This window comes from Equus quagga, chromosome 13 (assembly GCF_021613505.1).
Source record: "Equus quagga isolate Etosha38 chromosome 13, UCLA_HA_Equagga_1.0, whole genome shotgun sequence".
Taxonomy (NCBI): domain Eukaryota; kingdom Metazoa; phylum Chordata; class Mammalia; order Perissodactyla; family Equidae; genus Equus; species Equus quagga.
The window spans coordinates 84,528,049-84,672,227 of NC_060279.1; the positions used below are offsets into that span (position 1 = coordinate 84,528,049).

Below are 144,179 nucleotides of genomic sequence, written 5' to 3' on the forward strand. Positions count from 1 at the left end.
GTACTTGCTAGTGGTACAGGTTTTTGGATTTGGGAATGAGATCAAATCCTCACTCTGATATTTATGACCTATATGATCTTGAGCTGTTTCTTCATCCATAAAATTGGATTTTGAGAATTGAATGAATGGAACATGGGATGTGAACTGCATTGCATAGGCACCAGACACTAATGGTAGCTCTTACCATTATTGATGAATTCTGATGGTGCTATTTTTCATTTAATTAGAAAAATGTCTGTTGCTCTAAAGTTCTGACTAATGCTGTTTCTGAGTTGGATACACTGAGGCTCAAAAATGACAAATGGCTGATACAGAATCGCCTATTTATGGCCACTTGATTTGAGACCCTTCATGTTTCACCTGTATTCCAATTACTTAAGTAAACTTATAAGGTTCTTGTTATAGGTTAAGCTCCAAGGTAAGAAAGATACTAATTTTAAGAACTCCAATTTTACTTATAAGTACTTTCTAATACGCACAGTATATGGATTGATTATCTCCTTCATTTGCTTGACATAAAGGGATTGTTTCTCCTCAAAGTACAGATTGGAGGAGAAAAGAATATTACAAAGGTTAAGAAACTTGCAAAGACTTTGAAGATATTGAGAAACAGAGCCATGAGTCAAACAAGCTTGTCCTAGGGTTGTCCACTCTGACCTGTGTTTATAAGAGCAGCTGGGTTTCAGAGACAAATGTAAGGGACTACTTGCCTCAGTGTTCTCCAAAACAGCACCACATTCATATTCCCATCAACAGGAGCCCCCAGTTGTCACTATCCTTGCAACACTTAAACTCAACAAATTTTGGACCTGGCTGCCAAGTGTCAAATTGTCCCCTTGTTTTAATTTGCATATTCCCTAATAATTTATGAAGTTGAATTTTGAGTATCAGGCATTTTTTTCCCCCTATGGAATCACATATTTAATTCTAAGTGGGATTAGGACAGACTCAGGTGGGAGAAAGTGATCAGATAAAAAGCGGACTTTGAGAAATAGCAGGCATGTTGGTGCAACTTCATACAGATTCTAGTACAGATTTTTTCCTCTTAAAGATGAGGCTGGGTGTTGATCAAATGGCCGTGGGGATATTTGAAGAAGCAAAGGAGATCAACTCTCTCCAATAGTTCAGGCCAGTGTTGAACACATATTGGAGTAGAATGAGATGGAAAAGAAGTATGTAATTTTCAGGGAAGCAAAATCTGATACAGTCTCTGTGTCACCCCAGAAGAATGACTTGCCCCCATTTATCCCTCAGGTTGGGATCCTGTTGTGATGCAGCTCAGAAGTGGGATGATTTCTCCTTGGCCCTCGGAATCAACCAGTCCCTGAGATGCCTGGACCTCACAGCCAGTGAGCTCCTAGATGAGGGTGTCAAATTGCTGTGTACGACTCTGAGACACCCAAAGTGTTTCCTGCAGAAGTTGTCGTAAGTCCCTCATCTGCTCCCATGGACCATCTCCATTTTAAGCCTGGGGCCACATAGAGAAGAATGATGTTAATTCTGGACTTATGGGGCAACTCATGTGGGACCTCCTACTGATGTCAACACCTGGTTCCCACTTATGGTCCCAGGCAGATGATTTATGCATTTTGCTTGCTCTTCTCTCTTTCCTGGTCCTTCAGGCTTTGGTCACTGGTGCAAGACAGAGAAAGAGAATTAACAAGAAGGGCTGTCAGCCCAGAAGGTTGGATTTTGGAAGTATTCTCACTGTCTTACCACTTGTGTGGTGCTTTTGCAGGTTGGAAAACTGTCATCTTACTGAAGCCTGTTGTAAGGAGCTGTCTTCTACTTTGATTGTCAACCAGAGGCTGACATACCTGTGCTTGGCCAACAACAACCTTGGGGATGGTGGGGTGAAACTTCTATGTGAGGGCTTGAGTTACCCTGAATGTCAACTACAGACCCTGGTGTAAGTCCCTGCTGGCTGTGTGTGTGTGTGTGTGTGTGTACATGGACACACATACCTGGATTCAAGTAGGACAGAAATGACAGCACTTAATAATTCTACTTGAATGAAACTGGCAAGACCCTAGTATGAGCTGGGGAAAGAACAGGTAGAAACAGATGTAAATATTTGCATGTCTTTCAGAACAGGTTTTACTTTCGTCCTCTTCCTGTTCTGAGAATTTGGGATAGGCGATTGGTTCTCAGCTCTGATATTTTGTGTGTGTTCTTAAAGTTTACATGACATACTTCTTCCTGCACTTGGGAATGGATCAAGTTATACGGTAGGGTTCAATACATTTCTCTTTATTCTGCAAAGGGCCAGATGGTCACGATTTTCCACTTTGTGGGCCATATGGTGTCTCTCGCAATTATTCAACTCTGCCATTGCCAGTGTGAACATGTAAAGGAAGGAGTGTGGCTGTGTTCCAATAAAACTTTATTTATAAACAGGTAGTGTGCTGGATTTGACCCATGGGCTGTAGTTTGTTGACCCTTGTTACATGGGAACAAGCTCAGCATGAACTACCTGTCCATGTTGGAATCATAGTTAGGGTAACATTCAAGAAATTGTGTAGAGTTGGAGACCGATTTCTGTTCAGAAGTTTTATCTGGTTTTTATTTCTCTGGGGTTCTTGCTCTCCTTTAAAACTACCATCTGTCAGTTTGTCCTGTGGCTTCTAGCTGGTTCTAGAAAATCTGCCTTAACCTAGGATATACCTAATCCAGACAGGCCACAATTGTTTAAGGCTGAAAAGGAGAAACAGGTATTTAGTTTATAGTGGCAGATAGAGAAAAGGAAAAGATCATAGCTCTACCCACACAGCATTCATTAGAAGAATGTAAAATTTCCTAAATGATATTGCTATGTCGACAGCCCTATTTTAAAGTTAGAATTGATTTAGGCATCTAAAGAACAAAAAAGAAAAATGCCCAATGCTTGTTAACCACTTACTGTGTATCATAGACTCTACTAAATTTACAAGAATCATTTTTTTAATCCTTACAACTATATGTGATAGTTACCTTTATTTCAGTTTTACTAATTAGAAAGCCAAAGCTTAACCACTTAGCATGCATGGTCATTACTGTGTAGTAGGTATGAAGCCCCCTCTATCAACTGAGTTGTCAACTATCATTACTTTCTATATAAGGTCAATGTTGGACCAAGCCTTCATTTTGTAGACTGTAAACTTAATGTTAGACTTTGTTTTAGGCCCCGTCCCCAAACCCTCCAGGTTTCCATATGATTTTGGGGTTTCACGTAAGACAAAGCATGACATCTTTTGGTCCAGTTATCTGTCGTCTTTGTCATGTTGCTTCAGGTTCTGCAGCCTCTGTTGCTGTTATGCTGTGCTTAGGGCACAGGGCTGTTAGGCAGGTGGATCTGCAATCAATGCTATCTGTACCACGTGGCCATCCTTCTGTGGTCTGGCCTCCAAACCAGGAGGACTAGTAGAAGCCTAAGCTTGTAGGAAAATCTATAGCATTTAAATTAGAAACATAGCCACTAAGATATCAGAAATATTGGACTTTTGGTGTACCACAATTCTGCTGGGACCATTAAATCCAAGACTTGAAATAAAACATAAAAATACAGGGAGAGTGAAATCCCAGCGATCTAACCATGCAGAAAATAAGCAGGGCTTATTCAGTCTTGGGTCTATCTGAAACTAGAGTCTGAGTTCTTGATCTATATGGTATGCTGCTGTTCTAGGAAAATCTGTATCTTTTGAGATGTATATCTGTTTCTCCATGATAAAAGGTGGCAGACAAAGGCCAGTTTAATTCTCTACCACATAGGCAGGGTGGAAATGATGTAATTATCATTCCATTTGTATGTTTTTTATGTACAAGCTTGCCCGAAAGTATATGGCTTGAAGTAGAAGATGGTGTTGGAATTAGCAACCACTTCACAGGGCATAAGTCACAGAGGAATAATAGACTTCTCTTCTCATGATCATCCTCATAGGTTGTGGCATTGCAACATCACCAGACGTGGCTGCAAACTTATCTCAAAGCTTTTCCAAGGAGACTCCAGCCTAACAAACCTGGACCTGGGTCTCAATCCCATAGCCACTGGATTATGGTTTCTTTGTGAGGCTTTGAAGAAGCCAAATTGTAACCTAAAATACCTGGGGTAGGTACTTTTTATTCATTTTTAAAGTGTTTTGGAAATATGTAATCTCTGAGATATTTTGGAAGGTAGGCTGCAATGGTGTCACTCCTGGTCCAAGTTTAGGAGAAAGCCCCTTTAGCAATTGAATACAGGTAACTGGGTGCTTACGGAGTCGTTCAGAGGGCCTGGAGGAGCAGGATATAGGTGGATATGGCCTCCAGTGAAGTGGATTTCAGGAATACACTGCTTCTTCTGGGATCCAGTGATTGAAGGGGATACAGGGGGCCTGCCCCAGCTCAATACCCAGCAAACTGTAGATGGATACTACCCCCAGGAAATGCAATGGCTCCACCAGGATGGTGAGCTCTGCATCACTTCCCTCTTCCAAGTCTCAGTCAAATGCATCTCATTGATGCCACCTACTTTGCAACTACAAACCTAATGGAAAGAGAATCTGGGTCAGGTAAATACTTCCTTAGCCTTGCAGAGACCAGAAAGAACACTGGAACATATATACGATAGTTTTGTCTTATATCTTGTCTGTATCTGGGACACTTAAAATTCTTGATGGTTGGGTTTCCCCTGGACTGATTAAATCTAGGGGAAGTGGATCCAGGCATCAGAATTTCTAAAGATATTCCACATGATTCCAATATTCAGTCAAGTTTGAGCTCCCCTGAATTAGAAGTTGGAGAACATGCTGGAAAGCAAATCCATGGTATCTACAGATTGGGATTCATCTTTCTAGATCGCTGAACAAGGATCCAGCACCATAGCAAAGGCATTGAATAGGGGCATTGACATTAGACTATGGTTTGTGTATCATCTGATATTTATTAGCTGTGACTTCTGGTATTCTGTTTTTACCTCATGGAACAGACAATTCCTCTATAGGACTCATCCTCTTAACAGCACAGTTAATGCATTTACTGAGTTACTTTGTGATCTTGTAAACCTCGTTTATAAAAACTTTTATGTAATAAGCATATAAATCCATATTTGTTAACAAGTCTAGAGTGTTCGCTATGACTGACCCCCTTCCTGTCTCTCTAACCTCATCTCACACTTTTCTTCCTACCTTGGTGTACATCCCTCAACTGGCTTCTTTCTCAGTTCTTAGAACACACACAATTCTTCTCCACGGCAAGGTCTCTGTTCTTACTGTTTTTTTCCCTGATGAGAGCACTTAGACCCTGTAGTTTGCAGGTTATCTAGTATTTTGCTTCTTGCCTTGGTTATTATGTGGAAGAACAAACTAGTTTTGATAGGTCACAGTTTAACTATCCTATTGCAATATTCTCTACTCTCAATAAATTGTAGTATTGTCCTGCCCAGTCACTGGAACTGTAACTTTTTAAAAGTTTGAGGTGAAATTCACATAGCATAAAATGTCATTTAAAAAATTATTTTATTGAGGTCATATTGGCTTATAACACTGTGCAACTTTCACATGTACACTATCATATTTCAGTTTCTCTACAGACTGCATCATGTTTACCACCAATAGTCTAGTTATCCATCACCATGCATACGTGCCCCTTTACCCCTTTTGCCCTCCCCCATCCCTTTATTTTCTGTTAACCACTAATCTGCTCTCCATATCTATGTGTTTCTTTTATCTTCCCCATGAGTGAAATAATATGGTGTTTTTCTTTGTCTGACTTATTTTGCTTAGCATAACACCCTCAATGTCCATCCAAGTTGTCACAAATGGCATGATTTTATCTTTTTTATGGCTGAGAAGTATTCCATTGTATGTATGTATATGTATGTGTGTATATATATATATACCACATCTTCTTTATCCATTCTTCCATTGATGGGCACTTGGGTTGCTTCTGTGACTTGGCTATTGTGAATAATGCTGCAATGAACATAGAGGTGCATAACTCTTCTTGAATTATTGATTTCATGTTCTTTGGATAGATACTCAGTAGTGGGAAAGCTGGCTCATGTGGTATTCCTATTTTTAATTAAAATGAACTGTTTTCAAGTATACAATTCTATGGCATTTAATATATGTACAATGTTGTTCAACCACCACCACTATCTACTTCTAGAACTTTTTCATCATCCAAATGGAAACTCTAGACCTATGGACTGTCACTCTTTATCCTCTCAACCCCTGGAAACCACAAATCTGATTTCTGTCTCTATGGATTTACCTGTTCTGTATATTTCATATAAATGGAGTCATACAATATTTTTTGTTGAGCTTCTTTCAGTTACTATAATATTTTCAACGTTGATCCACATTGAAGCACATGTAAGTACTTCATTCCTCATATGGCTAAATAATATCCCTTTGTGTGGGCATAGCACAATTTGTTAATCCATTGACCCATTGTAAATTTTTAGAGAGAAATTGAATCTATTTTCTGTACCTCCAGTGCTTATCATAGTGCCAGGGGCAGCAGAAGGATGGTTAGAGACAAATCATGAAGATGGGCAGATGCTGTGTGCTCAAGGGCACATGGTTGAGGGGTCACTGACTTGAGTCAGCTCAGTAGGCTATGCATAAGCTGGCATGAGCTGGATCTACTCTCATTGGTGCCTCCCTCCGTCCTCCATGGACAAAGGCATCTTTTAGAAGGAGCTCTTGGAAAAGCAGGTGAGGAATGGAGGCGATGATAACATATCATGCATTACTGAGTGTCATTAGCTCAACTTGCTGTAGAGTCGAAAAGAAAACAGTCCAATCCTTCTATTCACTGACCGCAAGGCTTCTGATCTTTTACTTCTACCATCTCACACCTTACACTCAAACCCTTTTGAGGCACCTCCTTCCAGATACCTAGAAGATGACTACCTAGCGCCCTCTACTGCTAACACTCTCCATTGCTAACACTCACCAACTCTCACATGGATTGTTGGATAGTCTCTGAACTGGGCTACTGGTTTTGGTTCTTGATTTCCTGAAGTTTGTTCTCAGACCATCACCCTGAGGTACCTTTCAGGTTGCAAGCCAGACCATGACACCCTTGTTTCAAAAGCTCCTCTTATCACTGCAGATAAAATCTGAAGGTTTTCACAATAGCCTACAAGATCCTATGGGGTCCTCTTATTAGTTATGAGCCACTCTTTCTACCTCCCCTTAGCTCAGTATTTCAGCTACACTGGCTTCCTTCCCCAATTACCATAATGTCGCACTTTGTAACTTCCTTTATTTTTTATCACCTTCCCAATGAGGAATTCACTGACCACCATAAACCTACCTAATCATTTTATGGCCAATTTACCATAATCCTGTTCATTTTATTATAATACTATTATCCACTGTCTTTAATAGAATATGTCCTGATGTCTCATGTCGCTAAAATAAGCTCCATGAAGAAAATAACTTTTTCTCCCGTTTCTTCACTACTAGGTCCTCAGCAAGTAAGAACGTGCCTGGCAAAACAATAGGGTCTAAATAAGAAGTGGCTCAGTGAATGAGTGGGATTCTGTCCTCTTTCTCAACAGGCTCTGGGGCTGTTCCATCACTCCTTCCTGTTGTCAGGGCCTTGCATCTGCTCTCATCAGCAATCAGAGGTTGGAAACACTGGACCTGGGCCAGAATGTCTTGGGGAAGAATGGAATAATGATGCTCTTTGAGGCTTTGAAACAGAGTGATGGCCCCTTAAAGACACTCAGGTTGAAGGTTGATGAATCTAGTGTGGAAGTACAGAAGCTGTTGAAAGATGTGAAGGACAGCAATCCAAAATTGATGATTGAATGTAATAATGCCAGAACAACCAGATCCTCATGTTCTGACTTCTTCTCCTGAGCGCCCTGACATGATTCTCTAGTAATTACATCTCACAAAGGGGGTGATCTGATTTCTCTAAGATGTCTCATTTATGAAGAACAGAGGGCCAAGTGTTAATTCCTGGGTCAAAATGTAGAATTTAGCACTGGCTTTCACTCTTTGGTTTCTAGTAAATTCTGTACAAGTCACACACCCACTTTGTTATGTTTTATCTTTCACAAGGATATAAGGATAATAAAAGGTAAAGCACTTTGTTTGAAGCTGCGCTTATTAATATGCCCAAGAGCCAACTCAAAGTAAACTATATGCTTGACATACTTAGCCTAGGAAAGAATGTTAAAGTTCATAGATGGTTATGTTGATTTCTTCTTTCTTTCTGCCATAGCTCAGGTATTTCTTGGCCTGACATAGTAGTTGCCTGATGAGTCAACTTGATCATTATGGTTTGTAGCTTCCTTAATCCATTTTATGATATTCTAACACGAGTTGATAATTTCCTTTCTGTAAAGGGCCAGATAGCTAATATTCTAGGTTTTGTAGGCTATGTGGTCTCTGTCACAACCACTCAACTTTGCCATTGTAGTATGAAAACAGCCATAGACAATACATAAATGAAGGGCCATGATTGTGTTCCAATAAAACTTTATTTACAAAAGCAAGCAATGGACCAGATTTGGCCCATGGACCATAGCTTGCCAATCCTCGTTCTAATATATCCTGTTATTGATGAGGCATAAATATGACCACATCACTATTCTCTTTAAACTTGCAATGATTCTGTGTGTGTGTAATCCATTGCCATGGAAAACACAGCCTTTTCCTGAGTTATTCACAACTTATTGCTGGTAATTCATAGAAAAGGTGGCAAAATCACTTGAACTTTCTTTTAAAAATTAATTCAAAATCACTGTTTAGCACTAATTCCTAGGCACTGACAAAAGTGAGTGATCTATATATTCTCAATTTTTCCACCAAACTGGACAGGTAGGTGATGTGACTACTTTTAGAATGAGAATATTGAGATGCAGATGTTATCAAGGTCCCGGTTACAAAAACAATGGCCTATGGTTAGCAATTTAGGTTGAAAGCTTAAATAATGTCTTGGCCTTCATTGCTGTTGGGTTATCTGCTCCCAATCTAATTGCTGTTTCTTTGTAGCCAATCATCCTTTCATTCTGGCTGTTGTTGAGATAGTCTTGTCTCTTGTTTCCTATTTTTAATTTTATTTCTTTTTATGCTGCTAGAGATTCAGAATTCTGGAAAAAAATTCAGGCTTCATCTCTTGATTTATTGTCTCTTTTCTATTTTCCATATTGTTTCCTCATTTTATCTTCCATATCTCAATCTCTTTCACATTTTTCCTTCTGTGCTACATTTTATGGGTTAAACATCACATTAGTTAGTTGAAAGAATTAGTCAAGTAGAAGATAAAGGCCACAAATTGACACAATTCTTTATTAACTAAATATGGAGGTAGTATGGCTTAACATAGTCACTCAATGATACCAGGAAGGAACCAATTTCTCTTACTATTTGGCATTGCCATCCCTTGGAGGCCCTTATTAAGATAAATTTGCTCAAATTCTCAAGGTTGCTGCAGTATTTGGGGTTACACTCATATGATCCTAACTTAAGTAAGGCTTTTGGATAACAGTGTTTAGTGGGATGCGGTGAGACAAGCATTTCAAGGGAATATATGGTGGAGGAATCGAGGATGGATCACGAGAGGCTATCAAGTTATTAGAGGTGAGGCTGAGTAAAAATCCAGGGTTCTATTTAGGTACAAAGCTCATGAGTGAGATTTATTTTTAAAAAAAGATACAAACATAGTGGAGGGAGGTTGTGATTGAGAACATCTGGTTCACACCCTCTGCTGGATATTTTAAATGCATTGTATTGAAACTTTGCATCAGTTTTTTCCCAGAAAAAAAATCATTATTTTATATATTCATAAAAAGGGAAATGCAGTGAGAGAACTCAATGCCCTGATATGGCACAGCCTCTAAGAAGCCAATTGAGACTTAAAACCAACGATTTTCAGATTATAAAGCCTGTGGCTTGTCTTATAGTTCACTTTGTGAAGAAATTTTAAAAAAGTCTTATGGAATTTGGGGTACAACAGCATAGAGTTTAGGACTCTAGATCGGTGGTTCTCAGCGTGAATGATCTTGCCGCCCACTGGGCATTGGGAAATACTTGGAGATATTTTTATTGTCACAACCGGGGGTGCTCCTGGCATCTAATGGGTAGAGATGAGGGATACCGCTAAACATCTTATAGTGCATAGGACAGTCTCCTGCAATAAAGAATGATCTGGCCCATACTGTTTTCCATAGTGGCCGCACCACTTTCCACTCCCACCAGCAGTGTACCAGGGTTCCCTTTTCTCCACATCCTCTCCAACACTTGTTATGTCTTGTCTTTTTAATAATAGCCATTCTGACAGGCTTGAGATGATATCTCATTGTGATTTTCATTTGCATTTCCCTAATAATTAGTGATATTGAACATCTTTTCATGTGTCTGTTGGCCATCTGTATATCTTCTTTTGGGAAATGTCTGTTCATATCCTTTACCCATTTTTTAATCAGGTTGTTCATTTTTTCGTTGAGTTGTATGAGTTTTAAAAAAATATATTTTATATATTAACCCCTTATTGTATGCATGATTTGCATCATTGGATATATGATATGTATGGATATCTTCTATTCAGTAGATCATCTTTTCATTTTGTTGATGATCTCCTTGGCTCTGCAGAAGCTTTTTAGTTTGATGTAGTCCCATTTATTTATTTTTTCTTTTGTTTTCCTTGCCTGAGGAGATATATCTGAAAAGATATCACAGCCACTATGGAAAACACTATGCAGATTTTCAAAAAATTAAGAATAGAACTACCATATGATCCAACTATTTCACTTCTGGGTATTTATCCAAAGAACAAGAAAACACTAATTTGAAAAGATATATGAGAAGGAGGTGGGGAAGGTGAAAGGGGTAAAAGGACACATAGGTATGGCAATGGGTAAAAACTGGACTGTTGGTGGTGAACATGATACAGTCTCGTGCAGAAATGGAAATATAGTGATGTACACCTGAAATTTACATGATCTTGTAAGCCAATATGACCCCAATAAAATAATTGAAAGAAAATACTTTTTCTGAATTTTTAAATAAAAAGAGATGTATGCACCCCTACATTTACTGCAGCATTATTCATAATATCCAAGGCTTGGAAGCAACCTAGATGCCCATCAATGAACGAATGGATAAAGAAGATATGGTATACATAGCAATGGAATACTATTCAGGCATAAAAAGATGAAATCTTGCCATTTGTGACAATAGGGATGGACCTTGAGGGTATTATGTGAAGTGAAATAAGTCAGATGGAGAAAGACAAATACAGTCAAGCATCCCTTAATGATGGGGATACATTCTAAGAAATGCATTGTTAGGGAATTTCATCATTGTGTGGTCATAGAGTGAACTTACACAAAGCTTAGGTGGTACAGCCTACTACACACCTGGGCTACATGGTAATCATATGGGACCACCATTGTATATATGGTCCATTGTTGACTGAAACATCGTTATGAGGCTCGTGACTGCACTGTATGATCTCACTCGTATGTGGAGTATAAAGAAAAGAACAAACAAAAACACATAGATGCAGAGAACAGATTGGTGGTAACAGGGAAAGGAGAGTAGGGTAAAAGAGGTCAATTGTATGTGATGGATAGAAACTAGACTTCTGGTAGTGAGCACACTGTAGTGCATACAAAAGTCGAATCATAACGGACCACTGAAACCTATATAATGTTATAAACCAATGTTACCTCAATAGGAAAAAAAGGAATGATCTGGCCCAAAACTTCAATAGTGCTGAAGTTGACAAACCCTGCAGTCTACGGTCTAGCCATTCATTAATTTCAAATAAGACAGTGGCCCTCAACTGAGCACAATTTTGCCCCCAATCTGGCAATACCTGGAGACTTTTTTTATTGCGGCATAACACAGAATTTACCATTTTAATCATTTTAAAATGTACAATTCAGGGGCATTTAGTATATTCACTGTACAGCCATAACCACTATGTAGTTCCAGAACTTTTTCATCACCCCAAAAGGAGATCCCATACCCATTAATCAATCATTCTGCGTTTCCCCCTCATCTCCTGGAAACCACCAGTCTGCTTTCTGTCTCTATAGATTTTACTATTCTGGATGTTTTTGGCCACAACTAGTTGTGCTACTAGCTTCTAATGGGTTAGATGCTGCTAAGCATCCTACAATGCACATGACAGTCCCCACAACAGAGTCGTTCCATTGTTCTGAGGTTGAAAACCCTGCTGCAGATGGAGAACCTGCAAGGCTTCTTGTCTGGCGTAATTTCTTCAGGATATTGCACCCTCCCTCATTCCCCACATTGCTTAGATAAAGACCTAGGAGTAGTAGTTTTTTTTTAAATTCTCTCTTCCTTCAAGAAGACAGGTGTTAAAACCTCAGCCTCATGGTGTCAGGTGGGCCCTGCTCCTCACATCTTGTACCTCTACCTGACCTCCCAGCATCAGTCCCTGCATAGCTCAACTCTGCAGGGCACAGAGGGCCTGCACGGTTGCAGAATTAGGTTTCCTACTCTCACTACCCTGCTGAACCTTGATGAGTCCCAGGAAGAAGGTAGAGGTCCATACCATGCCCAGAAAGGAAGGCAACTCTTAAACTTTGGGCTGATCTTATCAGGACTTCTCTTTCAGGGCTGTGTGTATGAGCCGGAGGATCCAGGCATGGGAAGGTGAGTCCTTCCCCCAACCTCATAGTTACTTAACTTTATTCTTGTTTAGCACAAGGTGGTTGTGGAAGACAGATTATAAGCTTACTTTTATAAAAGTCTTAAGAGGGAGGATGGCATTGAGAGCTGAATCAAGGGAGATTCAGGGTTCGATCCTTCTTCCCAGTAATACTTGCCAGACTCTCTCTTTCAGCTCATTCTGATTCCATGAATTCAAACAAGAGGTCTGTGACCACTAACTGTCTGGGTCCTCCAGAATTGGAACAAACATGATAGACTAAGGGGAGGTGGCTTCACACTCAGTGTAGAGAGAAACCTTCAGTGTCCAGACCACAGGTACAATGCATCTCTCAGAGATGGATCCAGACAGACAGAGAAGTACCGTTCTTCCTATCGAGGTGGAGGACCCTGGACAGAGCTCAGTGATCCCTTGAAGCAGATGGTGATGGGTGAGCGGAACTCACAGGGACGTCTTGGTCAGGGCAGGGCTGGGATCTGTTATCTCCAGAAGACCCACTGCCCAACATCCCATCCTAAATCTGAGTGCATTTAGGTCTCACTCAGAGCTTTCTTAGATTCATCTCTGTGACCCAGGCTAGGATCCCAGATCTCTCTCTAGCCCAGTGGTTCTCAACTGGGGGTGATCCCCCCCACCATGTCTAGAGACATTTTTTGTTGTCACAACTGGGACAGGGGGTGCTACTTGTGTCTGGAGGTAGAGTCTAGAAATGCTGTTAAACATCCTTCAACGTGCACAGTACAGCACGCCCTCTACCCCAGTACAACAAAGAATTATCTGGCCTTAAATGTCAAGTGTGGAGGTTGAGAAACCCTGGCTTAGATGATTCTCTGCCAGAAAATAATCGCCACCTTTGATCACTCAATTCGGGGGAAAGGCAGGGTTGCTAGTCCAGGGCAATTCTCCAAACTTAGCTTAGGGTAAGACTCCCTATTTTTTAGAGAGCTGGCATTAGGTTCCATGTCAGTAAAAAGAGATCAAGCGAAGCTGGAAAAGATGTATAGATTGAGATATTTTATGAAGAAAAACTTTAAACAAAAAGTCCTCTATCTGGCCCTGCTGACCTCTTCATTCACCTTTCAGCTGAGTTTCCCCTGAGCTCACTCTGCTCTTGCTGTGCTGGGTGTCCTGCTATTTCCTTACCTCGGGCTCTGCACTTGTCGCTCTCTGAGCCTGGTGCGTGCGTGTTCCTGGGGTGCTGCAGTGTTTCACATGGCTGCCTCTTCTCAGCAAAGTCACCACCTCCTCACCCAGCTGCTCCCTAACCCCCAAATATCATGGAGGCCCTTCTCCCACCACAGTCACCTCCCATCACTCTGTTTATATCCTTGATTTTGTGATTTTGTTCATAAGGGGACATCTGGCATTATCTAGAGATAGTTTTGGTTGTCAGTTAGTGGGTGCTGCTGGCATCTTGTGGATAGAGGCCAGGGATGCTGCTCAACATCATACAATGCTCAGGACAGTCACTACTATGGACTGAATTGTGCACCCCCCATCGCCCCCAGTATATATGTTGGAACCTTAACCCCCAATATGACTGTATTTGGAGATAGGGCTTTTAGGGGACAACAAAAGTTAAATGAGTTCATCAGGGTGGGATCCTAATCCAATAGGATTTGTGGCTTTATAAGAAGATAGTGATGTACACCTGAAATTTACACAATGTTGTAAATCAATATGTTCATGCACTGAAGAAAGGCTGTCTGGAAGTCAGGAATAGAGCTCTTACTGGGAGCCAAATAGACCAGCACCTTGATCTTGGACTTCTAGTCTCAGAACTGTGAGAAATAAATGTCTATTGTTTAAGCCATCTCATCTATAGTATTTTGTTATGGCAGCCGAAGCAGACTAAGACAGTCTCCCCCAATACAGGATCACCTGGCCCCAAATGACAGCAGTGCTGAGATTGAGAAACCCTGCTAACATGTTGAGTTTGAAAAGTCTCAGATGTGCATACACAAGTAAAGATGTCTGTGGGAGACTGATTTATAGGTGGGGTGACTGATTCTTCCTGTTTTTTTACATTAATGGTTACATTACATAACAATTTACATAACAATTACATTAAATTGTTAAACAACCAGCTTCTACCATAAAAACATATATGATGTGTATGTGTGGTATGTATGTACGTATATAATGAAATAGTTAATCTAAAGCAAAAGAAGTTTAATAGGAAAGATGAGGACATTGCGTTTTGGGGTTTGTGAGGCCTTTTAAATGGAATGTAGGAACACAGAAGTCAAAAGTATTTACTAATGACTATACATAAATCAAAGTGTTGTGAGTTGCAATTGATACCATATATCAGAGAAACACAGTGCAATAAATACAACTAAAGAAATTATATGTATAACATACTCCTAAAATTATAAGACAAACAGTTCTTTAAAAATGTTTATGTATGAGACCTTTACCTGATCAGAATTTCAAAAGACAAGTTGACATAAGGTCATTCGTTAGGAGAAACAATAAAAAAAGTGTCTGCCCATAAATACAAAAATGGTAAATGGCATTATTACCTGCTGATTTGTGTGACACATTTTTTACAACAGTGGCCAGAAGCATAAGTATAGGTATTGAGAAGAAAGCAAAGTAACCAGGGACATGGTTGGGATTTTCCCAAGTTAGAGGAACAACTTTGGTGGCAGGAAGATGATAAGTCCAGGTTGGTTGGAAAAGGCTCATAAAATGACCTGAAATTCCAGGAAAAAAGTTAGTTTTCACAGAAACAGATTTGGGCTTCCATATTAGAGAAATTGAAACCATTGATTAAATGAGATCAACCGATATTTGTATCCTGGGAAAGGTGGGTCTGCCACAGGACCCTCCAGCTCTGGTATTGGAGAACCTGCAAACTGGATGGTGCAAGAACTGTCAGAAAATACGTAGAGATAAGTGTCAGAGAAAGCAGATGAAGTGACAGTTTCAAGGAGGAAGTGGTCATATAAAACTGACAGAGGAAGAAAGATAAGAGAAGGGTTGAAAGTGTCCACTGCGAGTTCCAGGAAGCTCATCAGCATTTGTTACAAAACCAGCTTCAGAGGAAGTGTGAGGTGAGAAACCAGTTCCCAGTGGTTGACTAGTGAGCATGAAGGGGCAGAGCAAAGGCTACCTGTGTGGGTCATGTCTCACGGAAATTGGTCTTCAGATCCAGGGACCAGACAGAGTTGAGCGAGATGGACATTGCTCCACATAACTATCTCCATGTTCTGAAGCTTAGCTCCTGTTCCTAACTCAGAGTTGCAAACTTTGGTCTCAGTGGCGGTGGTGGAGCATTGATAAATCCCTAGGATGACATCACCACCTTGTAACACTGCTAAGAAGGAGCTACTGTTCCCTCCTTCTGGCAAATGGAAGGTGGAAATAGAGGAGACATATCTTGCCTCAGGAACACATATTTTAACAGATATTGAATTTGGTCCTTTCTCCCTACCTTGTGATTCTGCAATGCATTTGTTGTACAAAATGGGATGAAAGAAACAGACAGGGAAGGCAGTCTGGAGATTTTACCTTGTTGTAATTGGGAATATGGAAGAAACAGAGGTCAATGCAGAAGGAAGAGAGGCTGGACTGAGGTAGGGAAAGGAGAGGTCAACCCAGCCTTCCGGCCTCAGCTTTCCTATCATTCATGAGACCAGGATACCGTAGCATCAACCTGCAGAGACAGACTGCCCAGCATGTGAGTATCTTGAAAAGGGAGACAGGCTAAACCAGGCTAGTCCTGGAGATCTAGTGCACAGTATAGTGAGTATAGACAACAATGTTGTATTATAAACAACAATATTGTCTTATTACTAAGAGACTAGATCTTAATTATTCCCACCATAGATAAGAAATAATTATGTGATGTGAAGGAGGTGTTAGCTAATGCTATGGTGGTAATCATATTGCAATATATAAATGTATCAAGTCAACATTTACACCTTAAACTTATACAATGTTGTATGTCAATTATATATCAGTAAAAAATAATAACACTTTTCAGTTTGGGAAGATAGATCACTAATTTGTGTCTCCAGCTCTGCCCCAAATGTATCCTCTTCTTACCGGAACTCTCATGGTTCATCTACAATATCAACACCAAATGGGTGGGATTGGTGGGGGAGAACGTCCCCTTCATCCACTCAGGTGCCCAATCTACAAATTTCAGAGTCCTTGTTGATCCTGCCACCTGCACAGCCATCATTTCTAAACAATCAAATGAAATACTGTTTCTATGCCTAAAATATGTCAAAGGTGCCCACCTTTCTGAGTAGTTACCAACTTTTCGTCTAGAATAATGTAGGAGCCTGATAACTGGTCTCCCTGAATATGCTCTTTCTCATTTCAAATGGAAGTAAGCTTAGCAAAAGAAGAAAATAAAGAAATTTTCTAACTGGGACAATGAGTATCTACAAAAAATTATAGCAATTAGCTTACTCAATGGTAAGATACTAAAAATATTACCCATAATACTGGTATTAGGAAGTGAATACCTGCTATTATTACTCCTATTCGTTAATGTACTGGAGGTTCTAATTAGGTAATGACAGTAAAAAAATTAATTTTTGAAAAAAATTCTAAAAATCTTTGAATCTAAAAGTAATCTGAGATAATCTAAAACTATTAGAATTAAGAAGCGAACTCTGCAAGACCACTGAATACTCATTCAATATACAAAAGTCAATTTTATTTTTGTAATACCAGCAACAAACAATAGCAATAGAATTATTTAAAGAATGATACCACTTACAAAATAAAAGTCATGTAACTAGGGATCTACCTGGAGGTGATGTAACTGATGATATGTCTGGCAGACATCTAACAAAAGACATGTGCATTTTCTGCATAGAAGACTACAAGATATTATTTAGAGAAATTAGCAAACGTAATTAAATGGTGAAATATACCACAATTATGGCTGGAAATGTCCAGATTGAAAAGGCTGAAGAGATAATAATTCTCTTTAAATTCATCTGTGGCTTCAATACAATCTCATGTGCAACCCAGGCAGGTATTTTGTGAAAACTGACATCCTAAAGTTAACAATGGAATCTAAAGAACCTAGAATAATCAAGGCAATCTTGAAAAATAGGGACAAAGTTGGAGAATATATGTCATCAAATCTTGAGACCATGTACCCTGGACCTCCCTCTGGGTTACCAATATTAGTTGTGGTATCGTTATCTTCCTGATTGTCAACTCTAGAAAAAGATGAGCCATTCTCAACTCTTCTCTCTTTTTTCCTATGTTTTTGTTTTCTTCTGCAGATTTCATTTTTCTCACTGCAATCAGAAGGATCTTTATACAGTGCACAACTCATCCTTTCACATCCATGGTCAAAATGCTTAATGAGCTCCCTTCGCCTTAAGGATAAAACATGCATTTATTACTGTGGCTTCCATGGCCATGCTTCATCTGTCTCCTGCATTTTCCCAGCATCACTCAGTGCCACTCTTTCTCTCACAATCAAAGCTTTAATGAATGTTTTTCACCCTCCATCTTACATCTGAGCATTTTCATGAATTGGTACAGACACCTACCACCATCATCCCTTTCCCCACCTCTACATCCTCCTCAATGTCTAGTTAATGGAATCCGGCACAGGAAGAGGCTCCCATGGCATCCTGGATTTCCTCTATCACAAGACTTAGCCCTTGTTCTTTACTCACTTATTTAAGACCTGTCCTCCTGAACAATCAATCCTACTATGGCAGGGATAATATTTGCCTTGGTGTGTTATACTTCTACAGTGCCTGGCACATAGTAAGCTCTTGTAACAGAGATTGGAGTTACCTATTACAACTCTATTACATTACTCCTCCCTTCACTGGTACCAGAAATACCAACTTCTAGCTTGGCACAGAGCCACCTGAAATAAAGGCTACACATCTCAACCTTCTTTGCATCTAGGTGGGGCAAGCTACTGGGTTTTGACCATCGAGAAATAAATGTAAGTGTTGTGTGCTTCCAAGAAATCTTTGTAACAAACAATTGGCCAGTGCTTTCCTCCCTCCCCGTTCCCCCTCTCTCCTTCCCTTCCTTCCTCTTTGTCCTTCATTTTGATGTCTGCAATACAAGCCATGTTCAATATTTCAAGAAGAGTAGTGCAATAGTTAAATATCTGGTCTTGCCCTGTTGACAAGGTTTGGAAGATTTTTGACTTGGACTGGTGAGACCAGTAGGGCCATGGGTGGTAAAGACCCCTCCATTCCTCTGAACAGGCTTCATTGCCAGGTCAAGCCCCTGCGTCTATATCTTGAGACCTAAAATACTTCTCCTTACACATTTTTTCCTTGAGATTTTACGTTTCTTGCTATAAGCTAGAATATGGAATATTTAGAAGTTCATAAACATACTTTAAACACCCTCATCTCATCTTGTGAAAAAGACTATAATTTTATATTAATTTAGAAATTCTTAGACCTCAGGACACTTGTAGGTGAAGAACAGAAAGTAGAAAATTCAGTATTAGGGCCACTGGTAATGAGGTAATAATTGGTGAAATTTTCATTTCCCTGTGGTATTGGGAATAATAACGGTTACTATGCATTGAGTAACTTACATATGTCAGAACTTCTGGGGTTTCTTAAATCTTTACATCACTAAATCTTTATGTTATCCCTTTGAGGTTGGAATTATTATTCTCTGGTATTTAACAGAGAACTCAGATTTAGAGAATGAATTTAACCTATGTGAGGTGTCAGGATATTGAGAGGGGGTGGGAATCCATATAATAAGTGTATTAATGAATTGGTAAAGTAGAAATTCTCAAGGAGAAAAGAGCTTGTGGTGCTTAGATAGCATTTCAAAGACCATAAACAGAAGGCTCAAGTTTCAAACTGTACTCTGGTCCCATTTGTATGTCCATTTATCCAACATATATCTTCTGAGAATTCTCTTAGTACTGGGTACTGTGAACATGGCCATGAAATCTGACATAGATTTAATTCACGTGAGTTCACAGTATAGACTGGAAAATGGGTATATATGCAGCATTAGGGTTCAAGTGCTGTTATAGAAAAATAACAGGTGTTTTGGGAGTATAAAAGTGTCATCTTAAGTCAAGCTGGAGGACTTGGGAAACTTTCTTGGAGGAGATGATATCTACTAAGAGACCAGAAGAACAAGATGGATAAAGGAGTGAAGCCGGGATCTTGTGGTGGACGGGATAGAGGAAGTTGAGGCTGAGGTGGGTGAGATCAGCCAGGACACACTCATATAGCTGCACTGTTTGTTTATAGCCTGCATCTCCAGTGACTGGTTGTTGCCTTTCTGGCTCCTGTTGCATTTGACAAATGCCTGTTCTGTATTGGTTATTAAATATTTTGAATGACATCTGTAGAGAAAGCAAAGAGGAAATAAGGATAAAGACCAGGTTAGGAAGGAAATATTCCATGGCCGTGCTGTTAAAGATGTTTTCAGGAAAAACTGGAGTGGCTAAAAGTTTAGTTTGCAGTAAGAGGGCGCAAAGATACTTAGAACCTAGAGGAGAAAATGGGATCTGTCCACAGAAGAAATTTAGCATCTTCATCCCCCCTTTTTCCTCCTCCAGGATGCTTTGCCAAACTCCATGCAGTTGTCCCTTAGTTTCTTGCAATGACTCCCTTCTCCATGGGGACAACACAGAGCTCTCAAGCCCAAGGTCAAGATCAGCTTTCAGCTCTACCTACAGCCACTGCATCCCTTGATCATTTGTCCAGGGATCTTTGTGTTCTGAACCTTCTCCTGCATTCCAAACTTGAAGCCCTGCTTGTTCCCTCTTGAGTCCTCTTTCTGTGAAGCCAGTCTTCAGCTAGGAGCCACACGAGGGCCACCAGGACCAGGAAAGCCAGACCAATCCGAAGGAGATTCTGGATAGCGTAGTTCCTGAGGGCAGGATCTGGGGTCAGAAGAACAGGGTGATCGCTGACAGGAACATATGCACAACACCTCACTCCATCCCCCTCCCTCTCTCCTTTCCAGATCTTACTTCCTTTAGAGACTAAAGTCCCAGATGCTTGCTTACCTTCCTGGAATTGCATCTCTGTGGTTAACAAGTAAGGGTCCCATGAATCTGAAGATTACAAGGAAAGTGAAGAAGTGAGGAAACGGGATGGTGTTGGCCTCTTCCATCCAGGCTCTCCTTCCCTTGGATATACCCCATTACATTCTATTGCTTTTTGAAGTCCCCATCCTACACTCCAGGTTCTAGTGGCTTCATCTGGCAGGTAGAGTGGAAGAGTCAAAAGACAGATGAATCTGAGGAAGAATTCAGCTCTAGGACTAATAAATGTGTGTCTTCATGCCATTCTACATGAGCCTCAGTTTCCTCATTCAGTCAATCAATATCATTTCTTCTTCCTCATACATACTAAAATTCAGAGTCTTACCATTTTCTTCAAGGTCCTAAAAGAGTTGCCCCAGTACCAGCCCTTCCCCACCATCCCCTTACTAACATCATTTCCAGTCCCACTGGTCTCCTTGCTGTTCTTTTATCACGCTGGCCATCTCCCTGCCTTAGGGCATATGCAATGGCCATTCCCTCTCTCTGGAACCTTCTTTCTCCAGATAGCCACAGGACTAATGCCCTCAATTCTTCAAGTGTCTGCTCAGATGCTTCCTTCTCTGTGAGGCCAACTCAGACAACTGTGTTTAATATTGCTACCTGCACTCCCAATCACCTTGACCGCATTTGTCCTGCTTTGTCTCTTTCCATACCATAATTTCCTCCTCATGTGCTATATAATTGATCTATTTATCCTTACTTTGACTCACAGTGTTTTCTGCTACAATACAAGTACTACAAAAACAAGGATATTTGTCTGATTGGCTTAGAGAGCTGTAGGTCATATCATATACTATGCACTCAATGGATATTTTGAATAGATATCACATTTTTAGCATCATTAGGAGGATTTGATTTCTCTCCCAAGTACCTGTTACTCACCAGGAGAAGAGATGTGCTCTGTGGGTACAAGGCTGGGGTCCCCGACATCTGCTGACAATGGAGGCAAGGAAACAAGTAAGGGTTTGGGGTTTCCTCTGCTCTTCCCAGCTATTCTCTATACCCTCCCCCCATCCCTCTGGCATTCTTCCTCATGAACAATCAGCTGGGCCTCCAGGAAGTGGATGTGGATGAGGGCACTGGTAGGAGACACCCTGTCTGCATCTTCCCACCTGTCCTTTTGCTGCCTTCCTCTTCACTGGTTGAGGTTTACCTGGGGTTCCCGAGGGGACATGGGAGAAAATTGGGGATTTCCTCACCTGTGACCAGGAGTTTCACGGGCTCACTAGGGAAAGACCACACATGGTTGTTATAAGAACCAAAACATCTGTATGTCCCTCTGTGGGCTGTGGTCACAGGGCCCATGGGGAACTTCGCCTGGACCTTCCCATATCTGCGCCATGGGCGGCTGGATCTTCCCTCCTTGAGCAGAAAGAACGTGGTTGTTGCAGTCTCTAGATGGCAACAGAAGGTCACATTCTCTCCTGAAATCACCTCAGGCCCGGGATGAACTGAGAGGGTGGGTATGTCATACATTCCTGTGAGAGAAGGTGACTGGTAGGTAAAGAGCATCTTTATATATCTCCCATCCCCCTGGACCTTAAAACCAGGTATCACTTCCCAGAATCTCAGTCCCTTCTATTTCCTAAATTTGCCCTGATCATGGACACACCCTCCCTGATCTCTCCCTTCAAGGATGAGACACTCACTCCCCTAGCTCCCATGAGTATTAACATGAATCTTTCTCTGGGGACTGCCCTACTCAGCGGTTATCAAAGTCTGGTCCTTGGTACCAACAACATCAGCATCTCCTGAAACCTTGTTAAAAATGCAAATTCCCAGGCTCCACCGAGGTCCACTGCATCAGAAACTCAGGAGTAGGGCAGCCATCTATGCTAAAAAATTATTATTTTTGATTGTTGGAAAATACATGCAACATAAAATTTGCCATCTTAACCATTTTTTTAAAGTGGACAATTCAGTGGTGTTAAGTACAGTCAGATTGTTGAACAACTATCATCAACGTCTATCTCAAGAATGCTTTTCATCTTGCAAAAGTGAAACTCTGTACCCATGAAACAATAACTCCCCATTCCGTCTTCCCCCAGCCTCCAGCAACCACCATTCTACTTTCTGTCTCTGAGTTTGACTATTCTAAGTATCCCTTGTAGTATCATCCTGTGACTAGCTTATTTCTCGTAGCGTAATGTCTCCAAGGTTCATCCACGTTGTAGCAGGTGTCAGAATCTCCTCATGTTTTAGGGCTGAATAATATTCCATTGTATGTATATACCACATTGTGTTTATCCCTTCAGCCATATATAGACACTTGGGTTGTTTCTACTTTTTGTCTATTGTGAACAGTGCTACTATGAACACAAGTGTACTAAAGCCACCGGTGTTTTCACAAGTCCTCCAGGTGATTCTGATCCTTGCTTAACTTTGAGAAACACATCCCTCAGCTGAAGGAACTGTTCGACCCAAGATTATCCTCCCTCCTAATAACTTTAACCCTGTTCTGCTTTGTCTTTTTCCATACCACCATTTCTTCCTCATGTACTATATAATTGATTTATTTATCCTGACTTTGACTCATGGTCTGTCTTCCGTTAGAATACAAGTGCCACAAAAGCAAGAATATTTGTCTGGAACCTCACTAACTGTGGTTCTCATTCGATAACTGGTTGACACCGGGTGGTATAGAGCTCCTAGCCTCATTTCAAGACAATCCTGAAGGTCCATCCCAGGTCCAGTATCCCACATTTGCTTGGCTGAGGTCTCTTCTGAGACTACATCACAGGCCAGCTTAACCTTCTACCCGGCCTGTTTCCCAGCCTGTGTTGTGTTTGAGGATATTTCCCAGTAATCCCCCCTGCACACACACATCCACCTCAGGCTCTCTTACCTGGAGAACTTGACCCAACACAAATCCACTCCTAGGTCATAGAGACAGCTCTCTATAGATAACTCCTGTAGGAAGTGATCAGACCCCACCCCCAAGATGAACAGCATCTGAATGAGCTTGGAAGAGACTAAATGTGATGAATACATGATTGCCTTCCTGAGGATTCAGGCTGAGGAGATGACTATGCAGCTAGAGAATGGGATGGTTACCTGTTACCACCAGATCCAGAGGGTCACTAGGCTCTGACCACAGCTCCCCACTTCGATAGAAGCACCTGTATTGCCCTGCAGTGCTTGAGGTCATAGCCGGGATGGGGAACTTGACTTTGTTCATCATTCCAGGTGTTTTTGGTCTCTCTGAAGCAGAAAGTTGTCCTTCGAAATGCAGCTGATACTCAACCGTCTTGTGAGTGCCCTGACACCAGATGACCACTGGCATTCCCTTTGGAATCATGACATCAGGCTTGGCCCAGATGACAGGTTTAGAGGGAGTACCTGGAGGTGAATCAGAGGCTGGAATTCTAGATAAAGCTCCTGCCCACCCTACTTCCCACCCAGCTGCTAGCCTCAAGCCCTCCTAGCAAGTCAGAGCCCCTGCTTTCTCCCCTAGTTGTTTTCAGGGAGATACTTATTCTGAACCCCGCAGAGTGACTCTGGGGCTTTGAAGGAAGGACTCACGCTTCTGGGCGTTGACCCTCTGGCTCAGATACAGCTCTGGAAGATAGGATTAATAAAACATGTTGTGCCACCCATACCCATACTCCTGGATTTCACCTCCCTTCCATGCGAGAACTCACCGAGGCAGAGCAGGACAGTGAGTATAGAAGGCATAGCACAGATTCTGCCAGGCTAGTGTGGAGCAGCTGAGCAGAGACTGAGGCCAGTAGGCCAGGAAGATGCACAGGATGTGGTGGGTGAAGCCCAGCACGAATCACCATGGGGCTTTCACATCGATCTTTTTACAAGAATGTTCACAGCTCTCCCTCCACCTCTGACCATGGGGCGTAAGGAAAGAACATGGTACTCACGACACATCTGGTCATATCTGCGGTCTAACCAGATCCTCTGACCATTGCCTGCCTCACATGAAACTCATTTATGAGTCAACTTCCAAATTTTGAAATGTGGACATTATGTCCAGAAAAGGCATGGGGCAGTGTACAGAGAAAAAACCTTAGAATCATTAAAAAAAAAGTGTTTAACCCTGCCTCCCCTGTGTACAGCATGTATATGCTTGGATAAATTAATTGACCTCATCAGAATGGAATGATAACACTATCTTCTTTAAAGGTTTGTTACAATGTTTTAATAAAATTCTATTCTTCATGCAAAAAATGTTCTATTTCTTACATAAGTACATTCATTTAGTCTGTTATAAAGCAGATATTAAATATCAAAATCTTGACTATTTTGATATATTTTTAACTAAAAAATGCGTCCATTATTCTTTTTTCAAAGGGCCTAAACAATTTTTGAAAATGAAATGTTATGCCGATTTATATTATGCCTCGTATTTTATGAGAAAATCTCCTTCTCTAATCTATCACCTTTTGTTCTTATTTCTTGATGTTGTTGAATATTTTCCATTCATTTTTTAATTTGTGTATGGTAAAATTTACTCATTTGGTGTTCAGTTCCATGAGTTTTGATAAATGCACATAGTCATGTAACCAACACCTCAATCAAAACATAGAACAGTTTCATTCTCATGTAAGTGGTGTCAGTAGTATTTGTCCTTGAGTGTCTGTCTTATTTCACTTAGCATAATGTCCTGTGAGCTCATCCATGTTGTCACAAATGATAGGATTTCCATTCCATTCTTTTCTGTTGCCTTCAATCTTCAGCTTCAAATTCCGGAATTCCCCTTCTCCAGCCAGCCAATATCCATCCACTCTACCTGTCTAGATAGTCTCTACCAAAATGTCCTTATAACATTTTGAGGGAAGGCATCATTCCCATGCATCTGTAACATCTTGCTCAGAAGCTTTCTTGGAGAGGAAAACTAAAGAGAGATGTTCACTCTTGACTGAGATGATAGCTTGGACATCAAACTCCTAGGCAGATTCTAACCTAAAATCAGAAACTGTGCTCCCCCTGTGAAAAGGACCATCCATTGGATTGCTTGTCTTGTCCTCCCCTACTGGGTGTCTCCCATATAGGACTCACAAAGGATAGGTTTCAGTGCTTCTTCTAGCTAACTTCCTGTTTTGCATGGTTTGGAGACCTTAGCTTCTGTAGACTTACAGGAAAGATGGGTGCAGAGAAAATAGCGAGTGAGATCCCAGGTGAGGATGAGGTCCCCACCCGTCAGAGTTTCCATGTCGACCACATATAGAGAGAGGGGACACAGCCCATGCAAGTGAGAAACCTGGCTATGTGGTATGGTTTTGGGTCACACTTGGTCTGTGGAAACATTTACATGCCAAAACACTTGGGAGGGAGGCCGGAGCAGCTCCTTCGGAGGAGACGATGGGGCTAGCTCAACTGTAGTTGAGAAAGATGTCTCTGGACCAAGAGGGAATCTTGTCTCACTCCTCCCACACAACATATCTTAATTTACTCATATTTGTCAGTCTAAACTCAACCCACAACATGAAGGTAAGGTTACTAGTGAATGGGTCTTTGGGTCAGGAGAGGGCTAGTTGTGCTTCGGGGATAAAGTGATCAGGGCAGAGAAATAGTTCTCCTGGAATGGTGATAAAGTTCTGCTACTTCTCTCCTCAGTGAGGCTGAAGTTCTATTTCAGTGACTGGTTGCCTGATAACGTGTTCCTGGGAAAATATTTAAAAAGTTGGGAGGAACGGCCCTGGAATTTGAGTCAACCCCCAGGTACCACCGAGGATGAGGCTAAGCTCTCCATGGTATGGCCCTCATTGGGTTTGGGTCTGGATTTTAGAGAATAGGTGAAGCCTTGGTTTCCTTATGGATTTTCTTTCTTCTTACTATTTTAATAATGTATATATGCATACGATTGTTCTATATCTCAACTCTTTGGAGGTGCTAATTCTTCCATTATACTTTGGGGTTCTTTGTTTCCTCATGAGGTTTGTAATTTCTATTGATGATAATTTACATTGAATTTTCCTGTCTATGGGATTCCAAAATATATTGTTATGTGTGCTTGTAGCAAAACAGTCATGTGCCACATAACGACGTTTTGGTCAATGATGAACTGCATATATGATGGTGGTCCCAAAAGATTAGTACCATGTAGCCTACGTGTGTAGTAGGCTATACATCTAGGCTTTTGTAAGTACATTCTATGATATTTGCACAACAATGAAATCACCTGACAATGCATTTCTCAGAACATATCTCCGTCGTTAAGCAAGGGATGACTATAGTGTTGTCTTCCATTTGATTCTTCTAGAGTTCCCAGGTGTTTCAGCAGATTGTAACCAATTTTACATTAACTTATGGGTTTGGTCCCACATGTCTCAGGAACGAAATTCAATCTCATACTTTCGTGAAAGATGTCTGTGTTTTTGATTTTTCATAAGTCTTCTTCCAGACTTGCAGACATAGGCAAGTTTTCTTGTCATTTTCTGAGCTGGCGATTGGAGCAATTCTAGAGCTGCTTTTTCTAAGAAGGAAATCCTTCCAAAGACTTGGCATTACTCCAGTGTTTTTTTCTCTGCAATACTACCTCTTAGTTAAAACACTTGCATCATGAGGGCTTAAGAGCACAGCTATTTTCTCTGGAAGGTACTGAAACCACATCCTTAAGTCTTTAGAGATAATATCCTGTCCAGTATCTGTCTAGTAGCCAAGACTTTTGTCTCAAGAAAGTTAATCAAAATGGTTTTAAGTTTCCATTTCTGGGAGTGGGTAATTTGCCTTTTTATTTCCTCATTTAAAATTTTTTCCCAGTTTTATTGAGGGATATATTTATATATCATCACAATGTGGTATATATACATTGTAAAACGATTAATATAATGAAGTTAATTAACACATCCATTACTTTCCCTAAACAGAATTTTTTTTTTTTGTGGCAAGAACACTTAAGATCTCTTCCCTTAGCAAATTTCAAGTATGTGATACAGTATCAACTACCATCACCATGTTGTACATCAGATCCCCAGAACTTTTTCAGCTCAGAAACCGAAGTTTGTACCCTTTGACTAACATCTCCTCATTGCCCCCACCCCCCATAATCACTGATCTGCGCTCTGGTTCTATGAGTTCAATTTTTTTAGATTCCACATATCAATGAGGTCATGCAGTATTTTTATTTATGTGTCTGGCTTATTTCACTTAGCATAATGAAGTTCATCCAGGTTCATCTGTGATGTTGCAAATAGCAAGATTTCCCTTTTTGGGCTAAATAATATTCCACCATATATATAATATAACAAATTTTCTTTATCCATTCATACATCAATGGACACCGGGTGTTTTCCATATCTTGGTTGTTGTGAATAATGCTGCAATGAACACAGAGCTGCAGATATCTCTTCGAGATATTGATTTTATTTCCTTTGGATGTATACCTACAACTGAGATTGCTGGATCGTATGGTAGTTCTATTTTTAATTTTTTGAGGAACCACCATCCTATTTTCTATAATGGCTGTACCAACTTACATTCTCAGCAACAATGCACAAAGTTCCCTTTTCCTTCACACCCTCGCCAACACTTATTATCTCTACCTTTCAAATACTAGTCACCTGAAAAGGTGTGAGGTGACATCTTATTGTGGTTTTGATTTGCACTTTCCTGATGGTTAGTGATGTCATGTACCTTTTCATGTGCCTGGTGGCCATTTGTTTATTTTCTTTGGAAAAACGTCTGTTCAGATCCTTTGCCCATTTTTTATTGTGCTATTATTATTGTTATTTGCTATTGAGTTATATGAGTTCCTTATACATTTTGGATATTAATCCCTTATTAGATATATGGTTTGTGAATATTATCTCCCATTCTGTAGGTTGCCTTTTTGTTTGTTGATTGTTTCCTTTGCTGTACACAATCTTTTTAGTTTGATATCATCCCACTTGTTTAATTTTGCTTTTGTTGCCTGAGATTTTGGAGTCAGATCCAAAGAAATCTTTGACAAGATCAATGTCTAAGAGCATTTATTTTCTACTAGGAGTTTTGGAGATTCAGGTCTTACATTTAAGTTGGTAATCCATTTCATGTTAATTTTTGTGTATGATGTAAAATAAAGGTCCAATTTAAATCTTTTGCAAATATTTTCTCCCAGTCTGTGGCTTGTCTTATAATTCTTTTAGTGTTGTCTTTTAGAGAGCAGAAGTTTTTAATTTTACTGAAGTCCAGGTTATCAATTATTTCTTTCATGAATCACATCTTTGGTCTTGTGTCTAAAAAGGCATCACCATACTCAAGGTCATTTATGTTTTCTCACATGTTATCTTCTAGGAGTTTTATAGTTTTCATTTTACATTTCAGTTTGAGACCAATTTTGAGTTAATTCTTGTGAAGGGTGTAAAGTCTGTGTCTAGATTTGTTTGTTTATTTTTGCATGTGGATGTCCAGTTGTTCCACACCATTTGTTGAAGAGACTATCTTTGCTCCATTGTATTGCCTTTGCTTCTTTGTAAAAAATCAGTTGACATTTATGTGGGTTTATTTCTAGGCTTTCTATTCAGTTCCATTAATCTGTCTATTCTTTTGCCAATACCACACTATCTTGATTATTGTAGCTTTATAGTAATTCCTGAAGTTGGTATGGAAATGTGGGAGAGCAATGATCTCTCACCGCGTAATATTAATGATTCTTTAGTCCTCTCTTTTCTGCTTCAGAACTCACATATGTAGACCTTGGGTGCATGAGGCCACTCAGAGTGGAACACTTTACTCCAACAGTGTGTAAAGACCTGAAGATAGAATCATCTTTAGAGGTGTGGCTTGTGTTAACCAGACTTGAAAAATGTTTCCTGTGTATGAAGCACTATCCTGGGCAGTTTGCAATCGTTAATTTATTGAATCTTCATGATAAGCTGATGAAATTGGTACTATTTATTCCATCAGTTTGCAGGTGAGAAACTGAAGCACAAGCATGTTAAATAAATTCTATGTTTTATCCAGCTAATTAGAGGTGTTGTGTGATCACTTTAGGGGGCTATGCCTCTGAACCTGAGTGTCTTCCCTGGACACCAAACACTAACATCAACCATACCATTCATCTCACTGTTTGTCTTTGGTTTCTTACAGAGCCTTCTGTATCTATGTAGTTCAGCCAAGTTTCCACCTTAAGCTCACACCTGTACTCCTAGAACTATCCTCATAGACAGACAGAAAGCCATGTTGGAGATGATGGACTTCAAGTCATGACTTAACCAATTAAAGAGTAAGTGACACTGAGGATGTTGCTAATAATTTTTCAGTTTTTGGTACTTGAAAAAACCTCAACTTTATGGAGATATAATTGATATACAATTCACCCATTTGAAGTGTGTAATTCAATGGTTTTAAGTATATTCACAGAGTTGCCTAACCATCACTGCAATCTAATTTTAGAACTTTTTCAGCACCCTTAAAATAAACCCAATACCCACTAGCTGTCACTGCTCATTACCCCCTTACTCTTCCAGCCCTAGGCAACCACTCATATACTTTCAGTCTATAGACAATAAAGAACTTTCTAAAAATGGTGGAAAAATAGACATGGTATAAAATTTACCATTTTAACCATTTTTAAATGTTATTTTTGGTAAAAAAAAATGTAACATGAAATTTACCATCTTCACATTTGAAAGTGCACAATTCAGTAATGTAAAGTACATTCATATTGTTTCGAAGTGGATCTCTAGAATGTTTTTCATCTTGCAAAACTGAAACTCAGTACCCCAAAAGAGGAGTTGTCATTTACCGGATATAGAGGTTCATTCAAGCCATTTTAAACTGTGCAGTTCAGCAGCATTAAGCACATTCACATTCTTGTGCAACCATCACCACCATCTGAGTCCAAAACGTTTTCATCATCCCAAACTGAAACTCTGTACCCATATATTTGAATCATTATCCAAATCATGCCACTTCTGAGCCTCTGTTGGCTCACATGACATGCAGCTTGATTAAAATAAAATTCACAGGGTTACAGTATGCTCCTGTAAACAAATTGCCAGCATAAAACCTAACATAGAACAGAAGGTCATGGAATATAAGCCCCCATACTCTTTGCTCCTAAGCCAAACCTTGTACTTAACCTAAATCAATCCAATACATGAACCATCAAAGGCTAATGCACTCACTATTCAATGCCTGAAATTAAAAGGCAAAGTCAAATTTATTTTTACTGTGGTAAAGGACAGCTCTGCTGGCCAGACATGGTGTCTCTGAGCAGAGCCTACTGATGATTCTACATCCTATGCGGTTTTTTCTTTCTTTCTTTTTTTTTTTTTTTTGGAAATGTGGATTTTCAGGGGCTCCTGTGGTTTGATATCATCTGCAAAAGTATATTTATTTGAAGGAGACTATTTTTTTTTGTGAGGAAGATTAGCCCTGAGCTAACATCTTTTGCCAATCTTCCTCTACTTTATGTGGGATGTGGCCACAGCATGGCTTGACGAGCTGCGCTAGGTCCAGTGGGATCGGATGCTGCTAACCCAGGGCTGCCCAACTGGAGCACACAAACTTAACCGCTATGCCACCACGCCAGCCCCAAAGGGAGACTATTTTGATTGGTTATCACTCACAGGTGTGTTTAGTGGAGTGAACTCGTTTTTGTTTGGCTGACATTTAGAACAAAGAAGCAGTCTGATTGGTTGAATCTCCAAGGCATTTTCACTGGGGTGAGCGGTCATTGATGGTGACTTAAAAACTGGTTGGGTGGCTCCTTGTCACGGGGCTACAGGACAATAACATCTTTTGCTAGGAGTGCAGCATGTTTTTATTCTCAGAAGCCTTTTTCCAAACAAGGCCCTGCCATCATCTAAACCACATAACGTGAGGCTGATCTTTTCCCTCTCCTGGAGTCAAACCCCATTGCATCTCTGGTCCAAATCCTGGATCTGATGTAAGGTCTCTTGTTAGCCCTCCTCTGAAATCATGGCTCTTCATTGTTTTATGAGGCCCAATCAGGAACATTTCCTTCGCCAACTTATTTATTCATAATTTCAAAAAATATTTCCAATATTTTACATCGTCTAGACCTCATGATGAATACTACAAAAAGACGAATCAATAGACTAAGTTGCTCAAAGTGCTGAGATAACCCAAAGGAGACTCTTGTTCTGGCTATTTTCACAAGTCTATCTACTGTGCTTGAGGCATGAGACAGTTTGAAATGTGTTACAGTTTCATAAGAACAGGAGAATATTCTTAAAAATGGGGAAAGCATGCATTAATGCAAGAATTTTAGTGTAGGGAAAACTAGAATAACATATGTATGGAATATGTGATATGCTGAGTGGACAGTATTAATAATTAATGGAATTCTAAGTGTTAAGGTGCTACATAGGAAGACGTAAAGGTATTCTGCTTTGCTGATGAATTCCGGACAAAATGAAATTATGGGTCAGGACTTCTACAGAGGATGGGTGAAAAACAGTCAGCAAGGAGAATTGACAATGCTTTGAATTATTTTTATCACAGGAAGTCAGTTAATCCAAGATAATAGTGAGAATTTTATTATCAGTGTCCAGGAAGGTGGGGTGCAAATATCCCAGATCCGTATAAGAAAATGCCATTTGATTGGCTTGAGAATGGATCCAAGCTTGTTAGTGCCACTTTCTTCCTTCTGTTCTCCAAGTAGCTTTGCCAGACACCACAAAATCCTACTCATCTGCCTTTAGCACCAGGTGTCTACCTGCTGGCTGTTGGGGGTTGGTGCAGAGGCTGTTTTTGGTTGGTCCAGAGGGTCTGTCTTACATTTTCTGTTTATCATAGCTCCATTCAGGCAAATCTTGCCTGTCTTCCTTGTGAGGAACCTTACAGCTGTGCCAATTTTCAGCCAGTATGGCCAAGAGAGCCACAAGGACCAGCCCTGCCACACCCACTCGGATCAAATTCTCCAACTTGTAGTCTTGGTTCATGGTATCTAGAGACATAATTCAAAGGAGATGAACAACCATTGGTCATGTTCTATTCAAACTTCAACCCCAGAGGCCTGAAAAGGGATCTCATTTCTCTAGTTGTGGTCCCACTTGGACCCCCTCCTTGATGAGCTCATGCATTTGTGAGTGCCACACTTAGTCTGCAAGCCTAGGTCTAATGGTGAGGAACTGTGGTTCCCAGAAGGCCTTATAAATGGGGAAGGAGGTGGTTGTATGGATGTTCTGTTTGCTTTTAATTTCCTCCTCATACGGCGTTCTTACTGAATGTCTAAACAAATACCAGCAAACCCCCCACATATCCAGAACTCTAAATTCTCTCCTCTACACCTTCTTCACTCCATGTAACAATTTGTGTTCCTCTCTCGTACATGACAAAGGGTACAGCACTGTTGGTATCTGGGAAGTAGGTGGGAGGAAATTTTCAGATAAACTTAGGTAAAAATTATCTCCATTATTGTGTGACTCTTCACTCTATGTTGCTGTTGTCTGAAACTTTAAAAAATTTCTTGATTTCTTAATTTTTTATGTGGACTGCATGGGCCTATGTTCCTCTCAAGGTGTAATAAAGTACTGTGAAATTACAATGTTTAGAATTCCTAGTAACTCTTTCCTGTTAAAATACGGAAATCAACTCCAAATGAGCTTGCAATTCCTAATTGCAAAATGCAAAATATTTTGAGTTTCTGAAGATAACACAAGAGATAATCGTCTTGGCACTGGAAGAGCAGACGGTTTCTAAAACAAGACACAGTGACTATCTACTCTAAAGGAAACGACTGATAAGTTCACTCCTCCTCCATAGATGCCCGATTGTCCATGCACCATTATTTGAAAAGACCATTCTAGCTGTGACTGTCATATTTGCTTAGCTTGTAGAATGACTAGACAAGGCGGATCTGAGAGATGAATGTGGTCACCCTGCTTAGTGATCGGCAGGGTTGCTGGGTATCACAGTTCCTCACCACTGCTTTTCTTGTCTATAACTCTTCTACCTCTGAGCAGAGTGATGTAAGCAAACAACATAAAAATGGGGCTTATGATAGAGTTTTTAAGAGTTCTCCCATGAACCATAAGTTCCTAGCCAGTCACTCAGAGTGGATCCCAGTATTGCAGGTTAGTGTAAGGATGCCCAGCTGCAAGTAAGCATGTGAAAAAGAGAAGTGAGTCAGTCTAAGGATGTATCAGATACCTATTGTCTCAACAATGCCCCTTAACATGATTCTGAGCACTTATTTTTCCTTTCTCAAAAGACCACGTGTTTTCAAAGGGTCCTGTCTAGAGAACTCTAGGAGAGGATGTTAAAGTCGAATGTGATGTGATTGAGAAGTGCTTCTCTCTTCACAGTCCTCTGAGTAGTGACTCTCTACTGCCCCATCATTCTTTCTTAGAACACCTCTTCAGACTCCTGCCTGATGCCCAGGCCTTGGACAGCCAACTGGAGCCCCAAAAAGAAGGTCATTGGCTGGGTTGAGATACACATACCTTTGACCACAAGCTTCAGGGTGTCACTGGGGGCTGACCACACGTAAGGGTTGTCACTATACCAACCATAGCACCTGTAGTTCCCTGAGAAGCCAGGGGTCACAGGACCCAGAGTGAAGTTTCCTTGGTGTCCCTCATCTTGGTGTTGTGGCAAGGTGGCTCCTCCCTCCGTGGTCAGTGAAAATCTATCAAATGGGGTGTGTGGTGAACCACACTGGAGGGAAATATTCTCTCCTGGAATCACTTTAGAGTCCTGGTCAGTAGAGAGGAAGGGTTTGTCGTACAAGCCTAAAACAGAAGAGAGTGAGCTGTTAGCAAGCTATTCGCAGTTATTCCCTTTTCCCCCTTCTCTGTGCTAAGAGAAGGGAAGATGCTGATGTTCCCTGCTGTAAAAGAATGGCAGCTGGGAATATCCCATTTCCCTACCACAGGACACATACTCTGTCCCAAGCTATTGCAGATAGAGTTGAGCAAACAAGCAGCCCATGGGGCTTAGATTAGATGCCATCTTCAAGAGATAGATCTGGTCTCTAAAGCCAGATGATCCCTACCATGCTGTTCCCAATTACAATGCGTGGGTTTTATTTTTTTCCCCACACCACCAAGCAATTCTGCAACACCAGACGGGTGTCCCACAATTCAACTCTGTTCTCACACTATCTACCCTGAGATAGTGTAACATCCCACAGATTAGGGGCTCAGTCCCACAACTTACCCCCACCCCACTTGAGAACTCCAATTGCAAGTCCAGGACATCACCTGTGCTTCTGATTGATCAGCTATAAATCAGAGGTTCCCATGACCCCCTCCTTGGGTTCAATTAATTTGCTAGAGTGGCTTTCCAAACTCAGGGAAACATTTTACTTATTAGATTATCAGTTTATTATACAAGGGTATAACTTAAGTACAGCCAGATGGAAGAGATGCATAGGGTGAGTTATGGGGAAAGTGCGGAGCTTCTGTGCTCCTTCCAGGTCACCTACTCTCCTAGCACCTCCATGTGTTCACCAACCCACACACTCTCTGAACCTCATCCTTTTGGGTATTTAAAGAGGCCTCATTACACAGGCAGGATGGATTAAATCATTGGCCACTGGTGATTGAACTCAATCTCCAGCCCTGCCTCTCTCCCCGGGAGGTCAGGGGTTGGGGCTGAAAATTCCAACCCTCTAATCACATGATTGCCTCCGGTGGCAACCAGACCCCACCTTTAGGTGCTTCCCCAAAATCACCTCATTAATCTAAACTCAGGTGTGGTTGAAAGAGGTTTGTTATGAATATCAAGGCACCTTTATTGCTCTTATCACTTAGGAAATGCCAAGGGTTTTAGGAGCTCTGTGCCAGAAACAGGGACAAAGACCAAATATGTGTTTCTTATTATAAATCACAATATCAGAAGCCATATGTTGGAGAAAAGATGGGATAGTATCCAGAAGTTTGAGGAGCTATGTCAGGGGCTGAAGGAGGTGACAATGTATAAGAAGAATGTCAGTAGGTAGAAGAACCTGGAAATCTGGGGTACCCCTTTATAGAAACACAGAGTGTGGGTCACCCTGAGGACAGAGCTTAAAGCCGAGGGCTGGATTCATGCAGCAGAAGCACAACTCCTCACTCCTTAGGTACAGGCTGCATATAGTAATTTCCTTTCACAAAGAAACGGTAGGTAGGAGGAAGAGTAACTTTACAGTGGAGAAACCTGACACACACTATCTCAGCCAGGGCCTCAGGGTCAACATCAACAGCCATATTCTTTTGTAGAGTATGTACCCTTGATACGAGGCCACAAAAATGGCACTCTGCCTCTATGTTCTTCCTCACGATAATCCATAACCCCTGTCTTATCATGAGTAAAACATCAGGAAACTTCCAACAGTGGGACATTCTACAAAACACCTGACCAGTGCCCCTTAAAACTGCCAGGCTTGTCAAAGACAAGGAAAGTCTGAGAAACTTCCATGGCCAAGAGTAGACTAAAGAGGCATGACAACTAAATGCAATGTGGGATAGGATCCTGGAATAGATGAAAGACATTAGATAAAAACTAAGGACATGTAAACAAACTATGGACTTTGGCTCATAATACTGTATCAATATTGGTTCATTAATGGTAAGGAATGTACCCTACTAGTAGAAGATGTTAATGATAGAGAAAACTGGGTGCCGGGTATATGGGACCTCTCTGTCATATCTTCTCAATTTCCCTGTAAATCTGAAACCGCTCTAAAAATGTTATCAATGAAAAAAACAAGAAAGAAAAAGACCCTGAAGGCCCCCTCACCTGTCACCACCAGCTGCAGGGCTTCACTATACTTTGACCATCTGTATGCTTTCCTGTATCGGCACTGATAGCGCCCTGCAGTCTTTGTATCCATGTGGTTAATGATGAATTCAGCCTCCTTCTGAAATCCATATTTTTCCTCCACCATCTTGTTTGTGGAGTTTCCCAGGATCTCCAGTTGGTACAGGAAAGACTGAGGAGTTCCCTGGCACAGGATCTTCACAGACTCATTCAAGGGAATCACAGAACTGGGTACAGCAGATATGATAGGAATGGGAGAATCCTCTGGAAGAAAATAGAGCCCAGACTCAGAAGGCCTGCCATGGGGAAACTACTTCTTTCCTTCACTGTGAGGGAGAACGCAAATAAATTAAATTGCGAAGAACCTATAATTCCTTTCTTTTTTAAACAGCTTTTTTGGTATTTCCTAATGGTGGTAAAATAAAATGTGTTATACAAACATAAAATTTACCATTTTAATAATTTTTCAAGGGTACAGCTCAGTGGCATTAATTACATTTGCCATATTGTGCAATTATCACCACCAGCTATTTTCAGAATTTTTCATGACTCCAAACAAAAACTCTTTAACCATTAAGCAATAACTGCCTATTCTCTTTTTCCTCAGTCCCTGGTAACCTCTAATCTACTTTCTGTCTCTATGAATTTGCCTATTCTAGGTACCTCATATCAGTGGAATAATACAATATTTGTCTTTCTCTGTCTGGCATATTTCACTTAGCATGATGTCCTCAAAATTCATACATGTTGTAGCATGCGTCAGAATGCCCTTCCTTTTTATGGCCAAATAATATTACATTGTATGTGTAGACCACATTTTGTTTATCCATTCATGTCAATGGATATTTGGGTTGTTGCCACCTTTTGGCTTTTGTGAATAATGTTTCTATGAAAATTGGTGTACAAATATGTGTTTGAGTCTCTGCTTTCAATTCCTTTGGTTACATAGGTGGGAGTGAAATTCTGGATCATGTTTAGCTTTTGAGGAACCAAAGGACTCTTTGAGGAGCTGAATTCCTTCCTTTTTATATATTTTTTTTATTGAGGTGAAATTCACATAACGTAAAATTAACTATTTTTAAAGTGTATGGTTTAGTGGCATTTAGTACATTCACAATGTTGTGCAACCACCGTCTCTATCTAGTTCCATTTTCATACCCCCGAAGGAGACCCCATATGCATCAAGCAGTCACTCCCTATTTTACCCTTCCCGCAGCCCCTGGCAATCTCTAGTCTTGCGTGGTGTTCTGTTGCCATGGTAATCCTTATCACTATGCAATCCTGTTTTTCACTCTAAAGCGAGGGTGCTGAAGCTTGGAGAAACCACGCCAATTGCTCAAGACGACAAACTGAAGAGTGGTCAGACCTGATTTGGAAACTAGGAATATCTCACTTAGATTCGGTGCTTTTTCCTCTGCAGTTGAGGAGAGCTCTCTATCCTGAAGCAGTTAGAGAGTGCAATGTGAGGGACAACTAACACAAGTGTCTGATGAATATGATGATTAATTCTGTGAGAGAGAGCCAGAAGGCTGGGGCTTAGAAACTAAATAGCTCTAGGAGTGGGATGTAGGACAGAAAGGGATTTGGGAAAGTTTTGGGGTATAGGAAGGTGCTGGTTAGCTTCTTGGCGCCAATCCATTCATGCTCAGTGGCTTTGAGCAAGTAATGTTGCATTTTGAAGACTTCTTTCAGTTTTAACCCAGATATAGTGTATAGGGGAGCTGGGAAGATTTAGGGAGACACTTACCTTCTTGTGCCTGAATTTTCATGCCTAGGCAGAGCACTGTAAGAGAGAGAGCCATGAAAAAGCAATTCTCCAATTGCCAATCTCTATTATAGCATACCGGGGGAAGGGACTCTCAAAACCTGGTTCCTCTTGTCATGTGTATTATTATTATAGACCTGATAGTGATGAGCTCAACAGCAGCTCTGTGAATGAGGATAAGAAGGGAGTTTGCCATACCAACAAGGATTATTGTCAAGCAAGACAAAACCCTGAAGAATTTCCCTGTATTGAGTATCATTCACTCACCAATACACCCACACATTTGTTGTTCCAAGATATGTGAAGAGATGCCTCCATTAACCCAGGTGCATTGTTTATCTACTATCATGACCTAAACCAGTGGTTCTCAACAGTGGGCAATTTGACCTCCCAGGGGACAATTTGGCAATGTCTGGAGACATTTTTGTTTGTCACAACTGGGGTGGGAGGTACTATTCGTAAGTAGTGGGTAGAGGCCAGGAATGCTGCTAAACATCTTAGAATAAACAGGACTGCCCCCAAAACAGAGGATTATCTGGTCTCAAACGTCAGTAGTACTGAGCTCAAGAAATCTGACCTGAACAGACTTTGTTAATACCTTTAAGGGAATGATGATATGGGAGATGTCACATACTAATTAAAAAATACATAAGTATGTAATTGTAGATCATGATATATGGCCTGTGGTATAAAGACAGAACTCAGAGACCTGATAACAGACATAAGGGTTCAGCTGATATATGAGGATGAGTAGGAATTGCCTAGGTGATGTGGATAGGTGGGTTTGGAGCATTGCAGATAGACAGGAAGTGAGAAAAGGCCCTGAGATAACAAAATGGAATGAATGAAGGAAAAACTAAATTAAGGTCAGTGTGGGTGCAGAGCAGACACTCAGAGGGAGAGTGGAAGACGTGCTGGAGGAGTAGACACAAACCACTGTGGGCAGGACTTGGGAGACCTGGAGAAGCAGCTAGGTTTATCTGAAGATAGACTCCTGAGGAGTTTTAAGAGGCAGATGAACAAGTTTGTATTTTAAAGACAAAAATAATCCAGGCTACAGTTTTTAGATGAATGGCTATAGGGTTACACCCATTAGAAGGGCAAGGCAGTAGTTGGAGTGACAGAATATACAGAAGTAATTTAGTATTGCTTAGTGCTTTGTACTGTAGTTAGTATGGGAGAATACACAGATTCTACAGTAGCATTGGACTAAGGCAGCGTTCCTTTAAATGAAGCAAAGTGGATAGACTGAGGAGAATTAGTTGTGAAAGCAAGTAGACGTGACATATGGGAGGATTTGGGCAATCACAGAGGGCTCCCGACTTCCTCATCCCTGCAGTTGTCAACATCCAGTAAAACACACGTCTTTGGTGGACAGACAGCCTAACAGAGGCAAAGAGTCCATCTATGTCTGAGCATGATGAATTTTAAGGGGTTGGAGATATCAAAGTGAAATAGAAATTATGCAAGGAGAACATAGCAGAAACAATCAGAATGGGGGATATAATTGGAATTCATCTTGGCTTTAGACTATCCCTTCATCCCTTCTACTGCCAAGCTGCCAAGAGGGTACAGGAGAGCTTGGGAGATATAGGGGAACAATTACCTTCCTCCACCTGAATCTTCTGGCTCAGACAGAGATTAAAGAAAAAGCAATCCTCCAGTTACCAATCTCTACTAGAAATCACCCTAAGTAATAGCAGACAGGGTGTCATTTTTTCTTCCACAGTGAACATAGCTTTGAGGCTCATCTTTTAGTTTTATCTTCTAGATTCTAACCCCTAAGGCTCTCATCTACAGGAACTCTGGAACCATCCTACATCCCCAGACAATGTGGCATGGGTTGGATGAGCCCCACAAGGTCAACTTGACAACTTGACCACTGAGCCCCACAGTTTGGCTTGGCCTTGGTTAGAGGCAGTTACAGACATCTAGCCAAAGACCATCTCTCCATTAAGGAGATTGGAATCTCCTTGGCAACCACTAAAATCACCAAGTCCTTGCGTTAAGAGGGACCCTGACTATTCTGGGATTCCCTCATCTTCCCCTCTAACCTGCTTGCGTATTAAGACTCACCAAGACAGATGAGGGTAATATCTCTGGGGGTCATGATTCTGATACAGCCTCAGCCCAGTTAGCCTCTTGTTGGCGCACGTTAGCAGGATGGCAGATTCTCATAAGACAGTAAGATCTACAGGAAATATGAGGTCAGAGACCCTAGTCAGAGAATTTCTACATCTATTGCTCCACAAGAAATGATTTCTTCTCAAAGAACTTAGTTCCGGGTAGCTCTTGGATTGGATCCAAGAGGAGACCAACCTTCTTCCTGTTTATGTTTCATATTAGAAGTGAGTGTTTTCTTCAACCAATGTCTGATGGGGCTTAAATCCTTCATTGGACCAGACCCCACATCTGAATGGAAGGGCCTGGGATAGAATATAAGATGAGTGCTATATAGACAGAGATTTTTCTTCACTGGACCATCAGTCAAAAGCCATGTGGTCTTGCCTGTTATGGACCACACGTCCTCTCTGGAATTCATGTACCCTAACTCCTTCACAAACACTTGTGCCCGATCAAGCAGGCAGTGTAGTCTTCTACTGGGATTATCTCAATGCCAGCACATAGAGGAATTTTCTCAGGAGTTTTCATCATCTCTAAGGAAAGAACCTCCTATATCTATATTTATCTATATCAGTAATTCATGGGTGGATAGAGAGTATAGGATAGATAGATAGATAGATAGATAGATAATTTGGTTATAGTCTCCTGAATGTTACTATTTCTTCAAGTATGGGAAGTCAGATATTTCAAATCACACTTTCTATTGATTGTCTTATTTTAAATTGTAAAACATCACTCTTTTTTCCAGCTTTATTGAGATATAATTGGTGTGTAACATTGTATACGTTTAAAGTGTACAACATCTTGATTTGATACATTTATATATTGCAAAATGATTTCCACTATAGCCTTGGCTAACACCTCCATCACCTCACATAATTACCATTTCTTTCTTTTTTTTTTATTGAGTTATTGATAGGTTACAATCTTGTGAAATTTCAATTGTACATTCATGTTTGTCAGTCATGTTGTAGGTGCACCACTTCACACTTTGTGCCCACCCCCCACCCCACCTTTCCCCTGGTATCCACTAAACTGTTCTTGGTCCATAGTTTTAAATTCCTCATATGAGTGGAGTCATACACAGATTATCTTTCTCTTGCTGGCTTATTTCACTTAACATAATTCTCTCAAGGTCCATCCATGTTATTGCAAATGGAATGATTTTGTTCTGTTTTGCAGCTGAGTAGTATTCCATTGTATATATGTACCACATCTTCTTTATCCATTCGTCTGTTGATGGGCACTTAGGTTGCTTCCACGTCTTGGCTATTGTAAACAGTGCTGCAATAAACACAGGGGTGCACAGGACTTTTGGGATTGCTGACTTCAGGCTCTTTGGATAAATACCCAGTAGTGGGATGGCTGGATCGTATGGTAGTTCTATTTTTAGTTTTTTTGAGGAATCTCCATACTGTTTTCCATAGTGGCTGCACCAGTTTGCATTCCCACCAGCAGTGTATGAGGGTTCCTTTTTCTCCACAACCTCTCCAACATTTGTTGCTATTAGTTTTAGATATTTTTGTCATTCTAACGGGTGTAAGGTGATATCTTAGTGTAGTTTTGATTTGCATTTCCCTGATGATCAGCGATGATGAGCATCTTTTCATGTGCCTATTGGCCATCAGTATATCTTCTTTGGAGAAATGTCTGTTCATGTCTCCAGCCCATTTTTTGATTGGGTTGTTTGACGTTTTGTGATTGAGTTGCGAGAGTTCTTTATATATTAAGGATATTAGGCCTTTGTCAGATATATGACTTGCAAATATTTTTTCCCAGTTAGTGGGTTGTTTTTTTGTTTCAATCCTGTTTTCATTTGCCTTGAAAAAGCTCTTTAGTCTGATGAAGTCCCATTTGTTTATTCTTTCTATTGTTTCCCTTCTCTGAGAAGGCATGGTGTCAAAGAGTGGACTGCCTACGTTTTCTTCCAGAAGGCTTATGGTTTCAGGTCTCACCTTTAGGTCTTTAATCCATTTTGAGTTTATTTTGGTGAATGGTGAAAAAGAATGGTCAATTTTCATTCTTTTACATGTGGCTTTCCAGTTTTCCCAGCACCATTTGTTGAAAAGACTTTCTTTTCTCCATTGTATGCCCTCAGCTCCTTTGTCAAAGATAAGCTGTCCATAGATGTGTGGTTTTATTTCTGGGCTTTCAATTTTGTTCCATTGATCTGTGCACCTGTTTTCGTACCAGTACCATGCTGTTTTGATTACTGTAGCTTTGTAGTATGTTTTGAAGTCAGGGATTGTGATGCCTCCCGTTTTGTTCTTTTTTCTCAGGATTGCTTTAGCAATTCGGGGTCTTTTGTTGCCCCATATGAATTTTAGGATTCTTTGTTCTAATTCTGTAAAGAATGTCATTGGGATTCTGATTGGGATGGCGTTGAATCTGTAGATTGCTTTAGGTAGAATGGACATTTTAACTATGTTTATTCTTCCAACCTATGTACATGGAATGTCTTTCCATCTCCTTATGTCGTCATCCAATTCTCTCAGAAAGGCCTTGTAATTTTCATTATATAAGTCCTTCACTTCCTTAGTTAAATTTACCCCAAGGTATTTTATTCTTTTTGTTGCGATTGTGAATGGTATTGTATTCTTGAGTTCTTTTTCTGTTGGTTCATTACTGGAGTATAGAAATGCTACTGATTTATGCAAATTGATTTTATATCCTGCAACTTTGCTGTAGTTGTTGATTACTTCTAACAGTTTTCCAATGGATTCTTTGGGGTTTTCTATATATAAGATCATGTCGTCTGCAAACAGCGAGAGTTTCACTTCTTCCTTCCCTATTTGGATTCCTTTTATTCCTTTTTCTTGCCTGATTGCTCTGGCCAGGACCTCCAGTACTATGTTAAATAAGAGTGGTGATAGAGGGCATCCTTGTCTCGTTCCTGTTTTCAGGTGGATGGGGTTCAGTTTTTGCCCATTGAGTATGATGTTGGCTATGGGTTTGTCATATATGGTCTTTATTATGTTGAGGTAGTTTCCTTCTATGCCCATTTTGTTCAGAGTTTTTATCATAAATGGCTGTTGGATCTTGTCACATGCCTTCTCTGCATCTATTGAGATGATCATGTGGTTTTTATTCCTCAGTTTGTTGATGTGGTGTATCACGTTGATTGATTTGCGGATGTTGAACCATCCCTGTGTCCCTGGTATGAATCCCACCTGATCCTGATGTATGATTCTTTTGATGAATTGCTGAATTCTGGTTGCCAAAATTTTGGTTAGAATTTTTGCATCTATGTTCATCAGTGATATTGGCCTGTAGTTCTCTTTCTTCGTGGTGTCCTTGTCAGGTTTTGGTATCAGCGTGATGTTGGCCTCATAGAATGTGTTAGGAAGTGTTCCATCTTCCCTAATTTTTTGGAATAGCTTGAAAAGGATAGGTATTAAATCCTCTCTGAAAGTTTGGTAGAATTCCCCAGGAAAGCCCTCTGGTCCTGGGGTTTTATTCTTTGGGATGTTTTTGATTGCTGTTTCAATCTCTTTCCTTGTGATTGGTCTGTTCAAATTGTCTGCCTCTTCTTGAGTGAGCTTTGGGAGATTGTAGGAGTCCAGGAATTTATCCATTTCCTCTAGGTTATCCATTCTGTTGGCATATAGTTTTTTGTAGTATTCTCTTATAATCTGTTGTATTTCTGCAGAGTCTGTTGTTATTTCTCCTCGCTCATTTCTGATTTTGTTTATTTGAGCTTTCTCCCTGTTTTTCTTTGTAAGGCTGGCTAGTGGTTTGTCAATTTTATTTATCTTCTAAAAAAACCAGCTCTTTGTCTCATTGATCCTTTCTACTGCCTTTTTCATTTCAATAGTATTTATTTCTGCTCTGATTTTTATTATTTCTCTCCTTCTGCTGACTTTGGGCTTCATTTGTTCTTTTTGCTCTAGTTCAGTTAGGTGTGCTTTAAGGTTGCTTATTTGGGATTTTTCTTGTTTGTTAAGATGTGCATGTATTGCGATGAATTTTCCTCTTAATACAGCTTTTGCTGTATCCCATATGAGTTGGTATGGCATGCTATCATTTTCATTTGTTTCCAGGTATTTTTTTATTTCTTCTTTAATTTCTTCAATGATCCATTGCTTGTTCAGTAGTGTGTTGTTTAGTCTCCACATCTTTGTGCCTTTCTCAGCTTTTTTCTTGTAATTAATTTCTAGCCTTATAGCACTATGATCTGAGAAGATGCTTGTTATTATTTCATTTTTTTTAAATTTGTTGAGGCTTGCCTTGTTTCCCAAAATATGGTCTATCCTAGAGAATGTTCCATGTGCACTTGAGAAGAATGTGTATTCAGCTTCTTCAGGGTGGAGTGATCTATATATGTCTATTAAGTCCAATTGTTTTAGTTTTTCATTCAGCTCCACTATTTCCTTGTTGATTTTCTGTCTGGATGATCTGTCCATTGATGTGAGTGGGGTGTTGAGGTCCCCTACTATTATTGTGTTGTTTTTAACATCTTCCTTTAGGTCTGTTAATAGTTGCTTTATGAATCTTGGTGCTCCTGTGTTGGGTGCATAGATATTTATAAGCGTTATTTCTTCTTGATGAAGTGTCTCTTTGATCATTATATATTGTCCCTCTGTGTCTCTCTTTACCTGTCTTATTTTGAAATCCACTTGGTCTGATATGAGAATTGCAACACCTGCCTTTTTTTCCTTGCTATTTGCTTGAAGTATTGTCCTCCACCCCTTCACCCTGAGTCTGTGTTTGTCCTTGGGGCTGAGGTGTGTTTCCTGGAGGCAACAAATTGTTGGATCTTGTTCTTTAATCCATTTTGCCACTCTGTGTCTTTTTATTGGAGAGTTCAATCCGTTTACATTGAGAGTGATTATTGATGCATGTGGACTTCATGCTGTCAATCTGTCGCTCATTATCTTGTTTTTCTGTGTTTCTTTTCCTGTGTGCTTTAGACTACCCATTTAATACTGCAATTTCTTATGCTGGGTTTCTTAGATTTTCCCTTATCTACAATTTGTGACTCTGTTCTGTACTTTATTTTAGTGCCTACCTTGAAGTTTGTATTTAGAATCTAGTGTATAATATAGTCTATTCTCTGGTGGTCTCTTACTTACTCGACCAATACTGATTTAGACCCTTTGCTCTTCTCCTCCTAAATCATTATTTTCATTTTTTATTCCAACTCGTCTTATTAATTTGTAGTTAGAGTGCTAAGATCATCCTTGTTTTGGTAGTTTCCTTATTTTTACCCTAATGCTATAGTTGAATATTTGCTGTCCTGTTCTGGTTCTATCCATCGGTCTCCCTAGTCTGTGGATTGTGTCCCCTTTCTCCCTTTTTTCTTTTTTCAAGTATGAGAGCCTTCTTGAGGATTTCTTGTAATGGAGGGCTTTTAGTTACAAATTCCCTTAACTTTTGTTTGTCTGGAAAAGATTTAATTTCTCCCTCATATCTGAAGGAAATTCTTGCTGGATAAAGTATTCTTGGCTGAAGGTTTTTATCCTTTAAAGCTTTGAATATATCACTCCATTCTCTCCTAGCTTGTAGGGTTTCTGTAGAGAAATCCGCTGAGAGTCTGATAGGGGCTCCTTTATAGGTTATTCTCTTTTTTTTTCTTACTTCCCTGAGTATTCTTTCCTTATCATTCCTTTTTGCCAACTTTACTACTATGTGCCGTGGGTTAGCTCTTTTTACATTGACAAATCTAGGAGATCTAAAACCCTCCTCTACACACATTTCTCCGTCGATCCCTAGATTTGGGAAGTTCTCTTCAATAATTTCGTTAAGCACACTTTCTGCTCCGTTTTCCTTTTCCATATTCTCGGGAATTCCTATGATCCTTATGTTCTTACTCCTCATTGAATCCATTATCTCTCGGAGATTTTCCTCATTTTTTTTAATTCTTAGTTCTCTTTCTTCCTCTGTCTGGCGCCATTCAGCCTGTCTCTCCTTGATTATGCTGATTTGCTCCTCTAGGTTGTCTACACGGGCATTCAGGGAATCCGTATTCTGTTTTATCTGGTCCATTGTGTTTTTCATCTCAAGTAATTCTGTTTGATTCTTCTTTATGATTTCAATCTCTTTTGTGAAGTAACTCCAGAACTCGGCTTGTTTCTCTATCTTTCTCTCTACCTCATTGAGTTTTTTGATTATAGCTGCTCTGAATTAATTATCACTTAGTTTACCTAATTCCAAGTCCTCAGGACTTAATTCTGTGTTTTTATTGTTTTCCTTCTGGTCTGGGGCTTTTATAAATTGCTGGATGGTAGAGGAGCGGTTTTTTCTCATGGTGGTAGAATTCAGTTGCAGTTACAGCCTGTCGCCACTAGATGGGGGTCGAGAGCGGCGTGTTAGCTCTCCGCCTTGGGGCAAGATGGCGGCGCCCACTGGCTTTGCTGGGGGGGAGGGGCTGTTACTCACACGCGCAGGTCTGGGTTCAGATCAGTTCTGTTCTCTGGTCTCCCAAGGCCCTTGATTTATAGGGTCCCCGCGGACGGAAGCTTTCCCCCCATCAGCGGGTCTCCACTGAATCAGCGGCAGGAGTCCTGGATGATCCCCCGGTCGCGCGGCCCCTCCCCCGCTCCTTCCCGACTCGCGCGGCAGCAATCGCAGACTCTAGGGGAGAGATGTTCTCTCCTACCGTTCCAGCGCCTCCTAGGCTGTAAGCAAGGCTATGATCTCCGCCTTCTTGGTATTGTAGGTCTCTAACGAGCTGGCATTATGTTTATTCTCTGAAATTCAGTTCTTCCAATCTTTTGTTGTATTTTGGAGGGGAGAGAATCCCGGGTCAGCTCACCCTGCCATTTTGCTCTGCCCACATCTCATTTCTTTCTTTTTTTTTTAAAGATTTAAAATTTTTTTTTCCTTTTTCTCCCCAAAGCCCCTTGGTACATAGTTGTATATTCTTTGTTGTGGGTCCTTCTAGTTGTGGCATGTGGGAAGCTGCCTCAGCGTGGTTTGATGAGTAGTGCCATGTCGGCACCCAGGATTCAAACCAATGAAACACTGGGCCACCTGCAGCGGAGCGCACGAACTTAACCACTAGGCCACGGGGCCAACCCCAAGCATTTATTTCTTGTGGTGAGAACATGGAAGCTCTACTCTCTTAACTTTTAAGTATATGTTAATTATACTCACTGTGTTGTACATTAGATCCCCAGAATTTACCCATCTTATAACTGGAAGTTTGTGCCCTTTGACCAACAGCTCCCCATTTCCCCCATTCCCCAGCCCCTAGTAACCTTGTCTTCCAAGTATTTTGAAGTCCTGAGCCTCTTCCATCCTTTGGAAGGCAAATCAGCTCCTGCATTCACTATTTCACTTTGTGCAAATTTAAGTTGTGTCTTTTTTTCATAAATTTCCATATACATACTTTCAGTCCTCTGGAAATTCATTGATATAGACTGCATAAAATTGCCCACATTCTAATATTATTTCCTGTGGTTTAGGCCTTCTTTCTTTTTTCCCATTTGAATGAAGCTTGAGTGGAGGGAAGAATGATGGTTGTGTTCTTAGTTGGGTATTTAAAATAAGTAGAGGAGTAATGGGAAAATTCATGGATCATAGAGGCAGAGTGACCTGATTGAAAACACTATTGTTATTGCTTAAAAACTAAGTGGCTTTCTAGGGGGGAGGGAAGGTTAATTGGTTGACTTGCAGGAAAAGACCTGAGCTACATTTATTAACGAGCAGGAACGCATTGTGTTAACTCACCACAACATTTGGGGTGAGGTTTTACTTGCATTATTTCTTCTTGTGGAAGAGGAATGTTAAAGTGTTTTAGAATCTTTCCCACAGCTTCTTTGCTCTTTCTTTCAAATCTATTTTGGCCCATTAATTTCAATTGCATTAGATTCTGTTCTGCCTTGAGTCTAAATGAATAAAGATGAGACCCAAAGTATAGGCCCAGACTTATGGATGGCTTTCTAAGCTCAACCCCAAGCTATAGCCCAAGAGTCAGCAAATTTTTTCTGTAAAAGGCCAGAGAATAAATATCATAGGCTTTGCAGGCCATCCAGTTTCTCTCACAACTAATCAACTTTGCCGTTGCAGTGTGAAAGTGGCCATTGGTCGTAAGTACACAAATGAGCACGACCATGTTCCAATAAAACTTTATTTCCAAAAATATGTAGGGGGTCATATTTGACCTGTAGGATGTGGATTGCAGACTCCATGCTCTAAAGCCAACTTACTGGACTTATTTTCTATTGGACTTATTATATAATAAATAAATATTTATATTATATACTATATATTATATTATATATAATATATACTAATATAAATAAATAAATATTTATTATATTTTATTGGACTTATTTATTGGACTTATATTATTGGACTTATTATCAGGAGGTTAGGGGCTCTGTTAATAATAACAGCTGGTCTCTGCTGTGGTCTTTGAATGAACACCGGTCCCTACGCAGCCTCATGGAAAGAAGTGACTGTAGTCTTTGTAAGCATCAGGTACACATGTTGACTGACTTTTAGGGTCATATTTATACCATCAACAACCCTTTCACGAGTTCTGACATTTCTCAGTACAATAAAGGGAAAAAAATGACTAAGTGGTTTTGGGCAGGTGGCTCTCCCTTGCAATTTCCTTATGTATGAACCATATCATTTTAGGAAGTTTTCCTAAGTGTTTTTGAAAAACTTCTAAACCTCTTAGAATGTCTTCCTAGTGAAAGAATCTTTGGTTAAATAAATCTACCACTGCCAATATATGAAATAGTATTTTCTCCCATACGTATTATTGACATTGCTTCCGTATTAGTTTGCATCTGTTACTGTTGATGCTATTTTATCTTTTTTTTCTAATGTTGATGATTTGTTTCTTCTCTCAGAATACTTATAGGATGAATTATTTTTTATTTAAGTTGAGATGACTTGATTCTTATTTTTAATTTTTAATTTGTTTATTTTTTGGATTTTTTTTTTTTACTGCAGTAACAATGGTTTATAACAGTATACGGATTTCAGGTGTACATCATTATATATTTTGAATTCCGTGTAGATTACATCATATTTGCCACCCAAAGACTAATTACAATCCATCACCACACACATGAGCCTAATCACCCCTTTCACCCTCCTCCCTCTCCCCTTCCTCTCTGGTAACCATCAATCCAATCTCTGTTACTATGTGTTTGTTTGTCGTTGTTTTCGTCTTCTACTTATGAGTGAGATCATAGAGTATTTGACTTTCTCCCTCTGACTTGTTTCACTTAGCATAATGCCCTCAAGGTCCACCCATGTTGGAGATGCCTTCATTCTTATGTCTGTCTCTATATAGATTCTTGGATCACTTTGATGGAGACTTCTGAGAAATGACTGCATTTGCACTGGGAAGACTTTATATTATCCTCACCCCTTCAGCTAAGATCAGCTCCTTACCAGGGATCTGATGGGACCCCAGGATGTCTGTGTGTTGGGGTGGAAGGCAGATTGAGAAAAGATATTTTAGGAGTCAGAAGAAGAAGGATTGTGAAGTTGACCATTTCATGAAGAGCAAATAAGTGCCAGGTTTTGTTTCTGGGGCTTTTCAGTTTTTATGATCCCATTAGACTCTGACAAAGCCACCCTGTGGGGGAGATGGTAATGGCACCAAATTAAGGAGATGCAGCTGGGACTTAGCGAGATATCATGACTTAAAGGGAGGCAGAAATTATGACTCCAATGACTTTGACCCTCTATTGTGCCACTCTGCCTCCTGGCAGATGCAGAACCCCCATTTAGGACCAAGGTCACCACCCATACTCCTACTTGGCATACTTCTCTCTTCTGCCAGCATTAGCCACAACTTGATTTTAAAAATAATGAAAATGAGTCTTTAAGAGAAATGGCTTTGCCTAAGGTCCTGCAGCTAAAAGAACAAAACAAAATCTAATTGCTAAACATTCAAAAAGTGTCCATCTCTAGAGTACGTCTTAGACCCTCCAGGGAAGGTGCTAGGATTACTCTATCCTGGGACAAAATGAACATGACAAACACATTTTTGGGTTACATTCCAATGAAATGTCTTCTTCTTGGGGTACCATATTGCATGCCTAGGTGGAGAGTAAGAGTTTTGTGTTCAATCCTGAGAAAGAGAAGCTCATGCATTAATGGCGTCATCCATTCCTTGTCCTGTCCTTTGGTATCTGAACAGAGCTCCTATTCTCACTCTCCAATCTTTTGTGTATATTTTTTATCTATTACTATCTTTTTTTCACTGCTTGATTCCCTCTGCATATGTCTCCCTTTATCTTTCTCTCAGCATCAAGTTACCTCTCGCTCTTTATCTATCTGATTTTGAATTTTTGCCTCTGCTGGCAATATGCTTCTGTGATGGTTATTTTTTTAAGTTATTTATTTATTTTTTGAAGATCGGCCCTGAGATAACGTCTGCTGCCAATCCTCCTCTTTTTGCTGAGGAAGACTGGCCCTGAGCTAACATCCGTACCCATCCTCCTCTACTTTATATGTGGGACGCCTGCCACAGCATGGCTTGATGAGCGGTGCCATGTCTGCACCCGGGTCCAAACCAGCGGATCCTGGGCCGCCAAAGTGGAATGTGTGAACTTAACTGCTGTGCCACTGGGCTGGCCCCTTTTTAAGTTTTTAAAGTCAAGTTTATTGAAGCATAATTTTCTTTCTTTCCTTCTTTTTTTATTGTGGTAACATTGGTTTATAACATTATATAAATTTTAGGTGTACATCGTTATATTTCGGTTTCTGTAGATTGCATCATGTTCACCCCGAAGACTTATTACAATCTGTGTGATGGTTATTTTTGTGTGTCAACTTGACTAGGCCATGGGGTGCCCAGATATTTGGTTAAACATTATTCTGGGTGTGTCTGTGAGGGTGTTTATGGGTGAGATTACCATTGGAGTAAAGCAGATTGCCCTCCCTAATGTGGGTGAGCCTCATACTAATCTGTTTGACCTGAACAGAATAAAAAGACTGATCATCCCATGAATAAGAGGGAAACTCCTTCTGCCTGACTGCTTTGAGCTGGGACATCAGTCTTTTATGGTCCTCAGACTCGAACTGAAACATCAGCTCTCCTTGGGTCTTGAGCCTGCTGGCTTTCAGACTGGAAATTATACTACTGACTCTCCTGGTTCTCAGGTCTTTGGGCTCAGACGGGAGCTACATGTCAGTTCTCCTGGGTCTCCAGCTTGCTGACTGCAGATCTTGGACTTTTCAGCCACTGTAATCACGTGAGCCAATTCCTCATAACCTCTCTATCTCTCTCTAATTAAACATCTATATCCATCCTATTGGTTCTGTTTCCCTGTAAAACCTTGACTAATATAACCTTCATGTTCCCACCTCTACTGGTCAGGAATCCACTTAAGACAGGGCTTATAATAGCCATTCTATGACCCAAGGAATTAAAAGCCATGGAGCTCTAGGAATCACATTGATTCCGGAGTCTATATAGAGGCAGGTGGTAAGAATAAAGATATCTATTGGTGCCTGAATATTCTATCGTCTCAGAGCTAATGGAAAATTTGCCTTAAAACTGCCTAACTGGTTATTAACTGGTGATTAGTAGCTTCTGTTCTCCTTGTATGGTGCAACTATATTGAACCCAAGCTGTGAGTGGCAGTGGAGATCCACAGCCCTATTTGGGCTACCATGGTGCTCAGCTATACCTGTGTGGAAGACTTATTCTAATTGCCTAAGCAAGAAGGAGGCCTTTGCTTTGAGGAGGAGGGAGGGGGACTGCTCCTCTACCCACCGACCTCAGAGATACAGAAGGAGAGTGATCAGTTAGGGTCTTTTGTCTCTTGCATTTTTAAAACCAACTTACCCCAAATTAGAATATACATAGGCAGCTGGTGGTATGCTGAAGAGTACACTCCACCTTGGAGTAAGCATGGCACATCTTCCTGAAAATGATGTTGAGCCTTAGAGTCTTGAGAAATGCTAAAAGATGCTTTTCTTTGTTAATGTCAAAAGATGCTATTCTGATGTGTGAAACATTTTATATTTGGTATCAAAGAATAAATGGAAGTGTGGCTTAAGACATATATATATATACACATCTATATCTTGTATATGTATATGTATGCATCTTATATATAATAATCTTGTATATGTATATGTATGTATATATATTTGCATGTGTGTATTCCTTTTACATACATGAATATACATACATATATAGCCCTCTAAGAAAACATGGCTCTGTCATTGTAAAAAATGAGCCTGTCTCAGGATATGCCACATGTTCCAGGTGTTCATGACACATCAACCAGCTGGTTCTATTGAGGTGGTGACAAACATTATATCCTAAACAAGGGTTTCTCAACCTTTGTACTATCAATATTTGGGGGCTGGATAATGATTCTCTGTGGTGAGGGCTGTCCTGTGCATTATAGGATGTTGAACAGAATTCTTGGCCTCCACCCACTAGATGCCAGTAGCAGACTCTCTCACAGATGTGACAACCAAAAATGTCTTCAGACATTGCCAAATGGCTCCTGGTGGGCAAAATTGCCACAGATGAGAGCCACCATCCGGTGGTATCTGTTGACATGTACAGGCTGAAGAACCAGACATTATTCTAAGACATCACTGAGCTGTGTGCATCTCATAGCATCCCACATCCCTTCCTTGAGGTGTACATGCTCTACAGTATGTAGACCCCTCTTAGGGTCAGCAAACATAGATTAGCCCCATTGGAAGGTTTCTGAAACATATTTACAGGCACAAATCCCAGAAGTGTTCCTTTAATCTGCTGTTTCCCGGGGTCTCAACAACCAAGTCCCTCCCAGAATCAAATCCATCCCTAAAACCCCGTTTTTCCTCCCAAGTTCCCTGAAGAAGCCTCTTGATACTCTACCAAGAAGGAGGACATTGTGGTTTGGGGAAAGAACTCACCTTTTCATCCTTATTTTTAACACTGTAAGAGAAGCCACATGGAAATTTAATCTTCCTCCAAAACTCTTGCCTTGGTTCTAGCATCCAAGCTGAAACCCTGTGTTCAAAAAGCCACATCTGGTGTTGTGGAAAATCTCAGTTGCCCATGCTGATACCCATGTGTACATGCCCAATATCTGGGGAATTCTGATCTGCAGTTCCAGGTAACTCCATCATGCCTCCCCTTCCAGATCTCACTAACTCCTAATACCTTACTTTCTTTTCTTGGCTATTGCACACTTCTGTTATACAGAAAGCAGGGGCCCCATAGAACTGACCCATGTGCTGCATGTGGTCTGTTGGGTCCCATCATCACTGTTCAGGTTCCTCCTCAAACTAATGACAGCAGAGGAAGCTGCACAACTTTTTCTTTTCCCATGCATTGCTCTGGTTTTCCCAGATGTGTGCTAAACAAAGATATCTGACTTCCTGGAAATTTTTTGAGCCAAACCCAAGTTCTTACCTGGTTCCCACACCTTTCCATACTTTGCAAAGTGGAGATAACAAAGAGCTCTGATAAGTTTTACATTAAGTTTTGACAAGGAAATGTATGTAAAACATACTTCATAAAGTGGGTGCTCAAAGCCATAAATTCTTGTCATTTCTGCACATGAACATATCATTTTCATTGTTATTCACCAACAATTCTAAATTTAACGCTAACTCTACATCCAAAATATCATGGCACCTATAGTTTAGGTGAGTGTCCAAACTCTGATGTCTTAATTTCTTGTAGTCTTTTGTCCTTCCAGAATCATCCACATAGATCTACCCATTCTACTAGATCTCTTTACATTCTTACAAACTAAACATACTCATTATATGATCCAGCAATCACACTCTTTGGTCTTTATCCAAAGAATTTGAAAACTTGTGTCTACACAAAAACCTACACATGGATGTTTATAGCCAGTTGATTACCAATGACTAAACCTTGGAAGCAACAAAGATGCCCTTCAGTAGGTGAATGTGTAAATAAACTGTGGTACGTCAGACTATTAATAGACTATAAATGAGTCCTAAAAAGAAAGGAGCTATAAAGCCATGAAAATACATGGGGGAACCTTAATTGCATATTACTAAGTGAAAGAAGCTGATCTGAAAAGGCTACATATTGTATTATTCCAACTATGTGACATTCTGGAAAACGCAAAACTATGAAGACAATGAAAAGATCAGTGGTTGCCAGGGGTAGGGTGAGGGGAGATGAATAGGCAGAGCACAGAGGATTTGTAGGGCAGTGAAAATACTCTGTATGACACTACAATGATGGGTAAATAACATTACACATTTGTCCAAACCCACAGCATGTACAACACCAAGAGAGAATGAACCATAAAGTAAGCTATAGACTTTGAGCAATTATGATGAGTCAGTGTAGGTTTATCCTTGGCAAAAATTATACCATTTAGTGAGTGATGTTGATATTGGAAGAGGCTATGCATATGTGGGGGCAGGAATTATATGGTATTTTATTGTAAACCTAAGATTGTTAAAAATAAAGTCTTGACAAAAATCCAAACAAATGACACAGTTACTCACTGAGGAGTGCATGAATGAACTGGTTTGTTTATCCACTAACATCATATTATCTTAAAGACGTTTAAGAATATTTGATTATCAGGAAATTAAAAAATTACTTATTTCTGGGGACATTTATTTAAGTTGGGAAATGAACTCATACTTGAATAAATTTATCTGCACCAAGGACTTCAAGCTATATTTGAAAGAAAAAAGAATTAGCTTATATTTATGCGTCTATGTGTTACTCAGCATGGCTGTAACTTCAAATAGGAGTGGAAAGTACAGGCGATTATGATGTTGAGGTTGGCAGGGGTCAAGTGAAATAGAGAACTTAGAGCTAAGCATTGGAGTTTGGTTTCTGTAGAGTAGACAAGGGAGACCATAGAAATTTGTAAGCAAAAGAGAGCCATGCTCAGATTTGTGTTGTTCAGAAATTTCTTGGACAGATTGTCATAAGCAAAAGTGGCCAAAGATAACAAAAGGATGGGACTCTACATTTCCCTCTCTCTTATAGATAGTATTCAATAGTTTCACCCGTTGGCATCTCCCATTAGACCAAGATCCACAAGAGTGTGAATTTTCTTCACTAATATTTGCTTAAAGACCTACAATATACTGTGTCTCTATAGAAACTTGGAGGAATTGATTCATTGGCTAAATGTATCATGATTTCTAGAGTCTTATCAGTAGAATGTCAGAGAAAGTGGGCCAATTATGGTTGGATTTCTATAACACTTAGGTGATTTTGTTGACAATATTGGAAATGGCTTGGATCATCATAATAGCATACTAGAATGTCTGGGCAGTTTTCTTAGGGGCCCTGAGATTTTAGATATGACCCTCTGATGAAGAGGGGTGACACTAGAGATGGAGACATGTCTCAAGATTCCAGCTTTATTACAATTGAGCTGTCAAGCTGGGTTTGAGAAAAAGCTATGGCATCAATAGATGACCTCCTCAAGGTCTTTCTATGTGTGCTCAGGGGATAGGATTCAATCCTTGATCTGGCCTTAATGTGTTGTAAATTCCATGTACACACTGGTATCAGTTAAGGATTTCTTGGGCCTCTGGGAAGTGGGGGTGACTTTTTTCTGTGTGAAAATCCAATGATCCAACTGTGCGTATGTCACCTCCTGTGGGTCTTCTGTTTCACGGTCCTGCATAAAAGGGAGATGATGAGTGAGGATGTGTACATATTCGTGGGGACTAGGAATAAATGGGACTGCATTGAAGAGGATGGGCTGATGAGGACCTACCTCCCTATTCACCATTTTGTCCACCTCAGGCTCTCTGTCCATTATAGCAGCATCTGTAGGGGATAGAAGTTGTATAAACACCTGGTATAGCACTTATGGATCTTCATTTCATATACAGACACCAAGATGCAGACAGAAGCAGTGGATGCCTAAGATTACTCATCTGCCCAAAAGCAGAGTCAGAAATTCCACCTCTCTAAAGTTCAAAGACCCATCCTAATAAAGGATCCCAATTTCTATCCTGTTGATTCTCTCTCCTCATTTCTGTCTTATATAGATTCTTCTCCTGGATATCAGTGGCTGCACTGGATGTGAGGATACACTGGAGAATTAGGTAATGGTATGCAGACAGAGAGGAGGTGCAGAGCACCAATGTTCTCTCTAGAAAGCACTAGCTCTGTAGGTCCTGCCTTGAAGCAAGCATCAGCCTGCCAGTGTGGAACACACACTTTCTCACTCTCATCCCAGCTCCCCACTTTGCCCAGCTAGCACTGGCCTGTTATTCCCAAGACTTACTCTTTTTAGCAGGGCACCAGTGATGAATGAGGAAGAAAAGAAGGATAGCAAGGAAGATGATGGCCACCAAAGACCCAGTCAGAACAGGCAGATGTTTGGAGTTACCTGGAGGAAGATGTGAATCCAATAATAAGCAAATCATAACAACTGTCTTTCATTAAGTGTCTCCCATTTATTGACTGTTAGGTAAATGCATAAACATCTCTACCTCCACCACACCCTTGAATCAAACAATTTAAATTCTCCAATAAAAGGAAAAAGTGAAATCAAGGTCAAAGTAAGTTGAGTTGCTTTATGTCTTAGCCAGAAAATAATGCCAAGAGGTGTGAGCCTAGGGCTTCAGAATGCAATGTGTTTACTCTTTGTGGGCTCATGAGTCTTATATTAGGTTGATGCTCTGCTGATGAAGCAGAGGGAAAAGACAATCCTTTCTACTAGCTATTGCTCAACATATTTTGTTGTTGTCCATTTTTTGCCCCAAGAAAACCAGTCCTTTTGGGAACTAGGAGGAAAGTTGACCAGCAGGAAGTTCTGCCTCCTATCTCTAAGATCTGAAGTAACTGAAAAGAATATTGGTATTCACCTCCAAGGAATCTATCTATATCTCCACATATGATTGGAAGTGAGGGTGAGGTAGAGGTTTTTTGGTGAGAGGACTGGAATGGGGCAAAATTTATGCCATGTATAGATCACTTTCTCTGTTCCAGGACCTGTGTTGTGTGTGTGTGTGTGGGGTTATGCTTTCACACTTTTGGCCTGACCTCATTCTCACAGAAAGCCCAAAAAAGAAGAGAGTTAGCCTAATTTTATTGTGGATAAAATAGTGGATCAAAGAGGTAATCATACCGAAGTAGAACAATGATTTGAAGCCAAGTGTCTTTATCTTCCTGGTATCTGATTATACTAGGTGCCTTCATTTGCACCTCCCTGCATACTTTCTTTCTCTTCTGCCAATTATGAATTTACATGTTTTGAAAATAATTGTCAGAAAGTAATGAATGAGCCTTAGACCAAGCAACTAGGAAAAATCAGACCCAGTAGAACCTTTCTCCAAATGATTCTACCTAAACAACAGATCTTATATCCATCAACTTCATTCAGTTCGTGTCCAAGTTAGCACCATATTGTGCTAGGAGGTGGCAATTGTCTCTTACATAGTCTCCTGGCTCAAAGCTATGCAGCTTACAATTCATTCTTTTCATATAAGTCAGTATTAACCATATATGGTTTCCTAGTAAACCATGATATGACTTCCAATGGCAGTGAACATACAACACAATCTCTTTGTTTATACTTAGTTCTCTTATATAATCTGTATCCTCTCTATCTTTCTACATTCATCTTGTAATTCTCTCCGACTCACTCACAGAATTTCAGGTATAGACTTTTCCTTGGACATAACATTGTTCTCACTTTGGTAACTGCAAGACTCTTGGAATATTCTTCCATCAATCTTCAAAGAGTTAAATACTTCTTGTCATTAAGGTCACAAAATAAATATTGCCTGATGAGTGAGAGATTCTCTGCCACTCATGCTAAATTGTCCACTAAACATTATATATCACTTTATTTTAAATTTCCTGCATAGATGTTTCACAATTTATCATTCATTCATCCATTCGTGCATTCATTTTTCTGCCCTCCCACTTAACTATACTGCAATATCACCTTTCCAAGAGCAGAGGGCAAATTCATCTTGTCTGCTATTTGTCTTAGGCAGAAAAATGCATCCCCCTTTGTAGCCGCCCCTGATGCAGGAAGGGTTAATAATCACTGGAAAGGGCTTGCCAATAAACTGTGACCCAGAGGTGAGAAGGCCTGTCAGCCAATGATGGGTAAGATCTCCAGGGAGAGGCAACCTAAGCCAGGCGTGGTCACCTCGGGGCACAGATGGAGACACAATATCGATATTGGGAGCAGGAGGGGCCGTTGCCTAGGATGCCTTGCCTGCTCTGAGATAAAAATATACGAGCACAGCAAAAACATAGTAATATCAAAACAGAGGCCGAGGGAGGGCTCCTTGAGAAATCACTAAGAATTCTTGGCATTCGCTAATTATTTCATCCAGAACACCTGTGTACGTTTAACAGATGTAAGCTATGTATATATTGAAATGCTGGTTATAATAAACTCAGAGTGACCATCAGCCCTCTCCGCATCTATCCTGATGTGTACATTGGATTGCGACACTGACACCCTTCCCAAAATGTCCATGTCCCAATCCCCATAACCTGTGATTATGTTATATTACATGACAAGGAGGAGGTAAAGTTGCAAATCGAATTGTTTGATAATCAGTTGACTTTAAAATAGGGAGATGATCCTGGATTATTTGAATGGGCCCAAAGTAAGCACAAGGGTCCTTAAAAGAGAAGGAAAGAGACAGAAGAAGAGCATCAGAGAAAGAGATGTGATGAAGGAAGGAGGGTCAGAATGATTTGATGTGAGGTAAACTTGATCAATCATTGTTAGTTTTGAAGATGAAGGAAGATGACCACAAGTCAAGGAATGTGAGCAGCCTCTAGAAAGTGGGAAAGACAAGATAATGGATTCTCCCCTAGATCCTGCAGAAGGACTTCAGACCAGCTACCATCTTGATTTTAGCCAAGTGAGACCAATTTCAGACTCCTGACCTCCAGAACTGTAAGACAATTTAAAAAATGATGGTGTTTTAATCCACCAAGCTTGTGGAAATTTGTTATAGCAGCAATAGGAAGTAAATACGCATTGCATATCCAGCACATGGAACGGTACTTGACTGAATAAATTAATGAAGGAGTAATATATGTAGGTGAACTCAGTTCTCTTGCTGCAAGGCTCTTGCTCTACTGAGTACATCAAGGTTGCATCTTAACAGACAAGAACTCACTTCTGTTAGAACTGACAAAACCACCAGCTTCTCCCTTCCGTTCCCTCCCTCAAGTCCTCATGATTCTCATCTCCAGTTAGGAATGAGGACAGAATAAGTGTGACCTTAAGTTTATCCTTATCTTAGTGGCAGAAAATTAGAGATTTAAGAGTCCTCATTTATCTCTACATTGACCCAAGCCCCTTCTGCTGTTGTATAGTCTAGGGATCAGAGAGGGAAGGTGTCAAGGCCAAGATCACAGAGCTGGAAGGTGGCTGAGTCAACACTCCAACTCAAAGCTTCTCTCTCCCAGGTTTCCACAAAGATAAGAAGGATCCTTTACTCACCAGTATTGGAGCTTTGTTCAGTGGGTAGAAGCCAGCTACTTGAAGAGTTTCCTAGAAAACAGGACAGGAGAGAGATGGGGAAATGAAGCTTCCCATCCTCTACCCTACCGAAGCTCCTTTGTCTTCTAACGCTGAGCTCCTGGGAGTCCTGGGATCACCTTCCTGTATCCATAGGGACTTGACTCCCTCCCTTCAAGTTGCAGAGAGGGAGCAGAAGTTGATGATGACAGGTACCTGTACTCAAAATGAGTCTCTTACCTTGCAGTAAAGGCTTCTGTGCCACCTGGGAAATCACTCTGTGAGTGAGAAACCAGGAGGGGCTTCTGAGAAATGGATAATAGGGAGAGGATGATGCAACCTCTGATCTCCCAAAACGACCTGGTTGCTCCTCTTCCTAACTCTGCCCTGACCCCTTTCTCCATCTGCCTGGATGCATAGACCTTCCCAATGTGGGCATGCATGCAAGATATGAGGGAGGACCTTGGAGGTGCATTCTCAGTTTCTTTTTTCCTTCCTCTTTATTTATCTATGCTTCTTTCTCTCAGAATTACTAAGCATCCCCTAATTATCAGCAGGACACCCCTCAGATATGGCTTTAAAATTTAGTCTGAGTCACAAGACACAGGGCAAATTTGGAGCTTCCTCACCTATGACAGAAAGGTACAGCAGGTCACTTGGGTCTGACCACACAGAGGGAGAGTTATTGAAAGAGCCGTAGCATCTATAGGTCCCGTTGTGGGCTGGGGTCACAGGGCCCAGAGGGAAGATGGCCTGGAATGCACCATTGTGGCTCTGCCCTCCAGCAAGCCAGAATTCATGGGCCTCCTCATCCCTGGATAAATGGTACACATCAAATGAGCTCTCAGAGCTGCAGAACAAGGTCACATTCTCTCCTAACCTCACCATGGGGCTCAGCTGGGCTAAGAGAGAAGGTTTCTTGTAGAGGCCTGGGAGAAAAAGAGACAGTTTAGTTAGAGAGGCTCTTCTTCCTTAACACATGAAGGACCTGAACTGAGAATTCACTCTCCCTGTTCTCATGACTTCTCTTTCTCTCCCTTTCCCTCTCATGTCTATCTCTATCCTTCTACTTTCTCTGTTTATTGCTCTCTCTCTATGTCTCTGACCTTGCCTCTCTCCTATTTGGTTTCCTTTTTGTATTTTTTTTTACTCTCTCTGTCTCTCCTTGGATTTGTTTGTTTGATCTTTATCTTTTTCTTGCATTCTGAGTCTCTGTTTCTGTCTTGACCCTATCTTTTTGCATCTACCTATGTATCTAGGTATCTTTATCTATCTATCTACCTATCTATCTATCTATCTATCTATCTATCTATCTATCTATCTATCTATCTCTCATCTATCTATCTATCTATCTACCTATCTATCTTCATCTCCATGACCAGCTCTGCTTCTTTGTCTCTCTAATTCGCTTTTGGAATCTATCATCCACCCCTACATCACCATTTTTCTCTATCTTTGTATCTCCTACTCAGGTCTCTGCTTTTTAGGGTTTTTATCTCCCCCTTCCCATCCCCTTTTCTTTTTCTCCACCTCTTTTTTTTATGTGTCTCTGAGTTAGTGTCTGTCTCTCTGTTTCTTCCATCCCTCTGGCCCATTCTGTGTGTGTATGTCTGTGCACATGTACACATGTGTTTCTATGTCTCTGCTTTTTCACTGACTCTGCTTTCTCTCTGACTGCATCTCTCTGTGGGCTTTTGACATCAGTAATCCTGCAACATCGAAGTGACCTTGGAACATGTGCCTGAGAAACTTCAAGAACTCATAAAACACACAATATATAGTGGCTGGTGGCTCCTTCACCCAGGACTATGGTATTCTGGGGCACATTGTGGCTTAACCACATGGAATTAAGTCATGTCGGAGTAAAAAGAGCATCTATGGGTGCTACATGGGAAGAGGACACAGGACTCATGGGGAATCAGTCTGAGACAGGTCAGCTTGGCCCTGAAATGTGAGTCAGGTATGTGGTGTGCCTTTGGGTTCTCCTGGTAGTGAAGAGAATATGGAGTTAAAATGGAACTTCTAAACGTTCCCAGGTCTCTGAACAAACTCAGAGAGGAAGGGCACCCTCCCTTTGATATGTGCATATCTGTCTGTATCTCTTCCTTTACTCTATCTCCATTTATGACTCCCCTGTCTTTGTCCCTATATCTTTCCTTTATATTGTAACAAATGCTCTATATTGTTTCTCCTCTTTCACTGTCTCTCTTGGTGTAGTTGTCACCAAGTCTGTCTCTCTTCATAAGAAGCCAATTTTCATCCCCTTCATCACCACCTGGAGCTTTTAAGTCCTGGAACATCCCACCTGCATCCAAAAGAGGACAGGGGGCAGGTCTGGAAACTCTCACCTGTGATCTTGATGTTCAGTGGGTCACTGGGTGTCGACCACTCATAGGAGGAGTAATTGATAGAACCAAAGCATCTGTAGGTCCCCGCATGGGCTATCGTCACAGGACCCAAGAAGAAGGTGGCTTGGGAGCCCCCATCATGGAACTGCCCAACAAGGTGTAAGGGGCTCTCCATTACCCCCTCTCTGTGAAGAATGAAGCTGTCAAACACGATCTCTGAGCAACACTTCAGGGTCACATTTTGTCCTGATTGCACCAGGGGACTCGGCTGGGCCAAGAGGGAAGGTTTTCTGTAGACTCCTACAAATGTAGATGTTGTGAGTTTAGAAGAAGCCATCCTTTCTCGCCTCATCCCATGGAACTTGGAATGAGTGAGAATTTCTCCTCATATCTGTCTTTCTCTTTCCTCTTTATGTCCTTTTCTATCCGAATGCCCCCTTCTGTCTCTTTCTCTCCTTTTCTCTATTTCTCTGTCTCTAGCAACATCAGACTCAATTCCCACTGCAAAGTCTTTGGCGCTTTTGCTGTTTTTATCTGTTTCCTAGAGACCTCTTTCCTGCTTTCTGTGGTGGGGATGGGAGAGTGACTACCATGGGTTGCATTTCCGGTCTCTCTTATCAGCTCGGCCATGCTTTTTTTGATAAGTTGGAATTCCTGATAGGAGATAAGAATTAAGCAGTAAGGCAGGGACCTCCCAGTGTCCACCCATCTTGTGCCTGAGGGAAAGGGACACATCTGCCATGTCTGTGCCTTCTCCATGGTCCCAGCTTCCATGGAGTGCTCCCTGAGTCTGGCTCCATGAACACTGGCTCCTCCCTGTGATACTGCAGTCTCGTGGTGGCATCACTAGACTGTCCTTACCTATCGTTAGGTAGGCTCACTTCTCCTTTTGGGCTTCCTAATTCATCCTTCACCTGGGTATCTGTATTGCTTACCTATTGCTGCTGTAACAAATTTCCACAAATGTGGTGTCTGAAAAGGACACAAATATATTATCTTATAGTTCTTGATGTCAGAAGCCCAACACGGGTCTCACTGGGCTAAAATTAAGGTGTTGATAGGGCTGTGTTCATTATGAAGATCAAGGGGTGAACCGGTTTCTGTGCCTTTTTGGGTTTAAAGAAGCAACCTGAATGCCTTGTTCCCTTCCTCCATCCTCAAATCCAGCGATTGCTGGTGGAGTCTTTCTCATGCTGCAAGACTGTCCTGCTTCCTTCATTCTCTTATACGGACACTTATGATGACCTTGAGCCCACCCAGATAATCCAGGATGATCTTCCCATCTCAAGGTCACCTGATTAACAACCTTAATTCCATCTTCAATGTTAATTTTCCTTGGATTGCAGCATAACATATTGGTAGATTTGCAGTATTAAGATGTAGACATCATTGAGGGGTCATTATTCTACCCACCACAGCACCCCAGTCCGTGTATTAAATCCTGTTTTATCTAAAATACTTTGAGTGGTTCTTGTAGTTCTAACTGGACCCTGACTGACACCCCCATGAGGAAATTCTGGGGTTAGGAATATTGGGACAGTGAATAGCCACTCTGGATAAGAGCTCTCTGACCTGTGACCACAATCATCAGGGGGTCACTGGGTGCTGACCACACAGAGGGGGAGTGCCTGTAAGAACCATGACATCTGTAGATTCCTGCATATTCTGGGGTCACAGGGCCCATGAGGAAGTTGTTCCGGAATGTTTTGCCCTGGAGCTCAGGGATGTGGGCTCCATCATCCTTGTCCAGTCTGAATGTGTCAAACCCAAGAAGAGAGTGACACTGAAGATTCACATGCTGTCCTTGAGGAACCACAGGGCTTGGCCAGGCAGATAGGGAGGGCTTGTCCTGACCACCTAGGGTAGAAAGAGGCACAGCCTTAGAGGAGAAAATGGGGACCTCCTCCCCTCCATGTGCTCAGAAGTTCCTCCTCCTTCCCCATAGTTCTAAGGCTCCTTTCCAAACCTGGGGGTACTCAGAGCTACGTGAAGACTCCCCAGCACCACATAGACATGGCAGCTTCCTACAATATGTATTGACTGAGAATTTTGAGCAAGTACTGAATAAAAGACTCTTACTAGATGTTGATGATGAAAAAATGTTAATGTAAAAGAAGACAAAATAGACAGTGAATAGAAGAAAACCTATGTGAATGAAGTCACATCAGCTAACACATGAAGCACATTAAACCATTGATCCTGCAACAGAACATTCTGGAATTTCAGGGGGTCATGGCATACAGTTCTCCCACCTCTTCTGATAGAAGGATGGCAGCACCACTCTGCAGCCCTGCATTTCCCTCATGGAAATGCTGGAGAACTTGAGTTATCATCTTGTCCTCAGAGGGTCTGTCATTCCTGGCACTGCTTCCTTCCCTTACTCTACAGACGACACCATTTTATCTCCAGACACGCCAGCCCTGAGCACCACAGTCTCCTCCAGGAGCCCGTAGAGCCTGGTTCAACTAAGAGGAAGAGTCTGGGGAGAGTTTATAGACAAGAATTGGGGCCAGGTTTCCAAGGGAACCCATTTTCTGGTTCACAAGAGATTTACCCACAAGGCTTACAGAAGTCAAACCATCACCCAATGTCCTATGCCTCCTGCCCTCCTGTTACAGGAAATATTTGGGATGGGTGGCAACCCAAGATTTGGAGAGAGGACTCACCCATTTGTGCCCAGATCCTCTGGACCAAGAAGAACTCTGGAAAGAAAGACTCATATTGGACGGTCCATCTCCACACAAGACCTGGCCTCCCACTCCTGCCCTTGCCTGGCCTAGGAGCCCCACCAGTGAGGCCCGTGCTCGGCAGAAGATAAACTCAGCCAAAAATGCCCACCTCTCCCCACATGCACAGGGTGCTCTACTGTGGAGAGACACAGACTTCCAGGCCAATATTTCCACCATAGTGTTCAAGCCCCTTTGTTCCCTTCCAGGACTCACCAAGACACACCAGGCTGATGATCATGGGCGACATGGCGTAGCTTCTGCGGAACAGGAGGCAGCGACCCAGCAAAGCTGATGAGTACACAGGATGTTGCAAGAAGAGCCAAGCTCATGTAACTTATAATTTGACCACAGTGTGGAAGGATGACGCACACAGGCTCTTCTGACCCTACATATGGCAGAGGCGGGGGCCAGGTTGAGGGCGTAATCGAGCTTCCTGGAAAATGTTCAGACTAGAACTGTCACTTCAGAGCATTTAATAGGGTCAGACTTGAAATAAAATCTTAGACCCAGTCCCTCCTAGGCTGAATGATCAAATTCCGTACTTCGATTAAAGGCCTCTGACGTATTTTTGTCGTTTGTATGTGAACTTCAAACTCTTCATGTGTGTTAGATATCTAACATATCTAATAGATATTATTAACATTATACCAATTGTAACACATAAATCAAAATGTATTTCCACACTGATATTTCTAGTATTGAAGCAGTGCCAGTTAAAAATGATTGAATTTCTCAGTCGAAGGTTTATGCACTTATCTGGAATCGCAGAGTTCCACTTTGTTTCCAATAAACACAATGTAAATTTTGGATATTGCAGTTTTATCTGGAATTCATCTTATGTCCCAAGAATCCAAACTCATTGCTCTCTCTCTCTCTCTTTTTCTCTAACTTTAAATTATATAAGAATATATAAATATCCATTAACACAGTACTATAGAAAATAAACTTTCCAACAGCCAATTATGAATGTTAGAAAAAACTTGATAATATATACCAACTTGAAAACCATTGCAATAACCAATCAAATTTACCCATGTGTTTTTGCCTTCATTCTGTTCCTTGTTTGACCCTTACAGCTTCTGAAATTTGCATAAATGTTTCCATTATGTATCATAAATAGAGTTCTATATCATTCATGCTTGTAAAACTTGTAATTTTTATAAGTTGTATGTGTGTGTTTATACACGCACACACCTATGCACCCACACTCGTAGTCATTACAAATGAAAAAAATATAAACTTTGAATCTTACTATTTTGTTCTCACATTTATATTGCTGACACATATACTGATTTTTATAGCTCCATTTCATTCTTTTGGATTTCTGTATACTATTCCTTGCATGACTATATCAACATAGACTTATCCATTCTTCTTTTTATAGGCAATTTTGTCGTTTCAGTGTTTCCCTGTTATGACTCATGTCTTTCTGATTACTTCTGTATTTAATCCCTTGCATGCATATACAGGATTAAGTGGCATATCTAGCTAGAAGTGAAATTATTGGGTTTTGGAACAAGTTGATGTTCAACTTTAATAGATAGTGCAAAATACTTCCAATATGAGCAAAAAATCACCAGAGGAAGAATGTTTATGAATTTTATTCCTTTTTGCAGGGAACAATCTTTTGGTTTCATATGTTTTTCTCTGTCATGTATGTATGTATGCACACATATGTACATGCATGTATGTATTTTTGTTTATTATCATTCACTTCTTTGCTTCAACTTACTTTTGAATTCATTTACTCTTTTGAAAAATGTCTTAAAGTGAGCTTCAGATCTTTCTCTAAACCTTTCTTCTCAACACAGTCATTTGAAGCTTAAAGTCCCTTACAGCACTGTTTTATCTGGATCACTCATCATTTGATATGGCAAGTGCTCATTTTCACTAAGTATGACATATTTTCTTTTTCTTTTTTGATTCTTTATTCCTTTTTTTATTGTGATAATATTGGTTTATAACGTTATGTAAATTTCATGTGTACTTCATTATATAAGGCAATTTATGTGTAGATTACAACATATTCACCACCCAAAGACTAGTTACAATCCATCACCACACACATGTGCCTAATCACCCCTTTTGTCCTCCTTCCTTCCTCCTCCCCTCTGGTAACCACCAATTCAGTCTCTGTTTCTAGGTGTTAGTTTGTCGTTGTTTTTGTCTTCTACTTATGAGTGAGATCATATGGTATCTGACTTTCTCCCCTGACTTATTTCACTTAGCATAATGCCCTCAAGGTCCAAGTATGTTGTCACAAATGGCTGGATTTCATCCTTTCTTATGGCTGAGTAATATTCTATTGTGTATATATACAGCGTCTTCCTTATCCATTAAGTATTAAATTTTTTATGCTTTCCTTTGCAATGTTTTTCTCTGACCCATTGGTAATTTAGATGTGTGTTCACTAATTTCCAAATATCTGATGACTTGTCAGCTAGTTCTTGATCAAATATTTCTATTTTAATTCAGCTGTTGCTGTAAATCATATTCTCTATGATTCATTATTTTAAAATTGATCTTGCTGAATGTTCCAAGGGCACTAGACAGGACTGTGGATTAGGACATTTTAGGGTGGAAGGTTTTCTAAATATCATTTAGGTAAAAAGGGTTGAACTGCTTTTCACATCTTTTATATCCTTTCTGATTTTCTGTCTACTTGGTCTCTCACCTTCCTAGAGGGGAGTGCTGATATCTCTAGCTATAATTTGGATGTGATCAATTCTGCTCTCCATTCTGTCTTTGTTTTAATGTATTTTGAGGTTCCAAATTTAGGTGCATATGCATTTGGAATGGTTACATCCTTTTTTGAACCTGCTCTATCATTATGAAGCACTAATTTTCTATCTCCATCTTTCCAAGTTTTAGAGTTTGTGTGGATAAAATCTTCCATTATTTTAGTTTTAAAAGTTTTCTTGAGGTATCCTTTACATATCATAAAATTAACCTGTTTTACAAACACAGTTCACTGACTATTAGTACTATGTTTAGAGTTGTACATCATACCACTACCTAATGTCATTCTTTTACACTCTACTTATCAATGTCGTCTTAATTGAAGTAGACTTCATGCAGACAGCACATGATTGGGTTTTGGTAAGAAATATTTCACAATTCCACACAAATATACTCCTTTTAGTAGTCTTTTTTTTTTTTTGAAATTCAAGTTTCCAACTAGTGTGATCAATCTTTTGCCTCAATAACTTAATTTAATATTTATTGTAGAACGAAGTTTCTGGGAACAATTTTCTTAATCTTTAGTTGACTGAGAAATATTTAATTTCATCTTTATTGCTAAAAACTCTTTTTTGGGTTATAGAACTCTTGGATGAAATATTTTCTTTCAGTACTTTAAAAATGTTGATCCGTTGACTTCCCACTTTCATAGTTTCCAATGAAAAACATGCTATCATTCTTAATTTCTTACTTTATATACAATGTGATTTCCCCTCACCTCTGGCTGCTTTTAAGATTTCTGTGTTCTTCAACCATTTGAATGAGATTTATTTTGAGCAGTGTTCTTTATGTTTTTACTTCTTCAGAGTCATCACAAAACTGGATAAGTTAGTTTATATTTGTTATCAAATATGAACAAATTTGGGCCATTATATCTTCAGATATTTTTCTGTCTTCTCCTCCTATCTTTGTACACATATGCAACACCAATCCAATTACACATATATAACACCACATACTTATAGCCCATGGGTCACTGCAGCTCTGTTCATTTGTTCTGATACTTTTTTCTATTTGTTTTTCATTTTGGAAAGTTCCTATTGCTATATTTTCAATTTTACTAAACGTTTACCCTGTAATGTCTAATCTGCTATTAATGTGATGCACTGAATTATTTTGTTTTTTCACTTTTGATATCCTTTGCATAGAATTTCCTAATTGCTTCTTTATTATACTTAAAAGTTTATTTTGAAACATTATATTGTATTTTCTCTTTAATGCTGAAACATATTTATAATATCCATAATAAAATTTCTCTATTGAAATTGCCAGTTTCGTGATTTTTTAAATTTATGGATTTCCTTATATTGTATCATCTTTCTCCTGCATATTTACACATTTCCCAGTTTCTTGAACGTCTAGCAATTTTTGATTGGAATGAGAACATTATGAATGTTATTTGTTGAGTACTGGATTTTGGTGTCTTCTTCTAAAGAGTGTTACGTCCTTTTGGCATGCAGTCAGATACCCTGCAGAGCAGCTTCAGTTCTTAGAAGTCTTCATATTTCCAATTCCCAAATATTCTTTTACCAGAAATGTAGAGTTTCACTCTATGCTTGTGTGGCTTTTACTGGTCAACAGACTCAATTGATCCCTTATGCAGACATCTGGAAGCTCCTCCTCAAGTTCTATTGGTTATAAAATTCTATATTCTTTAGCTGTCCTGTGCTCTGAACTCCATCTCCTCTGTACAGGAGACCACTATATCTTGTTTGAGATTCTCCTCCTACACTGTAGTCTAGAACTGCATCCAAGCAGGTAACCTGTACTCAGTTCACTTGTCTTCATTATCTTGGTATCATACTCATGTCCTGGCAGTTGTCCTACATCCAAAATTCAGTGCCACAGGGACAGTCTCATGGTGGAAAGTAGAGGTTTCTCTTGTCCTCATCCAGCATCAATTTTAGGCAGTATCTATGTGCCTGGGCTTTGAGGGTGGGGCTCGCTCAGTGTTTCTGTCCCTCTTCCCCATGGCAGCCAGACTCAAACTTGTGTGTTTTCCTAAACTTGTGGAAATCCCTATTCCTCAGTTAGAAGTTGCAAATCATGTGTCCTACACTGCCCCTAGGGGAAGAGGGTTCCTAAAAGTTTACCCTTCTTCCAGCCACAATGGGTCATTACTTGGGATCTGAGGTCGACAGTTTTTGCTGAACCTCCCCCAGTGGATTAAGGCTTTTACTAGTATGTGAGAAAAGGATCTGAGCAGGGGATGAAATTTTAAGTCCTACATAGCGACAGCTAATCATGTTGGCACCATCAGACCTCCATTTAATTCAGTTGTATAGCATCCAAAAAATCAAGATGGATTGTGGCAGGTGATGCTGGACCACCAAAAACTTAATCATATTTCCAAATGTGGCTATTATTATGGGTGGATATATTTAATAGATATATTTGTTGGATCTATTTATTACAACACAATTTTTATTTAGTCATTGATTTGGTGAATGTTATTTCAAAAATACATCAGAAAGAGTGATCAGAAATATATACATTCACTTGATAAAGACAACAGTACGCATGCACCATCATGCCCAGAGCTTTGCTCACCCAGAGTCTTCTGTTACAGTATAGTCTGAAGGGACCATAATCATCTTGGTATCTATAGACCATTACTCTGGTGTGCTCTACCGATAACATGATTTTAATTGGACTTGAGGAACAGGAAGTAACAAGTTCTCTGAATCCTGTGATGAGATAATGTGCTGCAGATTATAGAATTTTGACATAACTATAAATATTTTGTAACCTACAATGTCAGTGAAACTTATGGGGCTCTTCTCTGATTCATGGAAGTATCCTCTACCAGGTAACGGAAAAAATTTTAATCCTTGCATCTACCACAAAATAATAGGTAGAATGCTGTATTAGAAGGTTTATTTGGGTCTTGGAGACAGTAAATTATGCACAGAGGAATATTGATAACATATTTATCTGTTGATGTCAGCTAGATTATGTCTTCAGCTAAAAGCTAATAAACATACAAGGGGCTCCTTGTGGAGCAGCCATGATGAAAAATGAGTCTCTGCAGGGAACCAAACAGCATGAATGTCTTCTCACCAAGGATGCTCTAACTTTCGCTGCTGTTGAATGTCCAAATTAAATAACAGCAGAGTGGTTCAAAGTCCTTGATATAGGCTAGCCCTCAAAGAGACAAACCAGCTACTGGTTAAAAATTCATGCTATCAGACTCATTTCATGATTGGGCAGTGATTTATTTTGATCAAGATTGATGCATGATCCAGGTATGTGTTTGTGTTTCTTGTTTTCATGGCCTCACACTACAGCAAAGGAAGTGGGTAAATGCTTATATTGCCAAGGAATTCACCAGTCTTATTATATACTGGATTTCCTAAGAAATGCCAGCCTGATAGAAAGTATAATGGCCTCTTAGTAGTACAGGTAAGATGCTAGCATGGAGATGATGTCCTTCAGTGGGTAGAGTACTGTCCTTTATGTTGAGGTGCTTTGGATATTTCTATGTCCAGTAGCAATTACATGATGTTGTGTATACAGATGTTGTGTAACATCTATTGTTCTGGGAACCTAGGATTTAGCTAAGAGTGACTCCTTTCATCATCACTTGCAGTGACACACTGGGAATTATGTGCTTTATATCCCACAGCTATAGGTTTCCTGGGTCCAGATATTCTGTTTCTCAGGAGGAGGATCACTTCAACCATGGGAAACAATAACAGTTACAATGAGCTTGAATCTATGGGTGCCTCCTGATCATTTCCATCTCCTCATGCTGGTTAGATGGCAGCCAAAGAAAGGAGGTGATAAGTGGCCCTGATCTTCATCGGGTAATATTGTTGTGATCTAATGTGTCAAGAAGGAAGTGCCTGGAATCACAGAAAGGGTGACTCTTGGTGCTCAAATGTCAAGATTAACCATAAATGCTCAGCTAAAGCAAACACAGGCCAACAGGATCATGGTTAAATAAACAGACAGCAAAACAACATCAAAATAGAGAAATTGCAACTCCTTGACAAGGCCCATTGATAGAAAATCTTGTCTTCAGCTTGATTTCTTTCCTACTTCACAGAGAGTCTTTCCTTGGATCTCAAAAGAACTGTAGGTTCCCGTAATTTATTTTGAAACAAGACCCAGTTTTCACCCTAAGAACTTGTTCTTGTTGTTCAACAACCAAGATGTCTTTATACACTAAACATGCAGTTGTGTGGCAGGCAAGCAATTTATGAAAATATGTACATATAAAATCTATACAAGAACATATATAAATCATATGATCACACACACATATATCTATATATTCTCTTTTATATGAAATTCTAGGGCCACTGGATGTGATTCATATCTAGGTGCCCCTGGTGGAACTGTCCAAGACCCAGTGCTGAGTTCGACCACACTCTCTTATGATTTCCGGACAAAGTCAGAGGTCGTGTAGGAAGATGGTGCTGGTTCCTGGTCTTAAGGAAAACATTCTAGATACAAATGAAAGTCTCTGGTTAAAGGCTGGACAAGATCTGGGTCAGCCTACCTTTCTTGCATGTAGTGAACTGTCCTGATTTCTGAATTCTAGATGGAAATTTTGAAATTTCTTTGCAGTGTCATGTTGGTGATGTTCATCAGTCAGGCAAAGTGCTCAACTCACACTGGAAATTTTTATGCCAGAGGTTTTTATGATAAATGTTTCAGTAGTGAAACTCAGGAGGTAACAGTACCTTCAAGGGGGATTATAAGCAGAAGGAAAATAAGAACAGTAATTGCAAAATTTTGGAAGAAATTTTGAGATAGGATTAGAAGAAGAAGGAGAAACAGGCTCAAAAATGTATAAAACTCATGGCCCAGATAATAGGAAAAGAGCTAAGTTCAGACAGACTGGAGGGTCAACATCATCAGATGCCTCACAGAATCTCAGGCTGAGGAGTGAGAGTAAAGTCCAAATTAATTTTTCCAACGACTTAACACACTTTGTATCTGCTCCATAACTTTCAGCTCTCCTTCTAGATATCTTCATGGGATTAGTTGATTAAACTAATTAAACATGATAGATTAAAGAAAATGATACTTAAGCTTTTAGTTAGCTTAATTAATTATATGGATTCATCCTTAATGGAAACCGAAAGCATTCTAAGCACAGGTTAAAAGTACTTTGTGTTGGATTCCATGTAGGATTCCTGATTATGATTCCCTTGAGGGACTATCCCCAGATTCACCATTTTCATTTACTCAAGCCATCTGTTTAATGTGTTGTACAGCCTTTTATGAGCTGTATGCTCCATTTACAATATGCAAAATTACTCTAATAAATTATTTTCTATTATTTCTTTTTTTTTATTGAGGTAACATTGGTTTATAAGATTACATAAAGTTTAGGTGTACATCATTATATTTCAACTTCTGTATAGACTACATCATGTTCACCACCAGAAGTCTAGTTTCCATCTCTCACCATACATATGTGCCCCCTTACCCTTTTCTCCCTCTCCCCCCTCCTTTCCCTCTGGTAACCACTAATCTGTTCTCCCTATCTATGTGTTTGTCTATCTTCCACATATGAGTAAATTCATATAGTATATGTCTTTCTCTGTTTGGCTTATTTTGCTTAGCATAATACCCTGAAGGTCTATGCATGTTGTTGAAAATGGCAAGATTTCATCTTTTTGGACTGTTGAGTAACATCCCATTGTATTTATATACACATCTTTATCCTTTCATCAATTGATGGGCACCTGTGTTGTTTCCAAGTCTTGGCTATTGTGAATAATGCTGCAATGAACATAGGGGTGCATATATATTTTTGAAATATTGATTTAATGTTCTTTGGATAAAGACCCTGAAGTAGAATAGTTGGATCATATGGTATTCCTATTTTTAATTTTTTGTGAAATCTCCATACTGTTTACCGTAGTGGCTGCACCAATTTATCTTCTCACCAGCAGTGTACAGTGATTCCCTTTTCCTCACATCTCCAACACTTGTTATTTCTTGTCTTTTTGATAACAGCCATTCTGATGAGTGGTATCTCATTGTAGTTTTCATTTGAATTTCCCTAATAATTAGTGTTATTAATTAATTAGTGTTAATTTTATTAATGTCCCTAATAAAAGATGTTGAACATCTTTTCATGCCCATTGGCCAGCTGTATATCTTCTTTGGAAAAATGTCTGTTCAGATCCTCTTCCCAGTTTTTAATCAGGTTTTTTTTGTTGTTGTTGAGTTGTATGAGTTCTGATATGTTTTGGATATTAAATCCCTATTGGAGATAATATTTGCAAGTATCTTCTCTCAATTGATATGTTGTCTTTTCATTTTGTTGATGGTTTCCTTGGCAGTGTAGAAGCTTTTTCATTTGATGTAGTCTCATTTGTTTATTGTCCTTCTGTTTCCCATGCCTGCAGAGACACGGTGTACAAAAAGATACTGATGTTAAAGAGTGTACTGCCAATGCTTTTTTTCCAGGAGTTTTATGGTTTCAGATCTTACATTCAATTCTTTAATCCATTTTGAGTTAACTTTTGTGTATGGTGTAAGATAATGATCTACTGTCATTCTTTGCATGTGGCTGTCCAGTTTTCCTCTTATTGAAGAGAGTTTTCTTTCTCCATAATATGTTCTTGGTTCCTTTGTTAAAGATTAACTATTCATAAATGTGTAGGTTTATTTCTGGGCTCTCAGTTCTGTTCTATTGATCTGTGTGTCTATTTCTGTGCTAGTACCAGGCTGTTTTGATTACTATGGCTTTGTAGTATATTTTGAAATCAGGGAGTATGATAAACTCCAGCTTTGTTCTTTTTTCTCAAGATTGCTTTGGTTATTTGGGGATCTTTTCTTGCTCCATATAAATGTTAGGATTCTTTGTTCTATTTCCATGAAAACTGTCATGGGGACTCTGATTGAGATTGCATTGAATCTGTAGATTGCTTTAGGTAATATGGATATTTTAGCTATGTTAAATCTTCCAAGCCACGGACATGGAATATCTTTTCATTTCCTTGTGTCTTCTTCGACTCCTTTCAACGATTTCTGATAGTTTTCAGTGTTTAAGGCTTTCACCTCCTTGGTTAAGTTTGTTCCTATGCCAGAGTCCCGCCCCGGCTGAGTCCAGCTTCCTGAGGGATGGACGGCGTCGGCGCAATGAGGGGAAAATAAAGGGGACGTGAGACTTGGGTTGGTGTTAGCAAGTCCAACTTTACTGTGCACAAGTGTCATTTTTATATCTTTCAGGATTAGTACAGAAATAGCTCTACAAATATTCTCAGAGAGATAAGGAAGTAGAAAAATGAGCACAAGAATATTTATTAGCGTTCTATTCTATAGAGCATAAGGTTAATGGTAGTCTTCTCCACAATTAACTAGTGTTTGTTGTCTCTAAGCTAAAAGAGATAGGTACCTAGACATCTGTTGTAATTCACGGTAAAGTTAAATCAAAGAAAGAAGGTCCAGGCCTCCGGACAGGACAGCATTCCGTCTGGTTACATCCTGGGGGAGCCACCCCTGCCTCCCTCAATCATTTACACCATTAGTGTAGAGGGTTATTGGGAACAAAAGGCGACTCCAGGGTATCTTATCCCCAGGGCTATTTGCATTCTCAGAGGGCAGTTAAACATCTTTACATTCCCTCGTCCTTTAGGGGGTGAAAGCATTCCTTTGTCTTTTAGGTTGCAGAGCTAACAGTCCCTTAAGCACACTGCCCGGAGAAGATATCATTTTGTTAGTAAAGTAAAGGGCTGAAAAGCTAAGCTAAACTATATATCTTCAAGAATAAAAAACAGAAATAAGTATAGACATAACCTTGATAGAAAGCATGCATATAACTCAGAAAATATCAGGAGTGTCGGCCGGCCATTCTTCACCGAGAGGCATCCCTCGGCCCTTCTACTCATCAATTATTTATTATTTATTGCTTTTAGGAGAAAACCTCTAACATTTTAACAGAAAGCAGAAGGTCAAGAATAATATATAGATACTTCTTGGTCATCCAATTAACCAGCAAACTTGGAAGGACGATGCATATATATTTAGACAAAGAACTGGAGGAAAAAGGAAAGATTAACCAGATGGAGGCCATAAACCTAATTCGACATTTTATCTGGGCAGGATTCCTTTCTGCTTGCCTCAAAAGGGACTATGTGCTCCTCCATTAATTAACTGAAAAATATCTTGAAAGTTACCTACAGGTGGTCACATTCTCTTACTATATTTAATTCTCCCGGGAGATAGTGCCTCCCAAGCAGCCATCCAAAGGAGTGAAAACTGGAGGTTAAGAAAGGAAAAGGAATGAAGGGCAATTAGAAGCAGTACAGGTTTCAGAACTATGTGAGGGGCTGGCCGGTTATTCTTCACCAGGGGGTGACCCTGCACCCCTCGGCGTTAATTGGCTGGACCCTGTCAAACAGCTGACCAAATGATATAGCCACGGCTCCTGGCATTCCTAGGTATTTTATTCTTTTTATTGTGATTGTAAATGAGATTTTATTCTTGATTTCTCTTTCTTCTAGTTCTTTGTTAGTGTATAAAAATGCAACTGATTTTTGTATGTTGATTTTGTACGGTGCAACTTTACTGTATTTGTTAATTATTTCTAATAGCTTTTTTGATGGATTCCTTAGAATTTTCTGTATATAAAATCATGTCATCTGCAAATAACGACAGTTTTACTTCTTCATTTTCAATTTAGATATCTTTTATTTCTTTTTCTTGCCTAATTGCTCTGGCTAGGACTTCCAATACTATGTTGAATAAGAGTGGTGAGAGTGGGCATCCTTGTCTTGTTCCTGTTCTTAAAGGGATAGCTTTCGCTTTTTCACCATTGAGTATGATGATGGCTGTGGATTTGTCATATATGGCACTTATTATTTTGAAGTACTTTCCTTCTATACTCATGTTATTGAGAGTTTTTATCATAAATGCATGCCAAATCTTGTCAGAGAGCTCTCTTTTGGTTAACAAAGGAATTTCAGCTAAAATTTCCAAGGCCAGAAATTTCATAAATTAGTCTTTCTAATCTTCTGGAATTCTAATAGTGTAGATAACTATTCATTGCATCTGGAAAAATGACTTTGTAAATAGTGCTCATCAGGAGAACACAGGCTTCAAAAATCTTTTAACTTTATTATACATACATAAATATTTTAATATCTTATCATATGAGGTATCTACATCTATATCTATGTATCTATCTATGTGTGTATCCATGATTAGGAATACCAATATATGAAATTTCTGGTTGTGAAATTTTATCTGAATTCCCTTCATGAGTCAAGAGAGAGTTCTCTCTTTCTGTTTTTTGACGACGTTGAACTACGTTAAGTTTAAGTTCCAAAATCATGATTTGATTGGCGATGTTAAGAAGTAACAGACCAAAAAAATAAAAAGGTGGCTGCAGCCTAAAAATAAGAGAAAAGTGACTATTTTAATAATGGCCTAAGAGGAAGTTATGATGATAAATATATAAGAATTCAACAATCTATCCACCAATTCATTGATAAAATTAGTGATATTTTAATATCTGCGTGTTTCAAAATTATTTATTTCAGTTGTGGAACTTTTACGTCAAAGACCTAGGTTTCAAAAGATTTGATGTTGCAGGAAGCAAAAATTTAAATTTGTATGATTTTGAACACTTGGATCCATGTAAGTAGAAAGTAGACCACAAAGAGCCCTATATGGAAAATGTGAGGAGAAAGGCCAGGGGAAGAAGAAGAAGGAGATAGAATAAGAGGAAGAGGTAGAGGAGGAGGAGGAGGGAAGGAAGAAAAAGGAGAAGTCATACATATTTGGAGAAATGTAGCACATAATTAGAAGAAGGGAGGAGATAAAAAGTCCAAGGTTCAATAGGGAACGGAAAATAATGTCGTGTGTCATCCATCAATGGAAACCAGCTTGTCACTGATCCGTTTCCACAAGGTCCATTCTGTCAGATCCCTCCATTCACTCAGCCAGGTTCTATCAAGTTCTTACTTTCCAACTGTGGCTCCTCATGACTTCACCAGGCCTTGGCCAGTGTTGCCAACAGGGCCAGGAAGACCAGCCCTGCCACAGCCATCCTGATGGAATTTCCCACAGTATAATCCTGGAGAATAGGGGTTGGGGAGAATCAGAGATCCTTACACGCGAGCCAGGCCCATCCCTCCCCAGGAGCTCTGAAATAGAGACCATCTCCCTTCCCTTCTTGCCCAAATTCTTTCTGTCCAGATCCTCTTTCATTGTCCTTAGATCATCATGCACACCTTAAGCAGATCCACGGTTGAGGGACTTTGTCATTTACTCCTGGGTTATCATAGAAAATTATCTTTGAATCTTCCTGATACTTTGCTAAGAAGCATCCTTTGATATATCTACAAATGCCAAAATGTTCAGGGACCCTCATCCTTCCCCATACACCTAGTTCACCCACACAGCCAGGTGTATGCTCCTTTCTGACACCCTGGAGATTGAGCCCACTTGTTGTTGCCTTAGAAGTAGGTGAGGAGGAAAAATTCAGAATGTCTGAGATGTGACTTTTCACTTGTATTTCCTGCTCATGGCACCCTTCTTTTTCATTCATTACATGGACTGCAATAGTCCACGTCCCTCTATAGGGTCGTGGAGATGCATTGGGACCATGATACTCAAACTTAGTCCATTTCCCTTGTTACTGTTTAGGACTCCTTTCTCTGTTACCCCCCAAAAATGAGCTGAAAGCAAATCCATCCTCCAGAGTTGTTAAGGTGTTTGGATAGCCCAAAAGCTCCGGAATTTTCCCTATCTTGTGACTTTCAAATGAATGAAATTTGGACCGTCTCACTAATGATGGAAAGAAGGAGTCTCACATAGGAAGAGAAGTAAAATCCCACCCATGGAAACCTGAGGTGCTGTATTGTTTCCTGCTCCTCCTTACGAGTTCCTAAACCAAGTGTTCCCACTCCCCATGACCTGGGGGTGTTGCTGTCTTACTAGTCTTGGAGTCTGGCTTGCTAACTGCAGAGATGGTGCTCCCAGGAGTGCCTGGAACTAGAAACACAGAAAGGGTGAGGAGCTGGGATCCAGTAGTAGTCACGGCCCAGCTCTTCTTCCTGAGCTTTGCTCCATGAAACCTCTTGCTTATTTTCCTTGTTCCAAATAATCAGAATTTGAGTCTGCCTTGAAAAGGTGATGTCACTGAAATTTATTTTCTCATGAGTGTGGCTGCATTGCCACACAGCAGGCTGAGAGATTGTACATCATTCCTCAAACTCAGGAATCATGTTGTGAGCTCTCGCATTGTTCTTTGCTCTCAGCTCACCTGTATCACCTGAGGATAGCATCCCAAGTTACTCAGGAGCTATGAGCATATGGTCAGGTGATGATGTGGGATCCCTCTATTTCCTGGGAGTCAGGAAAACAGTCACTTTGTTGACTGTTATCTGGATAGGACACCTGGTCATCACTTCAGCAACTCAGGGCTCTTAAACCAGTGACATGTACACAGACAGACTGTACTGTAATCTCCTTTATGACAATTCTCTGAAAGATAGCAGCCTACCCAGGACTAAAGTTGTAGCGAGGGAGTAAGGGAGACATAGGGATGGAAGATACCTATAATACCCCAAGTATGACTTTCCACTTGGTGAAACAGAGGCTCAGAGGGAAATGAGTATGTTCAAGATCACACAGCTGGAAATTACTACAAGTAGGTCCTTAAATTTCCCTCCTAATGAGTCTACCTCTGAGTGTATCCTGAATCTACCTTCTCAGTTCTTTCTCTACCTCCTTCATGTCTAAACCTCCATGAGTTTTCCCCAGAAGAACTGTCATAGCCTTTCACCATGTCCGTGGCTTCCTCTCATTCCCCCTAAATCAATTCTTTTCAATTATGCCAATGTGTCATTTCTAAAGTAGAATCCAGATCATGACATATTTATGATAAAAAATTGTGAGTGGATTTGCATCTTAGTCAGAATAAAATCCAAGCTCTTTCCACTGCTTATGAGCATTCACAAATTTGGATCCTGTCCACCTCTCTCAACTCCGCCTCCCCCACCACACGTCAGCCACACTGGTTGGGTTGGATTCACAGTGCTCATGGATATAGTTGTTGATACTCTCTCTCAACCAATCTTGTTAAGACCAACTCTGTCATTAACATAGCTCCTTGCATTTTAGGAACTCCTCCACTCTAATTTATTTACTTAAGTTTTCTCTATAATGTGAGCCTATTTTAATTCTCTATCAAGTAATGCTTCTGTAGTTTTATGAAGAAAATTTTAATTATGTGTTAGGTATTTATTTTACCATCTCCCATTCCTTCACCCAACACTGAAAAATGATCATCGTGAGGAGAGGGGTCTCTTCCTTCTTAGCTGTTGTATATTTAACTTGTAGAACTTTACTGGTGGACAATAAATAGTTATGGTGCATCTTTCCATCCTTCTCATCCCCTGTCATCACCATCCCCACAGACCATGACTGAAGGAGGATAAGCATCACTCCTGGGCAGGGGGTCAGGTTCACTCTGATCCATACCTCATTTTTGGAAAGGGTCTCAGTCCCAGAACATGAGAGGCTAAATGTCCCCTCTGATTCCCATGCTGACCACAGTCTCAAGCACTGATGGAGAATATGGGGGTCAGAGAGGGAGGGTGACTAGCCCAAGGTCAGAGCTGAGAGGTGGCAGAACATACACTCACACAGAAGGCCTCTCTCTCCCCAGGGATAATGGATTAAATTGAGGCCTCCTTGCTCACCTTTTGTGGTGGTGCTTTTTCCTGTGGGTAATGGGAAATTACTTTCAGGAGATCCTAGGGAATAGGACAGAGAAGGTTGAGCCAGTGTCCTTCCTTGCCCAAGGAAGTAGGACCATTCCTCTGTAAGGTTGATCCTCTGCCTACCCCTCACTGCCATCCTCCTAAGGACTGATGGGGATCCTGGGACCCCTTTCCCATCATCCCTTGCGGGACAACTCCCTCCCTGAAATGAGAAGCATAGAAGGGACTAGGAGATGTCTGGTGAGCAAAGAGTTCCATATTCAAGAAACACTATCTCTGTCTTTTCGCCTCCTGGAAATAACCCAGGTGAGGTCATGAGCAGATTCCAGGAAATGGATAATGGTGAGAGTCTGATGTAACTTCTGATTTCCCCAAGCAAGGTCTGGCCTCTCCTTGTCCTTGTTCTGTCCTGACTCCCTTTTCAATCTGCCTGGATACATAAGACCCCAAGGAGGACCTCAAACAAGATATGGAGAAGGATTATATAGGGATCCTCTCTGCCTCCATCCATGAGAGAAGCTAGGGCATCCCGGAGTGTTACATGCATTCGTTTTTTTTGTGTGTGTGAGGAGGATTGGCCCTAAGCTAACATCTGTTGCCAATCTTCCTCTATTTTATGTGGGATGGTGCCATAGTGTGGCTTGATGAGTGATGCTAGGTCAGTGCCCAGGATCCTAACCTGCAAACCCTGGGCTGCTGAAGCAGAGTGCACCATCTTAACCACTACTCCACTGGGCTGGCCCCAATGTGTTCACTTTTTTTTTTTTTTAAAGATTTTACTTTCCCTTCTTCTCCCCAAAACACCTTGGTACACAGTTGTATATTTTCAGTTATGCATCCTTCTAGTTGTGGCATGTGGGATGCTGCCTCAGCATAGCCTGATGAGCGGTGCCATGTCTGCGCCCAGGATCTGAACAGCCGAAACCCTGGGCTGCTGAAGTGCAGCGCGGGAACTTAACCACTCAGCCACAGGGCTGGCCCCAGCGTACACTTTTTATGACATCACTTCTCAGTCTTTGTCTCTCTCTCCAGAATCCCTGGCCTCCCCCATCATCATATTCTATTACTTTCAGATATGGCTTTAGGCTGTAGTCTGTACCACAATAACAGCATCTGTGAGTGGGAGGGGGAGTCAGAGAAAAGGTTTCTTGTACAGACCTGGTAGAAAAAGTGACCTTAACTTTAGAGCATACACCTTACTCAATTATCTTTGGGCATGAATGGAAGATCTTTTTTCCTCGTAGTGAATCACCCCTGCCTCTCTTCCCACGGCTCTCTGCTTCTCTATTTTGTCTTTGTGCCTCTGACCCAGTGAGTCAGTGTGTGTGTGTGTGTCCTTCTGGCCTCTGCATTGCCTCGATCCTCTTACTTCCTGCCTGTGCCTTCATGGTGCACTTGTCCTTAAAGCTGTAGGAGATGTGGGGTCCTCCTGCAACATGGACATAAGTAGTCATGTTGGAAATGCTCAGAAAACATGATGCTTGGCAGGAACTAAGAGACTGTGGGTCTCACTATTTCCAAATTCCTTGCAGCAGAATGTGCCCAAATCTCCATAGGAACTGCAAGAACCTCACAGGCTGATACTGCAGGGACTGGCCAGTGTGTCCCTGTGTCCCAAGGTGTTGGAAGGGACCACTGGGTGGTGATGGTTGGAAGTGATCTCTTATCTGTCTTTGTGCAAAAGTACGTGTTAAACCACATTGCTGATCAGTGTACTTATATCTGCTCAGATCTTTCACCCGTCTGGCTGCAGGGCTATCTGGTGTGTCATTCTCATGGCAGAGGGAGGGGCTGTGGAGTTAAAGTAGGAACCAGCTCTGAACTGTCCCTTGGTGCTTGAGCTGGAGACACCCTTCATCTCTGTGCTGGGGCGTCCTTCTCCATTCTACTTTCATAGTCTTTCTCTTTTGTTTGTCACAGGCTATGTTTTTTCCTTAGCTTATAGAAGTACTGTATTCTTCTCTTTACTCTTCTATGTTCTTTCTCTCTCTCCTGAGTTTGTTAGTACCTCTATATGTCTGTCTTTCTCCCCTTGAGTACATTGTACTCAATCCCACATCACCCTCTAAGACTTCAGGGCACAAAGAGAACACGGGCTGTACCAGGCATACTCACTTGTAATTGCCATGTCCAGAGGATCACTGGGCACTGACCACTCATTGGGGGAGTGACTGACAGAGCCATAGCATTTGTAGGTCCCTGTATGGGCAGATGTCATAGGGCCCATGGAGAAATGAGCTTGGGTGTGCCTGTCAGGAAGCTCCTCTACAAATTGCTGAGAATGCTTTGTGTCCCCCTCCTTGAGAAGGATAAAAGTGTCATACGCTAGTTCTGAGTGACAGTGCAGGGTCACAGTCCCTCCTGCATGCACAAGGGAGCCTGGGTGGGCCGAGATGGAGGGCTTTGTAAACACGCCTGGGAAGAGCAAGAGTGTGAGTTTCCATGTGCAGCCTCTTCCCACTTCTCCTGATATTTTCAGAGTCATTTCTACTTCCCTCAAGCCCAAACCTGTCTCAGTTCCTTCCTATGCCTTTCTTACTGCATTTGCTCTGAGCCTCATTCTCCATCCTCTGGCTCATGACTCTTATAGCCTGGATCTCACTGTCTCACCTCCATGTGCTCTTCTATCTCTTTTGGCAAAGGGCCTCTAACCTCCTCTGCATTGGTTCTAAGCTCTGTGACATTTAGATCCACTCACTCTATTTCCCCCCGATCTATGTTGTGGTGGGGTGGGGGTGACCCTACAGGATGCATTACCAGGTCCCTTTCAGAGTCTTTACAACTCCTAGAACAAAGGGGATGGCTGTTTGCAGATTGGAGAAGGAGGAGGAGATGGAAGGGGATATTTCCCAGTCTATGCCTAACCTTGCCTTTGGAGACCTTTTCTGAGGGGACTGTGTCTTACCTGAGGCTCCTGCTCCTGCAAGACAGGGCTACAACTTCCCTAGTGGGATGCTGATGCTGGGATCAGGTGACATCACTCCTCCCTGGGTCTGCCCTACTGGAAGGCGGTAGAAGCACTCAGATCTTGCTAATCCCTAGGTTGGCTTTCATGCTTATTGGCTCCTCCTTCTTCACCTGGGCACCCCATTCCCTATGTTAAACACCCAGTCTTTGCATTCTCAGAGCAGGTTCTCCTTCCGTGGTGAGGTCATGACTAGGGATCCTGTGATAACTCTTGGGCTACAACTCATGACTGAGTTGGGCCTTCTGCACACTGAGCTGGGCTGCACTTCTCCTACCTGTGACTATGATCCTTAGGGGGTCGCTGTGTGACCACACAGGTCTGTGGTTGTAAAATCCAGAACATCAGTAGGACCCAGCATGTGCTGTGGTCACAGGGCTCATGGTGAAGTTGTTCTTGAAAAAACCTCCCTGGAGCTCAGTGACATGAGTCACTCCTATTTTGAATATTTTGAATATGACATATGGAAGATGGAAATGACACTGAAGAGTCACATTCCCTCCTAGGGGAACCACAGGGCTCAGCCAGGCTGACAGGGAGGGCTTGCCTGTCCACCTGGGAGAGAAGGAGGCACAGCCTTAGAGAGGAAAATGGGGAGCCTCCCCTCCCCTCACTGCCCTCAGGGGGCTTTTCCTCCATTACATTCTTCCAAGGTTTCACCTCCAAACTGGAATTCCTGATGCCCAGAGAGACCTGGTGGAGGGCCAGGAAAACAGCCTACCCCACATGAACATGACAGGTGATCCCAGGACAAGATTCTTTTATTAGAGTGTTGATAAAATGTTGACTAAGGTTCCCTTAAAACACAATTTTCTATAACAACAAAATTATACATGGGGGAGTGGAATGAGTTCTACTTGAAAAATGAGGTGAAATAAGAACCTTGATCTCTTGTTAACTTCTACATCAGAGTGCGCCGTGGTGTCCAGGTGGCCTGCCTGCTGACCAGTCCCTTACCCTGAGGTAGGTCTAATGGGAGGCCCTGTAGATCCTGTTGTCAAGGGCAGGTTGGAGGAAGCATGAGCCACCTGGTCTTAGGAAGGTTCTGCAGGGTCCAGCATTTCCTTTCCCCTCTCGTTATAGAGATGACGCTCATCTGCCCTAGGTCACAGCTTCAGAACTTCACAGCCTCCTTCACAAGATAGAGAATTGGACTGAGCCTGGGAAGAGTGTCTAGGAAGAGTCTTCAGGACAAAATAAGAACCTAGGATCCACAGGGTATGTTGCTCTCCTTGTATTTCCAGAAGTCTCACCACAGGTCCCCCAGTGTCATCCTCATTAGTTCCAATTCCTCTGCTTCCCCCACAGCCCTGGGTAAAACACATTGTGTTTGGTCCACACAGTAATGACAGAACAGGGAGGACTCACCCATGTATGTCAGGATCCTCTGGCTCAGACAGAATCCTGGAAGGAAACCACATCAGAGACGATTCATCCCCTGTGGATCCCAGGCTTCCATGCACCACCATCCATGGAACCTGGTCATATTCCATGGAGAAGTCCAGATTTCCACCATGAGCTTCTCTTCGCTTCCCTTATAGGATTCAGCAAGACCCAGGAGACTGAGGAATTTGGGGGACATGGTGCCGCTTCTGTCAGACAAGAGGCAGGAGCTGAGCAAAGCTGACAAGTTCGCAGGATGTGTTGGGCAGGGTCCCCACACCACAGTTTGTACAGTCCACAAGGTGCCTGTCACACAGGAAGGTGACCAGCTTCTTCTCACCCTAAGGATGGTGTTGAGGATCTGAATTGAGTCACATCACTGAGCATGCCCTATGTCTAAGTATCATAGTTAGTTCCCCTAAACTTACAATCATGTAAAGATTTTAGCATCTCTTGCTGGATTTTGTAAGTCATAGCTATTATTCAGTTTTAATGAGCAGTATTCCCTTCTCAACCTAATATATAAATATTAACATTATTAAACTCTTTGCAGAAGGAATATCCAATGTGTTTCCCACCAATAATTTTTAGGGTTCATAACAGTTGTAAATTCAAAAGATGGTAAACTGGAAACTTTGTTTCTTTTACCTTCAGTCTTATTAGGGTATAATTGACAAATAGGAAATGTGTATATTTAAAGTGTAATCTGGATTTTTTTAAAAAAATTGTTTTATTGAGGTCACGTTGTCTTATAACATTGTGTTAATTTTCAAGTGTGCATTATTATATTTTGGTTTCTGTGTAGACTGCATCATGTTCACCACCAATAGCCTAGTGTTTATCCATCACCATACCTATGTATCCCTTTACTCCTTTCACCATCTCTCCACCCCCTCCCCCTCTGGTAACCACTAATCTGTTCTCCTTATTAGGTGTTTGTTTGTTTATCTTCCACATACGAGTGAAATCATATGGTATTTGTCTTTCTCTGTCTGACTTATTTCGCTTAGCATAATATCCTCAGCGTCCCTTCATATTGTCACAAATGGCACTATTTTGTCTTTTTTTTATGGCTGGGTAGCATTCCGTTGTGTATATATATCACATCTTCTTTATCCATTCATCCGTTGATGGAAACTTGGGTTGCTTCCACATCTTGGCTGTTGTAAATATTGTGCGATGAACATAGGATTGCATAAAACTTTTTGAACTATTTATTTCATGTTCTTTGGATAAACCCTCAGTAGTGGATGGCTGGATTACATGGTATTTCTATTTTTAATTTTTTGAGAAGTCTCCACACTCTTTTCCATAGTGGCTGCACCAGTTTGCACTCCCACCAGCTGTGCGTGAGTGTTCCCTTTTCTCCACACCCTCTCCAATACATGTTACTTCTTGTCTTGTTAATTATAGCCATTCTGATGGATGTGAGGTGATATCTCGTAGTTTCAATTTGCATTTCCCTAATAATTAGTGATATTGAACATCTTTTCATGTGCAGTTTTCATGTTCACCTTGGCCATCTGTGTATCTTCTTTGGAGAAATCTCTGTTTCAATCTTTTGCCTACTTTTTAATTGGGTTGTTAGTTTTTTTTGTTGTTGTTGAGATGTATGGGTTCTTTGTATATCTTGGATATCAACCCCTTATCTGATATATGGTTTACAAACATCTCCCAACTGTTACGTTGTCTTTTCATTTTGTTGATAGTTTCCTTTGCTGTACAGAAGCTTTTTAGTTTGATGTAATCCCATTTGCTTATTTTTTTCTATTGTTTCCCTTGCCCTGTCAGACGTGGTATTTGAAAATATGTTACTAAGACAGACGTTGAAGAGAGTACTGCCTATGATTTCTTATAAAAGTTCCAGGTCTTGCATTCAAGTATTTAATCCATTTTGAGTTAATTTTTGTGTATGGTGTAAGATAGTGGATAGCGGTCTACTTTCATTCTTTTGCATGTTGCTGCCCAGTTTTCCCAACACCGTTTATTGAAGACTTGGAGACTTTCATTTCTCTGTTGTATGTTCTTGTCTCTCTTGTTGAAAATTAGCTGTCCCTGTGGGTTTATTTCTGGGCTCTCAATTCTGTTCCATTGATCTGTGTGTCTGTTTTTGTGCCAGTACCATGATGTTTTGGTTACTATAGCTTTTTAGTATATTTTGAAATCAGGGAGTGTGATACCTCCAGCTTTGTTCTTTTTTCTCAGGATTGCTTTGGCTATTTGGTTTTTTTTTTGTCCCATATAAATTTTAGGATTCTTTGTTCTATTTCTGTGAAAAATGTTGTTGGAACTTTGATAAGGATTGCATTGAATCTGTAGATTGCTTTAGGAAGTGTGGACATTTTAACTATGTTAATTCTTCCAATCCAAGAGAATCAATATATTTCTATTTCTTGGTGTCTTCTTCAATTTCTTTCAAAAATATTTTATAGTTTTCAGTGTACAGACCTCTCACCTCTTTGGTTAAGTTTATTCCTAGATATTTTATTCTTTTTGTTGCAGTTGTAAATGAGATTGTATTCCTAATTTCTCTTTCTGCTACTTCCTTGTTAGTGTATAGAAGCACAACTGATTTTTGTGTGTTAATTTTGTACCCTGAAACTTGACTGTATTTATTTATTATTTCTAAGTTTTCAGTGGATTCTTTAGTGTTTTCTATATATAAAATTATGTCATCTGAAAATAGTGACAATTTCACTTCTTCCTGTCCAATTTGGATCCCTTTTATTTCTTTTTCTTGCCTTATTGCTCTGGCTAAGACTTCCAATACTATGTTAAGTAAGAGTGGTGAAAATGGCTCTGCTCATTTTTTTAATTTAATTTTTATTGAGTTAATGATAGGTTAAAATCTTGTGAAATTTCAGCTGTACATTATTGTTTGTCAGTCGTGTTGTAGGTGCACCCCTTCAACCTTTGTGCCCACCCCCCACCCCACCTTTCCCCTGGTAGCCACTAATCTGTTCTCTTTGTCTGCATTTTTAAATTCCTCATATGAGTGGAGTCATACAGAGATTGTCCTTCTCTAACTGGCTTGTTTCGCTTAACATAATTCCCTCAAGGTCCATCCATGTTGTTGCAAATGGGACAATTTTGTTCTTTTTTACAGCTGAGTAGTATTCCATTGTATATTTATACCACATCTTCTTTATCCAATCATCAGTTGCTGGGCACTTAGGTTGCTTCCACATCTTGGCTATTGTACATAATGCTGCAATAAACATTGGGGTGCATGGGACTTTTGGAATTGCTGACTTCAAGCTTTTTGGATAGATACCCAGTAGTGGGATAGCTGGATCTTATGGTAGTTCTATTTTTAATTTTTTGAGGAATCTCCATATTGTTTTCCATAGTGGCTGCACCAGTTTGCATTCCCACCAGCAGTGTATGAGGGTTCCGTTTTCTCCACAACCTCTCCAACATTTGTTACTATTTGTTTTAGTTATTGTTGTCATTCTAATGGGTGTAAGGTGATATCTTAGTGTAGTTTTGATTTGCATTTCCCTGATGATCAGTGATGATGAACATCTTTTCATGTGTCTATTGGCCATCCGTATATCTTGTTTGGAGAAATGTCTGTTCATCTCTCCTGCCCATTTTTTGATCGGGTTGTTCAATTTTTTGTTGTTGAGTTGTGTGAGTTCTTTATATATTATGGATATTAAGCCTTTATTGGATGTATGACTTGCAAATATTTTTTCCCAGTTAGTGGGTTGTTTTTTTGTTTCAATCCTCTTTCCCTTTGCCTTGAAGAAGCTCTTTAGTCTGATGAAGTCCCATTTGTTTATTCTTTCTATTGTTTCCCTTGTCTGAGAAGACATGGTGTCCGAAAAGATCCTTTTAATACTGATGTCAAAGAGTGTACTGCCTACGTTTTCTTCCAGAAGGCTTATGGTTTCAGGTCTCACCTTTAGGTCTTTAATCCATTTTGAGTTTATTTTGGTGAATGGTGAAAAAGAATGGTCAATTTTCATTCTTTTACATGTGGCTTTCCAGTTTTCCCAGCACCATTTGTTGAAAAGACTTTCTTTTCTCCATTGTATGCCCTCAGCTCCTTTGTCAAAGATAAGCTGTCCATAGATGTGTGGTTTTATTTCTGGGCTTTCAATTCTGTTCCATTGATCTGTGCACCTGTTTTTGTACCAGTACCATGCTTTTTTAATTACTGTAGCTTTGTAGTATGTTTTGAAGTCAGGAATTGTGATTCCTCCAGCTTTGTTCTTTTTTCTCAGGATTGCTTTAGAAATTCGGGGTTTTTTGTTGCCCTATATGAATTTTAGGATTCTTTGTTCTATTTCTGTAAAGAATGTCATTCGGATTCTGATTGGGATTGGCTTTGCCCATTTTTTGATCAGGTTGTTTGGTTTTTTGTTGTTGAATTATTTTGTCACCAGACATGGACCCTAACCCACTTTAGTCCTGCCTAAACTCTGAACTTTGTGTTTGACCTAAGTCTCTTGTCTTCTTGAAAGGTGCTGGTATTCCTTTATCTAACACTTTGGGGCCTTGAGCTCATGCACTTCTCAGCTATGTTCCAAGAAGAAGCTCTAAGTGACAACCACCCTGGACCCAGCTACTATTAACTGGACCAGACTGACCCAGGCTGCAGCCAAAAGACTGACCCCTGCAAAGATAGGCAGAGAGTTGTACTAAGATAACCTGCCCTCAATAACATTGTGAATTCCCCTCCTTTTGGAGGGGCAAAACAGCCACTTTTAGGTCATGTGATGTATGTAGAAGCCTGATTTCAAATGATGCATGTGCAAGCTTTTGCCCATCTCTACATGAGATGATGAAATTTCCCTTTTGAACATTCATTTCCTACACCAAATAAAGGTAGCCACATCCCGATGTGTGGGGAGCCATAGCGTTGTGAAATTATTCCTTATCATCTCCATTTTTCTTTGCTGCATGTTGCAAACAAAAATTCTACTTTGTGAAACAACTACTTCTGGTGCTGTTTGATTTAACTCCCAAGAAAGGACCCACCTTTTGTCTGGTAAGAGTATGAGCTCTTTGTATATTTAGGAAATTAACCCTTTTCAGATATATGATTCCCTCCCCCACCCCCCACTTAGGGGTTCCCTTTTCATTTTGTTCATGGTTGCCTTTGCCATACAGAAGCTTTTTAGTCTGATGTAGTTTCTTTTGTCTATTTTTTCTTTTGTTTCCCTTTCTTGAGTATACACAGTATTTGAAAATATACTGCTAAGACTAATGTCAAAGAGTGCACTGCTTGGATTTTCTTCTAGGAGTTTTATGGTTTCAGGTCTTACATTCAAGTCTTTAATCCACTTTGAGTTAATTTTTGTGCGTGGTGTAAGATAATGGTCTACTTTCATTCTTTTGCATGTGGCTGTCTAGTTTTTCCAACACCATTTATTGAAGAAACTTTCCTTTCTCCATTGGATGCTCTTTGCTCCTTTGTTGAAGATTAGCTGTCCATAGAAGTGTGGTTTTATTTCTGGGCTTTCAATACTATTACATTGATCTATGTGCCTGTTTTTTCTGCCAGTACCATGTTGTTTTGATTACTATAGCTTTATAGTATATTTTGAAGTCAGGGATTGTGATGCTTCCAACTTTGCTCTTTTTTCTCAGGATTGTTTTGTCTATTCCAGTTTTTTGCTTGTTCCATATAAATTTTAGGATTCCTTGTTCTATTTCCATGAGGAAAGTCATTGGGATTGTGATTGTGATTGCCTTGAATCTGTAGATTGCTTTAGGTAATATGGACATTTTAACTAGTTTACTCTTTCAATTCATGAGCATGGAATATATTTTCATTTCTTTATGTCTTCAATTTCTTTCAATAATATCTTATAGTTTTCAGTGTGTAGGTTTTCACTTCCTTGGTTAAATTTATTCCTAAGTATTTTCTTCTTTTGGTTGTGATTGTAAAGTTGATTGTATTCTTGATTTCTCTTTCTGCTAGTTCATTATTTATAGAAATTCCACTGATTTTTTTGTGTTGATTTTGTTCCCTGCAACTTTACTGTATTTGTTGATTGTCTCTAATATTTATCTGGTGGATTCCTTATGGTTTTCTATATACAGAATCATGTCATCTGCAAATATTGATTAATTGATTTGCAGATTTTGAACCAGCCCTGCACCCTTGGAATAAATCCCACTTGATTGTAGTGTATGATCCTTTTAATATATTATTGTGTTCAATTTGCTAAAATTATTTTGAAGATTTTTGCATCTGTGTTCATCAACAACATTGGCCTGTAATTTTCCTTGTTTTTTTGTCATTGTCTGGTTTTGGTGTCAGGCTAATTTTGGCCTTGTAGAATGAATTAGGAAGCATCCCCTCCTTTTAAATTTTTCAGAAATGTTTTAGAAGGATAGATATTAAATTTTCTTTGAATGTTTAGCAGAATTCACCAGAGAAGCCATCTGGTGCTGGACTCTTGGTTTTTTGGAGAGTTTTTGATTACTGTTTCCATCTCTTTACTTGTGACTGGTCTTTTCAGATTCTCTATTTCTTCTTGATTAAGTTTTGGGACTCTGAATGATTCTAAGAATGTATCCATTTCTTCTAGGTTATCTAATATATTACCTAATTCATTGGCATATAAATTTTCATTGCATTTTCCTATAATCTTTTGGATTTCTGTGGTGTCCATTGTAATTTCTCCTGTTTCATTTCTGATTTTATTTATTTGAGTGTTCTCTCTTTTTTTCTTAATGAATCTGGCTGGGTTTGTCAGTTTTGTTTATCTTCCCAAAGAACAAGCTCTTAATTTCATTGATCCTTTCTATTGTATTTTTTTAGTCTCTATTTTGTTTATTTCTGCTCTATTTTTCATTTCCTTCCTTCTACGGACTTTGCACTTTGTTCTTCTTTTTCTGTTCTTGTAGGTATAGTGTAAGCTTGTTTATTTGAAATTTTTCTTGTTTCTTGAGGTAGGCCTACATTGCTATAAACTTCCTTCTTAGTACCACTTTTGCTGCATCTCATAATTTTTGGTATGTTGTGTTTTCATTTTCATTTGTCTCCTGGTATTTTTTTTTAAAGATTTTATTTTTCCTTTTTCTCCCAAAGCCCCCTGGTACATAGTTGTGTATTTTCCAGTTGTGTGTCCTTCCAGTTGTAGCATGTGGGATGCTGCCTCAGCATGGCTTGATGAGTGGTGCCATGTCTGTGCCCAGGATTTGAACCAGCGAAGCCCTGGGCCGCCAAAGTGGAGCCTGTGAACTTCACCACTCAGCCATGGGACTGGCCCCTAGTCTCCAGGTATTTTTTAATTTCTCCTTTGATTTCTTCATTGATCCAACGGTTGTTCAGTAGCATGTTGTTTACTCTCCACATATGTGTTACTTCTCCAGCCTTTTTCTTGTAGTTGATTTCTCATTTCATATCTTGTGGTTAGAAGAGAAGCTTGATATGATTTCAATCTTCTTAAATTTATTGAGGCCTGCTTTCTTTCCCAGTATATTGTCTATCTTTGAGAATACTCCCTGTGCACTTGAGAAGAATGTATATTTTGCTCTGTTTGGGTGGAACATTCTGTATATATCCAATAAGTCCATCTGGTCTAGTGTTTAACTTAAGACCACTGTTTTCTTGTTGATTTTCTGTCTGGATGATCTATCCGTTGATGTAATTGGGGTTTTGATGTCCCCTACTATTATTGTGTTGTTGTTACTTTCTCTTTTTAGTTCTGTTGATAGTTTCTATATATACTTTGGTGTTCTTGTCTTAGGTGTATATATAAGTTTTATGCCTTCTTGGTGTAATGTCCCTTTTATTCATAAATAATGACCATATTTATCTTTTGTTACCTTTTTCATCTTGAAATTTCCTTTGTATGATATAATTATGGCTACACTTTCTTTATTTTGCTTGCCATTTGCTTGTAATATTATCTTCCTTCACTTCACTCTGGGCCTATGTTTGTTTGTAGAGCTGATGTGTGTTTCCTGGGGGCAGCATATTGTTGGGCCATTTTTTTCTGATCCATCTAGCTACTCTGTGTCTTTTGATTGGAGTATTCCATCCATTTACATTTAGATTGATGACTGACATATGAGGGCTTAATATTTCCATTTTATCTTTGTTTTCTGGTTGTTCTATATTTTCATTCCCTGTAGTTCTGGCTGCCACTTCAGTTTGGTGGTTTCCTCAATTTTCTCTTTATTTATGATTTATAACTCTGCTCTGATTTTTTGTATTGTGGTTACCATAAAGGTTATATAAAAGATCTCATAGATGAGATAGTCCATTTTCTGATAGCCTCTTATCCCCATTAGCTTGAGCAAGTTCCATCTGTTTCCTCTTCTCTTTCTTTGTTTTTGTTGTCACAAATTATTCTTCTTTATGTTGTGAGTTTGTCATCAGATTGATATGGCTATAGTTATTTTATTTATTTATTTTTTTTAAGGAAGATTAGCCCTGAGCTAATAATGTCTTTTGCCAATCCTCCTCTTTTTTTTGCTTGAGGAAGGTTAGCCCTGAGCTAACATCTGTGCCAGTCTTCCTCTATTTTGCATGTGATTCACTGCCACTGCATGGCTTGACAAGTGGTATAGGTCTGTGCCCAGGATCCGAACCCACAAACCTGGGCTCCTGAAATGGAGTGCATGGAACTTTAACCACTCAGCCACAGAGTCAGCCCCTGGTTATAGCTATCTTTTGATACTTTCTTTCCCTTTGTTCTTTATGTTATGATTAAGTGCTTACTAACTATTCTGATATAGAGCTGCAATATTTTGATTCATCTATTTATTTCCTTGCTCAAAGGTAAAACTTTGCCTTTTTATTTCAGGTAGGAGGGCTCCTTTCAACGTTTCTTCTAAGGCAGGTCTAGTGGTGATGAACTCCCTCAGCTTTTGTTTGTCTGGGAAAGTTTTTACTTCTTTGTCATAGCTGAAGGATAATTTTGCTGGATAGAGTCTTCTTGACTGATCGTTTTTGTATTACACTATTTTGAGTATATCATTCTGGTCTCTTCTTTCCTGTGGGTTTTCTGCTGAGAAATCTCCTGAAAGCCTCATGGGGGTTCCTTTGTAGGCTATTTTCTTCTGTCTTGTTCTGTATATTTTTTCTTTGTCATTGACTTTTGGCAGTTTTAATATTATATGCCCTGGAGAAGGTCATTTTGCATTGATGTAATTGGGAGTTCTTTTAGCTTTATGTACTTGCATGTCCACTTCCTTCCCTAGGCTTTGAAAGTTCTCATCAACTATTTCTTTGAATAAGCTCTTTGTCCCTTTCTTCCTCTCTTCTTCTGGGATACCTATAATCCTTTTGTTACTTTTTCTAGTTGAGTCAGATATTTGTTGTAGAATTTCTTCCTTTTAAAAAAATCTCAGTTCTCCCTCCTCCTCCACCTGAATCGTTTCTATCTTTGAGCTCACTAATTTTCTCTTCCATATGATCTGCTCTATTTTTAAGTGCTTTCTACATTATTTTTCATCTCAGTAATTGTGTTCTTCATCTCCAGAATTTCTGTTTGTTTTCTTTTAGATTTTCAATCTCATTGGTGAAGTACTCCTTCTATTCATTAATTTTATTCATGAGCACGTTGAACTGTCTTTTTGAGTTTTCTTGTAGTTCATTGAGTTTCTTTAGGACAGCTATTTTGAATTCTTTCTCAGTTAGAATGTCATCTTCTGTGACTTGAAGTTTGGTTTCTGGAAAGTTGTCATTCTCCTTCTGTTCTGCTGTGTTACTGTAGTTCTTCATGGCATGTGACGAATTCATCCTCTGCTGGCACATTTATGGTAGTAACCACTGTTCTTATTTGGGTACAACTTTGGTTCTGGGATGCTTCTTATTGCATTTAAGAGCCTGCACTGTCCACACTCTACTGCCTCTGCCGGAGTTGTCATCAGTGTTCTTCCCATGCCTCTGAGGTTGTTGGTGACTTGCTGCTTATGATGTCACTGCAGTCTCAGTTGTCACCACTGGGGTCAACATGCTTCCAGCACTTCTGCTGTTTCCAGGGTCACCAGCAACTTGTGTTCCTCCACTGGCTCTCCATAGGCTCAGATGCTGTTGCCCCATGCACCACCTTTGTCTACTGCTCCTAAGTTGTTTGGGGGTGCTGCTTGCCCTGCTGTCAGCAGTACTGGGTTCATGAGTGCTGCTGCCACTGCCTGGGACCCAGGGACCCAGGGACTTGCATGCAGTCCCTGCTGCAGGTGGTGCTGGTGTTGGGGATGCTCCACTAGGAGCTGGGTCCCCAGTTCTGCTGTGGTTTCTGAAGCCTCTGGTGGCAGATTCCACCTTTTACCACTAGCGGGGAGCAGGGGCTAAGGAGGGAGAGTTTGTTTTTGCTGCTTGCTGTGCACTCTTTTATATCTGGTGGTAGCTGCCCTGGATTGCAGCTGTTGGGGACAGTGGCCTTCTCCCCTAGTTTCTCTGCCTCCCAGTGGTCCAATTGTTATACTGGTAAACAGTGCATTTCTATTTTGTAACCTACTTTTATTTTTCATACGATTTAGCAAGCTGGGATTGCAGTAAGGGGTGAAATCCACAGCTTGAACTAGGCATTGAACTTTCAACAAAGTGGCTGTTGATGTGTTAGATAACTAATATGTCACATTTTGACAATCTGGTTGCCTCAAAACATGACCACCACCTGCCTGATTAGCTTCACAAAGTCCAGTTAAACAATGGTCCCTGCCTGGGGGAGAAACTGGGCCTCTGAAGAGAAAATGCCTTGCCCAGTATCATTTGACATGCAAATGAAAAATTTAAATGGACATTAACATTTCTGGTTCCTCTTTGTTCAAACAATTCAAATTGAGGTAGAGGCCACCAATATGGACTTGGGGGTTATTTAAGAGATGGGGACAAACCCATCATGTCATGGTTTAGGGATCACACAGGGATTGGTCCCAGACTGAACAATATTCAGGTAGTCTGGTCTCTTCTTGAACCCCAATGAGGGAGAATCAAGGAAAGGCAGCTGTGTGCAGAGGGAGCCAGATGTTGGGGTCAGGTTTGTTTTCATTCCATTCCCAGATGGAAACTCACTGGATACTTTGACAATGTTGTTGGATAAATGAATGCAAAAAGAAAATATACAAAAGAATAAAGTTTGACACTTACCACACACCATACACCAAAATGACCTCAAAATGGATCAGTATAACAACTAATATTATAAAGCTCAGAAGAAAATATAGGGGTAAATCATGACCTTGGGCTTCCAATATTTTCTTAGAAAGAACATTGAAAGCACAATAAACTAAAAAATTAAATACATACATTGGACTTCATTAAAATTAAACATGGGGCCAGCGTGGTGTTATAGTGATTGGGTTCCCATGCTCTACTTTGGTGGCATGGGTTCACAGGTTCATGGTAGAGATATGCCACTCATCTTTCTTTTTTTAATTTATGTAGTTTTTTTTTGTTTTATGGATGTTTTCTAAATAAGAGCTTCTCCTGTCAACATTCTTGTGAATGTAACCTTGTGCTTACATACACATTTCCCTATAGGGTATAAACTTTATGGTGATAGCTTTGTGTCTCTTCTTTTTAACTAGATAATTCCAATATATTCCCCAAATTGGTTGAACTAATTTTTAGTCCCACCATTAATGTATTGGAATTCTAAGTGAACCCTATTGTCTACTATATTAGATTTTTTTCTTTCACTTCTCATGTGGATGTGCTAACACAGTAGTGTCATAATTTCATTGAAACTGTGCCATAGCATGGCAGTAGAAATTATCATTTTCCCTGGAAGAAAATGCAATACAGGTCTACATGGTGCTCATAGGGAAGTGTGCTGCAGATGGCTCTTACTCATTTGTGAGGATGATTCTGCTCATCTCCTCCCAATTCTGCATTCAGTGAAGTCACATGGGCACCTTGGTGTTGGCCTTAGAGAAGGATTTACTCCACCAAAACTGGCAAATGCTACAAATCAGGGATTTTTTAAAAAGCCTTTTTTTTTCAGAGGCAGCACAACACTGGGCTCTCCCTTCAAACACTAGTGTGTTGATTCCGAATGATGACATTTCTGGGAAAATGACACAGGCAGCATATGATGAAGAAAGAAAGGATTGTGGGGTCCAGAGATGGTGGTAAGCATCACTTCTGATTTATATTTTCCAGACTTCAATTTGATTTTTGCCCATTTATTCAGTTATTGAAATCAAGTCAAGTCCTGTGAACTGAAGAGTTGGATACTCCACAATGTATATCTGTAATGTGGATATTAGAAATAAAGAAAATTATATTACATAAAAGTGGATGAGAACACAAGGTTTTACATGTGGACCCAAACTGGTCATGTGCGATGTACCCTCATGTCATAGGGGTGAGAAAAAAGAGGGAGTGAGTCAAAGAAGGTCAACAATGGCAGAGAGAGAAAATATGAATTTAATGGCTGAAGAGTCCTTTACAGGGAGTACTCCAGACATTTTCTGTATCCAGCCAGGTTTACTTCCCTTGACATTCTCAGCAGACAGATGCCCAAACTTATGGTCCATGCTTGGAGTGTGAATCAAAGTGGAAAGACTAATAACAAATGTGTGAAAACATACCTGATGAAAAGTATTGTCATAAGGATAAGTATCTGTAGATATATATGACTATATAGTATATATTCATAGATGTGTATGTATAAATATATATATATAAATATACATAAACACATACATATATGTTTATATGATAGCTGATATACATATAACTACATATATACATAATTATATATATATATATATATATATATATATATATATACAGAGAGAGAGAGAGAAAGAGAGAGAAGTAAGGTCTCAGTCTGCTCTTCAATAAAAAATAAAATCTTGTCTCTAGGATGTTGGAGGAGGGCAGAGGAGAAGGAGGAACTTAGACTTAGGGGCTCGGTAAAGTGGGGACAGGTCAGGTACAAGTGCCCAGAAGAGGGAGGCTCCATCATCATCTCTCTCTTTTTGGACGAACTCTAGAAAGCCTGATAAAGTATCAAGTAGAGGTGGCTAATCATTTGATTTTTATCTTAAAAGACAACATCTACCCTTTCTTTATCAAAGATCCAGAACCAAGGGAGTCCACAGTTCTGGTTTTCAAGTCTCAAGGAACAGAGAAAATCAGTGGAACTATAATATTGAATGAGCACAAAAACAGGAAATCATGTGACTCTCTTACCCACTTTTGGTATGAAAACCAAGATGGTAGAAAAAGAGAAGGGAAGAAAGAAAGGAAAGAAACACATTAGAGACCAATCCTAATTGTAAACATCCATGCAAAAATTCTAAATAAATATTAACTTACAAAATTCAGAAAATGTGAATGAATGATAAACATTATTCAGTTGGGTTAATATCCAAATGTTGGAAACCAAGAAGCCTTCGTAATGTTATAAATCAAAGAGAAGAGATAATTGTGCAGGAGATGTACAGCTGTCAAGAAAAGAAAGCATTTCTAATAAAACCCTAATGAAACAAGAAAACGAATTGAAAAGGACAGGTGCATAGTGCTATAGATAAAATACAGATTTTTAATGGGTTTGCCTTTAAATAATGTTGTGTATGAGTTAAGCGGTTTTCCTGAGGTGAAGTTCAGGAACATTCTACTCTGTCATCGTTATCATATGGTATTTGGAGTGAGGAAATAGGTATGCAATTTAGAATAAAGAAGTGAAATTTCCTTTTGCTTGTGGCTATTAAATTTTTTATTCATATATCAGAAGAGATCAGTTGAAAACAACTCAAAGGGAGAGAATCTATAGTAAGTGAACAGGACATAAAATTAATATGCTTGAACCAAGAGCTTTCTCATATACTTAACTCATATTTAGAAAATATAAGGGAATCAAACATCTTGCTCATAAATTAGTAAAGCAGTGGAGCAATTCTTAAAATGGGCTATGAATTGACACAATTTCTGTAAGTAAAATTGAAAATGCTTCTGAAGTTTGACAATAAACCTCATTTGAAATTTTGTGTAATAAGAAGACTTGATATTAACAAAAAGTTATTCTCCATAATGAAGGTAAGAATTTAACCTAATCCTAATAGTAGAATTACTTATTTTTGAATCAGAAATCTGTATTATATAAATTAAATTTGTAAGTTTATACATTAAACCATTGCTTAAATAGTTATCAAAAAAAGAGCAATGATAGAGAAGTGTGCACAGAAAGTGCAGAGTAGACATGAGCTGCACACAGACGTGCTGTGCAGTAATCTCCTTAGTGATCCTGGTGAGCTGTGCGCCATCCCTCAGTCTCAGGTGTGCACTGAGTGGCTGGAGACCTCCAGGTGAGCACGTGAGGGCTGTGCAGGGTGGTACCCACAGGCAAGGATGCTTCTCTTTATTGGAGAATGTCCAGGGGGACCTGGGACACCAGAGGTTCAGATTCTGAGATGGAGACATCAGGAGGTGAGTGGTGGGGCCTGTCTTCTACCCTCAGTCCAGTCACATTCCTCCTGGGTTCACTCATGTCTTACTCTACCCTCCGTATTCTTTATCTCTGCTGAGACTTCAGGGATATGGTGCTCCAGGGGTGAGAGGACCCTGTCTCTTTCCACCCTCTCATGAGCTGGACTCTCCTCTGTGGGGTCTCACCCTGTGCCCCTCATTTATTACTGTCTCAGATTTCTTGAGGATAGAGCCCTGAGCCGATTGAGCTCAGAAAGGACAAGGTCAGGGCTGCTCACCTGAGACCATGAGCTCCAGGGTGTCCCTGGGGTGTGATAACAGGTAGGGGCTGGTGCTGTATGAGCTGCAACACCTGTAGGTAACCCCTCAGGCTGAGGTCACAGGACTCAAGGGGAATTGGACCTGGTCCTGCTGAGCTCTGTACTTTGATAGAAGACACAGTAGGGGATCAGCTGTCCCCTCCTTGGACAGAAGGAAAGCATCCCTTGAGCTCCACGTCTGACACAGCAGGGTCACATTCTCTCCTGAGGCCACTGTGGGATGCGGCTGCACTGAGAGGGAGGGTGTGCCAGGGAGCAGCCCTAGAGAGAGGAAGGGTGGGTGAGGGGCTGCCTGCCCACCTTGTTCTAAACTGAGAGTCCCCAGATCTCTCTCTGAGGACCCTCATCTCTGTCTGTCTTGTTTTCTCTGAGTCTCTCCCTCTTTCCACCTATCTTCTCTCTCTCTTAATATCTCTCCCTCCCTGGAGATCCCACATCTATCTTCCTGGCAGCACTACCTGGAGCTTCCCCAACAGAGCCTGTGCAGATTCTGGGTGAATCCACTGGCTCCTCATCTGCCACCAGGATGTCCAAGGGATCGCTGGGGGCTGACTACTCGGGAGAGTGGTTGTGTCCATCATAGCATCTGTACAGGCCCCAGTGGTACCTCTTCACAGGGAGAAGGGGGACATTGGCCTGAGAGAGTCCAGCCTGAGTCTGAGGACCAAGACTCTGGGGGAGGTCATGTGCCCCCTTGTTCTACAGAGCGAATCTGCCATAGCCAACATCAGAGAGACACTGGAGGGTCAGGCTCTGTCCAGAGGCCATGACAGAGCCCTGCTGGGTCAGGATGGAGGGCTTCCCAGACTCATGTGGGAGAAAGGCCACCTGTGGATTGCAGGGGTTGATTCTTCCCATAAACCCCCTTCTCTAGTCCTGCCCCCCAGGTATCACTCTCTCTCACCCTCTGTGTCTCTGGCCCAGGAGCCCATGCTCCCCTCAATCTACACTCTCATCTGGGGCTCCCCTGGGAGCAAAGACCCCAGTAAGCTGTCTGGTGCCACAAAATATGAGTGGGGCAGGATGGAAATTTCTCACCTGGCACCAGGTATTTCACTGGGTTACTGGGATGTGACCACACCTGGGGTTTGTTCCTGTAACAACCACAGCATCTGAAGATCCACCTGTGACTGGAGGCCACAGGGTGCATAGACAACAAGCCTGGAAATGTCTATTGGGGTGTTGCTGTGAATCTAGGGTCCAGGAGTACTTGTGTTCTCCTTCCTTAGAATGAACCTGTCAAATCCCAGCTGTGAGGGTTCCCACCTGAGGTCACCACAGGTGTCGGCAGGGCTGATAGAGAGGGTTTGCTGTACAATCCTGGGACAGCAGGAGCCAGCGTGTTAAGTGGGGCTCACAGCTCCCACATATCCCCCAGGGCTGGGCTGCGAGTGGGGAGGCACAACTGAGAGCAGACCCCCTTCCTGAGGGTAAAGCCTGAGACTGGGACCCCTGAGTGTCCTCTCACCTGTCACCACCAGCTCCAGGTGTCACTGTGCTCTTTCCAGACAGTGTGGCTAAGATAGTAACAGTGATATCTCTCTACATAATTCTCTGTCAAGCGTGGGTTGGAGAACTCAGCCTTGTCCCCAGGCTCCAGTGTGTTCTGTCTGCTCCAGGTGAATGAATTTCTCTCTTTAACCAGATATCTAAATATCTGAAAAAACAAGGAAGGAAAAGGAATTTTTGAAAGAAAAACAGAGGTTATATTATAGAAGAATATTTTAGAAATGAATTTGGCAAATAGAGGCAAAAAAATAATACTTTCATTTAACACACTCAAAATATTCTTTTCGTCAAGTAGATGGTACAGCTGAAGATCCAATTATGAAAGTGAAATACAATATTGAGGGAAATTCGTAGGGTGCAATGCACAGAGACTGGAATTATAAAATTAAGATGCATGGAGAATAGAAAGAGAAGGACAATGTATGTTGTGAGTTTCTGGGGGAAATCAGTGAGAATGATGTCTGTGGCAGTCCTAGAGGCAAATGGTGGGCATTTTACAGAGATGTAGAAGGAACATCTAAGTGCTGGGGTGTGTGGATATATCAATGAAATCTGTATTTTGACATTTCATGGCAAAATGAGGGAAATTGTTGGAGAAAAGACATTTCAAAACATGGCAAAGTATATGGGAAAAGTAAATTCATGGAATTAACTGTGTGTATAGAAAAATTCTATGCTCACCCAAATTACTATTAAGGGGCAAAGGTGAAAGGATCAGCAGGGGAGAAATTCGTAAGTGCAAGGAGACCTGGGGCATATTTGGTCTGTTTGGACTCATGTCTCTCATGTTAAACCCGCCATGTCAGTCTTCATCTTTGTGAGAGATGGGGGTTTTGGGGTAGATCCTTAACCATCAGATGCATTTTCCCCTCCTAGTAATTAGTTCTTATACTTTATTTGAAATAAGATAATGTTTTCAAATATCTTCATAAAAATAAAGACTGAAAATAAAGCATTTCAACATATACAAAGTTTTAGATATTTTACTGTTTACCTGGGCACTGAAGCAAACCTAAAGTATGTAAGTAAGCCAAAAGAATAGGAGATGCAAAAGTGAGGAAAAGATGGCAAGACAAATAAACATTGGAAAACTATATTTGTATTTACATGCATATGTACATTTTTATTTACAGAAGCTGAAACAAAATATTTGGAGTGTTTGTGTGTGTGTGTGTGTGTGTGTGAGAGAGAGAGAGATTTTGAAAGAATGTAAGTATTAAGAGTTCAGCTATTGTGTAATGTCCTTTTCTCATCTAGAGGAGAGGGTGAATAAAAAACTGCTCAAAATTATAAATGTAAATACTAATATTAACAATGGGAATAATTACCTAATATTAGAAACACAATGCATAACCTCCAAACTGGCTGGATGTAATTATATAAAACAAATAAATCTTGATCCAGCCAAAAATGGTCTGGAAATTTGAAATGAAAGCAGCAGAAAGCAGGATATCATAATCCATAATTGAACCCATGCTTACATAAAATGGTGGTAATAATTTAAAATTGTTCATTTCTTACCAAATATTAAAAGATTAATTGGCTGACTCAAGGGTTAGATCAAAGTATGTGCCCCTGAAAAACCAGATATGTGCAACAATAAAATCTTATCTGAAACAAAATTATTAAACAGTATTTTAAATCAATAAAAGATGTATTACTATTATTGAATAAAGTTAGCTGATAGATATAGTCAACAAAATTGAATGTAAGAGAAAAATGGTTTTATAAGGAAAAATTATTTTATCATTTTAACTTCTTTTTTTCTATGAAAAGATCTTTTTTATACTTTTTTTTGTGCCTTCATCTCTCTCTTTTTTTCTTGTGGTTACATTGGTTTATAACATTATATAAATTTCAGGTGTACGTCATTGTATTTCAATTCTTGTGTAGATTACATCACATTCACCACCCAAAGACTAATTATTTTATCTTTTCAAATATTTTATCTTTTAAAATAGTACATTCACCTTCAAGATATAGCACTTATAAACAACCTTCATCTAATCACTGTTCATGAAATACATAAAGCATAAGTAAATACATAATTGGAGATTCAAAGAAACACTTATAAGATAAAGTGGGTGAAAAAAATGTTTTATAAGAGTAAATGACACACTTAAATGGTTGATCTAATCTGTACAAATATTAGAAAGCTTTGCCTTATTTATGTTATATAAATATGCATGAAATAATTTGTGATATATAGACGTACAAAAATAAGTAAATAAATAATATGGTGTTGTGCATACAGCAATAAGGAGGAAATATGCATATTTAAGGATCATATTGTACCCAAAATGTTAAGCTCTTACTAGGAAAAAAAATCATCTCTGATTGTTTTCAAGTTTCTAGAGTATACATTCTGATCCTTGAGCATGCTGCAATATAAATAGCAATTAACAATAAGAAGCTATTATTAAAACATCCAATACTTCATGAAATTAGTAAACTGTGAAAACATGAACTATTTGTTTAAATATCTAAAATATTGTGAGAAAACAATCGTGAAATTACATCATATTAAAACTTGGAGACTGTCAGAATGAAAAAAGCAGACATACAGAGAGACGTCAACAGGATGGCAGAATAAGAGCTCCTACCATCTTTCCCTCAGAGAACAATGATTTTAACAACAAAAAGCAAAGATGGGTGAACCGTATCTCTGAAATAACCCCCAAGTTCATATTGATGACCTCCACCTCAATTCACATTCATGGGGCATGATGGGCTCAGAAACATATGAACTCATATTAATTCCTAATTACATTTCTTGTCATATTGGGCAAAGTGTTCAGAAATCCATTTTCTCACCTGGGAAAGTGGCTCATTGCCTGATTAGACTCAAGCAAGGCTGAACAGGTAAAGGGTGATCACGTTTTGAGGGAATCTCAAAGCCATCGTATGAAATATTTGCTGTAACAGATAAAGAGCAACTTTGGTTGATATTCAGTGTCTAGTGAAGGCTATGACTTTCTCTATCCTGCTTCAATCCCACCTCACTAAGTGGTATGGAATAGAAACATAAGTTATGGACAGAACTGGGTTATTTACCAATAACAACAAATAAGATTATAAGTTAACAAAAGAAAGTCAAGAAGAGCATTGTCTGTGTTCCACAAGACCTTGTGGTTTCCATCTTGAACAAAATGGTCCAAGATATCTTTGTAGTATTCCACCATTTTTAATAATTATTTTTTCAGAGAGCTGGTTTACCAATACACCACCTGATTTTCACTTGAAACACCAGTGTGCTCATTCAAACTGTTGGTATTTCTGGAGAAACTATACCAGGTATCTTCAGATGAGGAAAGCGGGGTTTAAAGGTTCCAGAGTGGGTTTTAGAGAATTATTGTGGATTTATCTGTTCTAATCTGGAACCAATTTTCACCTGCTTATTCAGTTATTTAAAACAGATTCTGTGTTCTGAGCTGAAGAATTGCAAACATCAGGTAATGTGGTAAATAAAAAAAGAGGAAAATGTATTACATGAAAGTGGACAAGAGCATGAAGGTGAAGACAGGTGTGGACCTAAACTTGCCTTGTGGAGGTAGCCTCATGTCACAGGGGTGAGAAAAGGACAAACAATCGTGGTATGGGGGGAAATTGCCACAGTTTCATTACAGAAAATCCTCTACAGGAACAACCAAGACATTTTCCTGCACCTGAACCATGTTTACATTCTCAGTATTCTAAGCAGACAGTTCCCCCAATTTTGTGCCCCAGATTTTCTTTCAGAACCTCTTAGTATCGTTATATTTATTTCAGAAGTTCTACCTCATTAATAGTGGGTTTGTTTTCTCTTGTGTTTATCTCCTGGCTGCAACTTGGGTCCTTGTCCGACTGTGCTGGGTTTGAAACAGCAGCACCCTGAGAACCAGCATGGTCAAGGCAGACACTCCCATCCCCATGAGATTCTCCACTGTGTAATTTTGGTTGTTTGAACCTAGAGATTGAGGACAAAGAGGTAATAGTCATCAGGGTAGACTGAAATCACCCCAGAATCCCTGTACATCCATCTATGGCACCTGCCCTCTGTACCCAGCCCCATAGTGAGAGTTTATCCTTACTCATCCCTTTTGGAGTCTGACTTGTTTTGTGATGGTCTGCGAGTATCTGCTACTCTTGAGAGCCAAAAATAGAGAGTCTGTGTGAGGAGACTTAGGCAAGCTTAGGTTACTTCTTTTCTTGTCTACAATGAAACTCAAAAACTGGCTAACGTCAATCTCAATCTTTTGAAGGGAGCATCCCCACTGTCTCATCTTCCATCTAATTAGGATACAAAGACGAACATTAGGGGCTTCATTTTGAAGTGAGAATCAGGAATGCCTCCATTTTAGCCAGCTCTTTGTCTCTCTAGCTCAGGATTACATATTTCACATCATTTTCTTTACTTTTATCCACCAACATATTCTTTTAGAAAATAAATGATGGAATATCTAAACACATCAGACAATTTTTCTTGAATCAAGGATAACCACACTTAACATAACTTCTTTTTTTTAAATTAAGATTATGATAGATTACAACCTTGTGAGATTTCAGTTGTACATTATTGTTAGTCATGTTGTGGGTACACCACTTCACCCTTTGTGCCCTCCCCCCACCCCCCCTTTTCCCTGGTAACCACCGATCAGTTCTCCTTGTCTATATGTTAACTTCCACCTATAAGTGGAGTCATATAGAGTTCGTCTTTCTCTGTCTGGCTTATTTCGCTTAACATAATACCCTCAAGGTCCATCCATGTTGATGCAAATGGAACAATTTGGTCCTGTTTTATGGCTGAGTAGTATTCCATTGTGCATATATACCATATCTTCTTTATCCAGTCATCAGTTTCTGGGCATTTAGGTTGGTTCCACGTCTTGGCTATTGTAAATAATGCTGCGATGAACATAAGGGTGAATAGGACTCTTGGGATTGCTGATTTCAGGTTCTTAGGATAGATAACCAGTAGTGGGATGGCTGGGTCATAGGGTATTTCTATTTTTAACTTTTTGAGAAATCTCTATACTGATTTCCATAGTGGCTGCACTGGTTTGCATTCCAACCAACAGTGTATGAGGGTTCCTTTTTCTCCACAACCTCTCCAACATTTGTCACTCTTGGTTTTGGAGATTTTTGCCAATCTAATGGGTGTAAGGTGATATCTTAGTGTAGTTTTGATTTGCAATTCCCTGGTGATTAGTGATGATGAACAACTTTTCATGTGTCTATTGGCCATACTCATATCTTCTTTGGAGAAATGTCTGTTCAGGTCCTCTGCCCATTTTTTGATCGTGTTGTTTGTTTTTTTGTTGTTAAGCTGTGTGAGTTCTTTGTATATTATGGAGATTAATCCTTTGTCAGATAAGTAGCTTGTAAATATTTTTTCCCAATTAGTGGGCTGTTTTTTTTTGTTTCAATCCTGTTTTCCCTTGCCTTGAAGAAACTCTTTAGTCTGATGAAGTCCCATTTGTTTATTCTTTCTATTGTTTCCCTCGTCTGAGGAGTTATAGTGTCCAAAAAGATTCTTTTGAAACTGATGTCAAAGAGTGTACTGCCTATATTCTCTTCTAGAAGACTTATTGTTTCAGGCCTAATCTTTAGGTCTTTGATCCATTTTGAGTTTATTCTTGTGAATGGTGAAAAAGAATGGTCAATTTTCATTCTTTTACATGTAGCTGTCCAGTTTTCCCACCACCATTTGTTGAAGAGACTTTCTTTTCTCCATTGTAGGCCTTCAGCTCCTTCGTCAAAGATTAGCTGTCCATAGATGTGTGGTTTTATCTCTGGGCTTTCAATTCTGTTCCATTGATCTGTGCACCTGCTTTTGTACCAGTACCATGCTGTTTTGATCACTGTAGCTTTGTAGTATGTTTTGAAATTGGGGATTGTGATGCCTCTGGCTTTGTTTTTCTTACTCAGGATTGCTTTAGCAATTCGCGGTCTTTTGTTGCCCCATATGAATTTTAGTATTTTTTGTTCAATTTCTGTAAAGAATGTCCTTGGGATTCTGATTGGGATAGCGTTGAATTTGTAGATTGCTTTAGGTAGTATGGACATTTTAACTATGTTTATTCTTCCAATCCATGTGCATGGAATGTGTTTCCATCTCTTTATGTCGTCGTCAATTTCTTTCAAGAAAGTCTTGTAGTTTTCATTGTATAAATCTTTCACTTCCTTGGTTAAGTTTATCCCAAGGTATTTTATTCTTTTCGTTGCGATTGTGAATGGGATTGAGTTCTTGAGTTCTTTTTCTGTTAGTTCATTGTTAGTGTATAGAAATGCTACTGATTTATGTATGTTGATTTTATACCCTGCAACTTTGCTGTAGCTGTTGATTGTTTCTAATAGTTTTCCCAAGGATTCTTTGGGGTTTTCTATATATAAGATCATGTTGTCTGCAAACAGCGAGAGTTTTGCTTCTTCATTGCCTATTTGGATTCCTTTTATTTCTTTTTCCTGCCGAATTGCTCTGGCCAACACTTCCAGTACTATGTTGAAGAGGAGTGGTGAAAGTGGGCACCCTTGTCTTATTCCTGTCCTCAGAGGGATGGGTTTCAGTTTTTGTCCGTTGAGTATGATGTTGGCTGTGGGTTTGTCATATATGGCCTTTATTATGTTGAGGTGCTTTCCTTCTGTATCTATTTTATTGAGGGTTTTTATCATAAATGTATGTTGCATCTTGTTGAATGCTTTCTCTTCATCTATTGAGATGATCATGTGGTTTTTGTTTCTCATTTTCTTAATGTAGTGTATCACGTTGATTGACTTGCGGATGTTGAACCATCCCTGTGTCCCTGGTATAAATCCCACTTGATCATGGTGTATAATCTTTTTGATGTATTGCTGTATTTGGTTTGCCAGAATTTTGTTGAGGATTTTTGCATCTATGTTCATCAGTGATATTGGCCTGTAGTTTTCCTTCTTTGTGTTGTCCTTGTCAGGTTTGGGGATCAGAGTGATGTTGGCTTCATAGAATGTGTTAGGGAGTACTCCATCTTCCTCAATTTTCTGGAATAGTTTGAGAAGGATAGGTATTAAATCTTCTTTGAATGTTTGGTAGAATTCTCCAGAGAAGCCGTCTGGTCCTGGACTCTTATTTTTTGGGAGGTTTTTGATTACTGTTTCTATTTCTTTACTTGTGATTGGCCTATTTGGATTCTCCATTTCTTCCTGGTTCAGTTTGGGGAGGTTGTAAGAGTCTACGAATTTGTCCGTTTCTTCTAGGCTGTTCAATTTTTTGGCATATAGTTTTTCATAGTATTCTCTTATGATCCCTTGTATTTCTTTGGTATCTGTTGTGATTTCTCCTCTCTCATTCCTAATTTTATTTGAGATTTCTCTCTTCGTTTTTTGGTGAGTCTGGCTAAGGGTTTGTCGATTTTGTTAATTTTTTCGAAGAACCAACTCTTTGTTTCATTGATCCTTTCTACGGTCTTTTTTGTTTCAATATCGTTTATTTCTGCTCTTATTTTTATTATTTCCCTCCTTCTACTGACTCTGGGCTTTGTTTGTTCTTCTTTTTCTAATTCTGTTAGGTGTCGTTTGAGACTGCTTAGGTGAGCTTTTTCTTGTTGAGTGAGCTGAGCCTGTATTGCAATGAATTTCCCTCTTAGGATTGCCTTTGCTGCATCCCAAATGATTTGGTATGATGTGTTCTCATTTTCATTTGTCTCCAGATAATATTTGATTTCTTCTTTAATTTCTTCAATAAGCCATTGTTTTTCAGTAGCGTGTTGTTTAGTCTCCACATTTTTGCACCTTTCTCTGCTTTATTCTTGTAGTTGATTTATAGTTTCATAGCATTGTGGTCAGAAAAGATGCTTGATATTATTTCAACTCTCTTGTATTTATTGATGCTTGCTTTGTTTCCCAAAATATGGTCTATCCTTGAGAATGTTCCATGCACACTTGAGAAGAATGTGTCACCTGCTGTTTTTGGATGAAGTGTTCTATATATATCTATTAAGTCCATCTGGTCTAACTTTTCATTTAATTCTGTAATTTCCTTGTTGATTTTGTCGGGATGTTCTATCCATTGGTGTTAATGGGGTGTTCAGGTCCCCTACTATTATTGTATTGTTGTTGATGTCTTCTTTTAGTTCTGTTAAGAGTTGCTTTACAAATTTTGGTGCTCCTGTGTTGGGTGCGTATATATTTATAAGTGTTATGTCTTCTTGGTGGAGAGTCCCTTTTATCCTTATATACTGTCCCTCTTTGTCTTTCTTTATCTGTTTTGCTTTGAAGTCTACTTTGTCTGATATTAGTATAGCGACACCTGCTTTCTTTTGTTCGTTATTAGCTTGGAGTATTGTCTTCCATCCCTTCACTCTGAGTCTGTGTTTGTCTTTGGGGCTGAGGTGTGTTTCCTGGAGGCAGCATATTGTTGGGTCTTGTTCTTTGATCCATCCTGCCACTCTGTGTCTTTTGACTGGAGAGTTCAATCCATTTACATTTAGAGTGATTATTGAAATGTGGGGGCCTACCGCTGCCATTTTATTTCTTGTTTTCTGGTTCTCTTCAATTTCCTTTGTTTCTCGTCCCATGGTTTAATCTGTTCTGATGGAGAGCTGCTACTCTCTGTTGTTGTCCTTCTACTTATCTCTTTTGCTCTTGGTTTTGTAGCCTCTTTCCTTTTTTTGATTTTTCAGGAATGAGGGTTTTCCTGAGCATTTCTTGAAGAGGAGGTTTTGTGGCAATGAATTCCCTTAATTTTTGTTTATCTGGGAAAGTTTTTATTTCTCCATCGTATTGGAAGGATATTTTCGCTGGGTAGAGAATTCTTGGCTGCAGGTTTTTGTCCTTCAGATTTTTGAATATATCATTCCACTCTCTTCTAGCCTGTAAAGTTTCTGCTGAGAAATCTGCTGATAGCCTGATGGGGGTTCCTTTGTAGGTTAATTTCTACTGCCTGGCTGCCCTTAGTATTCTCTCCTAGTCATTGACTTTTGCTAGCTTCACTACTATATGCCTTGGGGTTGGTCTTCTTGCATTGATAAAGTTTGGAGATCTATTGGCTTCTGTCACATGAAGTTCCATCTCTCTCCCCAGGTTTGGGAAGTTCTCAGCCATTATTTCTTTGAACAGGCTTTCTGCCCCCTTCTCCCTCTCTTCTCCCTCTGGTATACCTATAATCCTTATGTTGCATCTCCTAATTACGTCAGATAATTCTCGGAGAGTTTCTTCATTTCTTTTTAGTCTTACTTCTCTCTCCTCCTCTGCCTGCAGCATTTCTATATTCCTATCTTCCAAATTGCTAATTCTTTCCTCCATATTATCAGCCCTACTGTTCAGTGCGTCTAGATTCTTCTTAATCTCCTATATTGTGTTCTTCATTTCCAGTATTTCTGTTTGGTTCTTCTTTATAGTATCGAACTCTTTTGTGACATAGCTCCTGAACTCGTTGAGTTGTCTATCTGAATTCTCTTTTAACTCATTGAGTTTTTTAGTGATGGCTGTTTTGAAGTCATCATCATTTAGGTTGTATATTTCATTGTTTTTGGGAGTGTTTTCTGTGTATTTGTCATTTTCCTTCTGTTCCTTCTGTATATTTTTTCATATTGCTTGATGGTGTAGATTTGTGCCTCCACATAGAGGTAGAGTTTAGTTACTGCTTCCACTTGTTTCTACTGGTATGGTAGGGGGACAGCTGTTTATACTGCACCAACCAGGAACCCTATCAGCTGTTGCTAACTGGGCCTGGGCCCCTCCTCATAGTCACAGTGGTCCTGTGGGTTCCCTCTTCAGCTGTGGGGGCCGTCACAAGGGGGCTTCAGGCTGCTGGTGCCTACTGTTGCAGCCCACCTAGACGTGCTCCCTCCTTAGGGTTTGCAGCTGTGTTATGGGCTTTCCCAGCAGCCAGGGGCAGGATCACTTATATTTCCAGCTCTGTCACTGTCAGTGCCCACAAAATTTCACTTGTCCACTATGGGTCACAGCAGAGCTATGGGCATCTTCTGCAGTCTGTGGTTAGCTCACCTAGCTATGCTTCTTTTGTCCCAGGGTCTTCCAGCCTTGTGGTTGCTGGGTGGGTGCTCTCTACTAGTGCTGTGCAGAGGCTATCGCTGAGGCTGCTGTGAGACTGTAGAGTTTCCCCATGGGCCACGGAGCCAGGTCACTGGAACTCCACCCAGCCCCAGTCCTCTCCCCTAGGACCTCAGGGAGCCCCTTGCCCTGTCTGGGGGATAGCCGGAGACCTTGAGTTCAGTGGCAGCTGGCCGGCTGCTGCCCTACCTGGGATTCTCCTCTTTGGGACCCTCCTGGGGTTGTGGATGCTGGGTGGGGCCTCTCTGCTAATGGCAGGTAGAGACTTTGCCTGCTGCCTGGATGGAACTCCAGAGTTTCCCCCTGGGCCACGGAGCCTGCCGCTGGAGCTCCATCCAGCCCCAGTCCTCTCCCAGGAGATCTCTGGTAGCCCCGAGCTCTGCTGAGGTGAAAGCCTGATCAGTGGGGCCAGCGGCAGCGGCTGGTGGGCTGCTGCCCCATTTGGGATTCTCTCCAGGAGCCTCCTGGCGTTGTGGATGCTGGACGGGGCCTCTCCGCTAATGGCAGGTAGGGGTTTTCCACGCCGCCTCCGGTGTGTAACTCTGGAGCTTCCCTCTGGGCTTAGGTGTAATTGCAGGGGGCTTAGGTAGGGCTCTGGTCACCTGTTTCCACTGTCACTCCTCAGGTGTGCGCTCCCTCCTGCCCTTGGTGTGTGGTGATGTTCTGGGGGCGTCGCTGGAAGAAAGCCGCCTGCAGGTACTAGGCTGTTTGGGGGTCGGGGTCAAAGAGTTTTCACCTATCTCCACCTCCTCCCGGAGGGAAGTCCGTCTGCCTTCTGATGTATAGCAGCGTGGGTCTCTCAGGCGTCCTGAGATGCTATATGGATATCCTTTGTTAAGCGATGAATGTCCAATTAGTTATAGATTCGAAGGGGGAGAGACAAAGAAGACTACTCATGCTGCCATCTTGGATCTTCTCTTCAGGGAGACATTTTGATGGGGGGCTGGGGTCTTCTGAGGGACACAGCCTTAAGCTGCTCAACGTCATGCTAGGGTTTGGTGGTCTCTTAGTGCAGAGGTTTGGGTGGGCTTCTGCAGTTCTCACCAGGAGGCCTTCTCTGAGCAAGATAACTCCTTGTGGATCTCCATCTGTGAAGTGTGATGGCGTTTGGAAACTGGAGCATTAGTGTCTCATCCATGCACTCCACGAGATCCTTAACATAACTTCTAATTATTCTTTCAGTTTATAGGCTAGGTAGGAAGGTTGACAAGAAACAAGCAAAAAAGATAAATGATAGAAAATATTTAGATGGATACATGGACACATAAATATAAAATAGGCTTTGATAATTTGACCTAAGCAATACCTAGTAATACCAGGTAACACTGGGAGAGAGGAAGGGAATACTAAACTTGAGTTCTTATGAGAGATGTTTTGGAGGATGACCTGATCTGGCTGACAACCTGGTGCTCATGGAAATTGGGAATAACTCCTTCTTTCTTCTTTCCTCTGCATAGTGACTGTGGTCCCTAGTGGAGACAGGACATGTTCATAGTGGACATAAGTCCCCAGAAAAGGATTTATGCACATTCTTCCACAGAAATTCACTGCCAGAAAAATTCAGCACTAATTCAGCCTTTTGAAATCCAGGATAGATTCTACTTTGGAGAGATGATAAACTAAAGTTTCAGATATGGATAGAATTTTGTCAACGTCTCAACCAAGAGTGGCTGAGCCAACTCAACTTCAGCTTATGACTTCCAGTGAATCCTCCAACCTCCTTTACCTGAAACTGAAAGATTATCTTTACTCTACCAAAGGTTCCATGGTGACTCTCATTGACCTCTAGAAATCAGCACCATGGACAAAGATTCTCTTTTCTCCTCACCTCAGCTGAGGGTCTTCTCCTTCATGCATTTCCTCTCATACTGACCACATACTTTCCCCCTTGATGCCACCACAGGACTTGGCTGGGCTGAGTGGGAGAGTGTGCCCTACAATCCTGAGAAAGAAGGAGGGATCTTGTTAAAGGGGGATCATCAGCCCACATATCCCAGGTGTGGTCTGCAAGGGCTGACATCCCTTGAGACCACAGTACATTCCCTTCTGCCTGTGAGGAGGAGCCCACAGTGGCAGGGGACCCGGCTTTCCCCTTATCTGTCACCACCAGGGGCAGAGGGTCATTCTGCTTTCACCGGCCATTCCTGCTGATATGATATGCACACCGAAATAGCCCTGCAGCATGGGAGTTCATAGATTCAATGAAGAAATCAGTCCTTTTGCTGGAGTCCTGTGGGGCCTCTGTGTCCCAGTGTTCAGAGGCCCTGTCTTTATACAGGATGGTAGACATTGGCCTGCAGAGATCTCCCACTCCAGATGCTCACAGGGCTCCCCATGGAGACCATAGGACCTGGATCAGCCCGGATGGAGGATTGTGGGGGGAACTCCTGGAAAGGAATCAGACCTGAAGTGTCAGGGGAGCCCTTCACAACCTCAGCTCCCCAGCAGTTACTCAAAGGCCCTTCACAGACTGGTCACCAACAAATCAGACCCTCTGTCCTCCTATCAGGAGCCCAGGGGCTTCATTGGTCTAAAGCAGGAGGTGAGGTTGGGGACTCACTGCCTGTACCCGGTCCCATGGGCCACACCACAGCCCTGGAAGTGAGTTTCCTGTGAGAGTACATCCACTCACCTACACATAGAAACTTCAAGTCTGGTCTGGGGCCCTTAGTGCTGGGGTCAGATCTCAGGCTGAGCACATCTCTCCTCCCCAAAGAATTTCTGCCACAACTGAGCCTTCTGAGTCCTGGGGTGACAGTAACCAGGATCTGGCAGAGGAGGAGACCTCATCCCCTGCTTTTCCAAAAAACTCACAGAGGCAGAGAAGGGCAATGACTGCTGGGGATCTCCGTACTGGCTTCAGTGGTCACCACTGTTGCATATGACTTATAAAGAGGACAGAGCCTGCAGGCAGACAGATGCACAGGGAGTGAAAAGGTCTAGGCTGCGTGTGACATGTCATGGTTTCCTCATCGGTGGCTTCCTGGGAAGAGGAACAGCCCCTCCCAGGAACTTGATCTGGTCTCCCTGAAAGATGGAGCCAAAGACACAGCAGAGTCTCTGGGTCATCCAGACCATCTTAATTTCACTAGACCCCACACACTCTGTCTCCACTTTGTGCCAAACCAAATACAGAGAGTGACACTTATCCTAGAACATGAGGGTAAGAGGGTGCAAGGCAGGATCTAGGAGCCAGCCAATTTCAGTTCAACTTCTCACTCTGCCTTTTATAGAAGCTCTGTGACCTGAGGTAAATCACTTCTCTTTCCTGAGACTCCAAACATGCAAAATTTCTTCCTTCACTTCACCATCCAGGCATCAATGAGTGTTTACTGAGTAGTTGCCATGTTTATGCATGAGATATGTGGGTGAAGCTCACTAATTCCTTCTGTGGACTCATGGAGCTATGGTTAGTGACAAGAGGCAATACAGATATTTAGACAATGGATAATTTGGCTATAGTTTTGGTAAGTTGTAGAGAAAAAGAAAAACTGAAAGCAGAGACTCAGCAATAGGTAGATGTCTAGCAATCTTAGTGATGGGAGTGTGGGGAGCTTCTGGAGAAGGAGAGATGAAGCCAAGATAGAGTTAGGGCAAGTGAGATGAGGGATTGACATGCTTGACCAGGAAGAGGGTCAACTAGTCTAAGAACTGTGAGTAATCAGGTAACACTGCATCTGGGTCACACAGATCTTCTGTACCCCGAAAGTATTTTTGGATTTTTTCTTTCCGGTACCAGGAAAATTTTCAGTAAAGGAACATATGAACTGCTTGCTGTTTTCAGAAGAGCATCATTCTGTAGGGATTGTTCTGTAGGAGGACTGTAATGATCCTAAATAGTGATAAAACTTTATCATTAATCTAGTGATGTGTCAATCAGTATTCTAAGAGTGTTACAAGGATTTCTCATGTAACCCTTACTCAAACCCTACAAGAAAAATACATTCATAGTTGAGTGGGATGAGGCAGGAAGAAGTTTTCATCATTATCATGGTCTAGGAGGTTTGGAAAGGAGTCTCTGTGTTCAAATTGGCTCAGGGAGCTGCCCATGAGAAGGCACAAATGTGGTAATTACTCAGGTTGTGTGAGTGTCTGGTGAGGGGAGGTGGTCAACTGGGATGAGTTTGGTTTGTAGGGAGGAGCTGGCTTTGCTGGGGCTGGAGAGTTTAGCCCAGTTGGATCATCAACCTCAAGAATTGTCAGGTGGAGATAGATGGAATTTTCTTGAAGGAATGAGGAGACCTGTGGAAGGGTTTTGTGCAGGGGAGGGTCAGTGACAGATAAGCTTGAGGCCATGAGAATGAAACACATCATCAGGGAGTGAGGGTCAGAGGCAGAGGGCAGGAAGGAGGCTGATGATGTGGCACTAACAAGGCGTCTTGAGTCTTTAACTGAACTTGACTGCCGTGATGGACCAGGGTCATGGAAAGAAGGGCTCAGGGGCAGAACTGCTGAATTTACTCATAGTGTGTGAGGTGGGGGAGAGTGAAGAATTGAGGGCTCTTCTATGTCTTACTTGACTGGAGGAGCCAATGGGGCTTTAACAGGATGGATGACCCTAAGAGGAGAAGGAGGCTTGGGGAGATGTTTACAATACTGTTAACTGAATTACAGAGGGAACTATCAATTCCCTCCTGTCCTGGGTCTGTGGTTTTTTTTTTTTATCCCAAGCACTTCTCTCTGACTTTCTTGTTTGTATAAGCAGCAGCACCTTCTCTCCATCACTCTCCTTCAAAACCTCTGAGTCATTCCTGCCTCCTCCCTAGCTGTTGTCCTCCAGAAAATAACTCTTCATCTGATACTGTGGATTCTGTTTCCATGCTTTGGGAAATGCACTAGCCAGAGACAATTCACAGGTTTGTTTATGGTGTTTTTCTATTCTTCAGTTGATGGACATTTGGGCTGTTGTCACTTTTTGTCCATTGTAAACAGTTCTTCTATGAACACAGTTGCATAAGTGTTTATTAGAATATCTGTTTGCAATCATTTTCCTTCTCTTTGTTGTAGTAAGAGCATTTAACATGAGATTTACCTCTTTACAAAGTTTAGTGTACAGTATGGAATTGTTAACTATAGGAACATAGTTGTATGGCAGATCTCTATAATTTATCAGTTTTGCATAACTGAAACTTACACCTGCAAGGAGAATTTTTAGACCATATGCTAATTCTGGGTCTAATTTTTTGAGGAACGGCCAAACTGGTTTTCTGAGTAGATGAACCATTTCACATACTCACCAGCAGTGTATGCAAATTCAGATTTCTCCACATACTCACCAACACTTCTTTTTTTTTTTCAAATTATGGCCAAACCAGTGGGTGTGAAGTAGTATCTCATTGTGGTTTTATTTGAATATCCCTAATGACTAATGAGTTGACCATCTTTCATAAGTTTGCTGCCCCCTTGTATTTCTTTTTTGTAGAAATATCTATTCAAACCATTGGACTATTTTTTAATTGGATTATTTAATTGGATTGTTTTTGGTTGTTGAGATAAAAGTATTCTTTATATATTGTGGATAGTAGATCCTTATTAGATATATGATTTGCAAATATTTTTTCCAATTTTGTGAGTTGTCTTTTACACTCTTAATCATATTTTTTAATGCACACACATTTTAAATTTTCGTGTATTTTTTCATTTGCATCTTGTCCTTTTAGTGTCATATCTAAAAACTATTGTCAAGTCTGAGTTTATGAAGATTTACTCTATGTTTTTCTCATATTGCCACCTTGAAGTTGGCCATGAAGGGAGTATATGCACCCTAGAAACTGGAAAATGCCTTGAATCAGTGTTTTTCACGGTGGGTTTCTCAGGAGCAGTAAGAAATGTGCTATCACTTCAAACAGCAAGTCTTTATTCCAAGTCATGATATTTCCAAAGAAACTACACAGGTAGCATCTGATCAAAAGTGAAGTGCTTGTGGAGTCCAGAGAGGGCGTTAGGGCACCATTTTGGATTGACCTCTTTCAGGCTGGATCTTTGTTATTACAATTTATTGATTTATTAAAACAGATTGCATGTTCTGAAAGGAAAAACAGGTAACTCAACAGTGGTCAGGAAGAAAAGTTCCACAATTTAATGGAAGAAGAGTCTAGACATTGTCCCTGCACAGGAACAATGATTCCTCCACCTCGCAATGACCTGCAGACAGTTCACTCAGCATATGCCCCAGATGCCCTTCCAGAAACTACTGGGAACAAAAAATTTATTTCCAAGGCTCTACCAATCTGAACAATGCATTGTTCTCTCCTGGCTGCATCTTAGGGTCTTCATGGTCTGTGACAAGCTTGAAATAGAAGAATCCCAAGGACAACCAGGACCAAACCAGCCATGCCCATCCGGATGAGGTTCTCCACTGTGTAATCTTGGGGATGTGAGGCTAGAAATTGTGGACAGAAAGTTCACAGAGGTCAGGGAAGAGCAAAATCGCCCCAAGATCCTTGATTGTCCACCCAGGGCACCTGCCTCCCCTTGAGAGGACATGACCCTCTGTGCCACCTCCATAACTGAAAATTTCCCCTACTCACCATTCTTTGAGTCTGACTTGTTTTGTGATGTGCAGATGGTGTCAGATCCTTCTGAGAACCAAAAAACAAAAAACAAAAAAAAAGTGGGGATGGATGAGGAGTTGATGAATCTCAAGCCTTTCCCCTGTGATCTGGAGTCTTAAAATTCTCTCTGTTTCTCATGACATAACTTATGCAGTCCCTTCATAACCCTTTCTCTGCTTTGGAAGAATTCCCTCTGTTCTCATTGGATTCTTTCAACCTCCCTTTGTTTTTGAATTTAGACTTTGCTTCTGAGTCTCTTTGGACCAGAGTTTTGATGTGCCCCAAGAACTCAGAATTGATGAGAAAAATGATCTCCCAGTACAGAAATAATGGAGTTCTTGTATGCTCTCTTTTCATTCTGGGATGTGGATCATGTAAGCTAACTCTTCTAGGTATGAGAGCTTCTATTTATTCACCGACTGAGGACCCAGGATCAACAGATGAAGGGTTGGTCATTCATATATGTGAGAAAGAGAGGTAATTTAATTCATACAGCATAAGTTGTGTTAAACACATGAAATAAATTGGGTAAGAGGGAGGTAGGTCTGTTTTGAACAGTATCACAGTGAAGGTCATGCTTGGAGATGATATTTAAGTTGATGCGTGGATAGGAGAAGGAGCCTGAGGGGAGTCATGTGAAGACCCAGAGGAGGCACACCACAGGCTGCAGGAAGAGCTGGTACCCAGAAAGATCTCAGTCTGTTCTTAAATAAGGAATAAAGTCATGTCTGCGGGATGTAGACAGAGTCCAGAAGAGAAAGAAGAGCTGAGATTCAGGGTCTTAGTGCACTCAAGACAGACCAGAAATGACAGGACAGATGAGAGGGGCCCCATCACCGTCATCATCACCATCCTCCTCTACCTCCTCCTCCTCCTCGTTCTCTCTCTCTCTCTTTGGAAGAATTCTGTAAACCACTATAAGATTTCAAGGAGAGAAGACAAATCATTCAAATTTATGTTTGAAATATTTCATGATAAAATGCTGAGTAAGACAGTGGGTTGCAAGAATGTGTGAATTTCCCAGCTTCTTAGAAATTGAAATCATGCGATGGTTAATGGCATTCAATAAACAGTAAATGAATGAATAAAAGAGATAACATCTACACTCTCCATATCCTATATCCAGAACCAAGGAAGTCCACAGTTCGGGTTTTCAAAGCCTTAAAGGAACAGAAATAATGAGTGGTATTATAAAATTGGACGAGCACAAAAACTAGGTAATTCTGCAAATCTATTTTAACCAGTTTTAACAAAAAAAAGAAAAAGGAAACAAATTGTAGATCAATTATAATTATACATCTCCATGCAAAAGTTCTAATGAAGCTTATGCAAGTCAGAATGTATGAAACAACAATAAAAGTCATTCAGTGGGGTTAATATCCAAGTTTTTGATACTAAGAAGTCTTTATTTTTTTTGAGGAAGATTAGCCCTGAGCTAACTACTGCCAATCTTCCTCTTTTTTTGCTGAGGAAGACTGCCCCTGAGCTAACACCCATGCCCATCTTCCACTCCTTTATATGTGGGCCACCTATCACAGCATGGCGTGCCAAGCGGTGCCATGTCTGCACCTGAGATCGGAACCGGCAAACCCCGGGCCGCAGAGAAGTGGAATGTGCGAACTGAACCACTTAACCACTGCACCACCCAGCCGGCCCCAGAAGTCTTTATTTTTTATTAAGGTAACATTGGTTTATAACATTGTATAAATTTCAGGTGTACATCATTATATTTCGATTTCTTTTTAGATTACAGCATGTTCACCACCCAGAGACTAATTACAATCCATCACCATGTGCCTAATCATTCTTTTTGCCCTCCTTCCTCCCCCCTTCCACTCTGGTAACCACCAATCCAATCTCTGTCTCTATGTGATTGTTTGTTGTCGTTTTTGCCTTCTATTTATGAGTGAGATCATACTGTATTTGACTTTCTCCCTCTGACTTACTCTGCTTAGCATAATATCCTCAAGGTCCATCCATGTTGACACAAATGGCGAGATTTCAGCATTATTTATGGCTAAGTAGTATTCCATTGTGTATATATATAACATCTTCTTTATGCATTCATCCTTTGTTGGGCACCTAGGTTGCTTCCAAGTCTTGGCTATTGTTAATAATAATGCAATGAACACAGGGGTGCTTGTATCTTTATGCATTTGTGTTTTCCTCTTCTTTGTTTAAATGCGCAGCAGTGGAATAGCTGGATTATATGGTGGTTCTATTCTTAACATTTTGAGGAATCTCCTTACTGTTTCCCATAGTGGCTGCACCAGTTTGCATTTCCACCCATGGTGTATGAGAGTTCTCTTTTCTGAGACAACACATTATTTCCTGTCTTGTTAATTGTAGCCATTCTGATGGGAGTGAGGAGATGTCTCATTGTAGTTTTGATCTGTATTTCCCTCATCGTTGGTGATGTTGGACATCTTTTCATGTGCCTGCTGGCCATCTCTATGTATTCTTTGGAGAAATGTCTGTTCAGATCTTTTGCCCATTTTAAAAATTGGGTTGCTAGTTTTTTTGTTGTTGAGATGCATATGTTCTTTACATATTTTTGATATTAACCCCTTATCAGATATTATGGTTTGCAAATATCTTATCCCAATTGTTAGGTTGTCTTATCACTTTGTTGATGGTTTCTTCTGCTGTGCAGAAGCTGTTTAGTTTGATGTAGTCCCATTTGCTTATTTTTCCTCTTGCCCGGTCAGACATGGTACTTGAAAATATGCTGCTAAGACCGATGTCAAACAGCATACTGCGCATGTTTTTTTCTAGAAGTTTAATGATTCCAGGTCTTGCATTAAAGTCTTTTTATCCATTTTGAGTTAATTTTTGTGTATGGTGTAAGATGATAGTCTACTTTCATTCTTTTTCATGTGGCTGTCCAGTTTTCCCAATACCATTTATTGAAGAGATTTTTTTCCCCATTGTATGTTCTTGGCTCCTTTGTTGAAAATTAGCTGTCCATGGATGAGTGGGTTTTTTTCTGGGCTCTCAATTCTGTTCCATTGATCTGTGTGTCTCTTGTTGTGCCAGTATCTTGCTGTTTTGGTTGATGTATCTTTGTAGTATATCTTGAAATCAGGGAGTTTGATACCTCCAGCTTTGTTCTTTTATCTCAGGATTGCTTTGGCTATTTGGGTTCTTTTGTTGTTCCATACAAATTTTAGGATTCTTTATTCTATTTCCGTGAGAAATTGTATTGGAACTTTGATAGGGACTGCATTGAATCTATAGATTGCTTTAGGAAGTATGGACATTTTAATATGTTAATTCTTCCAATCCAAGAGCACAGAATATCTTTCCATTTCTTTGTCTTCTTCAGTTTCTTTCAACGATTTTTTTTAAAGATTGGCACCTGAGCTAACAACTGTTGCCAATCTTTTTTTCCCTTCTTCTTCTCCCCAAAGTGCTCCAGTACATAGTTGTATATTCTAGTTGTAAGTGCCTCTGGTTGTGTTATGTGGGACGCTGCCTCAGCATGGCCTGATGGGCAGTGCCATGTCCATGCCCAGGATCCAAACTGTCAAAACCCTGGGCTGCCAAAGCAGAGAGTGTGAACCCAACCACTCGGCCATGGGGCTGGCCCCTCAACAATGTTTTATAGTTTTCAGTGTACAGATCTTTCACCTCTTTGGTAAAGTTTATTCTCAGGTATATTATTCTTTTTGTTGCAATTGTAAATGAGATTGTATTCTTAATTTCGCTTTCTTCTACTTCATTGTTAGTGTATAGAAACGCAACTGATTTTTATATGTTTATTTTGTGTCCTGCAACTTGACCATATTCATTTATTATTTCTAAATGTTTCTGGCTGGATTCTTTACCATTTTCTATATATAAAATCATGTCATCTGCAAATAGTGACACTTTTACTTCTTCCTTTCCAATTTGGATCCCTTTTATTTCTTTTTCTTGCCTGATTTTTCTGGCTAAGACTCTCAATACTATAAGTAAGAATGGAGAAAGTGGGCATCCTTGTCTGACTCCTGTTCTTAGAGGGATAGCTTTCAGTTTTTCTCCATTCAGAATGTTTTTAGCTGTGGTTTTGTCATATATGGTCTTTATTATGCTGAGGTACTTTCCTTCTATACCAATTTTATTCAGAGTTTTTATCACAAATGGATGCTGTATCTTGTCAAATGCTTTCTCTGCATCTATTGAGATGATCATGTGATTTTTATGCTTCATTTTGTTAATGTGGTGTATCACGTTGATTGATTTGCAGATGTTGAATGATCCCTGCATCCCTGGAATAAATCCCACTTGATCATAGTATATCATCTTTTTAATGTGTTGTTGTATTTGATTTGCTAGTATTTTTTAAAGGATCTTTGCATGGATGTTCGTCAGTGATATTGGCCCATAATTTTCTTTTTTTGTGTTGTCCTTATCTCATTTTAGTATTAGGATAATCTTGGTTTCGTAGAATGAGTTAGGAAGCTTCCTCTCCTCTTCAATTTTTTAGAAGAGTTCGAGAAGGATAGGTATTAGGTCTTCTTTCAGTGTTTGGTAGAATTCACCATGGAAGCCATCAGGTTCTGGACTTTTATTTTTTTGGGGGGGGGGGTTTGATTATTGTTTCAATCTCCTTACTGGTGATTTTTCTATTCAAATTCTCTATTTCTTCTGGACTCAATTTTAGAAGGTTGTATGATTCTAAGAATTTATCCATTTCTTCTAGATTTTCCCATTTTTCGGTGTATAGTTTTTTGTAGTATTCTCTTACAATCTTTTGTATTTCTGATATGTCTGTTGTAATTTCTCCTCTTTCATTTCTGATTTTATTTGTTTGAACCTCCTCTCTTTTTTATTGGTGAGTCTAACTAAAAGTTTGTCAATTTGGGTTATCGTTTTAAAGAACCAGCTCTTCATTCCATTGATTTTTTTCTAATTTTTAAAGTCACTATTTCGTTTATTTCTGTTCTGATTTTTGTTATTTCCTTCCTTCTACTTATTTTGCACTTTGTTTGTTCTTCTTTTTCCAGTTCCCTTAGGTGCACTGTTAGATTATTTGTTTGGGATTTTTCTTGTTTGTTGAGGTAGGCCTGTATTGCTATAAACTTCCCTCTTAGAACTGCTTTTGCTGTATCCCATAAATATTCCCATTTTCATTAGTCTCCATGTATGTTTTGATGTCTCCTTTGAGTTCTTCATTGATCTAATTGTTTTCCAGTGGCATTTTGTTTAATCTCCACATATTTTTGGCTTTTCTGATTTTCTTCCTGTAGTTGATTTCTAGTTTCATACCGTTGTGGTCAGAAAAGATACTTGGTATTATTTCAATCTTCTTTCATTTATTGAGACTTTCTTTGTGGCCTAATATTTGATCTATCCTGGAGAATGTTCCATGTGCACTTGAAAAGAATGTGTATTCTGTGGGTTTTGGATGGAATGTTCTGTATGTATCTAAGTTCCTCTAGTCTAATGTGTCATTTATGGCCTGTGTTTCCTTATTGATCTTCTGTTTTGATGCTCTATCCATTGGTGTAAGTGGAGTGCTAAAGTCCCCTAGTATTATTGCATTACTGTCTATTTCTCCTTTTATGTCTGTTAATAATTGCTTTATATATTTAGGTGTTCCTGTGTTGGGTGCATAGGTCTTTACAAGTGTTATATCCCCTTGTTGGATTGTTCCCATGTCATGTCCTTTGTTATATAGTGCCCTTCTTTGTCTCTTGTTACAGTTTTTGTTTTAAGTCTATTTTGTGTGATATAAGTATTGCTACCCCAGATTTCCTTTCATTGTCATTTTCATGGAGTATCTGTTTCCATCTCTTCGCTTTCTGTTTGTGAGTGTCTTTAGGTCTGAAGTGTGTCTTTTGTATCCAGCATATATCTATATCTCATTTTTTATCCAGTTGGCCACCTTTTTCTTTTTGATTGGAGCATTTAGTCTATCGACATTTACAGTAGCTATTGATAAATCTGTACTTATTGCCATTTTGTTACTTTTTTCTGGGTGTTTTATTAGTTCTTCTCTCTTCCTTTCTTCTTCTCTTGCTCTCTTCTATTGTCGTTTGCTGGCTTTCTTTAGTATTATGTTTGGGTTCTTTCTCTTATTTTTTTTTATGTATTTATTATAGGTTTCTGGTTTCTGATTACCATGAGGTTCATATGTTATAACCCACATATAGCAATCTATATTAAGTTGACAATCTCTTTAGCTTGACTCATTGCTGAAAGCTCTACTCTTTTGCTCCCCTACATCCACATTTTGTATTTTTGATATCATATCTAACTTCTGTTTTTGGTGTGTTTTTTAACAGTTACTCTTTTACCTGGGAAGTAGGTAACTTTAGTACTTTTGTCTTTTGACCTTCATAGGTGTTGGATCTGCTACGTTTATTGTATATTTGCCTTTACCAGTGATCTTGTTGCTTTTTTTTTTATAAATGTTGTTTTTTTTGTTTGTTTTTATTTTTTTTTTCCTTTTTCTCCCCAAAGCCCCCCGGTATACAGCTGTACATTCTTCGTTGTGGGTCCTTCTAGTTGTGGCATGTGGGACGCTGCCTCAGCGTGGTCTGATGAGCAGTGCCATGTCCACGCCCAGGATTCGAACCAACGAAACACTGGGCTGCCGGCAGCGGAGCCCGCGAACCCAACCACTCAGCCACGGGGCCAGCCCCTCTTGTTGCTTTTTTGGGGATAATTTTATTATTCCTATTTGTGGTCTTCTCTTTCCCACTTAAATGGGTCCCTGTAGCATTTCTTGTAAGGCCAGTTTCTTGGTTATAAGTCCCTTACTTTTTGCATATATGGGAAACTCTTCATCTCTCCTTCTATTCTGAATAATAACCTTGCTGGGTAGAGTATTCTTGAATGTACGTGTTTTCCTTTCAGGACTTTAAATATCTTATGCCACTCTCTTCTAGCCTGTAACGTTTCTGCTGAGAAGTCCACTGATGTGGTTTCCTTTGTATGTAACTTGTGGCCTTTCTCTTGTGGCTTTTAGGCTTCTCTCTTTATCTTTAATTCTTGACATTTTAATTATAATGTGTCCTGGTGTGGGTCTCTTTGGGTTTATTCTGTTTTGTGCTCTGTGTTTCGTGTACCTGGATGTCTGTTTCCTTCCTTAGGTTAGGAAAGTTTTCAGCTATTATTTCTTTAAATAGATTCTCTATCTGTTTGCCTCTCTCTTCTCCTTCTGGGACACCTATAATGCAGATGTTAGTGTGCTTGATGTTGTTCCTGAGGTCCCTGAGATTGTCCTCACTCTTTTAAATTCTTTTTTTTTAATCTGATCAGCTTGGATGGTTTTCTCTAGTCTTTCATCCAGCTCACTGATCCATGCTTCTGTATAATTTACTCTGCTCTTGAGTCCCTCTAGTGAATTTTTCGTTTCCACTGTTGTATTCTTCTGGTTATTTTTTATATTTTCTGATCTTTGTTGATGTTCTCATTGAGTTCATCCCTTCTTCTCCCAAGATCAGTAAGCATCATTATTGCTTTTGTTTGAACTCTTTGTCAGGTAGATTGTTTATTTCTGTTTGGTTTAGTTCTTTTTCTGGAGTTTTGTCCTGTTTCCTTACTTGGAATGAATGCGTTTCTCTCCTCATTTTGTCCCTTTTCTGTGCTTATATCTATGTATTAGGTAGGTTAGCTACATCTCCTGATCTTGGAGAGGTGGCCTTATGTAAGAGATGCCTTATGAGGCCCAGCTGTATGCTTCCTTCTCTTCACTGGTTCCTGTTGTTCCAGGAGTACCACCTGTGTGGGCTACATGTGTCCTTCTGTTGTGGCAGGGTTGCTCTTGCTGAAGGTGCCCAGGGAGGCTAGGCTGTCCCCCTGTCTTTTGGATTGTAATGCTTAACTCTGGCTGCTATGGAGGCTTCAGTCGCTTTATCAAGTTTAGGGAGCCTCAGTGCAGTTGGCTGCAAGGTCTAATAGCACATTCCTGTTTCAGTTTTTCTGTTAAGTGAGTAGGCTCCCAGCATGGTTGGCTGATTGCCTCAGGGTCTTACAATTGCTGTAGGCCTCCAGCCTGCAAGGTTATTGTCAGCTGTCTCAGGATTGCTGCTGAGTGGAGCTGACCACAGGCATGGGAGTACCCAGTTTTTTCAAGCTTTGGAAGGTGGGGCTGATCCCCTATGTGGTTGTTTGAGAAGCACAAGTCTGTTGCAGCTGACAAACCCCACTGCACACTAGGCCACACACCCCATCAACACAGTCCTACTCCATGTGTGTACCCTGACCCACTGAAGTTGACCCAGTCATTCCACTGAAAAGACCTCCCACACCACCAATGCCCCCACACACTCCACCCACTCCTCATGCATGCCCTGCCCCACAAGTCAGACCCACTAACGAGGCTGAAGAGGTTCCAGGCACCTTGCTTATGCAGGCCCCAAAGTTGCCCAAGTGTTTGATCTTGGGTGGGGCAAGTCCCAAGGGCAGGCTGCCTTTCCTGGCTGAGCTAGATTAAATCAGTGCTCTAGTGGGTGGGGCAGACCCTAGACTAACAGGCCAGGAGAAGAACTCCAATGATGTCTGCCAGTCTCTGTGTCAGCACGCCTGTACTAGGTCTCAATATGGTTGCTGCCAATGTCTCAGTCCCTGGAGAGGTCGCACCTCTCAGTGATATGCACCCAGAGCCTATCAGGTGAGTCTCTTTTCACAAAAGGACTGTGCACCATTCTTTCTGGTGATTTTAGGTTGCTTTCTGAAACAGGTGAATTTATGCATGGGCCCTTTAAGAGCTTGCTTTCCTCTGCTTATATCTGATAGCATTTCTAGGGATATTCCCCTTTGCAGTTAATAGCCAGTAAAGCTGGATATTACGGCACTCATCTTGGTTATGCTGAGTCCAAAAGCTGCTTACTCCTAACTGTAGCTGCAACACTCCCCCACTCAGATCCCCTCTCCTTCAGGGAAGGCTGGGTAACTTAGGATTGCTCCAGGTCGACTGTGAAGCTCCATGGCTCATGAAGGTGGGATTTTTTTCTCTCCAGAAAGGATTTTTGGCTTCTTTCACTTCAGTCAGCACTGTCCCTTGTTGTGGGAGTTCTTTTTATCCAATTTTCAGTTCTCTCTCAGGGGCAATTGTTCCAAGAGTAGTTGTAAATTTGTTGTGCTTGTGGGAGGTGGGGAGTTCAGAGTCCGTCTATGCCACCACCTTGACCGAACTTCTCCTAAGAAGTCTTTTAAATATATCTCACCATGGTTAAAATTAAAGAGAAAACAATTCCAGAGATGTACCAAAGTCCAGAAAAAACATTCCTTATTTTTATGAAGATAAGGATATTTTTTTCTAATAAAATTTGAATGTAACAGAAAAATGGACTGAACATGGATAGGTCAAAAATAGATTTTTGATGTGGTTGAATTAAAATAATTTTGGCTAAAAATGACGATGTTTTCTTAAAGTGACACAAGTACATTGTAACAGTTTGCTTTGTCATCGTTATCATATGGCATTTCATGCAAATAAAATTGGCACACAATGTGGAAATAAAGAAGTGAAATTTCAATTATCTTGAGGTTGATATACTTATTATCAGTAAATCAGAGATCAATTGAAAAATAATTCAAAGTCGGATAAACTGTAGTAAGTTAATAGGATATAAAATTAATGTAACCAAACCAATATCATTGTTATCTGTATTAACTATTATTTAGAAATTATAAAGAAATCAAAGAGTTTCTTCATAATTTAATAAAGTCTATGAATAATTCTTCCACTGTGAGTGTAGACAATTTTATGAATAAAACTTCAAAATGCATCTGAGGTCATTAATAAAAGTCCTTTTAAACATCTTTTATAATAAAACTTCATATTAATAAGAAATTGTTCTCCAGAATGAATGTATAAATTTAATCTAAACCCAATGAAAATAGTAGTAGAACTGCCTATTTTTAAGTCATGAAAATTTTTAACTTAAATTTGAAAATTTATATAGGCAAGCATTGCTGTAAAAATTCTCAGAGAAGGAGAGAGCAATAATAGAGGAATGTGCACAGAAAATGCAGAGTAGACAGGAACTGAACACAGACATGGTATACAGTAATCCAAGTGACTGCAGTGAACCATGCATGGTCCCTCCTTACTCTCAGGTGTGCACTGAGTGGCATGGAGGCCTCCAGGTGAGCACAGGAGGGTCATGCAGATTGGTACCCACAGGCGGGCATGTTTCCCTTTATAGGAGAGTGTCTAGTGCAGGCTCCACTGGCACCCAAAACAGATCCCACCTTGCCTGAACAGTTTTCTCTCCTGGTCTGAGAGGGCTCAGGGACCCCTCATAGATGAGGATGAGGAGTTTCATCTAAGGGTCTCTTAGGAATAAGAAATAGGAGCTGCCAAGGGAGTACCCTTCTATCCCTTCTGCAACTCCCCCAGCCTGCCCACCTCCATCAGTCCAGCATCTTCCCTGGATTCCAAGTCAGTCCTGGACACCAAATGCTGCAAACCTTCCCCTCTCCTTCTACTCCACACATTTTCCAAAACTGGTCAAAACTGGGTTGAGATGCTCAGTCAATGGGGATTCCAAATCTTTGCAGTCTCCACAACACTATGTCTTCTCGCTAAGGTGAGATTCTAGGCCTGATGGATAAAAATCACATGAACTTGATTCCTGTCTCCCTCAGCTTTTTAATCCTGACAAGGTCAGAGTTACTGGGAGAAGCAGGACAGGCACAGAGAGGGCTGGACCAGAAGCAAGTCTATGATGAGCCACTTTCCAGATACTCCAGAAGGTTGAAAATGAAGGGTCCTCTGGATGTCATGGCCAGGCCACCCCACTTACTCAGATGGGGAAAGACTTTCTCATATGTTCAACCTCCCAGGAGAGCTGAGCCAACACAGACTCAGTCCCATCTCAAAGGTGCCTCTGTGGGTTCTCCCCATGCTCCTGTCTCCTGGTGTTTAGTGATGCTGTGATTATGATACAAGGAAGTCAGTGGGTGGGGACCTTTGTCTTGAAACCTCAGTCTAATCTCATTTCCTCCAATAAATGAGAAATGAGAAACTTCAAATCTTCCTCATTTCACTGAGTCTCATTCCACCCCTCTCCCTTCCTCAGCCACGTCTGAGACTGCAGGGATGGGGTGTCCCAGAGGTGACAGCTTCCCACCTATATCCCCCTCTCATGGGCTGGACCCTCATCTATGAAACGTCCCCTGTGCTTCAATTATTTCCACCATGTCTCAGACTTTCCTCTGGATAGGGCCCAGAGAAGAGCTTCTGAGCTCAGAGTGGACATGGTCAGCGGTTCCCCACCAGAGACCAGGAGCTCAGGGCCCAGGGACCTGTCCAAAATCACCATCTGAAGAGTCACTGAGACTCCCCCAGTGGATCTCACTCATATATCATAAACCAAAGAGGAGGCAGGTGAAGGGGGGCTGCCATTTTCCCTCTTCAGTCCAGTTGCCCCTCCCACAGGGTGGATGCCCAGCATCTCCCTCTACCATGACTGTCCATGCATCATCTGTCAGCCTTACAGCCCCTGTAGCCCTGTGGTCCCCTGGCATTTCTGCCCACCTCCTAGCTCCCCTGGGAGACAAGCCTGTCATTGAGCATCTGAAGGGGCATCACACCCTCTGAGAAACTCTCAGAACTGCCCTGCATAATCTGTGCTCCCTCTAAGCAAAGGGTCTTCAGTGACTCACCAGTTGTTGAGATGGGTCCTGTGGGTGGGGGACTGGGGTCCCCAAAAGGTCCTGAGATTGAAGACAGGAAGGGAATAAGGGGCTGGGACTGACCCCGAAGTCCCCACCTTACTCAAACTCTTCCTTTGCATCTGCCCCATGCTCCCCCCTCAAGACTGTCCCACTGTCCACCTTGCACCTTCTAGATACAGGTGAGGAGGAAGGGGGTGGGCAGGGTTGGGAGGGACTCTGAGGGGAAGATCCAGAGATGACCTTCACTCTCATCCTAGCCCAGAATATCTCCAAGACAGGGCCCCAAATAGAACAAGGGGACAGAAGGGACAAGGCTGGGGCTCCTCACCTGATACTAGGAGCTCCAGGGGGTCACTGGGGAGTGACAACAGGTAGGGGGAGGTGCTGTCTGAACCGTAGCACCTGTAGGTCCCCTCATGGTCTGAGGTCACAGGGTTGATGGTGAAGTTGGCCTGAAAGGGTTCATTGGTGTCCTCCAGATGAAGGTGCTGATGAGGAGCAAGTGACCCTTCCTTGGACAGATGAAAAGTATCCAACCAGATCTCAGAGCGACACTGCAGGGTCACCTTCTCTCCCCAGGACACTGAGGGCCCCGGCTGGGTGGAGAGGGAGGGCTTCTCATACATTCCTGGGGAGAGGAGAGTTGTGATGTGTAGAGAGCCTTGTCTCCCTTATACCCTTGACCCTGAGCTCAGGGACCACTGTCCTTTCTCCAGGGACTCTGTCAGTGACTCCCTCTCAGCTCCTCTCAGTCACTCTGGACGGATCTCTTTTATCTCCTTGCCCCTCACTCCCCCTTTCTTACTCACTCTCCCTAGACCACTGCCCTTTCTCAGTCCCTGCTCCAGGACCCTCTCTCTGGACCCCATCACCACCAGGGGAGACCCTGGGCCCAACACCCTGAGCTGACAATCAGGACATGGGGCTCCTCACCTGTGATCATGATGTCCAGGGGTGCACTGGGGGCCGACCACACATAGGAGAGGTTGTATCCACTGTAGCATCTGTACTGGCCCCCATGGGTGTGGTTCACATGGCCCAGGGGGAAGCTGGGGCTGTGCTGCCCGCAAAGATGCTGGGGGGGTGTGAGCCCCTCATCCTTGGTCAGAGCGAAACTATCAAAGCCGGCCTCTGAGTGACACTGGAGGGTCAGGTTGTCTCCAGAGAGCACCAGCGAGCCAGGCTGGGCTGAGAGGGAGGGCTCCCTGTACACACCTAGAGAGAAGCATCATAGGGGACACATACCCAACATTTCCTACTGGGGCCTTCAGTGATATTTCTCACTGGTCTACCCCCCAAAACATTGTGCTCTGTGGTTCAGGTCCCAGAAGGCCATGTCACTGAACCCCATCCCCCATAGGGCTTTACTGGGCACACAGCTTAGGTCAGTCATTTTGGAGCCCCAGGAAAGAGATAGGTTGTGGGGGCCCTCACCTGTGACCTCAAGATGTAGAAGATTGCTGGGGAGTGACCACACATAGGGGTAGGCTTTGGAGGAACCATAGCATTTGTAAGTTCCTCCATGGGAGGTGTTCACGGGGCCCACAGGGAAGAGGGCCTGCCACCTCCCACGATAGGTCCTTGATTCCATGTGTTGTGGCAGGTCCACTGCTCCCTCCTTCAGCAGATGGAAAATGCCCAGTGTGGACTCTGAGCTACAGGTTAAGAACATGTTCCCTCCTTTTGCCACCACAGGGCCTGGGTGGGCTGAGAGGGAGGGTGCACTGTACACTCCTGAGGGAGAAGGAGGGAGCTGTGTTAAAGGGGGGACCGTCAGCCCACATACCCCAGGTGTGGACTGTGAGGGCTGAGGTCCCTGGATTCCACACTTCGTTCCCTTCTGCCTGTGAGGAGGAGCCCACAGTGAGAGGGGACCCAGCTCCTCCCCCTTATCTGTCACCACCAGGGGCAGGGGGTCACTGCGCTCTGACCAGCCATTCCTGCTGGTGTTGTATGCACACTGATACAGCCCTGCAGTCTGTGAGCTCATAGATTCAATGGAGAATCTGGCCTTGTTGCTGGAGTCCTGTGGGGTCTCTGTAACCAAGGGTTTAGAGACTCCACCTTTATACAGATGGTAGACATCAGCCTGCAGAGACCCCTGACACCAGATGGTCACTGGGCTTTCCCTGGTGAGCATGGGTCCTGGGTCAGCCCAAATGGAGGGTTTGGGGGGTGCTACTGCAAAGGAATCAGACCTGAAGTGTCAGGGGAGCCTTTCTCTCTTCAGTTTCCCCAGCCATCACTCAAGGCCCTTCCCAGACTGGTCACTTCAGCCTAGACCCTCTGACCTCACTCAAGCTTCCTGGGGGTTCAATGGGCTGCAGCAGAGGGTTTGGGGGAGGACTCACCTGTCTGTACCTGGTTCCATGGGCTCCAACACAGCCCTGGAAGAGATTTTCCTGTGAGAGTGTATCCACTCACCCACTCATAGAAGCTCTAACCCTGGTGGAGGCCCTTGAGTTTGGGGGTCAGATCTGTGGCTGAGTAGAGTCTCCCTCCACCAAGAAGTTGCCTCCTCCACTGAGCCTCCTGAGTCCTGGGGTCTCAAGACCAAGTCCTGGGAGTAGAGGCAACCCTATCCCTCTTCTTTTCCAAAAAACTTACCAAGGCAGAGAAGGACAGTGAGGGTAGGTGTCCTGGCTTTGCCTCCCATGGTCCCAGCTGTACAGACAACTTTAAAAGTCCACAGAGCCAAGGAGGACAGACAGACACACAGGGAGTGACAAGATCCTGGCTTCATGTGACACGTCACAGGTTCTTCAACAGCAGCCTCAGAGGAAAGGGAACAGCCCCTCCCAAGTCCTTGCTCTCTTCTCCATGAAAAATGGAGCTGAGAAAACAGGCTTTGGGAACCTTCCAGACCAGGTCTGAGGCTCTCCAGGCCCCACATGCTCTCCCTCTACATCCTACAAATTTTCTTGGTTCCTTCCACCATCCCAGAATCAACCAGGGTTTATCGAGCAGTTACCATGCCCAGGCATGAGATTTGTTGGTGAAGCTGACAGATTCACTCCCTGGGCTCATGGAGCTCTGATTAGGGACAACAGAAAATACAGATATTTAGATAATGGATAATTTGGCTATAGTTTTGGTAAGTTGTAGAGAAAAAGAAAAACTGATAGCAGAGAGACTCAGTAACTGGTGGACGTCTAGCAACCTTGGTGATGGAGTGTGGGGACCTTCTGGAGAAGGAGAGAGCAAGACAAGGTATGGTTAGCACAAGTGTGGTGAGAGGCCAGCATCCTTGATCAGGAAGAGGGTAAACTAGTCTAAGAACTGTGAGTAATCAGGTAATGCTGCACCCTCTTCACAGAGGCTCTTGTGCACCCTGTGAGTATTCTTGGATTTTATCTTTCAGGCAATGGGGAAATTTTCAGTAAAAGAATGTAAGAACTTATTGCTGTTTTGAGAAGAGAACCACTCTGTATGGGCTATTCTGTAGGGAAGTATTGATATAAACACTGATAAAACTCCATCATTAATCCAACCCCTAGATGATGAGACAATCAGTAATCTAAGTGGTTTATGAGGAATTCTCATGTAACCCTTACACAAATCCTACAACAAAAACACATTCACAGTTGAGTGGGATGAGGCAGAAAGAAGTCTTCATCATTATCATGGTCTAGGAGGTTTAAAAGGAGTCTGCTATGTTCTAGTTAGCTCAGGGAGCTGCCCATGAGAAGGCACAAGTGTGGTAATTACTCAGATTCTGTGTGTGTCTGGTGAGCGGATGTGGTCAACTGGGATGATTTTGGTTTTCAGGGAGGAGCTGGCTTTGCTGGGGCTGGAGAGATTAGCCCAGTGGGATCATCAACGTTATGGATGGTCAGGTGGAGACAGTTATAATTCACATGAAGGAGGGTGGATGCATGAGGAAGGGCTTTGTGCAGGGTTGGGTCAGTGACAGATAAATTTGGGGCCATAAGAATAAAATACTTCATCAGAGAGTGAGGGCCTGGGGTATGAGGCAGGAAGGACAACGATGGGTTGGCATCAACTAGTCATCTTGAGTCTTCAACTGAACTTCACTGTCATGATGGACCAGGGTCACAGAAAGAAGGGGCGTAACTGTGAATTTGTTCATTGTATACGAAGTGGAAGAGAATGAGGAATTGAGGGCTCTTCCACTCTCTTCCTTGCTAGACTAGTGGAGCCTATGGGGAGAAGGGAGAAGGGAGGTTTGAGAAGATGTTTATAATACTGTCAACTGACTCACAGAGGGAACCACGACCTCCCTCCTGTCCTGGGTCTGTGGTTTTGTTTCTCCCAAGCACTTCCTTTCTCTGACTTCTTTGTTTTCATAAGCAGCAGCTCCTTCTCCGCATCACTCTCCATCAAACTTCTGAGTCATTTCTGCCTCCTCACCACCTCTTGTCCCCCAGACCCTGACTCTTCATCTGATACTGTGGATTCTGTCTCCATGCTTTGGGCAAATGTACTAGTTAAAGACAATTCACAGATTTTAAGACAAGAGGGGACATTTATTGACAGTGTACTTTGTGCAAGTAACATGCCCTCTCCTATTTTCCTTTTTGCGGGAAAAAATGATCACAACCTCAGTTCTCAGGGTTGTTGTAGGGTCAGTAGTGTCTGAGACATGGAAGGGTCTCGATCTGATGTCTTTTCTATGACATGATTAAGACATGTGCTGTAAGAGACTTATGGTAGGAAGGGATACTTGGAAGTGTCCAAATCTGCCCTCCTAGCCAAGTAACAATATAAATGAGAAGCCACATCACATCCATGGTCGAATTGCAGATAACCAAAGACTTAAAGGATGCAAGAATGATGGTGCTCATCCTGGATTCTATACTCTACCAAATCAAGAGCGAAGGCGAAAATTTCACCAGTGGATTCGTTCCTAAGCTCTATGGTACTTGGAGCATCTCTGTGCTGGTGAGGATTTTACCACAGATAAAACTCCACAGGAACATGGGGCAATTTCTTAAAGTACAAGAGATTTATAGGGAACCAGGTCCTTTTTACTTACTTTTCTTTTTATTGATGTAAAATCCACATAACACAGTATTGTCCTTAGTAAAGCACATAATTCACCGAAATTTAGTAAATTCGCAATGTTGCAACCACCACTTTCCTCTAGTTCCAAGAGATTTTCATCACCCCAAAAGAAACATGAAGCTTGTCTCCACTCCCTCCTCCAGTTCAGGTTCTGACAGACACAAATCTGATTTCTGTCTCCATGGGTTTTCTTCTTCTCTCTGTTTTATATAAATGAAATCCTACAAAATGTGATCTCTTGTGTCTGGCTTCTTTCACTTAGATTCATATTTTTGATGTTCATTCACACTGTTGTGTGTATCCGTACTTCGTTCCTTTTATGGCTGAATAAAAGTTCAACGTGATGGAGATAGCAGATTTTGTTTATAAAAGGCAGTCCAGAGCAAGAAAGTGTGTATAGGCGTGGATCCAAACCTGCCATGTGGTATGTACCTTCATGTTATAGGGGTGAGAAAAGAAAGAAGGCAATCGAGGAGAGTCAGCAGTGGCAGGGAGGGAAAGCACCATGGTTTAATAGAGGAAGAATCCTGACTGGAGACACCCAGACATTTTCCTGCACCCAAACCATGTTTACCTCCTTGATATTCTCAGCAGAGAATTCAACCAATATATGCTGCAGATTTCCTTTCAGAACATCTTGGGTCCATAAGATTAATTTTCAAGTTTCTACCTCATTGAATTGTGGGTTTGTTCTCTTGTTTTTACCTCCTGGCTGCATCTTAGTTCCTTCTCTGGCTGTGCAGAGCCTGAAATAGCAGAATCCCGAGGACCCCCAAGATGAAGCAAGTCATTCCCACCTGGATGAGATATTCCACTATGTAGTCTTGAGGATGCGAGGCTAGAAATTTTGGACAAGAGATCACGGAGGTCAGGGCAGATCAAAATCACCCCAGGATCCTTGGATGTCCACCCAGGGCACCTACCTCCCCTTGACAGGTCATGACCCTCTGCACCAACCCCATAACTGAGAATTACTCCCGCTCACCACTCTTGGGGTCTGACTTGTTTTGTGATGGGCTTATGGTGTCAGCTGCTTCTGAGTGAGGAGTCCCAAGTCCAGCCTTTCTGTGTGTTCTTGGTTCTGACCTTATCACAACATAAGTTTTATGTGTTCCCTTAATTAACCCTTTCTCAGCTGAAGCCAGGTTTCCTCTGGGCTCATTGGATTCCCCAGGCTCCCTGTGTTATGTGAATTCAGGTCTCCTTTCTGAGTCTCATCTCAGTGGAACACACTTTGGTGGTGCTCCAAGAGGTCAGAACAATTTTCTCTCCGATTCAGAATTAATGGAGCTCTTGTGCGTTCTCTGTTCAATCTGGGATACAGGACCATATAAGCTGAATCCCTTGGAGATGAGTCTCCTCTTATTCAAATCTGAAGATCCAGGATCCAAGGATGAGGGGTTGGTTGTCATGGGCTCTTGATGTCAGGGGTATAAAGGGGTGAAAGTCTGGGGCTGCCCCCCTTTTCACTCTAGCTCAACCAGTTCCCTGGGTGTTTCATCATCAATTTAATCTCTCGTTAATAATTCCTCAAGTGGTTGGGGATATCTACAATGTGGTATATGCGTGTGTGAGAGTGTGCATTTATTATATTTGTATATATTTTACATATATACACATACAAACATATATACATTTATACATATAAACACATTCATATATGTGCATATTTTTTCCAAATGGCAATGTTAAGTCAGTGATTCATTAGCACAGTGTTTCAGATTTTCTGGAGTGTGAGTGAAGTTGAGTAGACCAATAGCAAACACATAAACCCACACCAGGTGAAATACATTAGTTAGATGGATAAATATCTTAAACTGAGGATTATATATATTTATGTTTATACTTATAATATATGTGTACACATCTTTATGTAAATATATGATATATCAGTAAAATTCTAGATATATGTAAGGTAACTGTAGATATGTGCATGTGCACATACATATATAGAGAAGGAGTATTTAATAGGTAAGGAGAAGGCAGGACTGTTCTGAGCAGTGTCATCAGTGAAGATCACCCTTGGAGGTCACATTTAAGCTGATTCCTGACAGGGGAGAAGGGGCCTCAGAGGAGCCACTGAAGACCTTTCTCTCTTCCTGTGTCTCAAGCTCTCACTGCATCTCACTTTCTGTGTGTCTCTGGACTCATACATAGTCCTTGCGATCCTGTCACCTCATCATCCCCCTAAGGACCAGTCTCAGGCCCTGAGTCATTCATGGCCAAGAAAGTGATTTCCTCACTTGGCACCAGGAGCTCCAGGGGTCACTGAGATGTGACCACACCTGGGGTTTGTTTCTGTAACAGTCAGAGCATGTGAACATCCACCTGTGGCTCAGGGATATGGGGCCCACAGAGATGGGGCCTGGAACTACCCATTGGGATGTAGCTGTGAGTCCAGCATCCAGGAGGGCTTGTGTTCTACTTTCTTAGTCAGAATGAACCTGTAAGATCCTCCTATGACCCACACTGGAGGGTCAGGTATCCTCCTGAGGTCACCATAGGTCTTAGCAGGGCTGAAAGCGTGGCTTTGCTGTAGGTTCCTAGGAGAGAAGGAGAATGAGGCTCACAACTCCATCATATCCCTCAGGGCTGGGATGTGAGAGGGGACACACCTCTCAGAGCAGACTCCCTTCCTGAGGACAGAGCCTTGGGCTGGGACCCAAGTCTGTCCTTTCACCTGTCACCATCAGCTCCAGGGGGGTCACTGTGCTCTGACCAGTCAGTGTGGCTGAGATAATAAGAGCGATAGCTCCCTGCGTATAGATCTGTCATGTGTAAGATGGAGTACTTGGCCTTGTACCTGGGCTCCAGTGAGTTCTGTGTATCTCAGAACTCTGTGCTTCCCTCTTTATCCTGATGGTACTCCTGTGCCTCCAGGGTCCTCTGACACCAGATGGTCACGGGCCTCCCTCAGGGGATCACAGAGCATGCACAACATAGACGGTAGATTTGAGGAGGGTACCTGGAATGAAATCAAGCATCGGGTCACGAGACATTCTCTACCCCAAGTTCCCCAGCTCTCAGCCCCCAGACCCTCCAAGACTTCCTCCACCTCTTGGCCCAACAATGCTGTTTTCCATCCCCACTGCCCAAGGGTGGCCCATTGTCCCCAAAAGGTGGTTGGACCTAGCACACATGAGGATGGACTCACTTGCTTGCACTTGTCTCCTTAGGCCCACACTCACCGATGGGAGAGAGTTCCCTGTGAGATTTTCCCATGAATACTGAGCAGAACTTATCTTCCCCATGAGTCTCCTGAGTCCTGTGGTCTCCTAACAGACCAGGGTCTGGCTGTGGGGCAGTGTCCCTCCCTGACTAGGTCTTCCTGTCTGCCTCCTCAAATCTCACTGAGGCAGAGCAGGACTGTGAGGGTGGGGATCGTGGTGTCTCCTCCCACTTGCCCTGGCTGTACAGATGGAGGACATCACAGTGCCTGGAGGGACAGATAGATACACAGTGTGTGGCCACTTGGAGAATGGTTGTCCCTTCAAGGGGTTGCCATGTCAGCAGTCTCACAGGAACAGAAGCACCCATCCCCAGGAGCCTAGTTCTTGTTTCCAGGTTGGAGCAACAAACAGGTGTGGTGTTTTCCTGAGACACTCCTTACAGGTGAGGGGGACCCAGGGCATGTTCTTCCCTCTCAGAGCCTCTTCAACTAGAATCTCCTTTATCCTCAGGCCATCCGTCATTACATCCCTCTGAAGTCCTCACCATGGATGGTGGTCATCTCAGACCCTGAAGATGATTCAAGGCTGATGCATGCTCTTGTTGCACTGCAGAGCTCAGATCAGCAGAGACACACGTTCAACATCTAGCTGTACATTTCAGGTCAAGGTTATTGTGATGATGAGTAAAAAGAAGAAATACAATGAAATAAGGGAAGACAGCATCCCTCCTCTCCTGGCCTCTGAGTATGGGCTTTCTTTCTGCTTTAGCCCCCTTCATGGACTTCTTTTTTTTCTTGCAATAGCATCCACTCCTGTCTCTCTTGGAACAAACCTCTGAGTCATTTCTGCCTCCTCATACCCCTTGTTCCCTTAGGCAGAGGTCTCTCCCTCATCCTGAGGTCCAGTCTTGAGATTTAGGGGTCAGTGAGTGGATTAATGCTCTGATTTCAGGGGTAAGGCTGATTTTTATCTAAATATGGATCCATCATCCACTACTCATGTAACCTTGGGAATTAATGCCCTATCTCCGAGCCTCAGTTTCTTCCTCTGCACAATGTTGTCTGGAACCCCACTTGGAATGATTGTGGGATCAGTGGTGCTGGGTTCATGGGAACCATCAATCATTGTTAATTTCCAGACCTGGTTAAAATGTGTGGGGCTAGAAACATGAGAGGATCGAGGTGTCAGACTCCACAGTCAAAGTGGGTGATTGGTGGGCCCACTCAAGAGCCCCCATCTGCTCCTAACTCTGAGAAATGTTGTTTATTAAATGTTTCTGAAATATGCAGCCACCGACTATTGTAGGAAAAGAGAAATGAAAGTTTCCAAAATAGAGGGGGAACCACAACAAAAAATTCCCAAGGCTGAGCAGCCACAGATGTCTGGGGCCAGCAAGGTGTCATTAGAGGGGAGGTTTTCACCTCTGTGTGGACAGGAGAGGGACCCTAGGTTGGGAACAAGGCTCAAGGTGAAAGTTGGAAGCTGAGTTTGCCCTCTCTTATGTTTGTGGATGGGCACTGTGATATCTCTGTCCATAGATCCAGCCCAGAGGTCAGCAATGAGGCATGTCCTGTGTGTGTGAGAAACAGATTTAATTCAGCATAGTCCATCATGGGTGTCTACCCACGTGTGAGTGTGAGGCTCACAGTGGAGCCATTCCTGCTAAGCACATGCCTAGTCAAATGTTAAGCTTGGAGAGAGGATGCCATGGGGCAGGGAAGCTGCAACAATCCACCCCTTTCAGCCCTGAAGGTCAGGACAGCCCTGGGAGAAACTCTCTATGGAAAATCAGGTGTAGGAAGTGAGCATCCAACAAGAATGGACATCAAAGAGCAACCCTAAAAATGATAAATATTGTTATGAAAGACAATCTATAGAGTAACTAATAGGGATTTTCATATAGGAGGAAATAAAATACTAAGTATATATGAAATTCATTTTAATTTAAGCATTTCTAAACATCAAAAAAAAATAAAAGAGGAAATTGAATTCTTGGAACAACAGGGGTTATATTATAGAAGAACATAGAATTTAAAAATGAATTAGACAAATATCTTAGAGGCAAAAATAACGCTTTCATTTAACGGAGTCAGAATGATCTTTTCATCAAGGAGATGACAAAATTGAATATCCAATTATGACAATCAAATACAATATTGAGGATCTTTTGTAGAATGCAGTGCAGAGAAATTGGAATGAGAAAATTAAGATACATGAGGAATAGAAAGAGAAGGACAATGTATGTTGTGAGTTTCGGGAGGAAGGAAGAGAGAATGACGTCTGCAGCAGTCCTAGAGGCAAATGGTGGGCATTTTACAGAGATGTAGAAAGAACATGTAAGTGCTTGGGTGCATGGATATATCAGTGAAATCCAAGTCTTGACATTTCATGGCAAAGTGAATGAAATTAATGAGAAAGAACTTTCAAACAGAAAAAAAATACAGGAAAAGTAAATCTAAGGAATTAATTATGTGTGAAGAATTCTACATCCCACCAAATTACTATTAAGGGGCAAAGGTGAAAGGTCAGCAGGGGAGAAATCCATTAAGTGCAAGGAGACCTGGGGCACAACTGACCTGTTTAGATTTCTGTCTTACATGTTAAACCCACCATATGAGGCTTCATCTTCATGAAGGATGAGGAGGGTGTTTGACGGTAGATCCCTAATCATTAGATATGCTCTCCCCACCTCATAGTTGGATGGTATATTTTATTTGAAATAGTAAAACATTTTCAAGTATCTTAACAAAAATAGAGAGTAAAATTAAGATACTCCAAGATATACAAGATCTTAGACATTTTATTTTATAGACACCCACTAAAAGTAATACTAAAATATGTACTTGAACCAGAAGAACAATATATAAAAAGTAGAGAAAGTAAGATTCAAAAGTGAGAAAAATAATGGCAAAACAAATATTGGAAACCATATTTATACAGATATGCACATATATATTTGTATTTAAGAAAGCTGAGTCAAAATGCTAGGAGTGTGTGAGTGTGTGTTTGTGTGTGTATGTTATAAACAGAGAGAGAGGGAGAGAAAGAGCAAGTTTTTGAAAGAATGTAAGTACTGAGAGTTCAGCTTACTTGAAATGTTCTTTGCTTATCTAAAGGAAGGGAGGAATCTAAAAATGATTCAAAATTATAAACTTAAATATCAATATTAACAATGTGGGCAACTACCTAAAATTAAAGTGCAATGTATAACCTCGAAACTGGTTGAAATAATTATACAAAGCAAATAACTCTTAATCAAACCAAAAGTGGTCTGGAAATTTGAAAGGTAAGTAAGGGAACATAGCATATCTTAATCCATAAAGAAGCAGCACTTAAATAAAGTGGTGGCAATACTTCAAAATACTCATTTACCAAACATTCAAAGATTAATGGATTTACTCTAGTGTTAGCTCAAAGCACATCCCCCAGGAAAAGGCAGATTTATACTAACAATAAACTTTCATCCAACATGAAATCATTAGAGTATTTTAAATGAATAAAAAGTACAGTCAATTTATAAAATCAAAGAACTTGGCAAGACAGACAGACACACAGGGTACTAAAAGGTCCATGCTCCAGGTGACATGTCACGAGTTCCTCATCTGTGGCTTCATGAAAAAGGGAACAACCCCTCACAGAGCCTCACTCTTCTCTCTCTGAAGGATGGTGCTGAGAAGGCAGCAGGTTTGGGGGATCTTTTGGACCAGATCTGAAACTCACCAGATCCAACATGCTCTGTCTTCACTTTGTCTCAAACTCAAATCCAGACAGCGACACTTGTCTCAGAACATGAGGGTAGAGGAGGCAGGGCAGGACCTAGGAGCCTGTAAATGCAAACTGTTTTCCTTCCTCCACCATTCAGGCATCAACTAGTGTTTATTAAGTAGTTACCCTGTCCAGACGTGAGATTCAGTGGTGAAGTTGATGAGTTCCTTCCCTGGACTCATGGAACTTTAATTAGTAACAACAGACAATACAGATATTAGATGATGGACAATTTGGCTATTGTTTGGGTAAGTTGTAGAAAAAGGAAAATAGAGAACAGAGAGACTCAATAAAAGGTGGATGTCTAGCAACCTTAGTGATGGGAGTGTGGGGGCTTTCTAGAGAAGGAGAGACCAAGACAAGGTAGAGTTAGCATGTGTCTGGGGAGGGTCTGGCATCCTTGACCCGGAAGAGGGAGAACTAGTCTAAGAACTGTAAGTAAGCAGGTAATGCTGCACCCTGGCCACACAGGGTGCACACTTAATCAGTAATCTAAGTGGTTTATGGGGATTCCTCATGTAACCCTTACACAAATCCCACCACAAAAATACATTCATTGTTGTGTGGGATGAGGCAGGAAGAGTTCTTTGTCATTATCGTGGTCTAGGAGGTTTGGAAAGGAGTCTGCCATGTTCAAATTGGCTCAGGGGGCTTCCCATGAGAAGGTACAAATGTGGTAATTACTCAGGTTGTGTGTGTGTCTGGGGAGGGGAGGTGGTCAACTGGGATGAGTGGTTTGTAGGGAGGAGCTGGCTTTGCTGGGGCTGGAGAGATTAGCCCAGTTGAATCATCAACGTCATGGATTGTCATGTGGAGGTAGTTGGAATTTACTTGAAGGAAAGGGTAAAACTGTGGGAGGGTTTTGTGCAGGGGAGAGTCAGTGACAGATAAATTTGGGGCCATGAGAATAAAACACTTCATCAAGGAATGAGGATCTGGGGTAGTGATCAGGAAGGAGGTTATGGTATGGCACCATCAAGATGTCTTGAGTCTTCAACTGGACTTCTCTGTGGTGATGGACTGGGGTTGTGGAAAGAAGGGATCAGCGGCAGAACTGTGAATTTGTTCATCATATGTGAAGTGGAAGAGAGTGAAAAATTGAGGACTCTTCCACTCTCCACCTTGGTTGACTAGAGGGGCCAGTGGGGATATCACAGGATAGATGACCCCAAGAGGAAAAATAGGTTTGGGGAGATGTTTATAATACTGTCAACTAACTCACAGGGAGAAGAGCCACTTCCCTCCTGGCCTGGGTGTGTGGTTTTGTTTCTCCCAAACGCTTCCTCTCTCTGACTTCCTTTCTCCCCATAAGCAGCAGCAATTTCTCTTCTTTTTTGTTGCAGTTGTAAGTGGGATTGTGTTATTGATTTCTCTTTCTGCTAATTCATTGATAGTGTGTAGAAATGCAGCTCATTTTTCTATGTTGACTTTGTACCCTGCATATTAACTGTATTCTTTGATTATTACTAGTAGTTTTTTGGTGGATTTTTAGGGTTTTCTATATTTGGGATCATGTCATCCACAAATAGTGACAGTTACTTCTTCCTTTCCTGTTTAGATATAATTTATTTCTTCTTCTTGCTTAATTGCTGGCAAGAGTAGGCATCCTTTCTTGTTCCTGTTTTCAGAGGAATAACTTTCAGTTTTTCACCTTTAATTACGATGTTCGCTGTGGGTTTGTCATATATGGCCTTTATTATGTTGAGGTACTTTCCTTCTATACCCATTTTATTCAAGGTTTTTATGATAAATGGATGTTGGATTTTGTCAAATGCTTTCTCTATATCTGTTGAGATGAATATGAGGTTTTTATTCTTCATTTGTTAATGTTGTGTATCACGTTGATTTGATTTGTGGGTGTTGAACCATCTGTGCTTCCCTGGAATAAATCCCATTCGATCGTGGTGTATGGTCCTTTTAATTTATTGTTGTATTTGGTTTGCCAATATTTTGTTGGGGATTTACTCATCGATGTTCATCAGAGATATTGGCCTATAATTTTTCTTTTTTTGTGTTGTCCTGGTCCAGTTTTTGTATCAGGGTAAAGTCAGCCTTGTAGAATGAGTTAGGAAGGGTTCCATCCTCTTCAATTTTTTGGAAGAGTTTGAGAAGGATAAGTATTAAATCTTCTTTGAATGTTAGGTAGAATTCACCAGAGAAGCCATCTGGTCCTGGACTTTTGTTTGTTCCAGTGGTTTTTGATTATTGTTTCATTCCCTTTAATTGTGATTGTTCTATTTAGATTCTCTATTTCTTCTTGATTCAGGTTTTGGAGATTGTATGATTCAAAGAATTTTCCATTTCCTCTGACTTATCCAATTTGTTGGTGTATAGCTTTTCATAGTATCATCTTATAATCCTTTGTATTTCTCTGGAGTCCATTGTAATTTTTCTCCTATTTAAAATATTATTTATTTGAGTCTTTCTTTTTTCCATAGTGAGTCTGGCTAAGGGTTTGTAAACTTTTGTTTATCTTTTCAAAAACCAGCTCTTAGTTTCATTGATCCTTTCTATTTTTTTATTCTGTATTTCATTTATTTCTGCTCTGATTTTCATATTTTACTTCCTTCTGCTGAATTTGAGCTTTGTCTGTTCTTCTTTTCTCTATTTCCTTTAGGTGTAGTGTAAGATTGTTTTTTTTTTTTTGAGGAAGATTAACCCTGAGCTAACATCTGCCACCTATCCCCCTCTTTTTGCTGAGGAAGACTGGCTTTGAACTAACATCTGTGCCCACCTTCCTCTACTTTTTTATATGTGGGACGCGCCTGCCACAGCATGGCTCAACAAGCAGTGCTTAGGTCTGCACCCGGGATCCGAACTGGTGAACCTGGGGCCACTGGCTGGACCCTGTTTATTTGTTTTTGTTTGTTTGTTTCTTGAGGTAGGTCTACATTGCTATAAACTTCCCTCTTAGTACCACTTTTGCAGCATCCTCTAAGTTTCAGTATGTAGTGTTTTCATTTTCATTTTTTTCCAGGTATTTTTTGATTTCTCCTTTGATTTCTTTATTGATCCAATAGTTATTCAGTAGCATGTTTTTTAGTCTCCAAAAATTTGTGACTTTCCCGGCTTTTTCCTTGTAGTTGATTTCTAGTTTAATATCATTGTTGTCAGAAAAGATGCTTGACATGATTTAAATTTTCTCAAATTTATTGAGGCTTGCTTTGTTTCCCAACATATGGTTTATCTTTAAGAATGTTCCGTGTAAACCTGGGAAGAATGTGTATTCTGCTGTTTTGGTTGGAATGTTCTATATATGTCTATTAAATCCATCTGGTCTAGTGTTTCATTTAAAATGACTGTTTCTTTGTTGACTTTTTGTCTAGGTGATCTATCCATTAGGGAAAGTGATGTGTTGAAGTCTGTAATATTATTGTGGTGCTGTAAATTTTTCCCTTTAGGTCTGTTAGTCATTA

The 144,179-nt window shown here is 40.9% G+C and overlaps 4 protein-coding genes and 2 pseudogenes across 4 annotated transcripts in view; 1 reads left to right on the plus strand and 5 right to left on the minus strand.

Annotated features, from left to right (window-relative positions):
* Positions 1–7,829, plus strand: part of LOC124250276 (NACHT, LRR and PYD domains-containing protein 2-like) — a 14,004-nt gene extending 6,175 nt beyond the window's left edge. Inside the window, 4 exon segments of the mRNA XM_046682099.1 lie at positions 1,255–1,425; positions 1,739–1,909; positions 3,917–4,084; positions 7,526–7,829. Of these exon segments, the coding sequence (XP_046538055.1) occupies positions 1,255–1,425; positions 1,739–1,909; positions 3,917–4,084; positions 7,526–7,829 (814 nt within the window).
* Positions 7,830–17,342: 9,513 nt separating this feature from the next.
* LOC124250277 (natural cytotoxicity triggering receptor 1-like) lies at positions 17,343–40,232 on the minus strand. The gene is made up of 12 exons (XM_046682100.1): positions 40,137–40,232; positions 38,043–38,078; positions 36,275–36,559; positions 33,997–34,284; positions 32,330–32,498; positions 24,292–24,335; positions 24,173–24,208; positions 23,705–23,989; positions 21,850–22,128; positions 21,533–21,583; positions 20,612–20,659; positions 17,343–20,485 (listed from the first exon to the last, which is right to left on the minus strand). The coding sequence occupies exons 1-12, from the start codon at positions 40,168–40,170 to the stop codon at positions 20,295–20,297; spliced, it is 1,746 nt and encodes a 581-aa protein (XP_046538056.1). The 5' UTR covers positions 40,171–40,232; the 3' UTR covers positions 17,343–20,294.
* Positions 40,233–55,388: 15,156 nt separating this feature from the next.
* On the minus strand, positions 55,389–64,916 carry LOC124250868 (killer cell immunoglobulin-like receptor 3DL3). Its single transcript, XM_046683136.1, has 9 exons — positions 64,857–64,916; positions 64,581–64,616; positions 63,487–63,771; positions 61,915–62,214; positions 60,196–60,495; positions 59,549–59,599; positions 56,354–56,458; positions 55,838–55,890; positions 55,389–55,738 (listed from the first exon to the last, which is right to left on the minus strand). The coding sequence occupies exons 1-9, from the start codon at positions 64,888–64,890 to the stop codon at positions 55,592–55,594; spliced, it is 1,311 nt and encodes a 436-aa protein (XP_046539092.1). The 5' UTR covers positions 64,891–64,916; the 3' UTR covers positions 55,389–55,591.
* Positions 64,917–99,039: 34,123 nt separating this feature from the next.
* On the minus strand, positions 99,040–104,278 carry LOC124250278 (leukocyte immunoglobulin-like receptor subfamily A member 6; annotated as a pseudogene).
* Positions 104,279–116,686: 12,408 nt separating this feature from the next.
* On the minus strand, positions 116,687–131,464 carry LOC124250778 (leukocyte immunoglobulin-like receptor subfamily A member 6). The gene is made up of 7 exons (XM_046682965.1): positions 131,411–131,464; positions 131,155–131,190; positions 130,679–130,984; positions 130,238–130,537; positions 129,737–130,018; positions 129,132–129,431; positions 116,687–117,015 (listed from the first exon to the last, which is right to left on the minus strand). The coding sequence occupies exons 1-7, from the start codon at positions 131,457–131,459 to the stop codon at positions 116,906–116,908; spliced, it is 1,383 nt and encodes a 460-aa protein (XP_046538921.1). The 5' UTR covers positions 131,460–131,464; the 3' UTR covers positions 116,687–116,905.
* Positions 131,465–136,015: 4,551 nt separating this feature from the next.
* On the minus strand, positions 136,016–137,050 carry LOC124250279 (leukocyte immunoglobulin-like receptor subfamily A member 6; annotated as a pseudogene).
* Positions 137,051–144,179: the final 7,129 nt, after the last annotated feature.

What these genes read in the sequence shown, in the direction of transcription:
- LOC124250277 (XM_046682100.1), bottom strand. Translation starts at nt 40,170, where the DNA reads ATGACCCCCAGAGATATTACCCTCATCTGTCTTG. An exon ending in TATTACCCTCATCTGTCTTG is followed by an intron (nt 38,079 to 40,136) that starts GTGAGTCTTAAT and finishes TCTCTCTTACAG; the next exon opens with TGCTCTGCCTAGGCATGAAA. An exon ending in TCTGGATCTGGTGGTAACAG is followed by an intron (nt 22,129 to 23,704) that starts GTAACCATCCCA and finishes CTTCTCTCACAG; the next exon opens with GAATGTATGACATACCCACC.
- LOC124250868 (XM_046683136.1), bottom strand. Translation starts at nt 64,890, where the DNA reads ATGTCGCCCATGATCATCAGCCTGGTGTGTCTTG. An exon ending in CCTGATGATTGTGGTCACAG is followed by an intron (nt 62,215 to 63,486) that starts GTCAGAGAGCTC and finishes CTACATTTGTAG; the next exon opens with GAGTCTACAGAAAACCTTCC. An exon ending in GCTGTACCTTTCTGTCATAG is followed by an intron (nt 59,600 to 60,195) that starts GTGAGGAAGCTC and finishes CCTGTTTTCTAG; the next exon opens with GAAACTCTTCAAGTAGCTGG.
- LOC124250778 (XM_046682965.1), bottom strand. Translation starts at nt 131,459, where the DNA reads ATGGGAGGCAAAGCCAGGACACCTACCCTCACTGTCCTTCTCTGCCTT. An exon ending in ATGGAACCAGGTACAGACAG is followed by an intron (nt 130,985 to 131,154) that starts GTGAGTCCTCCC and finishes ATTCCTTTGCAG; the next exon opens with TAGCACCCCCCAAACCCTCC. An exon ending in CCTGGAGCTCCTAGTATCAG is followed by an intron (nt 117,016 to 129,131) that starts GTGAGGAGCCCC and finishes CACAATTTCTAG; the next exon opens with CCTCACATCCCCAAGATTAC.